General features: G+C 53.4%; 7 protein-coding genes across 10 annotated transcripts; 3 read left to right on the top strand and 4 right to left on the bottom strand.

The window, feature by feature from the left end:
• Positions 1 to 305: 305 nt before the first annotated feature.
• Positions 306 to 20043, top strand: LOC308678165 (RNA-binding protein FXR2-like). Its single transcript, XM_081345112.1, has 17 exons — positions 306 to 658; positions 7143 to 7195; positions 10112 to 10205; positions 10287 to 10358; positions 10778 to 10926; positions 11522 to 11615; positions 13003 to 13119; positions 14027 to 14197; positions 14999 to 15077; positions 15317 to 15426; positions 16230 to 16316; positions 16600 to 16810; positions 17377 to 17571; positions 17706 to 17906; positions 18128 to 18223; positions 18709 to 18818; positions 18940 to 20043. Exons 1-17 carry the CDS (start codon positions 608 to 610, stop codon positions 19045 to 19047), a joined length of 1998 nt encoding a protein of 665 aa, XP_081201238.1. The 5' UTR covers positions 306 to 607; the 3' UTR covers positions 19048 to 20043.
• A 3737-nt stretch (positions 20044 to 23780) lies between these two features.
• Positions 23781 to 25984, top strand: LOC308677852 (uncharacterized protein; the record flags this gene model as incomplete). Its single annotated transcript, XM_081344549.1, has 2 exons — positions 23781 to 24283; positions 25765 to 25984. 2 exons carry the CDS (start codon positions 23781 to 23783, stop codon positions 25982 to 25984), a joined length of 723 nt encoding a protein of 240 aa, XP_081200675.1.
• Positions 25985 to 26184: 200 nt separating this feature from the next.
• LOC308677890 (mannose-P-dolichol utilization defect 1 protein-like) lies at positions 26185 to 30724 on the bottom strand. 4 transcript variants are annotated; one of them, XM_081344585.1, is made up of 7 exons: positions 30618 to 30724; positions 30146 to 30211; positions 29684 to 29811; positions 29146 to 29197; positions 28359 to 28477; positions 28135 to 28245; positions 26185 to 27121 (listed from the first exon to the last, which is right to left on the bottom strand). In XM_081344585.1, exons 1-7 carry the CDS (start codon positions 30709 to 30711, stop codon positions 27005 to 27007), a joined length of 687 nt encoding a protein of 228 aa, XP_081200711.1. In that variant the 5' UTR covers positions 30712 to 30724; the 3' UTR covers positions 26185 to 27004. The 4 variants fall into 4 exon arrangements, with proteins under 4 accessions (XP_081200711.1, XP_081200713.1, XP_081200710.1 ...); XM_081344587.1 differs by having other exon boundaries at positions 29684 to 29816; XM_081344584.1 differs by having other exon boundaries at positions 29146 to 29231; positions 29684 to 29816.
• Positions 30725 to 35166: 4442 nt separating this feature from the next.
• Positions 35167 to 41197, bottom strand: LOC308678474 (macrosialin-like). The gene is made up of 6 exons (XM_081345684.1): positions 41027 to 41197; positions 40154 to 40713; positions 39255 to 39374; positions 37977 to 38049; positions 37141 to 37308; positions 35167 to 36269 (listed from the first exon to the last, which is right to left on the bottom strand). Exons 1-6 carry the CDS (start codon positions 41094 to 41096, stop codon positions 36130 to 36132), a joined length of 1131 nt encoding a protein of 376 aa, XP_081201810.1. The 5' UTR covers positions 41097 to 41197; the 3' UTR covers positions 35167 to 36129.
• Positions 41198 to 45471: 4274 nt separating this feature from the next.
• LOC308677650 (eukaryotic initiation factor 4A-I) lies at positions 45472 to 54123 on the bottom strand. The gene is made up of 11 exons (XM_081344254.1): positions 54091 to 54123; positions 53336 to 53384; positions 52701 to 52833; positions 51750 to 51889; positions 51014 to 51182; positions 49620 to 49729; positions 48461 to 48604; positions 47463 to 47600; positions 47176 to 47265; positions 46037 to 46116; positions 45472 to 45835 (listed from the first exon to the last, which is right to left on the bottom strand). The coding sequence occupies exons 1-11, from the start codon at positions 54111 to 54113 to the stop codon at positions 45691 to 45693; spliced, it is 1221 nt and encodes a 406-aa protein (XP_081200380.1). The 5' UTR covers positions 54114 to 54123; the 3' UTR covers positions 45472 to 45690.
• Positions 54124 to 57761: 3638 nt separating this feature from the next.
• On the bottom strand, positions 57762 to 77930 carry LOC308677058 (sentrin-specific protease 3-like). Its single transcript, XM_081343220.1, has 11 exons — positions 77797 to 77930; positions 74181 to 75156; positions 70679 to 70981; positions 69986 to 70097; positions 66358 to 66505; positions 65287 to 65334; positions 65014 to 65091; positions 61088 to 61225; positions 59995 to 60078; positions 59164 to 59214; positions 57762 to 58622 (listed from the first exon to the last, which is right to left on the bottom strand). Exons 2-11 carry the CDS (start codon positions 75142 to 75144, stop codon positions 58344 to 58346), a joined length of 2205 nt encoding a protein of 734 aa, XP_081199346.1. The 5' UTR covers positions 75145 to 75156; positions 77797 to 77930; the 3' UTR covers positions 57762 to 58343.
• An 8212-nt stretch (positions 77931 to 86142) lies between these two features.
• Positions 86143 to 104160, top strand: LOC308678310 (asialoglycoprotein receptor 1-like). The gene is made up of 9 exons (XM_081345419.1): positions 86143 to 86270; positions 97875 to 97969; positions 98646 to 98762; positions 99740 to 99835; positions 100130 to 100201; positions 101267 to 101353; positions 102050 to 102201; positions 103226 to 103332; positions 103744 to 104160. Exons 2-9 carry the CDS (start codon positions 97876 to 97878, stop codon positions 103892 to 103894), a joined length of 876 nt encoding a protein of 291 aa, XP_081201545.1. The 5' UTR covers positions 86143 to 86270; position 97875; the 3' UTR covers positions 103895 to 104160.
• The last annotated feature ends 32340 nt before the right edge of the window (positions 104161 to 136500 follow it).

Consider the following 136500-nt stretch of genomic DNA (forward strand, 5'->3'; position numbering starts at 1 on the left):
ACTGCGCCTGCGCCCGAAAGTGGGGGGGGGGAGGGAAACACCCCGCCTTTCCTTCCCCATTGGCCGCGGCGGCGGAGGAGGAGCGTGAAGGGAAACGGGAGCTAGGCCGAAGAGGGAGGGAGGCGTGGCTTGCGCCCCCTCCCCGCCCCGCGCCCCTCCTCGCGATTGGCCCAGCCGCGGCCGATTGGCCGAGCCGCGGCCGATAGCAGCGCCGCGCATTGGCGCGTCGGGCGGAGTGGGCGTGGCCGGGCTCGCGCGGGGGAGGCGGAGCGTCGGGCCGGCGCAGGCGCAAGCGCGCACGCACGGCACGCACGGCCCGGGTGGGAGGGCGCGCGCTCCGTGAGGGGAGGCCTCGCTCGCTCCTTCTCGGCCGTCCGCCTCCCTTCCTGCCTGCCCGCCCGCCTGCCTCCCTCCCTTCCGCGGCGGCTGCGGGGAGCCCAGCGCGAGAGGCCGGGGCGGCGAGGAGAGCGCCTGAGCGGGCCGAGCCAGGCCGGTCACGGTGGCCGAGCCGGAGGAGGCCGGGGCCCGCCCCGCCCCCATCCCGCCGGCGGCGGCGGGGACGGCGGCCCAACCCTCGCCCTTGGCGGCCGCCTCCGCCGCGGGGCCCATGGAGGGCCTGGCCGTGGAGGTGCGGGGCTCCAACGGGGCCTTCTACAAGGTGAGGCGGCGGGGGGGGGAGGAGAAGGAGGGGTCGCCATGGCGACCGGAGGGCGGGGCCCCGTCCCCGGGGAGAGCCGGGCGGGGGCGTGGCGGGAGGGAGGGAGGGAGGGAGAGAAGCAGGCCGGGCGAGACCCTCCTCCACCCCCCCGGCCCCTTTTGACCCCCCCCGTGAAAGGAAGGGGAGCCGCCCCCCACGTGGCTCCCCTCCCTCCCTTCCCCCCCCGTGGCCTGGAGCGCCCCCTCCCCTCCCCCCCGGGAAACTCTATCCCTTTGGGCTTTGATTGGCAGGGGCAGATGCCCCTCCAGGTGGGCGGGGGGAGTCCTGCCCTCCCCAACCGCCCCCCCCCGAAAGGCCCCTCCTGCCTTGTAAGGAGAAAAGCCTGGCTGGTCCCAGGGGGAGGGGGGCGATTTAGGGGCAAGGAAGGCCTGTTTTGGGTTGACCCCCCAAAACCACCTTCCTCCCTTTGTTAGGGGAGCTGCCTCCATTTTTCTTTTAATAGGGGGGGGGAGCGGGTGGGTGAACCCCCAGTTTTGAAACTGGAAACCCGCCCTCCTCTTCTGCAGCCTTCCACCTACCTGAGCGGCCTGATTTATGGCCGGTAAGGGATCCCGCTAGAGACGGGAGCAAGTGGCCTTTCCCTCCCTGCCAAGCGAAATGCCAGTCCCTCCCAAAGGAGACTCTGCCCCCTTGCCAGGCCTCGGGGTTTCCCCTTTCCTGAAAATTAGAGCATTTTTCCGTCTGGGCTTCAGTGAGCCAACTGTAGCTTAACTATAGCGGTAAACCAGGGGCAGAAACACAAGTTTTTAACCATGTTCTTTCTCTACCTTCGGCTGGAGAACAAGCTATGCGAGGTCTCTTAGGAAAGTCCAGTATGTTGGACAGCTCCGTATTTGTGGCTGCCAGTTTTAGACTGTTTTCCCTCTTCGGTGGGAGGAAGGCTCCAAGTCTTTTTGTAGACGTAGGAGAATGATAAATTGCTGGATTTAACACTGTTCTGTTGTAATAGCTGCACAGCGCTGCCATCAGACATGCAGGAATGATATTGGGGAGTGTATACGTGTATATCCCAATGAGGAAGCAGGTACCTAGAATGTGCAATGTGGGCCTTTGTTTGGTCTGTATAGAAGAGAAATACGTTTAGTACAGTTCCTGGTTCCACGCTCAAGTAACATAACCTAGCTTTTTTTTTAAAGGGGGGTGGTGGTGGGATTGTGTATTTTGCTAATTTTAGACATCCCACCTCAAGATGGAGTCACGCCAGCCCGCGTTTGACATGGAGATGGCCACAAATCAAAGGCAGAAATCTTTGAGGCCTAATCCTTGGCTCTCTGAGCGGAGCAGGTTATTTTCAGCCCGTTTGTATGTGCTGTGCTATGGCATCTTTATCAAGTAAGTTATTTTTAAAGTCATAAGTTTGCCATATCGCAATATTTTTTACCAGCAATCGGGCAGTCCTCACATGTCCTCAAAAGACTCCCTTTGAGCAACTTGAACTGGGAAAAATATTTTTAAGAAGCCACTTTTACTGGATTCAGAAGACCCTCAGCTTCAATCCTAGGTCATCTATTTGTGGCATGGCAGCTTATTCTGGATAGAAGAAGCCATTCTGCCATATTCAGACAACACGGCAATTTAAAATCTACATGACTGGCAGCGGTGTTGATCCTAGCATGATTTTTTTAATAAGCTTTTGTAGCATTGTGTGCCTTGCGCGTGATCTTCTCTACCTGTCTGGATCACACATTGCACTAAGATATGAAGTTTCCCATTCTTTCCCGTTGTCCAAGAATGCTGACAAAACTAAAATTATTAGCCTTTGTGATTTGTAAGCTGTGTCTTGGCACACTAAAGGTTCTTCCAGGTCCTCATTTCTACGATACTTTTAGAATCTGTGGTTCTTCCTAATAGGCACTCCAGAGGGGCTTACAACAGAGCTGATGAGCTGAAATCCACGGGAAATTCATTATCCAACCGATGTTCTGTGGAATAACGGTAGCCCTATGAACTAGTTCTGTGACAGTCGCGTGCTTTCTCTTCCTCCATCAACACACGTTGTCATTTTATTGGGGAATTTGGTAACTGGTTCCAGCCCCAGTCTAAAAAGGTCCTTAATCACCCACCAATCGACTCTCCCTGTCTTTTCCTGACATTTGTTTCGCATCCTCTGAGGCTGCCTTAGGTCGGGGCCAACGTGTTAAGCTAACTTCCCTTGCATGGACCCAGCCATTGGGGTTTGTGGCTGAGAGCTCTGTGTGTGTGAATAAGGAGTCAGTGTTTCGTTTCCCAGAAAGAAAAAGAGGAAGAATTTGTCTAGTCAGGAAATCAGCTTTGTCAGCTGCAGTTGGGAGCGATCCAAGTAGCCCTTGGCTAGATTGCCGGGGACCAGCTCCAATAGCAGGTCCTTCTCGGGGCTGTGTCTTACATCTGCCCAGTGGACGACCGGCAGCTGCCTGACGCCCAGGACAGCGATGACTTGGCACCCTTGTAGAGTCTTGGTAGGAAGCCACTAAATGTTGGGGAAACGCCTCTCGCCTTTGGTGGCAAATGGCTGTCTCCTGAGAGTGGAGCTAAGACTCTTACCTTGGCTAGAAAAAGCAGCTGAAACCCCCCACCCCGGGCTGAGGGGCTACGGAAGGGGCAGCCCAGCCATCAGGAAGACTTTTGAAGTTTGCTGCTAGCAACGATGCCTTTACATCCGAAGTTACGTCCCGCCACTTAACGAGGCCTGTTGTGACCAAGCTACTCGGTTTGAAATATTTTTCCCCCGTCCAGCTTGTCCTGTAGGAGCCAGTCCTCGGGGAATGTCCTTCCCCTTCGTGAAAAGCTTTGCAGGTGTGGCCTTCCACGAAAACGGGGGCAAAAAACTTTTAATACTCCGGCACTTGGCCCTGAGGAACGGCCGGTTGTAGTGTCATGTTGCAAGTGAAGCTGAAACCTAAGGAAGAGGCTCCTTGGAACTCTAATGAGGGGGTCACCGGAGTGGGAGGAGGAGGAGGGCACAGAGCAGCTTTATTTTTGGCCGGCCGCCTGTTCCAGTGCACAGGTAAAGGAGCGCAGAAGATATAAATACTCCTCGGAGGGTGAACAAGGGGAGCTGGTTAACTCGTCCAGACTAAATCAACAGGGTGGTCTTTGATGGGGAAGAAGAGCCGGTTGTCTCAGGCAGAGGCGGGCAGTCCTCGGCTTACGGCCACAATCGAGCCCAAAATTTCCGCTGCTAAGCAAGACAGGTGTTAATAGTTAACTCCCCCCCCCCCATTTTGCGACTTTTCTTGCCGAAGTTGTTGAGTTAATGACACGGTCATTTAGTGAAACTGTCTTTCCCCCCTTGACTTTGCTTGCCAGAAGGTCGCAAAAGGGGATCCCGGGACGCTGCGCCCGTCGTAACTATGAGCCAGTTGCCAAGCGTGTGAATTTTGACTGCGTGACCCTGGGGGTGCCGCAACGGTCGTGTGAAAAAGGGGTTCCAAGTCGCTTCCTTCAGCGCCGTCAGGGAAGTGAGCGCAGAAGAGATAGCTCGGGCCTGCTTTTGTGAGACTTACAGAATCAAGAGTTGGAAGGGACCTTGGAGGTCACCTAGTCCAACCGCCTGCTCAGGCAGGAGACCCTCAACCATTCCAGACAAGTGGCTGTCCAGTCTCTTCTTAAAAACCTCCAGTGTTGGAGCATTCACCACTTCTGGAGGCAAGGAGTTCCACTGGTTAATTGTTCTGACTGTCAGGAAGTTCCTCCTTAGTTCCAGGTTGCTTCTCTCCTTGGTTAGTCTCCATCCGTTGCTTCTTGTCCTGCCTTCAGGTGCTTTGGAGAATAGCTTGACTCCCTCTTCTTTGGGGCAGCCCTCAGCTACCCTATCTCCCCCTGGTCCTTCTCTTCATTAAACTAGACATCCCCAGTTCCAGCAACTCTGCTTTATACATTTTAGGCTCCATAGCCTCCATATTCAAGTAGCTAGGGAGACTGAACGCTGGGGATAAACCCTCTTCTAGCCAGCATTGCCACCCAGGAACTGGCTTCCGAGGTGACCAGATCTGTCTTCCTCTTGCTCAGAGAGTAGCGGACTTCAACTCCCAGAATTCCTTGCTGGCTGGGGAATCCTAGGAATCGAAGTCCACTCGCCTTTCGATGGGAAACATTGCTTTAGCTTTCGTTAGCTGGTGCGGTGACATTGCCTGTCGACAAAGCCCTGGCAGTTGTAAACCAGCTTCTGGAGCAAGGAAGGTGGTATAGCTGCCCCCCCCCAGTGCAACTGGGCAGCTGGCAGAGCAGTCCCCCCCCCTCACCCCCCTCCCTCCTAAGCACCTGTTTTTCTTCTGTCACCCTTTGAGCATGCAGGCTGTTTTGCTTTCGGCACAGTCCACGTTCAGGGCACGCTATCCCGTCCCTCGAGGATCAATCCACGATTGCCTTTCTTCTCACCCATCTTTGTTAATAGCCGGTGCCCCTCCGGCGGGGGCTGTGGGCGAAGAAGGGGAATCTGGAGTGCTTGCAAAAAGTTGGCATCCAGTAAACGAGAATCTTTGTAGCTCAGGGTTGAACTTGGGGCTGGGGGGGCGGTCCTTGGTGGTCTCTGAGCCTGGTGGTCTCCTTGCAGACGTTCCAGCTAGGTGGTAACGTCATCAGTGCTAGAAGGGAGGGGAGGGTTTGCGGAGTGGAGAACCCGGGTGGGGTGGGTGCTTGGTGGTCTCTGAGTTCTGTGGTTTTCTTGCAGAGGTTTCATTACCCAAACTAGTGCTGGAAGTGGGGGGTGGGTGGGTTATGGAGAGGAGGAGGAGGAGGAAGGCGCAGAGGGGGGGAGGAGGAGGACGAAGGAGCGGAGGAGGAGTGGTGCTGTGGGGTCCCTGGTGCTCTCTGAGCTTAATGGTTTTCTTGCAGACGTTTCACGACCCAACTAGGGAACATCATCAGGGCTAGCTGGTTATAAATGCTCCTTTTCGGACTGCAAAGAATTCAGAGGAATCCAGATTATTTTGCCCTTTATCAGATCACAGCGTCAGATTAAGTTTCTGCCCGGCCTTTATGCCCATCCCAGCCTGTAATGTTTCTTCAAAGATGGGCAATGAACTAATTTAATCATACTTTCCGGTCAGGATTTCTTCACTGAGCCTGTATTTCCTCCTCCCCCCCCCCCCCCCCGCCGCAAAGTTCTCAGGTTTTGAGGGGTGAATCTCACATTGCGGCTTGGATGGTATAAACTGGGCAATTGAGGAGTTGGCTGCCCCACACCTTTGGGAAAGTGGAAGAAAAGCAATCCCCAATAAACAGATCGAAAGAAGCCAGGACCTAGCTCTGATTTGGGGGTGGGGAGGGGTTCCCCTAAGCCCCCTTCCCTCTCTCGGACGGTGTGGCCAGAACGGACGTCTCAGAATTAATACCTGTAACAAGATACAGGCGGGTGAGAAGATCAGCCCAACTCAGGCTGATGTGGAAACCTCCAAGCATTGCTTGTTCCCACTTAGCCCGGGACTTGGGGGTGGGCAGGGGTACCCAGACAGCCCCCGGGACTTTTGCATGCCTGGCAGACTCGGCTCGTTGTCCAGTGGCTTAGGGAGCTGGCGATTCCAGCTGAATGTTTCAAAGCCCCCTGAGTTGGGAGCCTCTGGAACAGAAGGGTCCTGAACGCAGACCCTAAAGTGGCCGGCGCCTGGGGGTGGGACCCCACCCCAGGCAAGCTCTGGTTTGGTGGGGGTCTTGCTAAGAATCGAGCAGATCACGCAACGTGGTTTACACTCCTAATTTCATCACATTTGTAAAAGTTGTCTGCTGTTTACCTCTCACTGCTCCAGAGAGTAATTTTTTGCAAATCGTGGTTGGCTGAAATGTTGCTTATGAGTCTCTCTCTCTCTCTCTCTCTCTCTCTCTCTCTCTGTGTGTGTGTGTGTGTGTGTGTGTGTGTGTCTCCATATCTCTCTCCCCATCTCCTTCTCTGTCTCTCTCCATCTCTCTCTCTGTCTCGCTACCGATATCTCTGTCTCTCTCTCTCCCCATGTCTGTCTGTCTCTCCCCATCTCCTTCTCTGTCTCTCTCCATCTGTCTCTCTCCCCATCTCTCCCTCTCCCCAACTCTTTCTCTCTCCATCTCTCTCTCAATCTATCTCTTTCTCTCTCCATCTCTCTCTCTCCCCATCTCTCTCTCTCCATCTCCCCATCTCTTTATCTTTCCATCTCTCTCCCTCTCCCCAACTCTTTCTCTCTCCATCTCTCTTTCTCTCCCCATCTCTCTCTCCATCTCCCCATCTCTTTATCTTTCCATCTCTCTCTCTCTCTCTCCCATCTCTTTCTCTCCATCTCTCTCACCCGCGGATGCACACACACCAGTGACTCTAGAACTTGATTTACACCAAGCCTTGATTCCCTCAGCCTTGATTCCTGGGTGCCCCGACTTCCCTCGGCCCAGCCCGGCGAGCCCTGCACTGCGCTTAAGACTGACTGAGCGCGTTAAAGGGCAGTAACACTTCTTGTCTTTTTTTTTCTTCCCCTTGCAGGGTTTCGTTAAAGATGTGCATGAAGATTCGGTCACAATATCCTTCGAGAACAAGTGAGTGCCTTGACACCTCCTCCCCCCTCCCACATTGCCTCTTGTCCTAGAAAGATGGAAAAGAGCTGGCGGGGGGGCGTGGCAGACCCCCTGTCCTTTTAGCGGCTAGCTTTGGCCGTGGCGACTCGGAGCCCTTTTGGAGACAGCTGAGCGTTTCAGGGGTCCCTGGGCTGTTGAAAAGGATTGTGTTCCTGGCGGGCTCACAAAACGTGCGGAAGGGATCCAGTTCTTCGATTCACTCTGTGAATCACAGCAAGTTGATAACGCCAATTCGTTGTGAAAGCACAATGATGGAGTATTTGCTTTGGCAGTGTGTCTTAACGTGGACGCTAACCCAGGTTTTCAGCCGGTCCTTTGCTTCCTCTGGCCTGGTCCCCTTATATTTAATGTCAACTGGTGGGCCCTTTCGGAAAACTGAGGCCAACCAGTTCACACTGGAAATCTTCCCTCCTTGGTGACAGCGTGCTTGTTGACAAGACGCCCGGCTTCCCGAGGCCTTTACGCCTCGCTCCTTTTATCTTGTTTTCATTTTGAAATCTTGCGTTGCAACTTCTACGCTGCTTCCGGGTTTTTTGGCCTTATTTCTATCAAGTCTCCGCCTGTCTCGCCGGAGGCAGCTCTGTTTAGGGCAGAAGAAATGGGTAAAACCAGAGAGAGAAAAGTCACATCGAAAGTATATATTATAAAAACAGAGCTACAACCTCACTGCGGACAGATGTAAATAATTCTATTTTCTAGCGGGTATTGGATAGGTTACGTTGGTGCTGCGTAATATACAATCATAGCACGGCTATCAGCCCTGAGCGGAATAATTTATTATTTATTTATTAATTTAATTTGTATACCGCCCTTCTCCCAAAGGACTCAGGGCGGTGAACAGGGCAATACATAAAAAAAACAAGGTACAAAAATTAAAAATTATTAAAAAGTAATGGTATATTACTAATTATTAAAAGTAATGTCTTCAACCAGACAAGATTCCCGGCACTGGATCTTCCTGAGCCCCAGATCCATCTGGGGAAAGCTGGTCTTGACCGTGAAGGCCCCCCCCCTTCCATTTCTGGGAACTCTCAGCAGCTCCAGGCTAGTGAAAATGGCTTTGCCTTCTCCGAGGGAGCAGAGGTTATAGGTGGTCCCCAAATTAAGGCCACGACTCAGCCCCAAATTTCCGTAGCTAAGCGAGGCCCCCGTGAAGTGAGTTTTGCCCCATTTTACGACCTTCCTCGCCACAGTCATTAACAGAACCACGGCAGTGGGTAAGTTTGCCCCGCGGTCGTTCAGCGTATCTGTCTTCCCCCCCGCCCTTGGCTCTGCTCGTCAGAGAGTTGCAAACGGGGTGTGTGTGTCACGTGACCCCTCTGGGACACCGCAGCCGTCGTAAATGTGGGATGCTGCAGTGGTTGTAAACATGGGAAATGGGTCGCAGGTCCCTTTCTTTCAGTCACTAAGTGCTGTTGTGAGTCAAGGACCCCCTGTGATGAGACTCGGTACTGTGCATCTCCTGAGTCTTTGCAGGATGAGTGTCAGTCCCCAAGCTGCGTCCTGGCAGTCAACGTGAGGAGCTGGTCTCAGAGGGTCACACGCCGAGACCCCAGGAGGAAGAGGGGGCAGCCTTGGACATTCCTAGAATCTGGAACGGAGCAGAAAGTTCCTGACAGGGAGGACGATTAGCCAGGGGAACTGCTTGACACCAGAGGTTGTGGGTGCTCCATCAATGGAGGCTTTTAAAGAAGAGACCGGACAGCCACTTGTCTGGAATGGTCAAGGCCCAGGCTCTTCCAACTTGGCCACTTTAAGGCTTGTGGACTTCAACTCCCAGAATTCCTCAGCCAGCCATGCCCGTTTCCCCCCCCCCATCCCTTAAAGCGGAGAGATTGGAGAGGAAGGGATTATAAGAGAGTAAGCAGGGCCACATTGAGTATGCTGGCTGGGGAATTCTGGGAGTTGAAGTCCACCGGTCTTAAAAGTGGCCAAGTTGGAAGACACCCTGGTCTAGGCTCTCCTGCTTGAGCGGGGGGTTGGACTAGAAGACCTCTCGGCCCCCTTCCGGCTCTGTTCTTCTGTGATTCTCTCCAAGCAAATCCTGCATTTGTACAAAGGAGGGTGGGTGGACTCTGTGTGCGTGTTGAGCTAAGCGGGACGATGCTCCGAATTCGTGGCTGAGCCCCCGTATCCTTCGCTGGCCACGTTGTCTGTTCTCCGGCCTCTGCTCCCCCCGCTTGGGGGGCTCACCCCAGGCTGCTTCCCCCCCCCCACAGGGAACAGCAGAGGGGCTCTGCCCCAGAACGGCCACTTCTGTGTCTCGGCCAGCTGCCGTCTGCCTGCCCGCCCTCCTTTCTCCGGGTTGGGGGAGGCGCTAGAAATGCTGGCTAGCCAGGCAGCCCTGCAGCACCACGGCCAGTTCCCAGGGCTGCCGGCTCCAGGGGGGGTCCGGGAACAGCTGTCCTCGGGGAGGGGGCCGAAGAAGGCAGGCTTTGAATCACCGAAGCCCCGCCTGGCCTCACCCTTTGGCCGGCCCGCCCGGTGCCAATGTTGCTCCGGCTTCCACTTGCCTGCCGTTTCTCCTCCACCCCTGCTCTTTTGGGAATGGCTTTCAGACTCCCGAAGGTGGAGTTTGGGTTTCTGGGCCCCGCTGAAAGAAACCTCCGTGGCAAATGGTGGTTTGTTCCCTCCAGATGATCTGGGGAGCCAGGGAGAACAAGTGTCCCCTTCTGTAATAATAGTAATAATAGTAGTTGGAAGGGACCTTGGAGGTCTTCTAGTCCAGCCCCCGCTCGGGCAGGAGACCCTACACCATTCTGGGGCAAAGGGCTGTCTGGAACACGCTCTCCTTCTGACTGGATTCCCCTTCTGAAGGGCTCTCTCCGATCCGGGATCTGGCCGATGTTTAATGCCGGGCTCCTGTCTTTTTCCTAGCTGGCAACCGGAACGGCAGATCCCCTTTGGGGACGTCCGGCTGCCCCCTCCCACCGACTACAGCAAAGAAATCTCCGAAGGGGACGAGGTGGAGGTGAGGTGGCTATTTCAGAGCTGGGGGGGGAGGGCCGGGCGGGGGGGGCTGGCTTGGCTCCAACGCGTCTCGTGTCTTCAGGTTTATTCCCGGGCGAACGAGCATGAACCCTGCGGCTGGTGGCTGGCCAGAGTCCGGATGATGAAAGGAGATGTAAGTCTTGGGACAGCAGCCCCCCCCCTCTCCCTTTCTCTCTCTTTCTCTCCATCTCTCTCTCTGTGTGTCTGTCTCTCCATCTCTTTCTCTCCCTCCATCTCTCTCTCTGTGTCTGTCTCTCCCTCCAACTCTCCATCTCTCTCTCTCCCAATTCTCTCTCCATCTCTCTCCCTTCCCTCCCTCCTTCCCTTCCCTCTTTCTTTCTTTCTTCCTTCCTTCCTTCTTCCCATCTCCTTCCTTCCTTCCTTCCTTCCTTCCTTCCTTCCTTCCTTCCTTCCTTCCTTCCCTCCCCTCCCTCCCACAGCTCCTATGTGATTTCTTGTACCTCATCTCCTTTTGGAGTGCGGCCTCTGGCTCTGCCCCTCCCTCCCTCCCTCCCTCCCCTGCCTTCTCTCCAGCCTTGCCTTCTCTTGCAGTTTTACGTCATAGAATACGCGGCTTGCGATGCCATCTACAACGAAATTGTCACCTTGGAGCGATTGCGGCCCGTCAACCCCAGCAAAGTGGCCACCAAATGCAGCTTCTTCAAATTCACAATTGCAGTCCCAGAAGACCTCAAGGAGGCGTGAGTGTCCTTGGCGGGCGTTGCGTGTCCGAACCTGGGCTTTTTGCGCTTTGCAGCCCTCGACCTGAAACGTGGGGCTCTGCTGGGACTTGCAGAGAACCCCCCAGCTGTTGATTCTTTCTCAGGAAGGAAAGTGGGAAAGAGGAGGGCGGACCCCACAGACCTTGGCTAGTGGCAGCACACTTCCTCCCACGTGGGCTCCCGGGCTTTAGAACAGGGGGTTCCAACCTTGGCCACTTTAAAACTTGTGGACTTCAGCTCCCAGAATTCCCCGGTCAGCAAGGGTTTTGACAACATTCAGCATGGTTAGGACAAGGATAGATGTGGCTATAGACTACCTTTCACCGGTTTTTTGGCAACTTTCTTAATAGATAAATAATTTTCTTTATAGACCATGGGAATGCGGTAGACGTAATATATCTTGACTACAGCAAAATGGGGAAAAAATAGTTGGCTGGGGAAGTCTGAGAGTTGAAGGATACCGGTCTTCAAGTGGCCATGGTTGGGTAGTCCTCCTCAGGTAGCCTCAGCTGTTGCTGCTGCTGCTGCTTCCAACGTGTCGATTGTGCTAACGCCTTCCCTTTCCACCACACAGCTGTTCCAACGAAAACGTGCACAAGGAGTTCAAGAAGGCCGTGGGTGCAAACTGCATCTTCCTAAGTAGCACGAGCAGCGAACTCATCATCCTTGTAAGAAGCTGCCCTTGGGTGGGGGATGTCTCTGTTTTGTGTGTGTGTGTGTCTCAACAGACAGGCTGGGGCAGTGGTGGGGAACCTTGCCTCTTTTAGGACTCGTGGACTTCAGCTCTCAGAATTCCTGAGCCAGCATGGCTGGCTGAGGAATTCTGGGAGTTGAAGTCCACGAGACATAAGTCCAGCTTCCCCACCCCTGGGTTGGAGTATCGTCAGTACAGAGAGTAAGGATGTGGTATCACCTCGTTCTATAAGAAACCCAAGGCCAGGTAGTCCTCGGCTTACGACCACGAATGGGGCCCGGAATTTCCATTCCCAAGCAGAGTGGTTGTTAAGTGAATCAACGGCCAATTTTGTGACTTTTTTCCCCTGGTTGTTAAGTGAACCATGCTCTCGTTAAGCAAATCCAGCTTCCCCTATTGATCTTGCCAGTCAGAGAGCGGCTGGGACGGTCCCGATGGGCGGGTCACACGACCCTGGGATGCTGCCGTCGCCCACGAATACATGCCAAGCCCCCAAATTTTGACCACGGGGTTCCGCTGCCGTCGCAAGCGTGATTCATGTCACTTTTTTCAGCGCCATGGTAACTTGGGATGGTCAGTCGGCAAATAGTTGTGAGTCAAGGATTCCTCTGGTGTGGTTCTTGGCTGCCCTCTAGTGGCCATCTCTGGAAAGGCTGTTAAACTTGGAGATCGCCTGCTCAGCTCGGCTGCTCTTTGTGAGCGACGTGCATTTTCTCCAAATTCACGAGGGAATTTGCACCGAGAACATCCTGGATTGTCTTTCGGCATCAAAATAATAGAACAGCGTAGTTGGAAGAGACCTCGGAGGTCTTCCAGTCCAGCCCCCTGCTCAAGCAGGAGATTTTATACGATTTGAGACAAGTGGCTGTCCAGTCCCTTCTTAAAAACCTCCAGTGATGGAGCACCCACACCTTCTGGTGGCCAGCTGTTCCACTGGCTAATTGTCCTCCCTGTCGGGAAGCTTCCCCTTAATTCCAGGTTGCTTCTCTCCTCGATCCGTTCCCGTCCGTCACTTCTTTTGATTCCACCGGTTAACTGTTCTGATTGCCAGGAAACGTCTCCTTAGTTCTAGGTTGGTCCTCTCCTTGAAGCGTCTAGTTAGCATTTAAGTTAGCATCTCGGGTTAAATATGTGGAACGTAAAGTTTATTTTTTTCCCCCCAAACCGCACGCTCTCTCGAACTCAGCTGGCGCTTTTACGCACTTCATCCATCCGGTTACCTTTTCCCTCTGGCCCCGTTAGATAAGAGAGCCAGCCAGGATCACAGAGAGATCCTTGGGTGGAGCTGCCTTTTTTGACCAGATCGGGGTTTTTTTTTCTCTCTCTGGCTCCCCCCCCCACCCCCCAACTTCTCTCTCCAGTCCACGAACGACTCCACCGTCAAGAGGGCGTCTCTGCTGGGCGACATGCACCTGCGCAGCATCCGAACGAAGCTCATGCTGATGTCTCGCAACGAGGAGGCCAACAAGCACCTGGAGGTCTGTGTGTGTGTGTGTGTGTGTGTGTGTGTGTGTCTGTCCCTTGGCCTGAAGCCTCGGAAGCGCCTCTATTTCTACGCCAGCCAGACCCCGAATCCTGCTTCATATCTACAGCAGTGGCCAAAACTGTGGAAATTTTGAGAAAAGTGTACGGTTGGAAATGCCACCTCTGGTTAAGTTCCCACCCGTTTTTCTTCCAATTTCTTTATAGCCGTAGCCTCGTTCGCTTAACGATCCTATTTTGCATCGCTTTCTGGGCGGCCAGTCAACTCTCTTGCACCGTTGCTTCAATTTTATTACGTTGCACAAGGTCGCAAAGTGAAAGAACGCGAGAAAAACAAAAACAACCCCATCCCGCTCGATAGCGATCCCAGAAGTCACTGACGAGCCTCCTTCCTCTCGGCTTCAATCCGCCACAGCAAATCACCGGATCCTCCTGTGATCTGGTTGGCCCCTTGCCAAAGGAAGATGACGCCCAATTGGCTACGATCGGGGGAAGGAAAGCTCCCCCGGATACGTCAACCGAAGCAAGTGGCGCTTCCTTTTTCTGGCTAGTTGGCTGTAGCTTTCCATAGAACGCAGTGCAGATAATCGAACAAACTTTGTTGTGTTACATTCCGGATTAAGTTCTCTTTCCACTGATATATAGTTTTATGGCGCTGCTCCAAAAAAAGAAAAGAAAAGTGGGGTTATTACCCATCAAACCTCAAAAATACACTCGTCCCAAAAGGTTTCCACACTTTTGGCCAGTGGTGTAATCACGGGAGCCCTCCCCCGTCTTTTGATCCAGTCCCTCCGAGATGCTGAAGGAGGGAGGGGAAGGGAAGGGAGGGGTGGGGGGTCTTCAGGCCACTTGGAAGGCCGCCCCCCCCCCCCCGGTTACCCATCCGAGCCCTCCCTCCTCCAGACAAGCAAGCAGCTGGCCTCGGCCTTCCAGGAGGAGTTCACGGTGCGGGAGGACCTGATGGGCCTGGCCATCGGCACCCACGGCGCCAACATCCAGCAGGCCCGCAAAGTGCCGGGCGTCACGGCCATCGAGCTGGACGAGGGGACCTGCACCTTTCGCATCTACGGGGAGGTGAGGAGCCCGCTCCCGGGGTGTGGGGGGTGTGTTTATGGGGGGCAGTCGGGCCCTTTGGCCCCCTCTCCCAGCGAGCAGGGCCCGGCTGCTCTCCCTCGCCCACTCCAGCACCAGGAGATCCGTGCCGGGGTGGCGTCAAACAACCAGGAGTGGCCCCTGAGGGCCATTTGGGGCAGCCAAGGTCAAAAACACCCCGAGAAGCCACATTTGGGGCTGACCTTCCACGGCGGCTTCGGCCTTAAAAGAGGTTTTTCTTTTAAAAAAAAAACAAAAGACTAGGATGATACGACCAGAGTGGAGCCCAAATTTTCCTTGGCCGAGCCAGACATTAGCGAAGCGAACCTTTGCCCTGTTTTACGCCTTTTTTCTAGCCACCGTTGTTAAAGTGAATCGCCGCGGTTGTAAAGTTAGCGGCACGGTCGTTAGAGTGAGCCCGGCTTCCCCGCTTTGACTTTGTTCGTCAGGAGGTCGCCAAAGGGGATCACGTGACACAGACGCACACACAGCCACGGCCGTAACCATGAGTCCGTGGACCATAAGTGCCCTTTTGGGGCGCTGTTGGAACTTTGAACGGTCGCTAAATGAGCGCCGGGAAGCCGAAGACAGCCTGTCCGTCTTTGCCTGTCTGCTCCTGGGTCAGAGGGGGGGAGGGGAGGGAGGGAGGGGCTGGGCTGCACAAGGCTCCCCGGGACGAGCGGCTTCTGGACCGGCCACACTGGGGTGCCCATCCCGCACGGGGCGCGTCCATGGCACTTGGCGTCGTAAGACCGAGTCTGTGGCCTTCCCTTTTGCCCTCAGACCCCCGAAGCCTGCAAGCAGGCCAGGAGCTTCCTGGAGTTTTCGGAGGATTCGGTGCAGGTGCCCCGGAATCTGGTCGGTGAGTGAGGCTGGGCCCCCTCTCCCTCGCTCCTCCCCCAAATATATTTACTTTGCCCTGGGCGGCTTGATTGACAGCACCAGCTGGCCACTCGGGGCCTCTTAGGGGCGCCCCCCCCCCGATGCCGGCTGTGGGGGTGTCTGGGAGTTGAAGTCCAGAAGCCTTAAAGGGGCCTGGGGGGGGACCCCTGGCCTTAGGGGCGCAGAGGAGACTCAGCACCGCTTCCTCCCTCCCGGCAGGAAAAGTGATCGGCAAGAACGGGAAGGTCATCCAGGAGATCGTGGACAAGTCCGGCGTGGTCCGAGTGCGGGTGGAAGGGGACAACGACAAGAAGAATCCCCGGGAGGAGGTGCGTCCGTGGGGGCATCAGCCTGGCCGCCCCTCCCCCCCCGCTTCCCTTGGACCCCGTTCGGAAGGGGGGGTCTCTGAGGAAGCTTTTTTTGGCTCAGGGCGGGACTGGGGGGGTTCCCGGCGCTTGCAGCCCTTCCGTGGCTCAGCGAGGCGACACCGTCGCGATGAGCGCGCTGAGGACGTCCCCTCCTTGGCCCACGAAAGGCCTGGAAGGAGTCCGGCCAGCCGGGGGAGCCCCAAGGACCCCACGGCCCTCCCCCTCCTCTCTGCCAGCCCCCTCCCTTCTGGCACCGATGATGTTGCGTAGCTGGGTCATGAAATGTCCACCAGAAAGCCACCCAGCTCAGAGACCCCCAAGGACCCCACAGTTGTCATTGCCCTCCCCTCCCCTCCCTCCCAGTCTGCAAACGTCCCTCCCTCCGAGCACCGACGGCGTTACCTACTTGGCCCGCAAGGGGACCACCCAACAGGGAGAGCCCCGAGGACCCCGGGGCCATTTCTGCCCCTCCTTCCCGCCTGCGTCCATCCGGGCCCTGGAGGGGTCTCCCACCCCGGGGGCCCGGCTTCTCTCCTTTCAACGTGGGTCTGCTTCTTGGGTTGCGGGTGCGAGGACGCCCGGTTGCTTTGCCGGCCCCTGAACCCCCGTCCCCCTCTGGGCTTCCCCTCCCCTTCCCCTGTCGCCCACCTGCACGGGCTTTTTCCTCCTCAAACGAGGCGGCCTCGCTGGGACCCCCGCCGAGACCCCCGGTCCTGGGGCTGAGCGGGCCTGGTCAGCCTCTCCCTCCCTCCCTCCCCCTGCAGGGCATGGTCCCCTTCATCTTCGTGGGCACGCGGGAGAACATCAGCAACGCCCAGGCCCTGCTGGAGTACCACCTCTCCTACCTCCAGGTAAGGAGACACACACACACACACACACACACACACACACACACCCTGACCAGCCCAGAGCAGGAGGGAAATGCTGCCTGGCCCGGAGGGAGGATGCTGGACGAGCAGCACTCCACCCCCATGGCCCAGTTCTCGGGGGCCAGGGTGTTTTTCTCTGGGCCTTCCCTCTGCCCCCCCCCCGTCCTCAGGTGCCTTGCCCCCCCCCGACACACACTGGGAGCACCTGGTGGCAGCCCTTCCCCAGCCCTCCTCTTCCTCCTCCCTCTCCCTCCCCCCCCGACAGGAAGTGGAGCAGCTGCGCCTGGAGAGGCTGCAGATCGACGAGCAGCTGCGGCAGATCGGCCTGGGCTTCCGGCCCCTCTCCGGCCGCCCGGAGAAAGAGCGGGGGGGCTACACCACGGACGAGAGCACCTCCTCCGTGCACAGCACCCGGACTTACGGCGGCAGCTACGGCGGGCGTGGGCGCGGGCGCAGGGGCCCCAATCCCGGCTATGGTGAGTTCGGGCAGCGTGCGGCAGCGGGGGGGGGGATCCAGGTCTTAGTGATGGTTTTTAAGTCCTTACATGGCATGGGCCCGGAATACCTCGGGGACCACCTGCTGCCGGCGTCGACTCCCCTCTGCCCCGTGCGTTCCCACAGAGAGGGCCTCCTCAGGGTGCCACCGGTCAGGGAATGTCGTCTGATGGCCCCCAGGGGGAGGGCCTTCTCTGTGGGCGCTCCGGCTTTGTGGAACCAGCTGCCGGTTGAGCTCCGGATGGCACCGGATCTCCGCTCCTTCCGGCGCGGGTTAAAGACCCATTTATTTGAACAAGCTGGCCTGGCCTGATGGGGAATCACTTAGGGTTTTAATATTTATATATATTTTTTATTGTTTTTATTGTGGGCAATAATTTAATTCTTTTTTAACTTTTGTACTTTTAAGATATGCCCTGTTCACCGCCCTGAGTCCTTCGGGAGAAGGGCGGTATAAAAATTTAATAAATAATAATAATAAATAATAATCCTCTGGAGCCCTGTGTGGGAGCTGGGACCCCCATTTCCTTCCCTTCTCCCACCCCAGCCACCAACTCGGACGCCTCCAACGCCTCCGAGACGGAGTCGGAGAAGAGGGAGGACTACGAGGGCCCGCCCCCTGGCGACCGGGACCCTCGCCTGGAGGACGGACGGCGGCGGCCCGGGGCAGGGCGGGGCCGGGGGCCCGCTCCAGCCCCCCGTGGGGGTGGCGGCAAGCACAGCACCTCCTCCATCAGCTCAGGTACAGCCCGGGGGCAGAAGAGCCCGTCCTGGAGGGGGCGGCTGGTCGGGGGGGGGGTTGGGGGTCTGGAGGAATCTGCCTGCCCCACAGCCAGAGGGGGGGCTTGCCTGCCAACCGGCCCTTCCTCTCCGCAGTCTTGAGGGACCCGGACAGCAACCCCTACAGCCTGCTGGAGAACACCGAGGCAGAGCAGGCCGCGGACACTGATGCCAGCGAGTCCCAGCCGCTCAGCAACCGCCGACGCCGCTCGCGACGTCGTCGCACCGACGAAGACACCACCGTGATGGACGGGGCTCTGGAGTCCGACAGCACCTCCGTCAACGAGAACGGCACGGGTGAGCGGGGAGGGGGCGCCTCGTCCCCACACACCCCCTCGGGGGAGGAGGAAAGCAGCCGGCTGGCCTTCTGCACATGGGGCTCTTCTTTAGGTGTCCCCCCCCCTCTCCCCATGGCTCCCAGGGGATACCCGTCCTCTTTCCACGTGCGCCACGCGGGAGAAGCGCGACGCCTCCCCTCCCTCTGAAGACCCCCCTCCCCTTTTCTTCTTCCGCACCAGAGGAGGAGTCGAAGCCGCAGAGACGCAACCGAAGCAGACGCCGCCGTAACCGTGGCAACCGCGTGGACAGCTCCATCAGTCGGGACCGCCAGCCGGGTAAGAACCCACGGCATGACGGGTGGTCCTCGACACGCAGAACGGTTCGTTTAGTGAGCGTTCTGCAACGGCAGCACAAAAAAATGGGACTTGGCGTCGTTTTTCCACACTTAACGACCGTCGCAGCCTCCCCACGGTCAGGCGTTCAACGTTCAGACGCTTGGCAAGTGACTCGTACGTCTGACGGTCGCGGGCTCCCTTTTTGTGACGAGCAAAGGCCCTGGGGGGGTGCCCTGAAGCGTGTTACTGACTTAACCACTGCAGGGATTCACTTAGCGGATGTGGCAAGAACGGTCGCAAAATGGGGCAAAACTCCCAACCTGTCTCGCTTAGCGGTGTAAATTTTCGGGCTCCGTTGTGGCTACCAGCCAAGGACGACCTCCGACTGCTGGGGGCCCAGCCAGGCACGGGGCCGGGGTCCCTGTCGAAGGCGCTCCCCGGGGTCTCCTGACGCCCCCCCCTCCCTCCCTCCCTCTCCTCCGCAGTGACGGTCGCAGATTACATCTCCCGAGCTGAGTCTCAGAGCCGCCAGGGGCCCCCCCGCAGAGAGAGCCAGGAGAAGGCCCCCGCCGAGGGCAGCCTGCCCAAGCCGAAGGTAGGGGGGTCCGGAGGGGGGATGGAGGAGGAGGAGGGTCCCAGGCCCCCGGTTTCCGGAGAGGGGTCTGAGGCCGAGAGTCCGGCATGGCCAAAGCCGCCCTGTCCTCCTCTCCTTCCAGGCGGAGGCGAGCAGCAAGTTGGTCAACGGCCCTTCGGAGAACGGGGAGCACAGCGCCACGGCTGGGGCGGAGGTGGAGGTGGCCCCCCTGGTCAACGGGGTGTCCTAAGCCGGGCCCCCCCCGAGGGCTGCCCATCGGGCCCTCCTCCTCTTCCTCCTCTTCTCCGACCCCTACTTTCCACCTGCTTGCAACAACATCTTCAAGAGAAGCGAAATAAACACCACACACCGATCTCGTTAAAGGGACGAGAACCATGGTTTCAAACAAACCACCATCCCCTGCCCCCCCCAGGTAATTTCAAAGCTTGCCAAAGATGGGAAACCTCTTAAAACGCATCCTGGTTAAGCTTGGGCGATGGCGGCCAGAGAGGGCAGTCCGAACCCCCCTCCTCCTTTGTCTCTGCCCCCTAGCCTGTAAAGGGGGGGCTCGTCACCCCCCTCCCGAGAGGTGCTGACAGAAGGGGGGGCGGAGGGGTAGGTGAAAATGCGATGACTTTCGTGCATCTGGGGGGCGGGTTTTTTGGTGACTTTAAAAGTGGTTTTTTTTTTGGTTTCAAAACTAATGTGAGAAAAAATAAATAACCGGCTATTCAAACTGGGGAAGGAATTGAGGGGGGGGGAAAGCAATCTGTGCCTTCTGATAACGCAAACACACACACATACACACAGAGAGAGAGACACACAAACACAAAAGCGGAGTGCTTTGTTTTTTTGTTTATTTTCCCTTCTTTGAGTAAGTCAAACCGAGGGGCCGGGAGTTCGGTCCCCTCTGGGGGAGCCTTCAGGCCTAGGTCAGGGTCTCGCTCCCCTCCCCCCCCACCACCACTGGGGGTCCAAGCTGAGAAGGGGGAGGAATTGGGAGGGGGGGCAAGCGGCCTGCAGCCTGGCCCTCCCCCCCTTCCCCCCCTTTTTTTTTCTTTTTCCTTTCCTGAGAACACTGTGCAAGAGGAGAGCGGCCGGCTGGGGCCCCCCCCTGGCCCGGCGGTCTGGAGTTTGTGTGTTTGTGGCTGGGGAAAAGGGGAGGACTTGATCTGTGACGGTTGAGACTATTTATTTTTCACTGTACAGTATTTAAAAAGAGAATAAAAAAACAAAAAGAAAAAAACCCAACTCTTTGGGGGGGAAAGAAACCAAAAGAGAGTGAGAGCGAGAGCGAGCGAGCTCTTCTTTATTGTCTTCTGTCCCGGCTCCTGGGGCGTTTCGGTCGGGTCCAAGGAGGGGAGGGGAGGGTGGGTGGGTCCGTCTTGTGGGGAAGGGGCTCACCGGGCTGGGGTGGGGGCTCCAGCCCCTCCAGTTTAAAAGGGTTGCTGGCTGGTCAAAGCCCAGTGGAGTCTTCCGGGAGGGAGGGAGGGAGGGGAATGTTGCGCTGTGGCAGACGGGCATGAAGGCCTTTTAGCCTGGAGAAAAAGCAGGTTTATCTCTTTTTTCATTTTGGGTCGGGGGGGGGGGCATGTACCTAAAGGGGAGGGTCTCCTGAGAAGCCAAGAGCCCCTTTTGTCCCTCGGAAGGGACTTTAGTTACAGCAAAGCTCCTCAATCAATCAATAGATCTGGAAGGGACCCTGGAGGTCTTCTAGTCCAACCCCCAGCTCATTGTTCATGTAATCCAGGTCCTCCTCTTGACTCTTCTCCAGGCCATTAATAATAAAGTTGGGAGGTGATTTGGAGGTCATCTAGTCCAACCCCTGACCAGGCAGGAAGCCCTACACCATTTCAGACAAAGGGCTGTCCGGTCCTCTTAAAATAGCTCCAGTGATGGAAGCACCCACATCTTCTGGTGGCAAGCAGTTCCACCGGTTAATTGTTCCCACTGTCAGGAAATTCCTCCTTAGTTCCAGGTTGCTTCTCTCCTCCATGAGTTTCCATCTGTTGCTGCTTCTCCTGCCTTCAGGCGATTTGGAGAATAGGGGGACCCCCCTCCTCTTCTTTGGGGCAGCCCCCCAAAAATACTGGAAGGCTGCTATTGCTTGAAGCTGCGTACTGGGAAAGGCCAGGACGGAGGGCTGGGTGTGCACAGCTGGGCTCCCCTTGATGGACCTGTGAAAACAGGCTGGAGAAACACCTTGGAGGAGCTGCTTGAGCAGGGGTGGGGGTGGACTGCATAGCCTCAAGGGGGCCCCGCCCCTCACTTGGGAGGAAGGGGGGGAGCAGGCTTCACGTCATTCACACAATCTGGGTGGGACTCAAGATAGGAATCCCTCCTCGCCTGCTTGGCTGCCCTCCTCCCGGTGGCATATTTGGGCAGGAGGAAGGAAGACCAACAGGTGAAGCTCCAGCCCTTTCCGAGAGAGGAATTTTGGGGAAACCTCTCGGGTGGGGGGCTTCCTCGTTCAGAGGAAGATAAGGGTGCGCGCTCAGACGTGCCAGATTGGGTCAGGGTTCAAATGTCCAGGAGAAGATCAATGCAGCCAGGAAAGTCAAAAATATTTGGCCTTACTGGGTTGAAGGAATTTGGAGCTGGGTTAGTAAGCGGTAAACTTGTCTTCAGAGGCGGAAGGAGACGCACATTTTGGGGTGCTCTGGGCAAGGTGCAAAATTGCCAGGGGGGAAGTAGTCCTCAATTCAGGGTTTGTGTGTGAAAAATGGGGGGCACGGATGTTTGCTCATCTTGAGACTTCAAGAAGGGTGGACCAACTCCCAGCATTCCCCAGCTCCCAGGGAATGCTGGGAGCTGTAGTCCACTCATCTTAAAAGCAACAGAGTTGAAAAACCCACAAGGGTGTCTTAGCTTTTCAGGTCCTGGCAGGTAATAGAGCAGGGGGTCTTCAAACTTGGCCCTTTGATGACTTGTGGACTTCAACTCCCAGCTGAGGAATTCTGGGAGTTGAAGTCCACAAGTCATGAAAGGACCAAGTTTGAAGAGCCCTGCTCTATTACACCAAAGGAATTCAGAAGACACTGTCTTTTTCACCCCTTTTTTTTCCTCCCTTACTTCCCTTCTCTACTCCCTTTTCCCTCCCCATCTTTCCTGCTTTTTACTTTGCATTTCAATTGTATCGTATATTTTAAAGTAATAAAACTTTATTATTTTTTAAAAAAGTTCTGCTCCTGCACATTCAGCCAGTCTGCCAGCTTTTAGCCCAGATGACCCATCTTTTTAAGTTCTTGCTCCGGTCAGTCTCTGACCTGGCTTGGCAAAAGGGCACCTGAAACCCTCATCTTGGGTTTGTTCTGCCGGTTTTGAAGTAACCGAAACCCGGATTGTGGAGGTTCTGGCAGAAGGAAAAACTCGGAGTCGGATTTATAACCTCACACAAATCCAGTCTTGCTTTTTTTTGTCCGGCCCTGTTTTAATTCAGCAGGAACGCTTTTCTTGCTTTGTGTGTGTGTACGCGCGCGTGTGTGTTTGTGTGTGTGTAGGTGTAGGCTTGGCACATGGGGTGGGGAGTTGGGGGGGGAACGTGGCCTAGTTAAGTGGCCTGGGGAAAGCAGCGACAGGCAGAAATCAAACAGGTTCCTGCAGCTAAATCTTATAGTAATCCTATTGTTTCAATTTAAAAGGGGGGGGGAACAGAACACCTTTCCCTCGGCTAGAGGGGATCCTGCCCCCCACCCCTTCCTCTTCTCCATGCCTGCCAGGGATTTGGGGGGGGGTGTCTCTGCCCCTTTAGCTGCAAATGCAATTCAGCAGGTGAAAATCCCTCCTGGGGGCAAAATCTTTGTCTTTGTCTTCAGGAATGGCCCGGAAAGGCAATTAGTCTCCACTGACCGGGGGGGGGGGGGGAGGGGGGGGAGGGAAGGTGAAAGGTGGGAAGGAAGCTGACCCAGTAGCCAACTCTTTTCCCTGCCCCTCCCTTGCTAAACTCCTCATAGCCTCCTTCCCCCCCCCACCCTGAGGCCAAAGCAGTGGAGGTGTGTGTGTGTGTGTGACTGCTGGGACCCCCAACCATCAGCCAAAGCGACGGCAGGGGGTGGGGCTCTCTGGGCCCTTCAGGGTTCACCCCCTCCCACCCACCCACTCAGCCCCCACTGAGCTGGGCTGAGGAAAGTCTGATCACAGGTATACCTTCTCCTCCCCCCCCCCGGGAAAATAAGGGGTGCCCATGCTGCCCCCCCCCGGATTGCGCCTAAGCCTAAGGGGAAAATGTGTAACACTGCATGGCAGCCAGAAAGTGGGGGGGGAATCCTGGGGAAGGCGCAAAGCTGCCCAATTAAAGCTAGGCAGAAGAGCCGGGTCTGGACTGGGGAGGGGGCTTGGGGAGGGGGGGTCCCGCTCCTCCACTGCTTGCGGGGTTCAGGCACCGGCTGACCTGGGGGCCCTCAAAGGAGAAGGGCCGTTGCATCACCCCCCCTGTACCCCCCCTTTCAGGCACGGAGCTTCTCAAACCTCCTCTTGATGGGCTTCACTACAACTCCCATCATCTTGCACGCAACAACGGGGGGGGGGGCGGCGGTCTAAAGGCTACCAGGGCAGAGCAGGCGAGTCCGAGGGCCGCGGCTGACCAGGCGCCGATGCCCAGGCGGATCCGCCCGAGAGCCTCTCCCGCGCTCTCCGAAGCCGTGCCGGCACTCTGCTTATGCTCAGAAACCCACCGCTTTCCGCAAAGACGGGTCCCTCTGGAGGGCTCGGCTCGGGCAGAGCCCGGGAGGGGGACGTGGAGGCGAGCGGGTGGGGGGGGGCGGTCGCCTGCCGGGTCCGTCAGCTCTGCGCCCGCGGGCGCGCTTTCCACCGGGCGGCAGAAGGAAGGGCGGGGCAAGGGGGCGGGGCGGGGCCCGGAGGGGCGTGGTCTGGCGCACCTATATCCCAGGGCCGACGGGCCGCACGTGCTCGCTTGCTGCCGGCTGGTCCAGCCGAGCGACCTCTCGAGGCAATCTAGTCGTGCCCTCCCCGACGGGCGGGAGGATGTTCGACGGCTTCTGCACCCCGGAGGCGCCCGCCAGCGGCTGGGCGGCGGGCCCTTTCCAGCCGGCCCCAGCCCCGGAACCGCCGCCGCCGCCGCCGCCCTCGGCATCCCGGCCGGAGAAGGTGAAGCGGCCCATGAACGCCTTCATGGTCTGGTCGTCCGCGCAGCGGCGGCGGATCGCGCAGGAGCAGCCCCGGCTGCACAACTCGGAGATCTCCAAGCGGCTGGGCGCCGCCTGGCAGCTCCTCGACGCCGCCCAGAAGCGGCCCTTCATCGACGAGGCCAAGCGGCTCCGGGCGCGCCACATGCTCGACTACCCGGACTACAAGTACCGGCCCAGGCGGAAGAGCCGGGCCGGCCGGGAGCCCGGCGGACTCTCCTCCGCTAGCCTGCCGGGGCCGTCGCCGCCCCTCGGGTGGACGGCCGCCTTCGCCGGCTCGCCCGACGCGTTCTGCGGGACCGCCGGCGGCTGCGTGACGGGGGCCGCGGCGGCGCCCTGCAGGTGAGAACCGGTCCCCTCGACGGGGCGGGCGGGAGGCTGCTACAGCCGGCTCCTACAGCCGAGGGACCTCTCGAGGCTCTCTAGTCGGGCCCTCCCCGACTGGCGGGAGGATGTTAGGGGCTTCTACACCCCGGAGGCGACCCCCCCCCCGAACAAGCGGGTGGAGCCGGCGGCGTGTGGAACCCGGTTCCGCTTGCAAGACGGCCGCTTCGGGCGGGGTGGTGGGGGGGCTGCCAGGGTGAAGCCCCGAAACCCCTCCCCGGCCAGCGTCGAGAGGCGTTTCCTGCCTCACCTGCGCCAGGTGCGGCCAGGCCCCCTCCGAAGACGAGAGGGGGGCGCACGGCAGCCCCGGGACGGTTCTGCGGCCGACCCTCGACGCCGTTTCCTGCGAAGATCCCCCCGCACCTCGGCCGGCTGGCCCGCGTCTGTCGTGCCACCAGCCGGGCGTGTCCGCAGCCCGCGCTGCCACTTCTCCCCGGGCGCTCTGCAGCCCCGCCAGGCAGGCACCCCAAATGCGCCCCCCCTCCCGGGTCAAGCCCGGGCCAGAGCGCAGGAGCAATTTGGCTCCGCCAGGAGGAGGACCGGGTGCCCGGGGGGGGGGGCTCTCGGGCCCCTCGCAGCAGCAGGAGGAGCTCCGGGCTGAGGCCAGACAGGCCTGAACAGGTTTGGGGGCTCGTGGGCAGAACTGGAAGATCCGGCTGCCGGAGGAATGCAGCTCCGTCCCGCCCATCCCCCCTTTCTTCCCACAGGTGCAGGGCTGGGCAGGTGATAATCAGAGCCCCCAGCCCCCCCTCCCTCCCCTGGCTGACCCAGCTGCCTCCCTTCCCCATGGCCCGTTTCGTCCCCAGCTTGCTTGGGGAGTTCTGCCACCGAAGGGGCACAGGCTGTGCCTTGCCAAATTCAGGCTCAGGCAAGGCAGCACCTTATTCATGGGGGGGGGGAGCAGAGCTGGTGAACTGGCACCCCCCCAAGTGCTTGTCTCCCTCCCCGAGGGGAAAGGGCCGGGCAATTCCTGGCTGGTCTCTTCAGTTTTGGACCTGCCCAGGCCTAGATAGAGCCACCCCTGGGCTGTGGGGTTAGACCTAGAGCAGGGCTGTGCGACCTTGGTAGCTTGAAGACTTACGGGCTTCAATTCCCAGGATCCCCTGGCAATAATGCATTGCTTTTTATGTGCATGCTTACTCTCTCGTGGTCCCTTTCTCTGCAATCTCTCTGCTCTAGGAAGTGGGAGGGGGAAGAAAAAAGCACAGTTATGGCTCGCTGGGGAATTCTGGGAGTTGAAGTCTTAAAAAGTTGGCAAAGTCGGACCCCCCTTCCTCAGAGGCGGCAGGCAGGGAGGCCCCTGTGGTGGGGGCTAGGTTTGACTCAGTATATTGCAAACCCACTGGTTTGCTTCCCCACCCTGCCCCAAAAGAAACAAATGCTCCCTCCCCTCCCCTGGATGGAACTAACCCCCCCATCACCCTTCTTTCTTTTGACAGCAGCCTGGTCTACAGCATGCCAACCCCCCCTGCCTTTGCCACCATGCCAAGGAAGCTGGACAGCAGCCTTCAGCACCCGCTGGGGGACTTCCCGGACATTGTGGCTATTTATGGGCTGCAGGGCTGCGAGGTGTCCGATGCAGCCACCCTGGGCTGCCTCCCCGAGCCCCCTCCCCAGCCCCTGGGGTTCAGCAGCGCTGCCCACTTGGCCCCCCTCTAGCAACGATGCCAGCTGCAGCTCCGTGTCTGGGTTTCATCATGCAAGGAAGGCACAGCTGGGAAAGACCAACGTGGACATAGTTCGGAGACGTACACTAAGCCCCCCCCCCCAATTGGGACCTAAAGGAGGAGCGCCGGACAGTGGCCCCCGTTGGACAAGGCAGCCCCTAACTGTGTTTCTGGGGTGATTGCCAGCCCGAAGATGTTAAACCAATTTTATAAAGAGTACATTTTTTATAAATAAAGCTTTATAAACAAACCAATGATTGTTTATAGAGTGGTTGGCTGAGTTCAACTGATTCACAACCACACACCCCCAAAAGCTAGGCAGAAGCCGCCTTGGCAGGGAAGAAGACCCCTTTGCCTGAACGGCCTTGCCTGGCACATCTGGCTAAATGTGCCCGGGTTCTTCCTGCTGGCTGCCCAACCCTTTGGAAGATGGCACTGGCAGCCAGGGAAGAGATTTTGGGAAGGCCGGGAGGCATGCTAAGTCTCAGCTCCCCCCCCCCATTGCTAGCTGTGAATCCAGCTCCCCCCCCTTCCCCCCAGCCAGGCAGCTGTGCCAACTCACCTGGGCTCTCTCCGCTTGGGGAGGGGGGCAGCTTCTCTCCCCAATCACCCCAATTAGCCTGCCCTGCACAACTTCCCACCCCGCAGGGCATGGGGAGGGGGCATGTTTGAGCCTGCAAGGGCTCCCCCTAGTGGGGAGAAGAACGAACCACAAGCCAAGGAACCTTTTTGCCGGCAGCTTCTCTCTTGTTTTCGAAAGGGGGAAAGTAAGCAAGCAAAGAGCCCCCCCCCGAACACACCCCTCCCTCAAATAAAGAAAGCAGTCTGGTGCAGTCCCGTGGGCCATCAAAAGTCCGGTGCAACTCCTGGGGAAGGGGACACTGCTTCCCTGGCTTCCCTGGACTCAGAACGCAGGGGGAAGGTGGTGCAATGGGCAGGCAGCGGGCACCATCTTTGAGGTCACCCTGCAGGCGTCACAGCCCGCAGGCAGCAGTGGATGTCAGCAGGCCGGTCACTCTTTCTTGAGCCTGCCTGTAGTATCCCAGTAGTAGAGCACCTGTCCCAGGAGGAGGCCGTGGCACGCCAGCGAGACGACGTAGGTCAGGACCATCAAGAGGTCGCCCGTCTCCTGAGAAGCAAAAGAAACTGTTTTGCTGGAGGTCTGGGGAGGGACTCCCCACTCCTGCCCACATTTCGGGAGGGAAAGCCTCTGCCCTTCAGGCCAGGCCAATCGAGACAGCCACTGGCCATCCTTCCCTTTTGCCTAGCCAGCTGGAGGGCAGAGTGGTGACGGCCAAGCCACCATTCCCAGTTTGTAAACAAGGCTCAGGTCTGGGCGACTTCAATCCAGACCAGGGGCCTTCAAACTTGGCCCTTTTGTGACTTGTGGACTTCAGCTCCCAGAATTCCTCAGCCAGCATGAGGGAACTATGACCCTTTCATGACTTGTGGACTTCAACTCCCAGAATTCCTCAGCCAGCGTGAGGGAACTATGACCCTTTCATGACTTGTGGACTTCAACTCCCAGAATTCGTCAGCCAGCCTGAGGGAACTATGACCCTTTTATGACTTGTGGACTTCAACTCCCAGAATTCCTCAGCCAGGCATGCTGGAGAACAACCTGCGTTATGAAATGTAATATAGGGTGCCCGTCTCTCCAAAGCTATTGTCAACGCTGCTAACATCGGATGTTTTTCCTTTGACAACAGATGGAGATGCAGCCATTTTCTTCTTTTCCCTTTTAGAGTTAGATGATCCTGGGGGGGGGGGAATGTGCACGAGAGTTTAGCTAGAGTCTAGACATAACAATACCGAACCTAGCGTGAGAACCAAGGTTGTTGAAATAAGAGGTGATAAAGAATTGGCGGGCTGGAGGACTGGCGGGAAAGCCTGCATTTCAAACTAACTGGGGAATGTGATTTAGGACTGTTCATTGGGGGAGGGAATTGTGCTTTGATACTATGTGCCCAGGAGAGGGGAACTCGGTTTTGGCTTCCACCGTTAGTGCCGATGCTATGCTTCTCAAATAAAGTTCCTTTAAGGTAAACAATGTCTCAAAGTTCTTTGAAGAGTTTCATCTGTCGGAACCGTGACAGCTATCCGGGCCGTTTCCCTTTGTGTCCCCCCCATACACACACATACTTGGATGGACGTGAAGATGCGTGCCAAGGAGCCGGCAAAGAGCAAGAAAGTTGTGATGGCCGAGAGCTGGCCGGTGTGCCCGTTCTGGTAGTTGGTGGCCGCTTGAAGGAGCTGTTGGAGAGAGGTGAACCCTCATGAGGTGCCACCCACCCAGCTATCGCCACTAGGCAAGCTGGCTTCCCAGAAGTCCTCCCCTGACCTGGGGTGGTGGTGGTCCTGCTTACCCTGCCGGTGGCTGCGGTGGGCATGTTAGACACCTGCAGCGTGGTGACCAACACGGATGGAGTGAGCGGGGAGAGTAGGAGAGACAGGAGGGCGAAGTAGGTGAAGAGGAAGGCCAGTCCTGCGGAGAGGACTTGCGTCATGCTCCAGGCCCACCACCTTCATCCCGTGCCCCCTTCCCGCCAGCGCAGGCCCCTTGTTTGGTCAGCGGTGGGCAGGAGAGGCCCAAGAGCATTTGCCCGAGTCAGTGCCCCAAAAGTTGCTTTTCTTTTTTAAAACGGACGTGAAGAGGTTTCGCTTCTCATCCAAGCAGATTCTTCCATTCTCGGGGTCTGCAGAACTGAAGAAGCTCCTTGGAGGAGAAGCGAAACGTCTTCAAGGGAAAAAGCAAAACAAAAGTCCCGTTGCCTTTTGAAAGAAAAGTCTTTGGGACAGCCTGGATGACTGAGCATCTCCATTAACGTAGGTCAACATCCGGAACATCTTTGTAAATGTTACAAAATGCAGTAGGCTTTTCTCAACTGAGGCAGCTTTCAGAGGGGTGGGCTGCAACTCCCAGAATTCCCCAGCCAGCTACGCTGGCTGGGGAATTCTGGGAGTTGAGGTCCACCCCTCTGAAAGCTGCCCAGGTTGCTGTTCTAAATATTTGGAGCAGAAAATCCACTTAAATTGGATCTTCCAGGCCGCAGGTTCCTCCCCAAACAGATCGTCACCAAAGCACTTTCAGCTCCGGCCTCCCTGCAGGGGTGTTGGCGCGGCTGTCTGCAAAATCCCCCCCACCCCACTTACCACGCCTGGTGTGGCCCCCAAAATGCTGCACCATGAAGCCGATGGACACCGTCTGCATCATGACGAAGAGGGCCTCCCCCCAGGCACTGCGAGGGAGGGAGAAAAGAGGGCAGGGGGTGGGCGCTCTGGCCAAGCCGAAGGGGAGACAGATTTGCCGACTCCCTTGTGTGTGCAAATGCAAAAACTGGCTTCTAGGTCAGTCTCAGGGCCGGGCTGTGAGATTTGCCTGGCCTAAAGAATTTGCTTCAAGAGTTAATGGGTTTATTTTGCACCTTCAGACCTAAATCTTTCCTTTCTTTCTTTCTTTCCTTCCTTCCTTCCTTCCGCCATTCCTCCCTCCCTTTTCTCTATCTTCTTCTTCCTTCCTCCCTCCCTTCGGCCATACTTTCCTCCCGTTTCTAAATCTCCCTCCCTCCCTTTTCTATTCCTTCCTTCCTTCCTTCCTTCCTTCCTTCCTTCCTTCCTTCCTTCCTTCCTTCCTTCCTTCCTTCCTCCAGGGGAACCTCCCCACCCGGTCCCCACTCAGTGGCGGCTCTACCTGAAGGGGAAGCCGTGGGCCATGCTGTAGGCCATGGTGCCGCTGATGGCCACCAGCTCCAGCAGGATGGAATGGAAGCTCAGGCCCTCGGCGCTCTTGGCCCCCAGGATCTTCAGGATCTGGGGCATCTTCACTGCGGAAAGGGGGGGACTCCGGTCAGCCGAGGGAGGGGGGCAGCACGGGGCACCCTGGGCCGGAGGGGGGGTCCAGAGGGCTCATAACCCCACCGACTCTTCGGCTGTGCCCCCCTCCCCATCCGAGGGCACCATTTAGGGAGGCATGGAGGCCAACCCCCCCCTCAGCTTTGGGGAGGGAGCGAGGGGGGTTGTCCAGAGGCTTCTTCCTGGGAGAACTTGTGCCCATTGCCTGGATGGAGCCACCGAGGCCGACAGGCCAGCAGCCTCAGGGAGCAGCCAGGGGAGGGAAGGGGGGGGTCTGCTGGGGGCGGGGAGGGTCTCTTACCCACGAGCGAACCGGCCACCACGCCCAGCCCGAGGACTTTGCTGAGGGAGGCCTTCAGGCAGGGCACTGCGGGGGAGGAAGAGAGCGGAGAGGGTCCCACCGGCCCGGGCAGCCCCGGCGGAGGGTCCCATCGCGGCCGCTGCACCTGACGGGCGGCTGCCTGCCCGGGCCCTGCGGCGGGAGGGGGCGAGGACCCGCCTGGCCCCCTCCAGGGACAAAGAACCCCGTTTCCCCCCCCACTCCCCACTCCACGACCCTCCAGCGACTCGCACGACCCTCCGACCGAGAGCGGCGCCTTCCGCCCACTTCCAACATGGCGCCTCCGCCCTCGCCCCCGCGGGAAAGCCCCCCCCAGCCGCCCTTCTCCAAGATGGCCGCCGACGGCCTTGGGGTACTTCCGGTCGGGGCGCGTTGCCACGACGACGGGGCGCCGGGCAAACCCCTCCTCCGCTCGGGACCGGGCCCGGCTCACCGTGCAGGAGGTTGAGGTTGACGACCAGCTCCTCGTAGCAGCGCTCGGGGAGGAGGTAGGGCACCAGGGCGACCTTCAGCGCGGACGCCGCCATTTCGGGAAGGAGGGGACTCAGGCGGGGCAGACTTCCGCTTCCATAAGGCCGGCGCGCCCCGCAGGCCCGCGCGGCGCCCGAAGAGGGCGCGGGCCCGTCTGCGCCTGCGCACGGAGGCAGCCGGGGCCCGCTTTCTTCTAACGCGCGTGCGCTTCTCACAGGGCGAGCGACCGCCCGCTGCGAGGCGGTTCTGGCTGCCGCGCACGCGCACGCGCGCCCCGCCTGGCCTCTCCTCGCCACGTGCTTCCCGCTTTGATTCGAGGGCCGCCATGGCCGCCATTCCTCGGGCGCCATCTTGTCCCGCGGCCGCCTCCAGCCACGGGGATGAGGCCGGCCGGCTGCTGCCCGCCCTCAGCCGTGGCACGGTGGCCCTGTGCCTGCTCCACGCCCTGCGGCTGCAGCGGGGACGTCGTCTCTGCCAGGCGGACCACCGTCGACGGGCAGCCCGCCACCGCCGGGCCCAGGCCCGCTCCCGCCGACGCTTCGCGCTGCTGTGGCTCTGCCGGTTGCTGGCCCGGGAGAACGGCCTGCCCGGCCCATGCCCAAGGGGCGTTGGGGGCCGTCATGGTGGTGGCACGGGAGCCCTGCCCCGGCTGCTGCGGGAACGGCGCCTGTGGAGCAAATCGCGCAGCTCGGCCTTCTGGGAGATCGTGCGGGCGAAGGCCTTCAGCGCCTGGGAGTGGGGAGAGAACTTCCGCGTGTCGCCCGGCACCTTCGACTACCTCTGTGCCCACCTGCGCAATGCCATCCAGCGCCGAGACACCAACATGCGCAGGGCCATCCCGGCCGACGTGCGGCTGGCCATGACCCTCTGGCGCCTGGGCGCCTGCACTGAGTACCGGGCGGTGGAGCAGCTCTTTGGCGTGTCGCGCTCCACCGTCTGTAAGATCCTGCGCGACGTCTGCGAAGCCGTGGTGGGCATCCTCACCCCGCTCTATGTGCGCCCGCCTGACCCGGCCGAGGTGGCGGCCGGCAACGGGTTCCCCTTGCCGCAGCTCGCTGGGGTGTTGGGCTCCTTGCACGTGCCCATCCGGGCCCCCAACGAGAACGCAGCGGGCTACTACAACCGCCGTGGCTGGCACTCGTTGGTGGTGCAGGCCGCTGTGGACTCCCGGGGCTGCTTCTGGGACATCAACGTTGGGTGTCCGGGACGGGTGACCGATGCCCAAGTCTTGTGTGCATCGGAGCTCTACCAGCGAGCCCAGGGGGGCGAACTCTTCCCCGGAGGGTCCCGAGACGTCAGTGGGGTGCAGGTGCCCATCTACGTACTAGGTGGCTGCTCCTTCCCTTTCCTGCCTTGGCTGATGCGCCCCTACAGGGCAGCGGCCCTGAGTCCCAGCCAGCGACGCTTCAACGAGTACGCCGACGCCGCCCGGACGGTGCTGGCGGTGGCCTTCGGGCGCCTGCGTGGACGCTGGCGGTGCTTGACCAAACGCAACGACACCGACATCTCCTTTCTGCCCACCCTCATCGCCGCCTGCTGCACCCTGCACAACATCTGCGAGAACCGCGGAGACGCCTTCCAGGCATGCTGGATGGAGGAGGAGCAGGAGGAGCGGGAGGAGGAGGAGGCTGAGCCGCGGGAGGAGCAGCCTTCGGAGGAAGGGGAGGAAGAGGATGCCGAAGCGGTAGAGATCCGAGACGCCCTGGCCTGGGCCCTCAGGGGCTGAGGGCGCTCTGGGCGGGAGTGAGGGGGTCAGCCTGCTACGGGTGGTCCTCAACGTACGACTACAGTTGAGGTGTTGCTAAGTGACACATTTGTTAAGTGAATTTTGCTCCATTTTACGATCTTTTGAGCGAATCACTGCTGTTGTTAAGTTTGTAACATGCTTGCTGAGTCTGGCTTCCCCACTGACTTTGTCAGGAAGGATGCAAAAGGGGATCGCGTGATCCCGGGATGCTGCGACCATCATAAATATGAACCAGTTGGCAAGAGTCTGAATTCTGATCATTTGCCCGCGGGGGGACACTGCAGCGGCCGTAAGTGTGAAAAACGGTCATACAATAAGTCACTTTTTTTCAGTGCCGTTGTAACTTTGAGCGGTCACTAAATGATCTGTTGTAAGTCGAGGACGACCTGCATTCCCCAGAGCAAAGAAGCAACGGATGGAAACTCATTGAGGAAAGAAGCAACCTGGAACTAAGGAGAAACTTCCTGACAGTGAGGACAATTGACCAGTGGAACTGCTGGCCACCAGTTGTTGTGAATGCTTTTAAGAAGTTTTTAAGAAGAGCCGTTTGTCTGAAGTGGTACAGGGTCTCCTGCCTGAACAGTGGGCTGGACTAGAAGACCTCCAAGGTCCCTTCTGTTATTCTTAGGTCTGGACTGGCCTCTCCAACTCCTAAGAAAGGATTCAGAAGAGGGCCACGTGAACTGGGGGTGGTAAAAAACCCCTCCCCTTGAAGGGGGTCTTTGGGGTTTATCATCTGGGAGGGAGGGAGACCCCCCCCTTCAGTAAACCTCTGGGAGTTTTGTTCAGGAAGTCTCTTGTCTTTTCTGCGGTGAGCAACGGATACCCCCCCACTTCTCTGGCTCACGGAAGCATGTAGATCTACACACACACACACAAACACACACACACACAAACACACACACACACACACACTTACTCACTCACTCACTGACCCCAAGTGTGGTTGCCAAAGCAGAACCAGCCCGCTTTGTCTCGGCCCGAGAGCAGAAAAACAGGAACTCCACCGGGCTTTAGGACTAAAAGGCGGTCCTCGGCATAGGGCGGCAACGGAGCCCCAAGTTGCTAAGCGAGACATTTGTTAAGTGGGTTCTGCCCCGCTTTGCGTCCTTCCTTGCCACGGTCGTTAATCCCTGCGCCTGTTAGTCACAAGGTTGTTAAGTTAATCCGGCGTGTTAGAAGGTCGCAAAAAGGGGGGGTCGCGTGACCCCTCTGGGACACCACGACCGTCATAAGTACGAGTCAGTTGCCCAGCATCCGGATTTGTCGTAAGTGTGAAAAACACGTCCTAAGCCACTTTTTTCAGTGTTATAACCGTTACGACTGAACGGTCAGTAAATGAACTGTTGTAAGTTGAGGACTACCTGTGTTTCCTTCTGCTTTTGACCTCCGGAAAGGGTCAAGACGAATAAAGTCTGATTTGCCCCCGCTGGGGGGGGGGAGGGGTTTCTTCCTGGCCCCGGTTTTATTTCCCTTTTGTCTGAAAGAAGCAGGCAGGGCAGGTCTGAAGCCCCCCCACTTTCAGTGGGAGGATTCTCTGGCAAAGAGGGCAGGCGGGGAGGGGGGGGTCCTGAAAGAGGAGGGGGCTGTTGCGGAAGAGACCCCGAAGTCAGGAAACCCAAGACCAGAAATTAAAATTAAAATGAAGGCAGCCAATTAAGGAGACCTGGAGGCCTTTAATTACCTGGCATGCTGGGTGCAGCAGAGCGGGAAACCGCGGCAGCCCTTCCCACGGTCTCAAAGCAGCTCTGCCCCCTCCTTCCCTCCCTCCCTCCCTACTACGAGGTTACTTTCTGTTTACTCTGCCCCTTCCTCCTCCTCCTCTTTCTTCTTTTTCTTTTTTTTTCTCCCCCCCCTCATTATTATTATTTTATTATTATTATTATTATTATTATTATTATTATTATTATTATTATTATTATTATTATTATTATTATTATTATTATTATTATTATTATTATTATTAATTATTATTATTATTATTATTATTATTATTATTATTATTATTCAATTTATTTGTCTCTCCTCCCACAGTTTCCTGTTTGGAGGAAAAAAAGTTCCCCACGCCGACATCTACAACCCCCCCACACCTGACTACACCCCCCCCCCGACCCTGGCCAGATCCTCAGGCGCCCCACCTGCCTCTCCAAAGCCCGCCCTTCCCTTTCCCATGGTTAGGCTAGTTCTCATGAAACAGGAGGTCCTTGATAGACGACCGCAGTTCAGCCCGAAATTCCCGTTGCTAAGTGAGATGGGTTGGGTGAATTTTGTCCTTTTTTAAAACAACTTTTCTTGCCACCGTTGTTAAGTCAATCGCTTCCCTCGGCTTCCCCCTCCCCCCCCCCCGTGACTTTGCCTGTCAGAAGGTCGCAAAAGGGGAATTCCGTGACCCCAGGACACGGCGGCCGTCGTAACTGTGAGTCAGTTGCCCAGTGTCTGAATTTGCATCACGCGACCGTGGGAGATGCTGCAAGCGTGTGAAAAGTGCCGTTGTAACTTCATGCAGTCGCTAAATGAACTGGGTTTTGTTTTTTATAAAAGTTTTATTAATTTTTTAAAATTGCAGTCTTTAAGTGCTTGGTAAACAACATGTTGTTTGTGTTCAGATATTTAACATTAACTTCTTCAATATAAATCTGTTCCAATACTACACAATCCAGTATTTTTCCCCTGATCATCTTTCCTTCTCCATATTTTTTCCCCATTTTCCCTTCCATTACAATCCATTACAATTCTTGGTACTGTTAATGTATACAGAGATAGATATAAGCATCTTCGTCACATTTTATTAATATCATACCAATAACAATATCAGTTCATAAATCAATAATGTCAATCTGTTTAGTCAATATCCTGCTTTTCGTGCTCTTGCTAAAAAAGTTTGATTTCCTATCAGCATTTGAAATATCCTCATCGGTTATGATTTTCTCAATATTAATTACATTTACATCACTGAAAGTTTTATTCAAATCAACCCCTCTTATCTTCATATTTCCCATATCAAAAAAAAAGAGAGAAAACCCCATCCCCGCTGTTTTAATTCTAAGTCGTATGTTTCATTATAAAAGCCTAATTATATCTAAAAGCCTTCCGTCCTTTGACTCTTATTCAAAGTATTTAAACCTATAATGCCCCCTCTAAAAGGTCAAATCTTCTTTTTTTTTTTAAATCCCAACTTTCTTTCATTACCAAGTCGCTTTCCAAGCCAGGGCTATTATATCACCCAGGAATTTTCTATTTTTATAAAAATGGCTTGGCACGGGGAAGACAATTTAGGGTGTGTGTGTGTGTGTGTGTGTATTTGGTGGGGGGAGGGAATTCCATGACCCCAGGACACGATGGCCGTCATAACTGTGAGTCAGTCTGAATTTGGATCACATGATGGTGACCACGTGGCTGCAACCGTGTGAAAAGTGAGAAAATGCTGTTGTACGTCGCTTTTTTTAAGTGCCGTCGTAACTTCACATGGTCGCTAAATAAGCCGAGGAGTTCCTGCGTTCCTATCTACTTATTTAACCTCCCGCCTTCCCCCCACTCCCCCGCCGCAAGCGAGACCATTTTGTGAAAAAGCTAAAAATTCTCCCGAGCGTGCAGTCCTCCAATGGCAGTCCAAGAAAGGGCACAGGATGAGTGGCTGGCATTTTTCTCCATCGGTATGTGTGAAAGGAGCCAAGCCCGGTTCTCCAGCTGCACGGCCCAAGGAGGAAGAAGGGCCCGCCGGGGCCTCTCAGAGGGACTCGTAGCCCTTGTGGGCTCGCCACCGTCCCACGGCAAAGGCCACGAGGACGATGAGGATGAGGAGGCCAAGGACCACGCCCACCACGATGGGCAGGACGATGGAGCGCCTCTGCTCGGGACACACCTCGGCTGGAAGGGGCCGGAGGAAGGAAAGTGAGGGCGAGGCAGAGGGGGCGTCCTTTTCCCCTCGGGGTGTAGGGTGATGGGGAGAAGGGGGGGTGCTGTTGGGTCCCCTAGTTGAGGAAGCCTCAGGAGACACGGATCAAGGCGAAGGGGGTAAGGATGGGTGGGGGGCTTCCTGGCTTCCTCCTAGTCTCCAGACAGGCTCTTCTGAACCCCAACTGATTGAACCCCAAAAATCGATGGAAGGAAGGGGGGAAGGCCTGAAACCTGGGAGCTGAGAGCTGGGGGTTGGACTAGAAGACCTCTAAGGTCCCTTTCCAACCCTATGATTCTGTGTTCTACGTCAGGGGTTGGTGGGCAGGACGAGGCAAGGAGTGGTGGGGGCCTCTTGGGGCTTATGGAAGCAAGCAAGCTCTTCATTTACACACACACACACACACACACACCAGGCAAAGATCTCTCCACCCAGCAAGGTTAAGAGGGCTTACAGAATGCAGAATTATAAGGTGGGAAGGGACCCTAGAGGTCTTCTAGTCCAACCCCCACTCAAGCAGGAAACCCTATACCCAGGGTCTCCAAACTGGGCCCCTTAAAGACTTTCGGACTTCAACTCCCAGAATTCCCCAGCCCAGTGAGCAGAAGGAGAACGATCACTTCCCCCCACCCCCGATCGGCTAACTTTCTTAGTAGACGGTGGGAATGCAGTAGATGTAATATACCTCAACTTCAGAAACGTGGGGGGGAAAAATAACCTGCGCTTGCTGGGGAATTCTGGGAGTTGAAGTCCCCAAGTTCTTTCTCTCCGCCCCCCATTTTCTGAGAGGGGAACTGGGGGGATCCTTTCCCGCCCCGCAGGCAGAGAGGCGGCAGTGCTTACCTTCCCCGAACTTCCCGTCCTGCAGCTGGAAGGCCTGGATCCGCTCGCTCAGGGCGCTCAGGCGGAAGTCCTCAGTGAGGTCCAGGCTGCGGTTGCGGCATTGGTAGGACTTGCCCAGGGGGGCCGCGAACTCCCGGAGGGAGGCGTTGTTGGCCCTGAAGGTCTTCTCTACGGATACAAAGAGCCAGGCGGCGGTGGGGAAGGGGCTCACCTGCACAGCGGCACACCAGGGCACTGGGTGCACGCTCAGCGCCCCCCACTCGGGGGAAATCCCGCCTGCTGCCCCCCCGAAACAGAGGCGGTTTACAACACTGCAGTTTTTAAGTTAGCAACTTGGTCGCTAAGTGAACCCGGCTTCCCCAGATGTTCATCCAAAGGCCGCAAAAGGGCATCGCGTGACACCCCGGGGATGCTGCAATCGTCATTATTAGGAGCGTCCAAATTTTGGTCACGCGACCGTGGGGCATGCTGCGATGGTTGTTAAGTGTGAAAGACGGTCCCTCTTCTCAGGGCTGGTGTAACTTTGAAACGGTCACTAAATGAATCATCGCACATCGAAGGGGAATGCGCCTGCCGTGGTGCCAGCTGGGGCGTAAATTCAGACGGGGCTAAGGGGGGGGCTTCATGGTTGAGGCCAGGTGGGGCTTGCCTGCGGCTGTAACTTGAGGGGACTTGCAAACATTCCCCCCCCCCAAGACCACCAAATTTGTGCAGGAGACCCCCCCCCATGGAATGGGCCCCCTGCCTCTCCAAGGACTCTGGGGCATCAAACACTCGGTCAACGCTGCCAACCTGCCCCCCCCACCCGAGCCAACCCTCCCCCCCCAGCTGCTCACCTGTCGCCTGGGGGAACCGGTAGGTGAGATTGGCCTGGACCTGGTGCAGGTACGCTGCGTTTTCTGTTTCGTTCTGAGAAAGAGGGGGGCGGGAAATGGTTTTTTCCCCCCTAGAAAGTGGCCAAAGCCACTGCCACCCCCATTTTGGTATAGGGTTTCCTGCCTGAGCAGGGGGTTGGACTAGATGACCTCCAAGGTCCCTTCCAATTCTGTTATTCTGTTCCTCTGTTAATTAATCGGTGGAATGGCTTCCCAAATGGCATAGGGTCTCCTGCCTGAGCAGGGGGTTAGACTAGATGACCTCCAAGATCCCTCCCAACTGTATCATCATCATCATCATCATCATCATCAAACTGTCTCCCCCTCCCCAAATTGATCTGTTCTGCTGCCCCCGGTAGGACCCAGAGCAGCGTCTGTCTCAAGCTCGGTCATAAATTGCAGATGGTCATAAGTTGAGGACTTCCTGGCTGGGAATTGTGGCAGCTGGCGTCCCCACCTCTGAAAACTGCCAAGCTTGAGAAACGCTTGAGTTACAACTTGGCACGTGATGCCTGCTGACCAGCTGACCAGACTCAGAGCCACCACCACCAGTCAGGACCAGTGAGTCACCCCAGTCAGACCAGAGGGTGCGTGTGTGTGTGTGTGTGGGGGGGTTCTTTGGGGAACTGCCCGATGAGTCAGGGGTGTGGGGAAGGGCAGGGTGACTGAGAATATTGCAGACAAATTATATTTCCAAGTAAGCCAGTCACCCAGGAAAGCATAACGTCGGCAGGAGGTTAGGAAATGTGAAATTAATGCACAGATAAACCCTCTTAATGCCATCCACTTCTCACAAAGCTATTCTTGATTAAATTAAGCTTATATTAATAAAACTTCTTCCCCCTCCCCCAAACTGCAGGCAGTCCTCGACGTAGGACCAAATTTATCGTTAAGCGAGGCAGTCATTAACTGAGACGTCCTGTGCTTGCGACTGGCAACCTCCCAGGCCGGCTTCCCCCATTGACGATGACGTAACCATCGTAAACCACAGCCGGTTGCCAAAGTGGCCCCAGATCACGCGACCGCAGTTTTTCCTGCTTGAGCAGGGGGGCTGGACTAGAAGACCTCCAGGGTCCCTTCCCACACTATATTTCTTAACCTTGGTGGGTGGGCAGTGCCTTTTCCTCTGTGTGTGTGTGTGTGTGTGTGTGATGAAATGAGCGGCTCGCTGGCCTCCATAGGCCCCAAGCGTCCCCCACCACTGCCCCCCCGTCCTTCCCACCCACCCCCTTCCTGCACCTTTTGGAAAGTGAAGAGAATGAAGCCCTCTGGGAAATGTAGTTTCAAGGAGGCCGTCTTGCTGGAACAGGTCCCCGAGACGTCCGTCTGGTTGGGCTGCACCGCAAAGGCTCCCCAGGCCTGGAAAAAGGAAGGAAGGGAGGAAGAAAGGAAGGAAGGAGGGAAGGCATGCAGGGCCCCCTCTGCCCCCCCAGGCCCTCCGTTTCCTCAAAGTAAACGGGGGGCTGCTGCATTTCCCCCTCTGTGCCCCCACTTTTCTTCAATTAAATTTGGGAACGTCCAGTCTAGAGAAAAGGAAGAACTGGGTAGGGGGGGGGACATGATAGCAGCCTTCCAGTATTTGAGGGGCTGCCCCAAAGAAGGGGGGGGTTTCCCCAAAGCACCGGAGAGCAGCAGCAGAAGCAACGGACGGACGGAAACGAATCAAGGAGAGAAGCAACCTGGAACTAAGGAGGAATTTCCCTAAACAGTGAGCCAGGGGAACGGCTTGCCACTAGAGGTTGCGGGTGCGGGAGTCTTTCAAGAAGAGACTGGACAGCCATTGGTCTGGAACGGTCTCCTGCTTGGGCAGGGGCTGGACTAGAAGACCTCCAAGGTCACTTCCAGCTCTGTTATTCCGTTCAACAGGAGCCACAGAACCAAGCGCCCAAGCAGATCCAAAATGTCGAACGCAGCTGCCTGGTCGGGTAGCCTGCTTCAGGAGGGCCGTAAAGCGAGTCGTGCAAGGCAGCCTAGTTGCCCAGCAAGCAAGGCAGAGGCACTGGGCGGCCGATCCAGAATCTTCTTGCTCAGAAAAGCCAACTTCGGTGCCCAGCCTCGGGACCCAATCCCCCAGCCCCACCGGTCCCCCAGCCCCCTCTGACCCACAGGAAACACCCCCGCCCCGCAGGCACACTCACCTGCCGCTTGGCTGTGTCTGTGTAGCGGATCCGCAGCTGCAGCCCCATCTCTGCCCGCAGGCAGACGGCGGATCCCTGCTTGACGGTGTAATTCCCCACCAGCACATCCGGCGGCTGGGGGGGCCGTGGGGCCGTGGGGTGAGGGTGGGAGGTGGGGTGGGCAGGGGAAGTGTGGTTGGCAGGGGCTGTGGTGGTGGCGACGTGGGTGGTGGGGTGGTGGTGGGTGGTGGGGTGGGCAGGGGAGGTGTGGTTGGCAGGGGCTGTGGTGGTGGCGGCGTGGTGGGTGGTGGGGTGGCGGTGGGTGGTGTGGTTGGTAGGGGCTGTGGTGGTGGCGGCGTGGTGGGTGGTGGTCCGCTTCCGGGGCGTGGTGGTGTGGGGGTGGGAGGTGTGGTTGGCAGGGGCGGTGGTGGTGGTGTGGCGGTGATGGTGGTGGGTCGTGGTGTGCTTTTGGGGAAGGGTCTTGGTGAACGAGGGCACCAGAGTGGCTGACTTGGTGGGGTGGGGCCAATTCGCAAAGTCCAGCTGGGGGGATCCGATCTTCAAGGGCTCCTCGTGCTGACCTGCAAGGGAAGGGCCCCAGGAACCGGTCAGTTGGTGGCCCCGGGGAGCCACGCCGGCCCAGGGGGGGGCATTGGTGTGCAGAGCGGCTTCAGCCCCTCTTTCCACCCAGGTAGGGTCATCCTCCAGCCCCCCCTATATTGCAGTGGGGGGGAATAGGCCGGGACCCCACCCGTCCACCCACCCAGGCTCCCTGCAAGGAAAGCCCCCTCCCCCGGGGTTTGGAGGGGCTAATTTGCCCCACTTCCACCCCCTCTCCCCCTGGGTGCCTGCAGGCAACGGCCCCCCCGGGCTTCAGGGAAGGAGGGCACCCACCTGCGGCCAGCAGGCACCAGCTGGCGAGCCAGAGGGCGGCGGACCCCAGCGAGAGCTTGGCTGGCTGCATGGCTCCTCCGAAGGCCTCCCTCGCAGGGCTGCGTCTCACCAGACTCTGAGGCCGCTGCTTCCCCCGCCCAGCCTGGCAGAAGGGGAAGGAAACGAAACTTGCTGCTTTGACAAAGTGTGAGTCAGTGTGTTTGTGTGTGTGTGTGTGTGCGCGCGCACGGGAGGAGGGCAGAACTGGCCAAGGGCGAAGCTGGGTTTCCCCCCCCCTCTTCCCTCCTGCAACGTGGTGCGAAGCCACTGCTTGGCTGTGGCCGTGGGTCCTCACGCGTGGCATCAGCTTCTAGCCCCCGGCTGCGTTTCTTGCCAGCTGCCCCCCCTCCTCTGCAGAGGCGGGGGGGGGGCTCAAAGTGAGGGGGGGCGGTCAGAAAGGCTCCCCCCCTCTTTGGTGGTCAATCAGGAAAGGGCTGTGTCCTCCACGCAGCTCACGCTTAACAGGAGAGCTGGAAGGGACCCTGGAGGTCTTCTAGTCCAACCCCCTGCTCAGGCAGGAGACCCCGTGCCATTTCAGACAAGCGGTGGCTCTCTCTGCCCACCCGGTCTCCCCCTCACTCAAGAGCCCCCTCCCCCAGGGGACATTCTCCACTGGCTCTCGGCCCTCCTCTCCGTGGGGCAGTTGGTGGGAGGGTGCCAGCCTGGGGGGTGGGGGGGGGCAAAGGGCAGAGGCTGCCATGTCCTGGGCGCCAGGAAGGCAGGAGGAGGAGGAGGAGGAGGAGGAGGGGGGGGAGATCTGGGTCCTGGGTGCCATTGAAGGGCAGCAAAGAGGTCATCGGATGCCAAAATCAGCAATTTCCTCTTCCTCATTTGCACTCACACACACACACACACACACACACAAACACACACAGACCACAACACAACACAGAAAGCGGGGGCCGGTGGAGGAAAAGCTTGCCGGTCTGGGATGGCCAAACGTTGCAGGGGCTGCTGGAGGCAGGTTATCCCCCCCACCCTATCAGTGGGGGAGGGGGGAAATTGGGACACCCCCCCCACACACAGCAAGACCCCCCAGGTGTGCCTGGCTCCCACGTTGGCTGCTTTTGCCCTCTTCTGGGTCTGTTCCTCGGTGCACCCCGAGTTTCCTGGTTTTCTCGCAGTCACAAAAGTCCCGACTTACAACAGTCTGCTTAGTGACCATTTGAAGTTACAACGGCACTGAAAGACTTGGGGCCATTTTTCACACTTAACGACCGTTGCAGCCACCCCCCCAAGGTCTTCGCATCCAAATTCAGACACTTGGCAATTGACTCATAGTTATGATGCTCGCACAGCGTCCCGGAGTCACGTGATTCCCCTTTAATGACGCCTCCTGACCAGCAAAGTCCGTGGGGGAAGCCGGGTTCGTTTAATCAGTGATTCACTTAACAACCGGGGCCAGAAAGGTTGTAAAATGGAGAAAAACACGACATCTCCTTTAGCAACGGAAATCTGGGACTCAATCTGAGGCCGTAAGCCGAGGACTGCCCGCCTTAATTGGCCTATCCAAGCAAGCAAAAGGGGGTGTGCTGCCCCTCTCCCCACGTAACTCAGCTCGGATGACTTGAGATTGACAGGTGGTGCAAAGGGAGGGAGGCCCAGGCCTAAATGGAAGGGGGTCCCAGCAGATCCGCAAAGGGGAAGGGAGGGGAAGGGTGGCCATGCTATCCTCCCCTTTTTGCGGGGAGTGGCTACTGGTCTGAGGACAACCCTTGTGACCGATCCTCCCCTTTTGCCAGGGCTGCAGCCTTGGCACACCTGCGAGAGGTCGTCTTACCTGGACTTTGGCACCTGCCTAGACCAAAGTGAAATTTAATTGGGCGCCAATAAATAAAGGGCTGCGTATTCTGGACAGGCTCCATCCATTTTGCTCCTCGATCCTCAGCCTCAGCAACTTTTGAACATGTCTGGACTTCAACTCCCAGAGTTGCACAGCTGGCATCAAGGAGAGAAGCAACCTGGAACTAAGGAGAAACTTCCTGACAGTGAGAACAATTGACCAGTGGAACTCCTTGCCTCCAGAAGCGGTGAGTGCTCCAACACTGGAAGTTTTTAAGAAGAGACTGGACAGCCATTTGTCTGAAATGGTGTAGGGTTTCCTGCCTGAGCAGGGGGGTGGGCTAGATGACCTCCAAGGTCCCTTCTGACTTTTATTATTATTATTGATCATCGCAGTCAGCCAGATGTTCAGACTGGATTTGGCATTTTTGTCTAACTATCGAGTCCTTACCAAGGACCTGTAATAGGCAGATGTGAATGTTTTATTATTATATTATTTATTATATCCACAAGGCTTCTAAAAGTCGCCCTTTGAAGCCCCCTCGTCAAACATTTAAAGTTTCTGGACTTCAACTCCCAGAATTCCCCAGTCGGCCATGCGACACGTCCTGAACAAAACTCCCTGGTTTATTGAAGGGGGGGGCCTTCCCACCCCCAAGGACCCCTTTCAAAGGGGAAGAGGGTCTTTCACCACCCACGGTTCATGTTGCCCTTGGAATCCTTTTTTGAGGAGCTGGGGAGGGCGGGCCAGCCCTAAAAATAGCAAGAGTGCCAGGAGGTCTTCTAGTCCAACCCCTGGTCTGAGGGTCTCCAGACTCCTGTGGCTGGCTGGGGAATTCTGGGAGTTCAAGTCCAAAAGTTGCTTGCTGATCTTATTCAACTTGTCAATTTGGGGAGCCCAATCCCGAATCGAAAAGAGAACCGTTCTTCCCTCGGACTCGCTTTCTCAGGGTGGGGAACCTTTCAGCCTCGGGAAGCCACACTTTTAAGGGAACTTCCCACAACAGGCAACCACACTCTACAAAGCCAAGGCAACGATTGTATTCCCCATCTTGGAAAGTTAAATCAGAGACCCCTGCATTAAATTCTCTCCTGTGATAATTTATCTATTTTCTTTTTCCTTGTTCTATTCTTATCTTTGCGAGAGCCACCCCCACCAAATACATTTTAATAAAATTTGCCACTTTTCCAACTAGGGGACTTAAAATTTCTCACCTAGAGCCGTGCTGCTTAGCGCATTAGGGGAATCGCATTGCAGGTTAAGTCCTCAATTTATGGCTGCAATTTTGATAGGGTTAGTGTTAGCTTTATTTAAAAAAGCAACATTCTTAATATTTAGCAAATGGCATGTTGTCTGGGTTCATGTATTTTTTTTAAAAAAATTTCCCTATATTATCATAATCAATGTATTAATTGCTCAATAGTCTTCTTACTAATACATATTCAATGTTATCACGATCCTCTCCCCAACTCATTTTTCTAGCCAGGCCCCCAAATTTCTGTTGCTAATCCAGACACTTGAGCAGTGCCCCGTTTTTGCAACCTTTCTTTTGGCCAGTTAAGTGAATCACACCGTCGTTAAAACAAATCCAGCTTTCCCCATGGACTTGGCTTGTCAGAAGCCGGCTGGGAAAATTATCAATGGCGGTCAACAAGGCTAGCTAGCCAGTGGCCGAGGGCCCGAATTTTAATCCTGGGGACGCTGCAAGGTTGGTGAAATGTGAAGAATGAACGTGACACTTGTCATGAAGTTAACATGACATGAAGTTAACAGCTGTTAAACTTCAGAGGGTTGCTAAACAAACAGGTTTGTAAACTGAGGACTAGTAGCATGAAAACCTAAATGAAAAACCCGAGGGCCGTCGGGGCCGTTTCCCCAAATGCTGAAATCGCAGCGAGGACCCTCCCCATTTGACAAAACCCACCGGAAGCCGAGCCTTTTCTCAAGATCACGTTTATTTTGGTCACTGTTAAGTCTCCTTTTGAATAAATAATAGCTATACAAAAGAAAGGGGAAAGGTGGCACACACAGATTTCTTATTATTTTTTTTGTTTTGTTTTGCTGTATGAAGTTTTCTTTTTCAGTTATTTTAAAAAAATGTGACGGGGGGGGGAAAGGTCTTATTTCAGAAAGGGGAGGGGGAAAAACCCACGTCTTGGCAAATTTTTTTTTTAAATTTTAGAGAGGGAGAAAAAAAACCCACGACCTGTTTGAGGTAGGTTTTAGATTCTCAAGCTTCTTTTTTTCCTTTTTTTTGTGTTTTGTTTCTCCATTTTTAGCACCATGATTCCGTCGAAAGGTTCGCCGTTTCAAAAAGCACTGGAAAATTATTTTCTTTCTTTTGTCTGGGGAAAGGCAGGCAGGGCGGGGAAAGCAGCAGCGAACCGGAGAAATTCCGGATCCTGCGAAACTCTTTTGTCGATCCTCCCCCCCCACGAAAGAAAGGGGAAAAAAAAAGGGGGGGGGGATACCTCTTGTTCTGCAATTTAAGGGGGAAAAGACCTGGGGGTGGGGAGAAAGCTACAAAATGAGGACACAAAGGGAGGGAGGGAGGGAGAAAAGGTTGAACAAGACACAGCCGAGCGCCCCGGAGCAGTAAACACTAGAAAGATTTTCATTCTGCCTCCGAAAAACGAAAGTGACATTTATTCAAAAGGCCAAAATAAAACAAAACAAAAATTACCCTCGAAAACAGAAGGGGGAAAAACAAGAGAGAGAGAAACAAAGGCAGGATCGGGAGAATACTTGTGCCTGACGTCGGAGGGGGGGTGCCGGGGGGGGGGAAACGGGGCAGGGGGTGTGTGTGGTGTGGCGGCACAGAGCCCCCCCCTCCCTGGGCAGCTCAGATGAGGTCGGCCACGTTGAGCGGCATCTCCTCGATGGACGTGTTGTAGAAGGTCTCGATGTCGCGCAGCGTGCGCTTGTCCTCCTCCGTCACCATGTTGATGGCCACCCCCTTGCGGCCAAAGCGGCCCCCTCGGCCGATCCTGCGGGGGGGGGAATGGGGAGGGGGAAAAAAGAGCCAGAGGAGTTGAGAACGGACGGGAGTGTGGGGCCCCCTCCCTCCCCCCTTTGAGAAGACCCCGCTCTGCCCTCCCTTTCAGAAGACCCTCCCCCTCCTTCCAGAAGACCCTGCCACCCTTTAACACCCCCTGCCCCCCTCCCCTTTGAGAAGGCCCTCTACTGACCGGTGGATGTAGTTCTCACGGTTGGTGGGGAGATCGTAGTTGATGACCAGGGAGACTTGCTGGACGTCGATCCCTCGGGCCTGGGGGGGGGGGGAAGAAAGAGGCTGCTTTCAACAGGAGCCCTTGCCAGACCCCCCACCATCAAGCCCCCCCCTCCAATCAGCAGTGGAAAGCCTGCCCTGGGGTCTCCTGCTTGAGCGGAAAGGGGAAGGGGGCTGGACTAGAAGATAAATCTAGCGCAGGCACAGCGTCCTCGACTTGCAACGGTCATCAGGGCCCTGAAGTGGGGGGATTTAGGGGAGTTCTCTAGTTAGCGGACTTTGCGGCCTCCCCAGGTCAGCCGGTCCAAATTCAGGTGCTTGGAAATCGTTCCGTTTTGTGTGTGTGTGTGTGTGACGCAATCCCCTTCGGGGAGCAAAGTCAGCAGGGAAGCCAGATCCACTGCACGAAAGGGTGACCAACTGTGCTGGTTCCCTTAAAGAAAGGTCATAAAGCGGGGTGAAACTCGCTTAGTAACGGTGGGTTTCGGGCTCCGTTGCGGTCGTTAAGTCAAGGACTACGCAGGACTCAGATTTCTCGCCCAAAGAGCCTTGCCAACAGGCAGTCCTCATCTTACGCCCACAATCGAGGCCCAACACCTGTCGCTAAGCGAGTGTGTTGAATTGCGCCCCATTTTGCAATTTTTTTTTTCTGGCCAGAGTTGTTTAGGGAATCCTGTGGTCATTAAGTGAAGGAGGGCTAGTCCTCAAGCTATGGCAACCCAGCCCAGATTCACCCCCATCTCTGCTCTCTTAGATGGCTCCGTGTGTATGTGTGTGTGTGTGTGTCTCTCTCTCCCCAAGGCAACTTCAAGGCTTCCCACTCTGGTTATTCTGAAGCCCAAGTGCCCCCCCCTCAAGAAGCCCCCCATGGCAGGAGGGCCAAGTGTGAGCTGCTGCAAAGTGACCGGGACCTCGAGGGGGGGGAGGGGGTCCGGCCGTGGAGACAAGCAGCCCCTTCGGGTGTTGTTCTGCCAAGGAGCTACAATCCACCATTGGCACCGCACCGGCCAGGCAGAGAGGGAATCTCCCTGGGGAGGAATTTTTTTTGGGGGGGTGGGGGAAACACGGCAGCAGGGAACCCCCCTCCTTGGCACTTACCAGCAAGTCAGTGGTGATGAGGACCCGGCTGGATCCGGAGCGGAACTCCCTCATGATGACGTCACGCTCCTTCTGGTCCATGTCCCCGTGCTGGTCGGGTGAGACCCCCCCCCACGAGACCAGGATTGGCAAGCTAGCCAGGTTTGTTAACTCTGGTTCCTCCTGCCCCAATTCGCCACGGGAAGAGCCAGCTGGCTCTCTCAAGAGTTCCTAAAGGCAGCAGGGCAAGGAGAGCCCCCCCCCTTTCTGAGGAAGGCAGAATCCGCCACCTCCGGGCCCCCACCCACCATGGCCGAAACGGTGAAGTCCCGGGCGTGCATCTTCTCCGTCAGCCAGTCCACCTTCCTCCGGGTGTTGATGAAGATGACCGCCTGGGTGATGGTCAGGGTCTCGTAGAGGTCGCACAGGGTGTCCAGCTTCCACTCCTTGCAGGGGAAGGGAAGGAAGCGTCGGTAAGGGGGGGCGGGTCCCAAGGAGGGGCCTTCTGACGCTCCTCCAAGCCCGCCTCCTTGCAGGCGTCTCACGACCCCATTAGGCAGCGCCGTCAGGGCTAGGAGGAAGCGGGAGTTGGCAGAGGAAGAAAAGCACTGGGGGGTCCCTGGGCTTGGGGGGGGTCTCCTTGCAGATCTTTCACTATCCAAACGCTATCAGCACTAGCAGGGAAGGGGGGAGGAGGAGGGAGAGGAAGCAGAGGTGGAAGAGGAGGAAGGAGCAGAGGAAGAAAAAGGAGCAGAGGGGATGGGGAAGAGCAGAGGGAGGGAGAGGAAGGAGCGGAGGAAGAGGAAGCAGAGGGGAGGGGAAGAGGAAGGAGCAGAGGGGACAGGAAGGAAAGGGCAGGGGGTAGGGGGGGTCCCGGGTGCTCTCTGGGCCTGGGGGGTGTCTCCTTGCAGACGTCTCGCGACCCAGCTGGGCGACACCATCCGTGTAGGGGAAGGGCAGATGTTAACTACTCCAGGTTCTGAAACCCCGGCCAGGAGCGTGCCCAGGGCCCCTCGAGAGACGCTCCCCCCCGCAAGCACTCTCGGACCGAGCCAAGGCTGGGGGGCTTTTTTAGGGGAGGGGGCTGAACTTTTTTTGTCAGCCCTTGGAAAAAAAAAATCTAGCTGCGTTCTAGGACTCAGCAGCCCTCCGGGGTCCAAAGGGGAAGCCGGGTTCAAGTGGCTTTTGTGCAGTGGTGCGTGTGTGTGTGTATGTGTGTGAGAGACCCCAGTTAGAAGACGAAGGCCCACCCCCCCCACCTCATCCAGCCCGGCCTCCCCAGCCAGGAAAACGGCTGTGCACGCACCTCCCTCTCCACGTTGATGTAGAACTGCCGGATCCCCTCCAGAGTCAGCTCCTCCTTCTTCACCAGGATGCGGATCGGATCCCTCATGAACTTCTTGGTCACCTCCAGCACGTCCATCGGCATGGTGGCCGACAGGAGGACCACCTGAGCAGGGGAGAGGCAGAGGGGGGGGGGACCTCAACTCTGTGCCTCCCAAAGCTCCCCCCCAAAATATCTCTGCTTTCTTCAATGTCTCCTGAGAGCCATTCTAGAGCAGGGGGTCTCCCACCCCGGCCACCGACTTCTGGGTTTCAACCCCCAGAACTGCAGCAAAGCTGGCTGGGGGCGTTCTGGGAGTTGAGGTCCACAGGCTGCCCGGTTTGGAGAACCACCCCCCCCACCGGGTCTAGGGTCTCCTGCCTGAGCAAGGGTTGGACTAGGAGACCTCCGGAGGCCCCTTCCAACTCTGTTCCTTCTTCTTTAGGGCCTCCCCAGCTCCTAAAAATGGATTCCAAATAGAACGTGCACTGGAGGTGGTGGAAGTCCCCCTCCCCTTGAAAGGGGTCCTTATCGTGTGGCAGGGAGGGGGACCCCCCCAACACCCTTCCATAAACCTCAGGCTTTCTCTCCTCAGCTTGGCTGGCTGGGGAATTCTGGGAGCTGAAGTCCACAAGCCTGAAAAGTTGCCAAGGTTGGAGCCTCCCCGTCCCACAAGATGGCCGCCCTAGAGTAGCGCCCCCCCCCAAACGGCGAGAGAGGTGGCAAAATAAATTCAACCCATTGAGTAAATCTCTCCAAGGCAGGGGTCCTCAAACCTGGCTACTTTAAAGACGGGTGGATTTCATCTCCCAGAATTCCCCGGCCAGCCATGCCTGTTTCTTTTCACCTATCCCTTAAAGCGGAGAGATCGGAGAGGAAGGGATTAAGAGAGAATAAGCGGGACCACAATGAGTATGCTGGCTGGGGAATTCTGGGAGTTGAAGTCCACCCGTCTTCCAAGTGGCCAAGGTTGGAGACCCCTGCCCTGCTTCATGTCCTCCCCTGTCCCAGCTCCCTCCTCTACGAAAGGGGCTGGCTGGGGAATTCTGGGAGCTGATGTCCACCAGTCTTAACGTGGCCAAGGTTTGGAGACCTCCTGCTCTAAGGTTTGGCCTGATTTGCCCAAGGGCCTCCTCCTCACCTGTGTGTTGCCACTCAGCTTCTGGAATATGTCGTAAATCTGGTCCTTGAAGCCTCGGCTCAACATTTCATCGGCTTCGTCCAGCACGAACATCTTGATGAACTTGGGCGCTGCGGAAGGAAAGGATCAGATCAGATCAGGCAGGCCGATCCAGGCAGGCCCAGCCCAGCAGAGGGGGGACAAAAAAAAAAGCTGCTGGTCTCAGGGAGGTTATCCAGGTATGATCACTTCCTCCGGAGATTCCTCCCCCTGCCCAGCAGAACGCGGGCTGGAGGGGGCAACCGGGGCACGGGATCAGATGACACGCATGGGGTAATCATCACGGAACAGCAGCAGCAGGGAATGTGGGTGGCCGGGCCCACCCAAGACCCTCGGCTGGACCCTTCTCAGTAAGAACGACCCTTAAGTGCCTTGGCTGAGAAAGGCAGAGTTTACTAGAAGTCCAGCGACTTTCAGCTGGTCCTCGCCTTATGACAGTTCATTTAGTGACCGCCGAGTTACGACAGTGCTGAAAAAGTGCGACCCAGGACCGTTTCTCATACTTAAAGACAACCCATGGGGCATCTCCCGTGGGCCACCTGATCAAAATCCAGACGTTTGGCAACTAACTTGTTTACGACGGTCGCACCTTCCTGGGGAAGTCCCATGATCCCCTGACAAGCAAAGTCAACATGGGAAGTGGATTCACTCACGGGCTCCTTTATCTAATCGGTAAAAGCCAAATTCAAAGTCTCGCCCCTCCCTTCTCAAGCGCAAAGTCCAGAAGCCGACAGAAGCGGTTAATTTATACTATTACGGAAAAGGGAAAACTTGAGGTTTGACGTCACCGTCTTATTCTACTGCGCAAAAGGGAGTCGGTGCCTTTCCCCCCCTTCTGTTTGTTCTACCCTGGTCTCATCCCGTTTCCCTGCCCTGCTTTGCCTTCTGTGTTTTACGTTATAAACTAGCAAGAAGGAAAAACAAAACGCTACTACTTATTTAAGAACCGCAGCTGCTCGCTTAAGAACGGTGGCGAGAAAGGGTATAAAATGGGGCAGCGCTCACGTCTCACTTAGCAACGAAAAGACCGGGCTCCGATCGTGGCCGCTAAGGCAAGGACCCGTCAATCGAACTGAGAATCGCCCCCCCATCACTGCCCCCACCCCCAAATTCAAGCAAGATGTTTTCTGAACGGTGGCTTCAAACTTTGTTTCCCCAGAAGCCCCCCCCAAACCCCTGGACTTCATGGCAGCTGACAACCCCCCCCAAATGAAGAACCGGAGCTGTCTTGGGAGATGCACAGCCCAGGACAACTGCACAACAACTGCTGTGTCTTTGAGCCTGTGTGTGTGTGTGTGTGTTTGGGGAGGGGGGGGAAGAGGAAGAAGGGGACAGGGCCCCCGGAATGTACTCACACAAGTATCTTCTGTTCAGCATGTCAAAGACCCGCCCGGGGGTCCCCACAATGATGTGGGGCGCTTCCATCTGCAGCTTCTGAACTTCAGCCCGGACATTCGTGCCCCCTATGCAAGCGTGGCAGGAGGCTCCCATGTAGTCGCCCAGAGCCATCACCACCTTCTGGATCTGCCAGGAGGAGGAAAAGGGACCATATCAGGAGGGGCGGCTGGGCTGGCGAAGGAAAGGGCCGCCCTGGAGGACTTCCCTGCCCGCCCCTGTTTCCCCAGCATGAACCAGTCCTCGGCCACTGGGAGAGACGCCGTGCTGGGATGAATAAGGAAAACGCTTGCTTTTCCCCTGCTAGATGTAAGAAGCGGCCACTGTCAGAGGCCCCTCTTTGCCCAGATAGCAGGGACCGGACGGCTACCCTCAACCGGCGGGCGACTCGGCCCCAGGAGCGTTGCCAGCCCCAGCCCCCGTCTCACAAGTGCTCTTTGGCACAAAGGGGACATTTGCGCAAAGGAGACAGAAAATGGAGGGAGAGAAGAGAAAAAAGAGAGAACAAAAGGGCGAGAAGCTGAGAGAGGGAAGGAGAAAGAGAAAGGGAGGGAAGAAACAGAAAGAACGGGAAAGGGAGAAAAAAGGAAAACGGAGAGAGGGAGAGCAGCAGATAGAGGGATGGAATGAAACAGAAATGAAAAAGACAAAAGGAAAGAAAGAAGGAAGATGTAGAAAAGGGAGGGGGAGCCCCACCTGCTGAGCCAGCTCCCTAGTGGGGGCCAGCACCAAGGCCTGGGTCGCTTTCAGATCCAGTTCAACCTGCTGCAGGATGGAGATGGCAAAGGTGGCCGTCTTCCCAGTGCCGGACTGGGCTTGGGCGATCACATCGTATCCTGAGGACAGGAGGAGGACAGGAGTTGAACCGAGAAGCTGCCCCCCCGGCCCTTCCAGACAGAGGCAGCATCGGCCGACACGGCCGGTTCGTTGCGTCTCCCCAGCACGAACCAGCGAGCTGCCTTGGGACAAAACGGGGACGGCCCCTCTTCCCACCCCCAATGGATGTAAGAGAGGCGCCTCTTTGCCCATTAGCAGGGGAGGATTGCTGGCCTCAGAAAGAGAGGAGCCCCCAGATGTGCGTCTGTTTGGGGACTTCCACAGCTGGCTGGCCAAGAACTGGGAAGCCCCTCAGTTCAACCCTGAGCGGCAAACTTTCCCTTCTACTGACGTCTCTTCCGTCCTTAAAGAGATTTTCCAATCCCAGAGCAGAAAGGAAGGAGGCGAGTGGCTACAAAACCCTCCAGGATCCACCTCACTGCCCCTCTTTGCAACGTCCTCAGAAGCTTGTGAAATTTTTGCCCCTTTTCCTATTGTCAGGAGTCCCCGGAGGTCTCTGGGCTTGGCTACTTTCACACAGAGGTTTCATCGCCCAAACTAGCCAACCCCATCGCTGCTAGTCCTGATGATGTTGCTTAAGCCCGGGCAATGAAACGTCTGCAAGAAAGCTCAGAGAACGCCAAGGAGCCCTCGTGTCAACCCTGAGCTACAAATATTCTCCTTTATTGATAATCAAGCCTTCTTTTCTGTCTTTGGTGTGTATCGTTAGGCAGCAACAAGCATCAAAGGGCTTCATCATCCACAGCGGCTGTGGAAACAGCCACCGTTACAGCCCTCCAGCCTCTGCAGTCCTTCCCTATCCGGGCTCACCCTTGATACAAGGGAGAATGGCTCGCTGTTGGATAGCAGAGGGTTTCTCAAAACCGTAAGCGTAGATTCCTCGCAGGAGGGACTCCGACAGGTTCATATCGTCAAAGCTGTCGACAATCTCGTTCCAGTTGCTCTGCGGGAAGAAGCGGGCACAGGATCAGCCTGGGCACCCCAGAAACCCCTCCCCTCTCCTCAAAGGGAAGCTGTGGGAAGCCCACCGCCCCATTTCAACAGCAGAAAACCAACTATACTTCTCGGGGGTGATAAAGTCTGGGCCGGGCCAGGGTTCCCAGCACCCCGAAAGTGGGGCAAAACCACGGATCCTCACTCCAACAATGCCAACTGATAAGCAGTGGAGCAGGCACCCTTCACGGTGTCTGTGTGAGAGAGACAGACAACATCCTCCATAGGGACTAGAAGCCCAGGGACTGGGCCGGGCTTCCTGCCACCCCAGAATGGGGTGAAACCAGAGGAAAACCCCCCCCATTCCTAAGGAGGGAAGCCGGTATTCTTTTTTAGGGGGGGTGGGGGTGGAGGAGAGCGCGACCATCCTTCATAGGGACTAGATCCCCCCAGGCCTGGGCAAAAGGAGGCCCCCCTCCCCACCGGGCCGGAGAGGAAGGGTCTCCAGGTACCTCGATGACGCCGTCGGGGTCCATGCCGTCCGGGCCATTGTCTCGGGAGCTGCGAGAGCAAAGAGGGAGGGGGGGATTTAGGGGAGGGGGGATCGGCGCGCGACGCCCCGCCGGCCAGGCGCCTCCCCCGCCCACGTGCGCTTCCGCCTGGCCTTTTAAGGCCCACGGCCCCGCCCCCGCCCCGGTGACGTCACGCGCTGCCGAGTGCCCGGATGCGCCGCGCCAGGACAATGGGCGGCCGGGAACGCGCACGCGCCCGCAGCGGGGAGCGCGCCGCCCGCCTCGCCCGGAGGCCCCCCCGGATGGAGGGAGGGAGGGGGGATCAGCCTCGCCGGGGGGGGTCCGGGAAAGGGGTCCCCGCGGGGGGGGGAGAAGACCGGAGCGGCCCCTCCCGCGGGAAGGGAAAGGGGGAATCGGAGGGGGGGGGCGCCGAGCGAGGAAGGGTCGTTTCCCCCCCCAAGAAAAAAACCGCCCGGAGGGGAAAAAAAAAAGGATCGCGCCGACAAGGCCGCGGAATGGCTCCGTTGGTATCGTTCGCCCCCCCCCCGGGAGAATAATGGTCTCGCCCAGAGGCCGCGGGCAGCATGGGCCGCCAGGGAGAGCCCAACGCTCCGCGGGAGGGAGCGGCCCAGCGGGAGCGGCCACGTGCGGAGGCCGGACGCGCGGTGGAGGCGACGGGGAAGGAGGGACGGAGGGCCGCGGGCGGGCGGGCGGGCGGGCGTCGCGGCCTACAGGCGGCCTCGGGGCTCACTCACCGGCTCTCTTGACTCGCAGACATTCTGTGGAAAAGGTCCTGGCCCCGCCCGCCTCGCGCCTCCTTATAACCGCTGGCGGGGCTCCGCCCACCCGCCCGCCAGACATTGGCCCTCGCCTTTCGGCCCGCCCTGCCGCTCCGCTTCTCCGATTGGCCCGCCGCCCAGCTATCTCCGTGACCGGCTTCTCTCCCATTGGCCCGGCCGCCTCCCTTGTCTCGGCAGAGCCGCCCAGCCGTCGTACGTGACGCCGGAGCCCGCTGATTGGGGGAGCCGGGCGGGTGGGCGCGCGGTGACATCGCGGGGGAGGAAAAATACCGGGCGCGCATTGGCCGAGCCGCGCGCCACTCCGCCCGCTTGCGCAAGCCTCTCACGGCCAATGACGGTGGGAGGGGGAGGCGGGCCTTCGCGGCCCGTGCAGGGGCGCACGTGGCGGGGACGGCGGCGGGGTCCGGGCCGGGCTTTGTGCACCGGGCGGGGTGGGGGGCAGGGGAGGACCCGGCCGGGGACGCCCTCCACAAAATACGGCAGTCGTAGGCGTGCCTTATTTTCCGTGCACGGAAGTTGCATTCCCACGACACGGGGGGGGAGGGGTGGACACCAATGGCGCGACCTTTGCCGCCCGCGTGTCTTGCCCTCCCGCCTCTAATTCCTGCATTCCTAGCCCCGAGTCCCGGATTGCCGCTGCCCCCTCCTCGCCCAGCCCGGCCCGATGCTCTTGCACGTGAGAAAGGAACCGGGCGGGCGAGGCTTCCGACCCTTCGCCTGCCGAAGGCCAGGCAGGGCCTGGGGAGACTCCGGGCCGAGTGCCCCCCAGGGCTACCCCGAAAGCCCTTGGGGGGGAAAAGAAAGCGATAAAACGGGCCCGCTTTGCCTTCTCCCCCCCCCGGCTAACCCCGAAAGACGGGCGACCGGAGCCCCCCAGCAAGCTAAGCGATGATGGCTGCACTGGCCCCGGCCCTTTACGAACTCTGAGCATGGGCAGAGGGCGCTCCCTTCCCCGCGCATCTCCAGCCCATTTAAGAGCCCCCCCCCATTCTGAGCCAGAGCCTGCCAGGACCCCCTTGGATGCTTCTAGAACCACCCATCTGCTCCCACCCAGGAAGCCCTGGAGCCTCCCCCTCCAGGAGCAGTCTAGCACTTGCGCTATATACCGCTTCACTGTGCTTTTACAGCCCTCTCTAGGCGGTTTACTGAGTCAGCCTACTTGAACCCGACCCCCCCCCCCTTCCTCCTTTTACCGACCTTGGAAGAACACAAGGCTGAATCAACCTTGAGCCGGTCAGGATCGAACTGCTGGCTGTGGGGATGGCAGAGTCTGCCTGCGCTGCTGCATTCTAGCCTCTGCGCTGCTGCCACGGCTGGCCTCGCTCTTCCAGGAATCCCTCCACCCCACCACTGCCGAAGCGGTGGGACCACCGCTAAGGGTGGGTGGGTGGGTGGGAGATACTGACTGGAGGGTGCTGGGGCCAACCTGGTTCCTGGCAGGATGCGACCCCTTTTGCACCCAGGCCCCATCCAGAGAACTGCCCCCCCCAGCTCGCTCTTTGAAAGTGAGTAGCCAGGACATCCCAGGGGTGGTCCCGTCGGTGGTCCCAAGTGGTCCCCAAGACGGGCCCTTGGAAGCCGCAGACCGGCTCCCCCTTCCGTGGCTGCCATCTTAACTCTTCCAGCTGTGCCTGGCTAATAAATCTCCCAGAGGGAAGATGAGGCCAGCTATCCCGGGTTCAGGCCGGCCTTGCTAAATAGATTTCCCGATGGGGCTTGCAGGAGCAGCCCAAAATTTCTGCTCTTGCTAGGCGGACGTTAAGCCAGTTTTGCCCCATTTTACAACCTTTTGCGCGTCAGAAAGTCGCAAAAAAAGGGATCATTAATACGAGTCGGTTGCCAAGCGTCTGAATGTTGACCCCCGTGGTCGTTGGGAAGGCTGCCAACAGTCTTAAGGATGAAAAACAGGCACAAGACCCTCTTCTGAAGCGCCGTTGCAACTCTGAATGGCCACTAAATGAACTGCCGTTAAGTCGAGGATGACCTAAGGGAAAACAACCAGCTCAAAGCAGCTTTTCTCAAGCTGGTGCCGATGGGACTACAAGTCCCATCCTTTCTGGGTGGTGTGCTTATTTCTCAGGAGCCTGCCAAGGAGAGAGCCTCTGAGAACCCCCCCCCCGAAGCCCAGCACTAACTGAAGCCCCCCAGGGGCTGCAGAGACACCCCTGGGGGTGCAGGATCCAACCTGCTGGGGCAACCTCCCTCTCGCACCCCTTATTTGGACGAAAAGGGAAACTGGCCATCAAGGACTGGGGGGGGGGGAGAGGACATGATAGCAGAATTCCAGTATTTGAGGGGCTGCCACAAAGAAGGGGGGGGTCCTCCCATTCTCCAAAGCACCTGAAGGCCGGACAAGAAGCAACGGATGGAAACTACATTTAGTCCTCATCTGAGCCCCAAAAGTTGCTTAAAAGAGACGTGCGAAGTGAGTTTTGCCCTGTTTTATGACCTTTCTCGCCACCACCATTAAGTCAATCACTCTGGTGGTTAACTGAGCAATGCGGTCATTAAGCAAATCCGGCTCCTCCCCCCCCCCCCCCCGCCTGCCTTGACTTTGTCAGGAGGTTGCAAAAGGGGATTGCGTGACCCCAGCGGGACGCTGCGACCGTCGTAAACGTGAGACAACCACCCAGTGTCTGAGTTTGGATGGCGCGACCGCAGGGAGACCAAAATGGTCCTTTTTCTGTGCCAATGTGACTCTGAGCGGTTGCTAAACGAACTGTTGTTAAGTCAAGGACTACCTGTGTTCAAGGAGAGAAGCAACCTGGCATTAAGGAGGAATTTCCTAACAATTCACCAGCGGGATAGCCTGCCACCAGTAGTTGTGGGTGCTCCGACAATGGAGGCTTTTAAGAGGAGACTACGGGTGTTCAAATTTGGCTCGTTTATGACTTCGACTCTTAATTCCTCAGCTAGTGTGAGGGAACTGTGACCCTTTTATGACTTGTGGACTTCAACTCCCAGAATTCCTCAGCTAGCGTGAGGGAACTGTGACCCTTTTATGACTTGTAGACTTCAACTCCCAGAATTCCTCAGCTAGCGTGAGGGAACTGTGACCCTTTTATGACTTGTGGACTTCAACTCCCAGAATTCCTCAGCTAGCGTGAGGGAACTGTGACCCTTTTATGACTTGTGGACTTCAACTCCCAGAATTCCTCAGCCAGCGTGAGGGAACTGTGTCCCTTTTGTGACTCGTGGACTTCAACTCCCAGAATTCCTCAGCCAGCATACTCATTGTGGCCCTGTTTACTCTTTTACAATCCCTTCCTCCCCAATCTCTCCGCTTTAAGGGATAGGTGGAAAAAAAACCAGGCATGGCTGGCTGGGGAACTCTGGGAGTTGAAGTCCACCAGTCTTAAAGTGGCCAAGGATGGAGACCTCTGAACTAGACCGTGGCTTAACTGAAATGGGATAGGGTCTCCTGCCTGGGGGAGGGGGTGCTGGATTCAAAGACCTCCCAGGTCTCGCCCAGCTCTATTCCGATTGGTCGATCTCTTCCGCTGGCTCTCCCAGAGCCCTGAAACTCGGGGGGGGGGGGGGGGGGGAAATACGGCCTGCGGCTTCCAGGACTCGGCGGGCCCATCACACGTCCACTTCGCTTGAATGCTTCTCCAAAGAACAATTTTTATTTCCCACAATGGCAGCCATTGTATAAAAAAAAACAACACTTGCTCTCAGTTAATCTCGGCCCCAGTGTAGAAACCTCGCCCCCCCTCCCCCAGCCCAGCCCCCCCTTCCCTCTTTTCCAACACTTTCCCCTTTTCGGGGAGGAGGGAGAAAAAAACAAACCATTATGAAATAACACGATGAACCCACGGGGCGACAAAGCTTGGGAGGGAGGGGGGGGGCTGTGCGCATAGGGGTCACCCGTACCCCCTCCTCCCTTTTCCGGTCCTGAGTTCAGGACTCCCCGCGCTTTATCTCGCATCTCCAGGGAGCCCCCGCGGAGAGCGGGCGAGGGGCGGCTCCCCCTTCTCGGCCACCCTCGATGCCAACAGACCCCCCCAACCCTTCCCCCCCACCCCAAAATTCCCAAACGAAAACACCCGGGAGAAGCACCACCCTGTCCCGGGTTTAAATAGGAACAAAAGCCAAATGGAAAGATCAGAAAGAAAGAAAAAAGAAAAGAAAAAAAAAGGGTCGGGGCGTAACTTGGGTTTAAAAAAAGCGCCCCCCCCCCTCCCCACGTAAGTCCGGTCGATCAAACCTCAGTCCCCTTGTCTCTGGCTGAAACCCGGGGCGCTCCGGGCTGGCGGCTGCTCCAGACCCAGGACGGGACGACGGTTCTGCTGCGTCCTGGGTGGGTGGGTGGGGGGATTGAAGGGGGGATTGTAGTGGAGGGAGAAAGGGGGGGGCGAGGGGGTGCAGCTGGGCTGCCATGCAATGAGTCTGCAGTGGCACAGCTCCTTGTACATCTGTCGGCGGAGTTTCGGCATGTCTTGCTGCGTGAAGGTGAAGGGGAGGCCGAGGGCCAGGAATTTGGAATACTGGGCGAGCAAAAGGTCAAAAAAAACAACAACAAAAAAACAAAAACAACGAATTATTATTGGGGATTTGACTTCCGGCTGGAGAGATCGTCGGAAGAGAGAATTATCTGTAGATCGGGCTTCGAGGGAGGGAGGACTCTCTGAGCTGGGTGGGTTTCCTGGCAAACGTTTCATGACCCTAATAGAGATCATCGTCAGTGCTAAAAATGCAACCACCCCCCACCTTTCCTCCCAGCACTGATGATGTTCCCTAGTTGGGTCATGAAACGTCTACAGGGAAAGAACCAAGGACTCCACAGTTGTCCTCCCCCATTCCCCTCTTTCCCCCCTCCTCCTCCTCTTCTTCTTCTCCCCCTCCCCCCTCTTCTTCTCCCCCCCCAGCACCTTTCCCAGGAGCAAACGTCATTCAAAGCAGAAGGGGCTTTACGAGCTGCCGTGCCAGAACAGCTTCTGCCTTTGAGCAGACAGAAAAAGGGCCCACCAGACTTCTGATTCCCCCCCCACCCCTCCCCAACCCCCCACCCCGAGCCGCCCATCTCACCTGCAAGACGAAGGCTCCACAATCGCTGTCGTTGTTTTGTCTGGCGATGTTCTGGGCGGGAGAAAGGAGGCAGGTCAGGGCGGGCGGGCAGAGGGTCCGCAGCCCCCAGGCTTCCCACCCGGCCCCAGCCTCCCCTGGCCAGCGCAGGCTCCGAGGAGGCAGCCCGGGGGTCGGCCCCCTTCCTCACCTGGGCTCCCCCCTGCCAAGCCCTCGTCTCGGCCCTCCCGCCCAACATCCCTAAGCCATTTTAGAGACAGCATTCTGGCCTCGATCCCGGCTAGCGGAGGGAGACGGGGCGTTTCCTATTAACTCTGTTCTGCTACAGCTCAAAGGATCAGGCCGGGTTTTGGGCTGAATTGATGTATTCAGCTAAACTAAAACGAGAGCCAGTTTGGTCTAGCGGTTAAGGCGCTAGCCTAAAAGCCAGGAGCGTGGGAGTTCTAGTTCCGCCTTAGGCACGAAAGCCAGCCGGGCGACTTTGGGCCAATCCCCAAGAGACGGCGAGTTCTAGTCCTTGGGCGCCTGGCACGCCATCCGCACTGCGTGAGTTCAGGCCTGAGCTGTACCGCCTGCAGGCCGTGCCAGCTGCCCCCCTTCTGCCCCCAAAGAGGCAAAGAAGGAGAGGGCAAGAGAGAGACGCGGCAGGCCACAGCCGCGGGCCAAGACGAAGTGCCTGAAGAGCCTCCGGGGTCTCTCTCGGCCGCCAGAGGAGTGATGCTCCTGGGTTAAATTTGGGGGTGCCCAACAAAATGGCCCTCAATGGGTGGCCCCGAGGAACTCAGGGGGAAGAAACCCCCCGCCCCCCCCCCACTCCTGGGAGGAGACACCCACCATCTGGAAAACCCCTCTCCAGCCGTCTCGGAAGTCGGGACGATTCTTCTTATCCGCTTCGGCTTGCAGGTACTTGCAGATGTGCTAAGGGGGGGGGGAGGAGGAGGAAGGCACATGAAAGAGCAGCAGCCCCACTGCCACCCCACCTCCAGCCAAGGCTAGACAAATTGTCAGCGGGCAAACAACAGCAAAAATCACACTCGTTGTTCCATAGCAAACTTTTGCCTTTCAAGAAAAAGTTGTTTGCATTAGGGCTTATTTTCTGGTTAGGACGTATATTCGGGGAAATACGGTACTAAATGCTCTCCTCTGGCTGAGGATCTTAGCTGGGGCTTATTTTGGGGTGGGGCTTATATTACGAGCATCCTGGGGGGTGGTGGAAATCAGGCTAGGGCCTATTTTCCAGTTGGGTCTTATTTTCGTGGAAATGCGGTAGCAGTCTCCCAGTTTTTGAGGGGCTGCCCCAAAGAAGAGGTGTGTGTGTGTGTGTGTGTGTGTGTGTGTGTGTGTGTCAACCTATTCTGCAAAGCACCAGAAGGCAGGACAAGAAGCAACGGTTGGAAACTTATCGAGAGGTAGCATAGAACTAAGGAGAAACTAACCCATGGAACAGCTTGCCACCAGAAGTTGCGGGTGCTCCGTCACTGGAGGTTTTCCAGAAGTGAAGATAAGATAACCTTGATTTTATATTTATAACTTTTTTTTTTTTACACTGTGGACACAACGGCACGCACCCGAGATTGGACAACCCTTTTTCCGAAATGGCCTAGGGCAAGGGGTAGGCCACCTCGGCTCTTTTATGACTCGTGGACTGAGGAATTCTGGGAGTTGAAGTCCACGAGTCCTAAAAGAGCCGAGGTGGCCTACCCCTGGCCTAGGGCCTCTTGCTTGAGCAGCAGGTTGGACTAGAAGACCTCTGAGGGGGCCTCCCTCCCAGCTCTCTTCTGATCCTGATTAGTAAAAACATTTATTTTCAAAAGGGAAAAAGAGAAAAAAAAGAGAAAAAAAGAGAAAAAAACTCGCGAGAAAGCTCAGGTTTTTCTTTGGGACAACGAAGAGGCCTGGAGTCCCGCCAGACCGGGGCCCGCCTTACCTTGGGACACCGCCGGTTGAGGGTGCGCTGGGAGTCCAGGTAGGTGATCTTCTTCTGCTTCACCTCCACGCAGATCAGTGACCAGTGGACCTCCAGGTGGATGGGGATCAGGAGGATCTCCTTGTTGAAAATGTCCACCTGTGTGGGTGGGGGGGGGAAACCAGAGGCGCTCAGAGGGGTGCCCCCTTATCCCTATCTGGTTGTTTTGGGGGGGCGGCTCAGGGGTCTAAAAGCTGCCCCCCCGCTTTGGCTGGGGACACCTGTCACCCCTTGGGGTAGCCACGTCCAGCAAAACCCTTCAGGCAGGCTGGACTACAAGTCCCATACCTTCCCCCACAGCACAGCCTTGGCAACTGACTCAGAATTAGGACGGTCGCGGCGTCCCGGGGGTGGGGGTCATGCGATCCCCTTTTGCGACCTTCTGACAAGCAAAGTCAATGACCGTGTGACTCACTTAACTGCGAGGTTGTTAAATGGGGCCAAATTCACTTTAACAAGTGTCTCATTTAGCGACGGAAATTTGGGGCTCATAAGTTGTAAGTCGTAAGTCGGGGACCATCTGGAGTGGCTTGTATTAGTCAGAAAGCAGGTCCAAACAGGTCATAAAATCCACTTTACAACTGTCCCGAATTGCAGCTGTGGTGGGTAGGCTCCACTGCAGTCGTAACTTGAGGACTACCAGGAATAGGTCTTTATCGGCTTATTTTTTTTTAATCAGGGTTTAGAACAAGCCACACGACCAGAGTCCGGTTTGATCCAGCCCTCCTGTCGCGCCAATCAACGAGACATGGACGATGCACACATTTATTTCTGTGTTTTTCCCGCACGTCTGAAGAAAGCGACGATTTGCAGAGGCAAACCAGGAGCAGGTGTCAACCCCAGGTGAACTGTGACAAAAATAAGCCTGACTATAAGCAGATTGCAAACCTGGGGATTCCTGCCAAAATGTAAATCACAGCTTATGGCCCGGAGTAGGATTCACATATTCAAACAACTCCAGTTAGGCAAAAGAAATATTGGCTTTGCAATTTCTTACCGGGTTAAATTGGAATTCAAAATGCAAAATGGGGACTGACGGATTTTGTGCCCGGATGTTGTTCCTCCCGTTTTATTGCACAGTCCTTATTATTTGTCTGAAATGGTTAGGGTTTCCTGCCTGAGCAGGGGGTTGGACTAGATGACCTCCAAGGTCCCTTCCAACATCATCATCATCATTATCATTATTATCATCATCATCTTTTTGGGCCATAATATTCTATTAGCTGCAATCCTTCATTGCGTTCCCACGTTATTTAACTGAAATGTTACTAATAAATTTAAAGCAAATGGTCTAAAAACCATCAATTGAATGAAAAGGCATTTATCCCACAGATTTCCCCCCCCCCCAATTAGTTCCACGGTTGGCTGGGGAATTCTGGGAGTTGAAGTTCACGGGTCTTAAAAGTTGCCAAGGTTGGACCCCCCCCCCCCTTCTTGCTTTAGAGGACGAAATACTTTAAGCTGAAACTTCACTGAAACGTAAAAAGTGTCCACTGCAATTGGGTGGGCAATAATCCTAAACAAATAGAGGAAGTCCTCGGCCACAATGGAGCAATTTTTTTTCCATTGCAGGCAGTTGTTAAGTGAATCACTGCAGCTGTTACCGTTGTTAAGTAAAACCTGGCTTCCCCATGGACTTTGTTTGTCAGAAGGTCGCAAAAGGGGATCACGCTGCGACCGTCGTAAATACGAGTCAGTTGCCAAGCGCCCGAATTTTCTGACCCCGTGACCACGGGGATGCTGCAGCGGTCGTTAAGTGTGAAAAACAGTCACTTTTCTCAGTCACTAAAGGAACTGTTGTAAGTCAGGGACTACAGTATGTGTAATAACCGCGAGGTATGCCTGGTTACGCTATAATGGTGCAATGCAAGGGTGGGGGGATTGGGCCAGTTCTTAACGCTGCTCTTTTCTCCTTTGACTCTAAACAAGCCCCCTCTCCTCAAGAATGGCCTCTTCCAACAAACCATCTTGAGAGGGGTTTAAAAGTGGCTTAAGATGCTGAATGTGCAGCTCCCGAGCGTTGGGCTGGCGTTTTTATATGTGTGTGTGTGTGTGTATGTGGCTCAGTGGGTTAGGACGCTGAGCTTGTCGATCAGAAGGTCGGCAGTTTGGCGGGTCGAATCCCGAGTGCCGCGTAACAGAGTGAGCACCTGTTACTCGTCCCAGCTTCTGCCAACCTAGCAGTTCGAAAGCACGTAAAAAATGCAAGTAGAAAAATAGGGACCGCTCCGGTGGGAAGGTCACAGCGTTCCGTGCGCCTTTGGCGTCTAGTCATGCCGGCCACATGACCACGGAGACGTCCTCGGACAAGCGCCGGCTCTTCGGCTTTGAAACGGAGATGAGCACCGGCCCCTAGAGTTGGAAACGACTAGCACACATGTGCAGGGGAACCTTTACCTTTTATTTATGTGTGTGTGTGTGTGTGTATTTATATATATAATATAAATATAAATTATATATCTATATCTATATATAATTTATATTTATATTATATAAATTATATATACATTATATATATATGTATTATATAATATATATATAAATATAAATATTTTATAAATATTATATATATAAATTATATATATATATATAATATATATAATTTTTTTCTAATCACAAGTCCTTCATATTTTATCAGCAACGTATTGTCTGGGTTCCAACATTTAACTTACTAACGCACATTAAGTTCCTTTCTCTCTACCTCATTTTTCTAGCCATTGATAAAAAATATCCCATGTTCTAAAATATAACGAGTCGTCTTTGGCTCTCATTTTCAATGTCCACCTCTCCATTTCTACACAATCTAGGTTTCGATTTAACTCTTCCTCCGTTGGCATTTCTGCATTTTTTTCAATGCTGAGCTAATACAATTCTCGCTGCAGTTAATACGTGTAATGTTAAATATTACATGTGTGGGGGTTTTTTTGTTTTTTGTTTTAAATCTGGCCTGGGACTGTACATTTCCAAGGATTTGGATGGCAATTTCTGAGGCCCTTCTGGCTATTCACCACCCAGAGCCCGTCTCTTAGGGAGAAGGCTGATTATGAAACTCCAGAAGTGGTGAATGCTCCAACACTGGAAGTTTTTTAAGAAGAGACTGGATAGTCATTTTTCTGAAATGGTATAACATCTCCTGCTTGAGCAGGGGGTTGGACTAGATGACCTCCAAGGTCCCTTCCTATTATTATTATATTATTATTATTAGTCTGAAATAGTATAGGGTTTCTAGCCTGAGCGGGGGGGGGGGGTTGGACTAGATGACATCCAAGATCCCTTCCAACTTTATTATTATTATTATAAAACTTTTATTCATAAAACATGAAACTCAGTCAACTGAACACTCAAACTGACTGGCGCTGATGGTTGACACGGGTTGCTGCCAGCATCCTAGGGATCAACCAGGTATCTCCTTAAAATGTAAGATGTTCCGAGTAGCGCAGTTTTTCGTAGCCTTGCTGGAGTTATTGTAGGAAGCTGCAATTTCTTGATGTGTTTTGCAAAGTTTTTGGACATCGTTCCCAGTGCTCCGATGACAATGGGTATCCCTGTTGTTGTTGTTATTATTATGACCATTTTTCACACTTACAACTGTTGAAGCTTGATCATTCACGTGATAATTCAGATGCTTGGCTATGGACTCGTATTTCTGACGGGGTCCTGGGATCACGCTTCGCGACCCTGTGACGAGCAGAGTCAACGGGCAAGCCGGATTCGCTTAACGACCGTGTCACTAACTTAACAATGGCGGCGGTTCAACTTAACAAGCGTGGCGAGAAACCTCCCAAAACGGGGCCAAAGCCACCGAACGACCGTCTGGCTTAGCAAAGGGAAAGGCCGTAAGTTGAGGACGGCCCGCGATCTCTTTCCTGTCCCTGGCCGAAACTTACGTTTTTGGTCCAGCGCTTCACGCCCTCGTAGCCCTTGGTTCGTAGCTTATCGTAGAAAAAGCTGTTGAAAAAGTGAACCTGAGGGAGGGAAGAGAGAAACGGGAAAGCTGGAGGTGCAGAAAAGCCAGGAGACAGTCGCCCGTTTGCACCCGTCCCAGGCAGAGGGGGTGGGGGTGGGTTACGCAGGCGAAATGCTTTCGGATCCCGACCGTTACGCACACCCGTATGCCGAATTTACTCGCAAGCAAGTAAAAGGTGCAAAATGTGGCTCACCTTTTCCGGCACCGTGTCCATCACAAGGTCCCCGTACATGTTCATAACCTGCTCGAAGGGGGGAAAGGAAGGGTTAGGGTTAAAACAGGAGCACAACGTACGCCCCTTTGCGAGGGATCGAGTCATTTCAGCAGGGCTGTATTTTGACCCTAACGACTGGTAACCCCCGCCCCCCACCCAATATGAAGTGGGGGCTCAGGACAGAGTCGGGAAAGAGTCTCTGTAGCTCAGGGCTGAACTGTGGGGTCCCTGGTGGTCTCTGAGCTGGCTGGTTTCCTTGCAGACGTTTCGTGACCCATCTGGGGAACATCCTTAGTGCTAGAAGGGAAGAGGAGGAGGAGGAGGAGGAGGAGGAGGAGGACTGTGCGGTCCTTGGTGCTCTCTGACCTTGGCGGTTTTCTTGCAGATGTTTCATGACCCAACTAGGTAACATCATCAGTGCTAGAAGGGAGGAGGAGGAGGATGACGACGACAACTGTGGGGTTTAATTGGGTTCAACTGGGGTTTAATTGGAGAGGTTTCCTGACCCAACTAGGTAACTTCATCAGTGCTAGGAGGGAGGGTCAGTGGAAGAGGAATAGGGTGACGACTGTGGGGTCCTTGAAGCTCTCTGACCCAATCAGGGAACATCATCAGTGCTAGAAGGGAGGGGGGCTGTCGGGAGGAGGAGTGACTGTGGGGTCCCTGGGGGTCTCTGAGCTGGGTGGTTTCCTTCCAGACATTTCCTGATCCAACCAGGGAACATCATCAGGGCTAGAAGGGAGGGGGGGGTTGTGGGAGAAGAGGAGGAGGAAGAGGAGGACCACTCTGGAGTCCTGGGTGCTCCCTAAGCTCGGAGGCTTTCTTGCAGACCTTCCCAGTCAGGCCACATGGGGTGATTCCAGACCAGGAAGGCATCTGTTTCAGCCAACTTTTAAAATTCAGCCCGGGGGCAGGTCAGGAGCCCCTCCAGGAACAGTCCCGGGGCCGACCCCTGGCGAGTTAGGCCCTGTGGGGTCACTGGCCTTCACTCCCGTCGCTCTGCTGCCTGGGACTTTCTCCGGCGTCCTCCTCGCCGCCCCCCCCTCCTACCTGGTCATTGAGCCAGTTCGACCCAAACAGCGTCTGCAGGTCGTCCATGGTGACCACATGGCGCTTGTAAGTGACCCGGAAGGTCCGGACCACGGCGTTGCCCGGCATGCGCTGGTAGGACTGGATCAACTGGTTGACCAAGCTCTTCCTGCAGGGGGTGAGAGACGGGCAAGCCTTGAGTAACGCCCAGGGGGATGTGGGAAGGTGGGGCGGGTCTGGAGCCCCCCCCCGCCAGTTGACCCACAGGGGCAAATGGCCTTCCAAGCCCAGAGGATCTGCCCAAGCTCCAGGGGTAGGCAACCTTGGCTCTTTTATGAAGCTAGAAATTCAGGTAAATGAGGGCAAATATGATATTGTTGCCATTACAGAAACATGGTGGGACGAAACCCACAAATGGAACACACAGCTAGAGGGATTTAAATTATTTAAAAGAAACAGACTAAACAAAAGAGGAGGTGGAGTTGCTCTCTATATAAGAAATAACTTTATCTCTACAGAAATAGAGCACAACAATGACGAAAACTGTAAACCTGAATGCATTTGGGTCAATATAAAAGGGGAAAAAATTGCCATTGCCATAGGTGTGTACTATAGGCCGCCCAACCAAGCAGAGGAAATAATGAACTCTTTCCTAGCCAGTTAACTAAGGTATGTAGGAAGCGCATCACAATAGTAATGGGGGACTTTAATTACCCTGATATCAACTGGGAGACAAACTCTGCACCAAGTGGAAGATCTAACAGATTCCTGACAAACCTAGCAGACAACTTTCTCTCCCAAAAAGTAGAGAAGGGAACTAGGGATTAGCCATATTGGATTTAATTTTCACTAACAGAGATGAAATGATAGAAGGTGTCGAAGCCACAGGAACCTTGGGGGGAAGTGATCATGCAATATTGGAGTTCAACATTCTGGAAGTACAAGCAATAGAACACAGCCAAACTAGAGTCTTGGACTTTAAAAGAGCTAATTTCAATAAACTTAGAGAGACCATGGGAAGAATTCCATGGATGAGAATCCTAAAGGGGAAAACAACTCAAGAAGCTTGGGAAATTTTGAAGAGTGAGATAATAAAGGCCCAGTCTAGCACAATACCAACAAAGAAGAAAAATAACAGCTCTCAAAAGAAACCAGCATGGCTGCATAAAGAACTCTCTGATAAATTGAAAGATAAAAAGGACAAGTATAAGAATTGGAAAGAGGGGCATATAACTAAGGCAGAATATCAGCAAATAGCCCGTGCCTGCAAAGATGAAGTGAGGAAAGCTAAGGCTCAAAATGAACTAAGGCTTGCGACCAAAGTCAAAAATAACAAAAAAAGCTTCTTTCAACATATAAAAAACAAGAAAAAAGTTAAGGAAATGATTGGTCCATTAGTGGGGGAAAGTGGCAAGAAGGTGACAAGCAACAGGGAGAAAGCAGAACTATTTAACTCGTTTTTTGCATCTGTCTTTACACAAAGGGAAAAAACAGTCCAACCTACCCAAACCAGTGCCATAAAAAACAGAATAGAAACGCAAGTTAAGATAGGCAAGAAAATGGTAAGTGAGCACCTGTCCAGCCTAGATGAGTTCAAATCACCAGGACCAGATGGATTACACCCCAAGGTTCTTAAGGAACTGGCAGACGTGATCTCAGAACCACTGAACTATATTTTTCAAAGATCCTGGAGCACTGGGGAACTACAGAGGACTGGAAGAGAGCTGATGTAGTTCCCATCTTCAAAAAAGGGAAAAAAACAGATCCAGGAAACTACAGACCTATCAGCCTGACCTCAATACCTGGGAAGATTCTGGAAAAGATAATCAAACAAAAAATCAGCGAACATCTTGATGTGAACAAAGTTATCACTAAAAGTCAACATGGGTTTGTCAAAAACAAATCGTGCAAGACAAACCTTATTGCATTCTTTGACCAAGTGACAAAACTAGTCGACCAGAGGAATGCTGTAGATTTAATTTACTTGGATTTCAGTAAGGCATTTGATAAAGTAGATCACAACCTACTACTTGATAAGATAGAAAAATGTGGGTGAGACAGCATCAACACCAGATGGATTCGTAGCTGGCTGACAGGCCGTACTCAGCGTGTGGTCCTCAATGGAACTGCATCTACATGGAAGGAAGTGTGTAGTGGGGTGCCCCAGGGCTCTGTTCTGGGCCCAGTGCTCTTCAACATCTTCATCAACGATTTGGAGGAGGGGATAGATGGGGAACTCATCAAATTTGCAGACGACACCAAGCTGGCAGGAATAGCCAATACTCCAGAAGATAGGCTTAAGATACAGAAGGATCTGGACAGACTCGAACACTGGGCGCTATCTAACAAAATGAAATTCAATGGTGAAAAAAGTAAGGTTCTACATTTAGGCAGGAAAAACCAAATGTACAGGTATAGTATAGGGGGTATCTTGCTCAAGAGTAGCAACTGTGAGAGGGATCTCGGAGTCCTAGTGGACAATCACTTCAATATGAGCCAGCAGTGTGCTGCAGCTGCCAAAAATGCCAACACAGTGCTAGGCTGCATTAACAGAGGGATAGAATCAGGATCACGTGAAGTACTAATACCACTTTACAAGGCCTTGGTAAGGCCACACTTGGAATACTGCATCCAGTTTTGGTCACCACAATGTAAAAAAGATGTTGAGACTCTAGAAAGAGTACAGAGAAGAGCAACAAAGATGATTGGGGGACTGGAGGCTAAAACATATAAGGAACGGTTGCTGGAATTGGGTATGTGTATTTAACGAAGAGAAGGGTGAGGGGTGACATGATAGCAGTGTTCCAATGTCTCAGGGGCTGCCCCAAAGAAGAAGCAGTCAAGCTCTTCTCCAAAGCGCCTGAAGGCAGGACAAGAAGCAACGGATGGAAACTAGTCAAGGAGAGAAGCAACCTAGAACTAAGGAGAAACTTCCTGAGACAAATTAACCAATGGAATAACTTGCCTCCAGAAGTGGTGAATGCTCCAACACTGGAAGTTTTAAAGAAGAGATTGGACAGCCATTTGTCTGAAATGGTCTAGGGTTTCCTGCCTGAGCAAGGGGTTGGACTAGATGACCTCCAAGGTGCCTTCCAACTTATTATGACTTGTGGACTTCCAACTCCCAGAATTCCTCAGCCAGCATGGGGGAACTATGGCCCCCTTTAGGACTCATGGACTTCAACTCCCAGAATTCCTCAGCCATCCATCCATCCATCTCTCTCTCTCTCCTTTTCAACCGTGATTCCCAGAGCCTTCAGCCTGCAGGGCTTGAAGCCGCCAGCTTGCCATGAGCCACGTGTGAGGACCTAATGATACCGAACCTAGCGTGAGAACCAAGGTTATTGAAATAAGAAATGATAAAGAATTGGCGGGCTGGAGGGAAAGCCTACATTTCAAACTAATTGGGGAATGTGATTTAGGACTGTTCATTGGGGGAGGGAATTGTGCTTTGATATTATGAGCCCAGGAGAGGGGAACTCGGTTTTGGCTTCCACCGTGTTAGTGCCAATGCTATGCTTCTCGAATAAAGATCCTTTAAGGAAAACAACGCCTCGACGTTCTTTGAAGAGTTTCATCTGTCGGAACCGTGACATTCACCTTTCAGCTGCTGGAGAGGGGTGAGCGGGGGGAGGGGGGAGAATCGTACCTCTGCAGGGTGGAGAATTCCTGCTGAAAGATGTCCTCCAGCTTCTCCACCACCTCGTCCACACTGACGGGGATGAGGCTGCCGTACGTCTGCAGGAACTCGTCCAAAATATCTGGGCAGGAAGAACGGAAGAAAAGCTGAAGCCACCAAATTCAATCAACCTTTTTTTTTGGGGGGGGGAGGGTTCCAATGAGGGGCGAGAGGAAAGTGGGGGGGGGGCCTGCCTCTGAGGCTGCTGAGAAAAACAGGCTTTTAAACCAACGTTTAATGCCAATCTTTAACCCAGCTGTGCCTTTGTAAACTGTGAATTTTGCAACAGGTAGTCCTCGACTTAAAACAAGTTCGTTAAGCGACTGTTCAAGTTACCAAAAAGGGACTTGCGACGGTTTCTCACACACTTACAACCGCTGCAGCATCCCTGCGGTCACGAGCCAAATTCTGCCGCTTGGCAGCGGTCCCATATTTATGACGGTCGCAGTGTCCCGGGGTGTGTGTGTCAGGTGATCCCCTTTTACGACCTACTGACAAGCAAAGTCAACGGGGGGAAGCTGGTTTCGCTTAACAAACGCCTCGTTTAGCAACAGAAATGTGCGGTCGTGAAATCGAGGACTACCTGTTAAGGAGAGAACCGGCGACTTTGACGGGCAAACGCTCTCCACAAACACACCCATCACCCACACCCGCCCCTCTTACTGTGCACGCAGGCGATGTGTTCTTCCCGCAGCAGGCTGGGCTGACCCGCGCTCTCGTCCAGCCTCTCTTCGGCCTCCTCAGGAACCGCCTCGGCTGGCTGGCTCCCAGCTTCCCCCTGAACAGCCAAAGAATCCGGCAGCCGGTCCTTGTCTCGGGGCCCTTGGAAAAGTTCCTCGGCCACGTGGCCTCCGATGCTGCAGACGTTGCTGATGAGGATCGTGGCATCCGGCACGCCGGGCAGGGAGCAGAGGTCACTGTCCGGCAGAAGGGAAGCAAAGCCGTTGGGAAGGGCATCCAGGGCGTCTGCAGGGGAGGGAAAGGAGATTTCGGGGCCTTCAACCAATCTGCTCGCTGCAGTCGTAGGAAGCGAGGAGAAACTGCCCCGAGGGGCAAACGCATCCCTGCCCTGCAAAGTTCTGTAAATTTGGCCAGATTTGGGAGCAAGTACTGGATCCGACACGTCTGGGCTGGATCCTCCTCCTGCGTCCACCTGGGTTTCTCAACCTTGGCCACTTTTAAGATGGGTGGACTTTAACTCCCATTACTTCCTAGCCCTGGGGGGGGGGAAGGTTGTGCTGGGCCTTTGGGATCTTTGATATTACATCCCTTGTGGCCCTCTTAATCTCTCATAATCTCTTTCTCTGCAATCTCTCCGCCCTGCTGGGAAGGATTAAAAAAGGTGGGCAGGCTGGCTGGGGAATTCTAGGAGTCCACCCATCTTCAAGTGGCCGAGGTTGAGAGAAACATGGCTTTGGCTCAGGGGTCTTCAAATTTGGCCCGTTTACGACTTGTGGACTTCGACGCATGTGCCTGGCTGAGGAATTCTGGGAGCTGAAGTCACAAGTCGTAAAAGGGCCAGGTTTGAAGACCCCTGGATTGAACGGAGCCAGGAAAGGATCCGGATCTGAAGGAGAACTTCATTTAGGGTCTCCTCCTCAAGCAGGGGGTTGGACTAGAAGACCTCCATGATCCCTTCCAACTCTGTCATTCCGGATGGTCTTTGGTGAGGGTTACTGAAGCCTCCTTCTGAGTAAGGTAGCTTTGCTTTGGTTGCCCAACTGGTGCCGTCTTCTCTTTGTTGTTCTGATCACTGTATATTATTTTATTGTTTTGTGTGCTTTTAACAAACCATTAAAGGCAAGAGGAGAAGGGAGAAGCAGCAGAGGAGGAGATGGTTAGATAGCGTCATCAACGCAATGGATGTGAATCTGGGCAAACTCCGAGAGACAGTGGAGGTGGGGGGGAGGGCTGGTGTGCTGTGCTTCGTGCGGTTGCAAAGAGTCGGACATGACTTAGCAGCCGAACAACAACAATTGTGCTTTTAATTGTGAACTGTCTGGAGTCTCTGGCAGTCCGGCAGTACACAAATATACTAGGGTCCAATCTGGGTCAGTCACTGGGACCAAAGGTTTCGTCTTCCGAGCTTTCCGACTCATTCTGGAGCCCGTCCTTGGGGAGTTTCTCTCCGGCGGAGCCTGTGCCTTGGCCTACTCTGTGTGTGGCTTTTTAGTTGTTGATTGGGGTGTTGAGGCTGGCTATTAAGTCGTTGGCTGCTGTTTCCTTGTGCTACCCAGCCCTCTCCTCCTAAGTACTTGATAAGCTGGTGGTAAATCATCCCTCCAGTTGACCGACCAGGGCCCCGTTTCCCAGGCTTCAGTCACTTCCCTGGCTGTTTTTGTCCATGCTCGTCTGACAATCATAGTTGAGCTGTGTTTGAATATTAGTATTCAATCTTAGTAGCTACAAAATTGAATGTATGTCCCATGCAAAGCCCAAAGCACAAAGTCTGCTAGAGAGAAGTTTTCTGCATGAGTTCAAAAGCTTAGAAAACTAAAGCTTCAGTCCCGAGGACCGACCCAGATTGGATCCTGCAACATTATGCGGGGACACATAGATTTGCCTTCATTCATGAAAATTTAATAATTAAATAAAATAGGAGACTTTCCCTCTGCTACCACGAAGACAATCACCAGCTGTTTTGCCTGGCGTTTTCTAAACCATGAATTGAGGCACCGAGAGGCCCGTATAACCACTGCACATCAAGCCCCAACAGCCTCTGACATCACACCACAAAGAATATACACCCAAACCGCCCTGCCTTATCTTTTCAACCTTTCCCGTTACCCTCTGTATCCCTGCGTCTCAACCTGAGTAATTTTACGGTAAGAGGGGTGGACCTTCAACTCCCAGAATTCCCCAGCCAGAAGGAATTCAGACTGGGGTTTACCAGAATTCAGCATGGAAAGGGGACAAGGACACCTGGGGCTGGAGCAGCTTCACTGCATTTTTTTAATGGGTAGCTTTGTTAATAGACGGCGGGAACGCAGTTGACGTAATATACCTCGAGTTCTGCGAAGTGCTAAAATAACCCACGACAAGCTAAATTAACGAACAGGTTAAATATGGGCACATGGCATGACAATTAAAAGGGAAACTGATATGCTGGCTGGGGAGACGTGTGTGTGTGGGGGTGTTGAAGTCCACCCCTCTTAAAGTTGCTGGGGTTGAGATACGCCCCTTTACATTTTGGTGGCATTTTATGGACTTTCTAACTTATCTTGCCCAAATCAATCAATGTCGTGAGGCAGAGAACCACCAATAAAGGTTGCCATCTGAGGACCCAGATTGTTGGGGGCAATTAAGCTGACTTTGTAATAATGCCGCTTGGGGTGTGTGTGTGAAAGCCCTAATAAGCAGGCATATACATAGAATGAAGGCTACTGCTAAGCTTGTAAGCCGCCCTGAGTCTTCGGAGAAGGGCGGGATATAAATGGAATTCAAATAAAAAAATAAATAAATTTGAAAAGACACCTTGCCTAAGGGCAGCACTGTGGAACAGGGGTCTTTCTGCTTAGGATACCAACCCAACCTGCTTGTTTACAGACTGGGGGGGATGCCCAGCATCTTAATGGGTTACTTCTAGGAAAGCCCCACAAATAAATTAGCACATTGAAGAAACTGCAAAGTTCCTGAAGGACAGACTTGGGAGGGACCTTAGAGGTCACCAACCTTTCTGGGCTGGCGGCCTGGTGGGAGAGGGAGGGACGGGCACCTTTATGCACACATGTGCCCATGTGCGCATCAACGGGGCCGTGAGCATCTGCGCTCTGCAAATGGGAGTGCTAGCGCCGGAGCGCAGCTTGGCTAGCACCAGTGAGAGACTCACGGCTCGGCTAGCACCAGCGCATGGAAAGGGGGTGAGTGCTCGCATATGGACGCATACGCTGGCCAGCAACTCACACAGCCCGTTGGCCAAGCGGCCACGTCCCGGTATGGGCCACGTCCCATAGGTTGGGGACCACTGTTCTAGTCCACCCTCCTGCCCTATTCCGTTCTGGACAAATGGCTGCCCAGCCTCTTCTTAAAAACCTCCAGTGCTGGAGCACCCTCAGGTTCCAGTGGCAAGGCGTTCCACGGGTTAACTGCTCTCCTGTCAGGGAATTTCTCCTTAGTTCTAGGTTGGATCTAGGCTTCTAGAGCGGGACCCCCGTTTCCCTTTTACCTCCATCTCCGTCCAGACCATGCTGTGGCTCTCCCATCTTCCTAGTCCTGGGGGACAACTGGGCCCCCCGGGCAGGGTACTTGAGCGGGGGGGCCGGCTCTTCCTCCTCCAGCTCCATCGCGCCAGCGTCCTTCTCGAAGCCCGCCCGCTGGACCTCCATGTAGTGAGGGAAGGGGGAGGCCTCTTCCATCAGGGCCCCCAGCAAGCTGAGGCGGGAGTGCTGAGGCGTGGATGGAGACGGGGGTAAGGCTCCCCCCAATTCGTAGTCCAGGCGGGGCTCAGACGAAGAAGCCTTGAAGCCAGCCGGGCGGGGACGGCCCTTGGCCGCGCTCTGGCAGTCCTCTGTCTCTGCTCCCAAAGGGCAGCTTTTCTTAAAGACGACCGGAAGGTGGTCGTCGTCTGGCTGGGAGCCGGGCGAGAGGGACATGGACGACTGGGCCCGTTTGGCGCCTCCTCGCCGGCGCCCCTTGGCCGCCATCTTGCCCCACAGCTTCCAGTGGAAAGCCAGGGAGGAGCTCTTCGAATACAGAAGCATCCGGAAGGCGCGCAGAGCCCGCTGTCGCTTACGGCGGAAACAGTGTCTGGAGGTGCCCGGCCTCCTGGCCTGAGTGCCGGTCACCACCTCGAAGGGCCAGGCGTGCCCCCCACTCCTGGAGAACTTCCCCCGGGGGGCTTTCTGTCGGGAGAGCTCCGAGGGGCCCCCCGCCACCCCCCAGCTGGGGACGCAGGAGAGATCCCATTGGCCTTCGCGTCCCTCGTCGCTGCTGGAGCAGGAAGGGTTGAAACTGGGAAGCGGCTTCTTGGTGCAGGCCAGGCGCCGGCTCCCCTCGAAGCAGCCGCCTCGCTGGTGCTCCGGGCCGCGCCACTCCCGGGAAGGCCTGCAAAACCGGTCAGGGTGTCCCATGGGGTCGTGGAGGCTGGTGGAGGCCCCCCAGTAGCTCTTCTCTTGGAGGCTTTCCTTCATCGCTCCGACGGGCTGGAGGGGGAAGAGAGAGAGAGACGCAGTCCTGATCAGGGGGAAGGGGCAGGGGGCGCTTCTCAGCGGATCGATCGGAAACTGACCGGCTGCTCATTGGCTCACGGGTGACCCCAAAGGGTGCTTTGTGCAGATCGGAGGACAAAAGAACCACAAACGCCACAGTTAAGGGACTTCAGCCCGTTCCCTGCTTAGTGCAACCTCCTTTTATTATTCCTCAGGTGTTCACCCCACCTTTATTCTCTTGTAAGTAAGTTGAGGTGGCAGACATGCATAATACTCTGCCCTCTTTTCTTTTCCCCCACACCACCCGCCCTGTGAGGTGTGTGGGGCTGAGAGAGGGGGACTGGCCCAAAGTCCCCCAACAGGCTTTCATGCCTAAGGCGGGACTAGAACTCTCCATCTACCAATGATTGGCCCAAAGTCACCTAGCTGCCTTGCATGGCTAAGGCGGGACTAGAACTCACCGTCTCCCGGTGATTGGCCCAAAGTCACCCAGTCAGCTTTCATGCCTAAGGCGGGACTAGAGCTCCCAGACTCCTGATGATTGCCGGGACTAGAACTCAGTCTCCTGATGACTGACTCAGTCACCCAGCTAGCTTTCGTGCCTAGGGCAAAACTAGAACTCACCATCTCCTAGGTTCTCCCTTAATCATTAGGCCAAACTGGCTCCCTAACCCCGGCTTTCGCCCAATTTTCAGCCCTTTTCTCTACATTTTCTCCCGGCGGATGGCCGCATCCACTTTAAAAACAGAACAGCCCCCCCCAAAACTCAGCAGAGTCGAAAGCATTTTGGAGAACGACCCGTCTTCCTCTTTCACGACAGCTTCCAAGGAGTCAACAGGCTTCTCCTGCCTGTGAGAACTTTCCGGACAGAAGCAGAGGAACCCACTTCTGCATTTCTCCTCTTGGCTGTTCAAAGACTGTCGGGACGCCTCGCGCTGTTGTTGCTTTGTTTTTAAACTGCACACAGTCATCCAGAGAAGATGCTTCACTTGGGGGGGGGGCTATGACATTTGCCTGCCCGCTGCCCTGAGCTGCCCGTGCAGAGTCCTCAACTTACAACAGTTCGTTCAGTGACCGAAGTTAACACCGGCACTGAAAGATGTGTTTTTCAAACTTACGAACTTTGCAGCGTCCCCAGGCTCATGTGATCAAAATTCAGACGCTTGGCAACTGACTCGTATTTATGACGGCTGTAGCGTCCTGGGGGGGAGGGGTCACACGATCCCCTTCTGTGACCTTCTGACAAGCCAAGTCAACGGGGAGGCCAGATCCACTTAAGGACCACATTACTAACTTAAGTGCAGTGATTAACAACCTCGGCAAGTAAAATGAAGAAAAACCCACTTAGCAACCGTCTCCCTTAGCAACAGGAAAGTTGGGCTCAATTGCGATCGTAAGTGGAGGACTCCCTGTATAAGTGCACCAGAACTGCCTTGAACAGCCTCTCCGGAGAAGGACCAGCAGGAGTGCCCAACCCTGGCCGCTTTTAGGACCGGCAGACTTCAGCTCCCAGAATTCCCCAGCCTTTCTCCACCTCCTTAACAAGAGAGAGCCTTGACCCTGCTTAAAGCCTCGTCCTAGGCTTAGACACTCGGCACATGCCCAGGAAACCGTCAACCCTTCCCAAACGGTCAGGCTGAGGGTGGGAACTCCCAGGATTCCAGTGGGTCAGCTGAGGCATCTGGGAAGTTAGGCCAAGCGTCAGGAACAGTCAGGCCAGCCTGACTTTGGCAAATAAAAAAAAAAAGTTAAGTGTGATTGGACTTCAACATGCTGGCTGGGAATTCTGGGACTTGTAGTTCACCCCTCTTAAAGCAGGGCTGGGCGGGGAATGCTAGGACTTGCAGTCCAGATACCTTAAAGCAGGGCTGGGCAGGGAATGCTGGGACTTGCAGTCCAGATACCCTAAAGCAGGGCTGGCTGGCTGAGGAATCCTGGGACTTGTAGTTCACCCCTCTTAAAGCAGGGCTGGGCGGGGAATGCTGGGACTTGCAGTCCAGATAAAGCAGGGCTGGGCAGGGAATGCTGGGACTTGCAGTCCAGATACCCTAAAGCAGGGCCGGCTGGCTGAGGAATCCTGGGACTTGTAGTTCACCCCTCTTAAAGCAGGGCTGGGTGGGGAATGCTGGGACTTGCAGTCCAGATACCTTAAAGCAGGGCTGGGCAGGGAATGCTGGGAGTTGTAGTCCAGATACCTTAAAGCAGGGCTGGGCGGGGAATGCTGGGACTTGCAGTCCAGATACCTTAAAGCAGGGCTGGGCGGGGAATGCTGGAACTTGCAGTCCAGATACCTTAAAGCAGGGCGGGGAATGCTGGGAGTTGTAGTCCACAAGTCCTACAGTGGCCAAGACTGGACCTCCTCCCTCCCCCAATTTCCCCCCCAGGGGCAGCGCAGGGTCCCGGGGGGGCTCCCCCTCCCCGCGGCCTGAGGGGCGGCCCAGGAGACCCCCGCGAGGCGGGAGGGGCGGGGCCGCGCGCGCGAAGGGGCGTGGCCGGGAGGGCCGGGGGCCGCCTGAGGGGGCCGCATGGCGCGCGGGGCACGACGGGAGGGGCGCCCGGGGCGGGGGGGGGGCGAGAGGCCGGGGAGGGGGGAAGAAGAGGGGAGGGGTCCGGACCCTCGCGGGCGCGCCTCACCGTCTGCGCAGCGAGCCCGGGCGCGGCCCCCGCGGAAAGAGGCCGGGCAGCCAGGGAGGCCCCGCGCTCGCTCTCCCCTCCCGGCCGCCGCCGCCTCCTCCTTTCCTTTCCTCACAAACTGCCGCGGCTGCCGGCGCCGCCCAATGGCGTCATCAAGCGGCGTCGTTGAGGAGAGGGCGGGGCCGCGCTCGACGTAAGGGAGAGGGAGCGGCCGCTCGGGCGCGTGACGTCACGCGGCGGCCGCCTTTCCCGCCGCCGCGCGGGCGCGTCATCCTCGTCCCACCTCGCGCGGGGAACGACGGGATTGGGCTGGGGGGAAAGGAATGCCGGGAGTTGTAGTCCCGAGCGGGAATATGGGGGGGGGTTGTTCGCTGGGCCTTGGCTGTCCAGCAGCCCTGTTTCCCACAGGGGCGCCCCGCCTCGGTGCCCTGACCAGCTGGCACCCTGTTTGGCATGGGCATTGCCCCCCCTCCGCCTGCCAAGAAGCCCCAATGGCCAGGCCAGGCCTGGTCGAGGCCTGGCACAGGGCCTCATGCGGGGTGGCCCCTCAGTCCCTGGGCAGCCCCCCCCCAAGAGACACAAGCCCAGGCATGCGAGGCAATCACAATTTTATTTGCATTGCAGTTCCAGGCTGACGGGCGATGCCTGGGCAAGGCGTCGTCGGTGGCGTCTTCGGACCAGGAGCCAGACCATGAGGGACAGCAGGGCCACCACCGCAGCGCCCGTCGGCAACAGCGGCAGCAGCCAGCTCGGCACTTGCTTCCCATCTGAAGGAGAAGCAGAGAGAGAGGCAGCTTGTGGGGTGTCCGAACCCCAAGAATGCTTCACCAAGCAGCCAAAAAAGCCGACACAATCCCAGTTGCATAAACAGAGGCAGAGAATCAAGATGACGCAAAATATTAGCACCGCTTTGTAAAGCCCTAGTAAGGCCACACCTGGGATACTGCAGCCAAGTTTGGTCATCACATCACGAAAAAAGAGGTTGAGAGTTTGGAAAAAATTCAGAGAAGAGCAACTAAGACATCCAAGGCCTGGAGGCTAAAACAAACGAAGAACGGCTGATGGACTTCGGTCTGGCTAGTCTAAAGAAAAGAAGAAATAGGGGAGACAGGATAGCAACATTCCAGTATTTGAGGGGCTGCCACAAAGAGGAGGGGGTAAAATTATTCTCCAGAGCATCAGAGGGAAGGATGAGAAACAATGGTTGGAAACTGAGAGAAGCAACCTGGGATTAAAGAGAAACTTCCTGACAGTGAGGACAATCAACCAGTGGAACAGCTTGCCACGAGAAATCATAGGCGCTCCATCACTGGAGATTTTCAAGAACAGACTGGACAGTCACCTGTCTGAGATGGTACTATAGGTTCTCCTGCTTAAGCAGGGGGCTGGACTAGAAGACCTCCAAGGTCCCTTCCAGCTTTACACATCTAAACTTTAAGATGTGTACCTCAACTCCCAGAATGCCCGAGCCAGCAACTTTAAGACCTGTGGATTGCAATTGCAGTTTTCGGAGTTGCAGTCCACTGGTCTTAAGGTTGTCAAGTTTGAGAAACACTGCAAATTTAGCACAAGGACTTTCCCTAGACTAGTGACAGGCTACTCACGTTACACAGTCTGTTGACCTGACCAAGACAACTGGACTTGCATGACTTCCAAAGCATGGGGTGTAAGTTTGCCCCTAGCGTAAGCTGTGGGTTGCCACAAAGAGGGAGTCACCCTATTCTCCAATGCCCTAGAAGGGCAGGACAAGAAGCAACGGATGGAAGCCAGTCAAGCAGAGGAGCAACCTGGAACTAAGGAGAAACTTCCTGACAGAGAGGACAATTAGTGGAAGAACTTCTCCCCAGAAGTTGTGGGTGCTCCATCCCTGCAGGCTTTTAAAAAGAGACAAGTCATTTGTCTAAAATGGTATAGAGCAGGGCAGGGGTGTCAAACTGCCGGCCTGTGGGCTGGACGCATTGCAACAAAAGCGCGCCCACCCCATTGCCAGCAATGGGGAAAAAGCTCCGATACGTCGCGTGACGTCATGTGACGTTGCAAGTTTGACATGCCTGGAGCAGGGGGTCTTCAAACTCGGCTCTTTTATGACTCATGGACTTCAACTCCCAGAATTCCTCAGCCAGCAGGGGGTCTTCAAACTCGGCCCTTTTATGACTCGTGGACTTCAACTCCCAGAATTCCTCAGCCAGCGTGCCTGGCTGAGGAATTCTGGGAGTTGAAGTCCACGAGTCATAAAAGAGCCGAGTTTGAAGACCCCCTGGTATAGGGTCTCCTGCCTGAGCACGGGGTTGGACTAAAGACCTCCAAGGTCCCTTTCGGTTCTGTCATTCTGTTAAAAACTCCCCCCCCCACAGCAGGCCAAATCCTTCCGCCACTCTTCTTTGACTGTGACCATCTGACCTTTTGCTGCCATGTTTAGCGCTTCCTTGGGGACCTTCGCAGTCGTGGGGGCAACCATGTCCCCCAGGGGGCTGGGCGGACCCTCTGCCTCGATTGACAGTGCTGATCTCTCTGTGGCAGAAAAGCGGGCCTTTGCTTGGCGAACCGGTGTCAACGCCGATGCCGGAGCAATCGCTGGCTGGGGCAAGGAGGCCATCGGCTGCTTACGATGCATGCTGCCTGTGACTGCTTCTGTTGGGTCTCCGAACCCCGATCCTTCTTCTGCCCCAGTGAAGAAGATGGGGCCTTGCTGGACAAAAGCTGCGAAGAGGGAAGAAGCATTAGTCCAACCCGAGGTGGTGGTCCCGTCAGCTGACCTGGGTCAAAACCAGCAACGGTGAGAGGGACCTCGGAATCCGAGTGGACGATCGCTTGACCAGGAGCCAGCCGTGTGCGGCAGCAGCCAAAAAAGCCAACACAATCCTGGGTTGCATAAACAGAGGCATAGACTCAAGATCACACGAAGTATTAGACTCAAGATCACACCGTCCTGAGTCCTTCAGGAGAAAGGCGGTATACAAATAAAATTATATTATTATTATTATTATTATTATTATTATTATTATTATTATTATTATTATTATTATTATTATTATTATTATTATTAGCACCGCTTTGTAAAACCCTAGTGAGGCCATATCTGGAATATTGCAGCCAGTTTTGGTCACCATATCACAAAAAAGATGTCGAGACCTTGGAAAAAGTTCAGAGAAGAGCAACTAAGATGATCAAAGGCCTGGAGACCAAAACATATGAAGAACGGCCGTGGGAGTTGGATTTGGCCATGTTAGATGCTTTGTGCCAGCCATGGCAGTTCCCCAAAAAGGTCATCAGATGGGAGCAAAGAGGCTTCTTTGCTCCCACTGGTGGGTCAGGGGTTCCCGGTCCCTGCAGCCCCAGAGAGTTTTATGGTAAGGGAGGGGCTGAGACCCCCCCATAAATACCTCTGCTCAAGGGGCTGCTCTCTGCTTGTTCTGTTCTCTCTTCTGCTTGCTTGCTCGCCTATCCGTGAGCTCAACCCAGGCATGGATGAGGAAACCAAGGCAGAGGCCTTGAGGCTGATGCTTTACACTGATGCCATTTCGGAGGCCCTTCCAGAAGTCAAAAGAGGGCGCTGTATCAACCCCCTCCCCCCCGGGGAATTATCGGCTTTGTGATCCAACAACTGGAAGCTGCCCATTGGAACAAAACAGAGGGCCAGTATAGCTAGGATTCCTTATCCCGGGGGTCTGCCTCCTTGGCCACTTTAAGACTTGTGGAATTCCAACTCCCAGAATTCCCAGCCAGCAAGGGTTTATCAGAATTCAGCATGGACAGCATAAGAACAAATATCACTTTTTTTTGATTGGTTAACGTTCTTAGTAGACGGTGGGAATGCAGTAAGAGGTAATATATCTTGACTTCGGCAATGAAATGGTACAGGGCAGGGGTCTTCAAACTTGGCCACTTTAAGACTTGTGGACTTCAACTCCTCAGCCAGCTGGCTGAGGAATTCTGGGAGTTGAAGTCTTAAAATGGCCAAGTTTGAAGACCCCTGGAATAGGGTATAGGGTTTCCTTGCAGAGCAGGGAGTTGGACTAGAAGACCTCCAAGGTCCCTTCCGTTATTATTATAAAGCAGGAGTCCTCAAACCTGGCCACTGGTGGACTTCAAGACTGGTGGACTTCAACTCCCAGAATTCCCCAGCCAGCCGTGTCTGGTTTTTTTTCACCTATCCCTTAAAGCGGAGAGATTGGAGAGGAAGGGAGTATAGGAGAGTAAGCAGGGCCACAGAGAGTATGATGGCTGGGGAATTCTGGGAGTTGACAAGCTGTAAAGTGGGCCAAGGTGGGAGACCCCCCCCCCGGGGCTTATCAGCCACTTACCTTCCAAGGACAGCCCCAAGTGATCTTTCCGATCCCCTGGGACGTTGGAAGACCCCTGCTGCTCTCTGAAGTGGGGTTGGGTCATCTTTGACACAGCTGGGATCAATTCTGTCAGGAGTAGAAAGAGCCCCCGTTAGATGTACACAAATCAGTTTACAGTACAAGTCAGTCCTCAGCTTACAACGCTTGGTGTTATAACGGCACTGAAAAAAAAGTGAGTGATGGCTGACCGTTGGAGAACCCCTGTGGTCACGTGATCAAAATTCAGACACTGTGAACGCAGGTAGTCCTTGGCTCCAAGTTACCATCGCTAAGCAAGTTAAACGGGTTTTGCCCCCGTTTGCAAGCTTTCTTGCCACCGTTATTAAATTAATCACTGCAGCTGTTAAGGGACTAATACGGTCGTTAAGTGAATCCAGCTTGTCAGAAGGTCGCAAAAGGGGATCGCCTGATCCTGGGAGGCTGCAACTGTCATAAATATGAGTCAGTGGTGGTCAAGCATCGTGAGTTTTGATCACGTGACCGCGGGGGAATGCTGCGATGGCCGTAAGCGAAATGCAGGAGAACCTAGACCAGGGGTGGGGAACCTTGGCTCTTTTATGACTTGTGGACTTCAACTCCCAGAATTCTGGGAGTTGAAGTCCGAGTCCTAAAGGGGGCCATAGTTCCCCCATTCTGGCTCAGGAATTCTGGGAGTTGAAGTCCACGAGTCCTAAAGGGGGGGGGCATAGTTCCCCCATGCTGGCTGAGGAATTCTGGGAGTTGAAGTCCACAAGTCATCAAGGAGGCCATAGTTCCCCCATGCTGGCTCAGGAATTCTGGGAGTTGAAGTCCACGAGTCCTAAGGGGGGGGCATAGTTCCCCCATGCTGGCTCAGCAATTCTGGGAATTGAAGTCCATGAGTCATAAAAGAGCCAAGGTTCCCCTCCCCCCTTTTTGACCTTTTCAGACTTCTTGGTTAACATCTCCTTCCCCCATACCCCAAGTCCATGCACCGATATCCATAAACTCCTTAGCTTATGGCCCAAGCTGAGCCCAAAATTGACTATGCTTGTCAGAAGGTGGCAAAAGGGGGTCACGGGGTTTCCCCCCAGGACACTGCAACCGTCATAAATGTGAGCCAGTCGCCAAGTGTCTGAATTTTAATTCAGGCGACCATTGGGGATGCTACAGCCGTCGTTAAGGGTGGAAAACTGTCCCTGTTTTTCAGCGCCTTTGTAACTTGTTTTGTTCCAGCTTTTCGTGAATCGGAACGAAAACCTTTGGCCGCAGTCAACTGAGGCCGTGTGACATTTTCCCCACATCCACAAACGTCCCTATGCACTCAGCCACCCCGAGAGTTAAAATGCTGCCTTGGCATTATTTAGTATATGCTTCCTTCGCCCTGGCAGAGTTCCTCCCCAGCTGTCAAAGCTGACTTTAAAGATTTTTTGCAGGATTCAACTCGAGTGAGTGAAGAAGGAGGAGATGATGATGGACGAAGGACGGCTCAAATTGCCCAGAACTGTATGGAAAGGCTTGAGCTGAATTTGGCAAAGGATGCTAACTAACAAAAACATAAAAAGTCTTTTTCTACGTGTTGAAAATAAAAAGGGGAGGAATCAAACAGCTGCTCCGTGAAAGCAGCAAAATACTTTGAGGTGGCAAAGAAAAGGCAGATTGATTCAAATCCACTTTGATCTCTAATCTAATCAAAGTGCTCTTGTTCCATTGGGCAGAGGAGGGAAAAGGGGGAATTGGATTGGGGCTGATGGAGAGGGGAATGCTAAATTACTTGCAGAGCTATTTACAATCCAGAGGATATCGTAGCCCTTTATGAAGATAATAGAATAAAAGAGCCGGAAGGGACCTGGGGGGTCATCGAGTCCGACCCCCTGCTTAGGCAGGAAATCCTACACCATTTCAGACAAATGCTTGTCCAGTCTCTTATTGAAAATCTCCAGTGATGGAGCATCCACTGTTTCTGGAGGCAAGCCGTTCCACTAATTAAATTGTTGTAACTGTCAGGAAATTCCTAACTTCCAGGTTGCTTCTCTCCTTGATTAGTTTCCATCCGTTGCTTCTTGTCCTGTCCGCAGGCGCTTTGGAGAATAGCTTGACCCCCTCATCTTTGGGGCAGCCCTCAAAAATATTGGAAGACTGTCCCCCCTCGTCCTTCTCTTCATTAAAGTAGCCATACCCAATTCCAGCAACCTTATATGTTTTAGCCTCCGGTCCCCTGATCCTCTTTGTTGCTCTTCTCTGCACTCTTTCTAGAGTCTCGACATCTTTTTTACATCGTGGTGACCCAAACTGGACGCCTTACCCAGGCATAATGAATTGGTAATAAAGTGGTAATCACTTCCAACCCTTTGCTAAAGAGAGATCAAGATTTATCTCTACGCACTGAAAAACTCTGGGGAATAAGTAAAAGTGCTAAACTACTGGAAGATGGGAAGGATTCTGGTCTTCAGAACAAGGAAAATGAAATCTGATACCTGGCAAATTCCGAGTCAAAACTAAAGCTATTGATTTCTGGGGGGGGGGAAACACCCAATGCATTTATTATTGAAATCTGCAAGGTTTCATCAAGATTAAAGTTCATTTTTTTTTTGTTTTTTTAAAAGCACCAACTTTAGGAAACTACACCTCGATGCTACAAAAGCAGTCAGGAGAATGTGTGGTGATACTACAATTAGTGAATGAGTTATTATGGGCTTGCCTGTTGGTGTAAAACAGGGGTTTTAAAGTTGCTAAGTTCGAAGACCCCTGGTGTAAAATCGTAAATCTCACATGACTGGGGTGTGGGTGTGCTGCAAATGACTACAAGCTGGTTACCAAGTGCCCAAAATACAATTAAACAAATTAAGGGGTGCGGGGGGGGGGAGGAGAGGAAGCCAGCCATTGGAACTTTAAATCCAGGTCGTAAGTACCTACAGCTAACTCCCGATTTACAACACTTCATTTAGTGACTGAAGATACAATGGCGCTGAAAACAAGCCAACGACAACCGTTTTTCACACTTAACGACCGTTGCAGCGTGGTGAATTCAGACGCTTGGCAACCGACTCGTATTTACGACGCTCGCAGCGTCCCAGAGAGGACACACCCGATCTGCCCCTTTTGCCACCTCCTGACAGGCAAAGTCTGATTTACTTAACAACCTGCGTTACTAACTGAACATCTTGCAGGGACCCGCTTAACCAGGGCGGCAAGGAAAGCTGTAAAACAGAGCAAAACCCAACGCATTTCTCACGCAGCAACAAAAACGTTGGCCTCCATTTCGGCCTCTTTTTGCGACTTTGAACGGTTCACTTCAGGCGGAGGTTTCCTGCCTGGGCAGGGTGTTAGACTAGATGACCTCCAAGTTCCCTTCCAACTACTACTACTACTACTACTACTACTACTACTTCTCCTCCTCCTCCTTCTTATTATAAAACTTTTATTCATAAAACATGAACCTCAGTCAACTGAACACTCAAATTGACTGGCACTAACGGTTGACATGGGTTGCTGCCAGCATCCTAGGTATCAACCAGGTATCTAAGACATTCCAAGTAGCATTATTATTATTATTATTATTATTATATAAAACTTTTATTCATAAAACATGAAACTCAGTCAACTGAACACTCAAACTGGCTGGCACTAATGGTTGACACGGGTCGCTGCCAGCATCCTAGGTACCAACCAGGTACCTCCTTAAAATGTAAGATCTTCCGAGTAGCCCAGTTTTTTGTAGCTTTGCTGGAGTTATGGCAGGAAGCTGCAGTTTCTTGATGCATTTTGCAAAGGTTTTGGACATCGTTCCCAGTGCCCCGATTATTATTATTAAATTAATTAATAATTTAATAAGGGGAACGTGGCTTCGTAGGAACCGGTGCTGAGTCAGAAATAGAGTTGCAGAGAAAGTGATTGACGCGGATCTCCAGGAATCAAAGGAGAAGTGAAACTCCAGAAAATTCTCTTCCCCAACCGCAGGTCGGGAAACGCCTTTCGCCTCACGGGACCCTCCTTGAAGCCCTGAGTGCTCATAAGGAGAGAAACCCCCTCACCTTCGCTCGCCATCTCCTCCTCGGCCGGTTCTCCAGGAAACTGACCGCCGTTTCCTCGCTGAGCGTCCAAGACAAAGAGGGGCCCCAGGGCCAGAGCAACCTCGGGACCAGCCGTCTCCTCTGTGGACATAAGAAGGTGAGCCTTAGCTAAGCCCTTCTCGGTTTCCTTCGGGACTCTCAGCTCGGACCCCTTTGGCAAGAATGGGGAGAGCTATTCCCCCCCCACCGCCTACCCCCAAGCTTCCCCATTTGAATGTCAACCTAGCCAGCTTGGAAGGAACCCAACGGCAGCTAAAGCAGGCTTTGCGGAGAGAGCACCACGAAGTGAAGATGGTGGTTTATCAGAATGACACAGTTGGGAGGGACCCCGGAGGTCTTCTAGTCCAACACACCCCCCCCTGCTCAAGCAGGAGACCCTATACCCTTTCGGACAAAAGGCTTGTTCTCTTCTTGAAAAGCTCCAGTGATGGAGCAGCCGTAACTTCTGGAGGGAAGCCATTCCACCGATTAATTAACAGAAGAGCGGAATAACAGAATCAGAAGGGGCCCTGGAGGTCTTCTAGTCCAACCCTCTCCCTGCTTGTCTGTACCACTTCAGACAAATGGCTGTCTATTCCCTTCAGTGCTGGGGCAGCCACACCTTCTGGTGGCAAGCAGTTCCATCGGCTAATGTTAGGAAGTTTCTCCTTAGTTCCAGGTTGCTTCCCTCCTTGATGAGTTTCCATCCGTTGGTTCTTGTCCTGACTTCCGGGGCTTTGGGGAATAGGGGGACCCTCCCTCTGCTTCTTTGGGGCAGCCCCTTAGAAATTGGGATGCTGCTGTCATGTCACCCCTAGTCCTTCTTTTCTCTAGACTAGCCGTACCCAAATCCTGCAAGCGTTCCTCGTTTAACCATCCTGAGGTTGGGTTTGATCTTCCAGTCTGGAAACTGGAAAACCCAGCCCGTTCTGGCTTCTTTAGAGAAGGAATGTTTTGTACAATGGGGAGTTATTTTTTTTGGGGGGGGGAACGGAATGGGGGGGAAAACCAGCAAACTTTGGCTGTTTACCAGTTAAGAAAAGGGCTGCAGGACCACACATGGCCACCAGAGGGCAGCAGCAGAGCAGATTGTGTAAAACAGGGGTCTTCAAACTTGGCCCTTTGATGACTTGTGGACTTCAACTCCCAGAATTCCTCAGCCAGGCTCTGCCTGGCTGAGGAATTCTGGGAGTTGAAGTCCACAAGTCATCAGAGGGCCAAGTTTGAAGATTCCTGTTACAGATAGATAACCTTTATTGTCATTTTTTACTGTGGGCACAACGGCATCCATTTAAAACTGAAATTTAGCGGCTTGCTCTCCAAGTGTACACATACATAACACGCATGTAAGCGTGCTCTATACACAACCTCTGTATAGCGGGCTGGACTAGAAGACCTCCAAGGTCCCTTCCAGCTGTATCCTGTTCTCACTTCAAACGCAGAAGCCGTAAATCACCTCTGCTGTTGCTGATCCCCTCGGTATTTACCTGTCAAGCTCCGTTGCCCGGGGATCTCTCCGTCCTCAGAGCCTTCGGGGTCCAGTCCCTCCACTGCCCCACTGCAGCGCCGGGCCTCGCAACAGCCGCAGATGGCGCTCGGTCCTTCCACAGGGACCCACCTACCGAGGGTGAGGGCGGGGGGGGAGGAGGGGGAAACAGCTGGCTGTAGAAGGAGACCCAGCCTCTATTCCAGGTCTTCCCAACCTTTTCTACACCCCCCCGGGATCCCTCGGACCCTTCTGGTACATTCTCGTCCCCCCTTACAAAAGTTCAAAAGGACAGCAACGAATTATGCACGCATGCTATAATTTCTTGCACCCCCTGGAATATCGTCTCGCACCCCCTGGGGTTGGGAACCCCTGCTCTATTCCCTTGTGGGGGCTCAACCGCTGGGGACCCCGGAGAAGGGAAGGCTGCAGACCTCACAGGGCGGGTGGCCAAGATTCCTAGGGGGTCTCCCAGCCACCCGCAATCCCACTGCTCTTTGCGGGTGCCGCGCTACGACTCCCACACTGCACTTAACAAAACTGCAGGACAGAGCAGGGCTAATAGGGGCAGTCCTCGAATCCACTTAGTGACGGCTCAAAGGGGCAACGGCATAGAAATAAGGGACCTTCAGACCGTTTTTCACCCTTAACGGCCGCTGCAGCAATCCCCACGATCGCGTGATCCAACATCCAAAGCTTGGCAACTGACTCAGATTACACGACGGTCTGACCAGTGGTGGGGCAGCCAGGCTCCCTTCACCCTCCCGTGTTCCTAACTTCACAACTTTAGAGTAACTCGTTTAGCCGCGGTGGCAAAAAGCACGTAAAATGGGGTGAAATTCACTTTAAGGGCCGTCTCGCTTAGCGACGGAAAGGTGGTCATAAGTTGAGGACGGTGTGTGCTGGGCCGGGGGGGGTGCACTCACGAATGGCTGGTGGCATCGAACGAACAGGCTTTGTTCAAGGCATCCGGAGGGTGCTCTGCTGGGGTAACTTTCAGGCGGCAGGTGATATAGATCTGGGGAAAAAAGGATTTTTTTTTTTAAATCCACATTTTCCTCCCTCACCATAAACCTTTGTCATTTGAAGTTGGGTGGACTTCAACTCCCAGAATTCCCTGGCCAGCTAAGCATCATCGTTCGGGCCAAATCCAAAACGACGAATAAACCGAAGGGCTCAATTTTATAACGGGTTTTGTGTGCCAGGCTCAGCAATGATGTCATGATATGTCTGACGCCAATCCTGGATTCCTGGGTCTGTAAAGACACTGTGTGCGAAACTGGGTTTTTTTGGGGGGGGAGGGTTGCCGTTTCGGCTACTGGGCCAGAAACGGCTGAACCAGGATGAGGAAAAAGTGTGTGAATGCAGCCGTTCAGATTTATTCAGGTTTCACTCTTCACACGATACTATAATTTAGTGTGTCTGGGTTTGGCTTCACATAGTATTACTCAGGCTGGGCAATTTTACTCCCAGAATTCCCCAGCCAACTAGTTTTTTTCCACTTTGCAGAAGATATATTATGTCTACTGTATTCCCACCATCTATTAAGTTACAACCCACCCACCCCAAACCAAACGTGCATAGTCTAGTACAGGGGTAGGCAACCTTGGCTCTTTTATGACTCGTGGACTTCAACTCCCAGAATTCCTGAGCCAGCATGGTGTCCACGAGTCATACAAGAGCCAAGGTGGCTTACCCCTGGTCTAGCCACATTTGTTCATTGTCCTGAATGTAAGTAAATCCTTGCTAGCTGGGGAAGCCTGGGAATTGAAGGCCACTCGTCTTAAAGGTGCCGAGTTTGAGAAACGCTGGCTTAGCCTGTGAATTGTGGCTTAATAAGCCCTACCAAGTGAGCTGTTACGGTGGGCTTCGGGTCATCAGGGAAGAGAGAAATGGAGGGGAGGGGGGTTGAAGCTTTTTAAAAAGCTGTTGGGGAGCCCCCAACCCCCCAAGTGTTGCAATTCCTGGTGTGCGTGCGTGTGAATGAACAGAATCCATCCAGGCACATGAGCCCTTTGCCCGCCACACCCCAACCCATCCTCCACAGCAGGACAGACCAGCTTCTGGGCCTCTCCAGCGAATCGGAAGGCGTCCACCGTGAACCTCAGGGTCTCCTGGTGCAGCCGTGGGGTGAGGAAGGCGGACGAGACCCCTTCTCCCCGCCCGTCAAGCAGGCATCTGCGGGAGAGGGGGGGTATCAGCTACTAGCCAGACCCCCCAGTTCCTCCCACCCATCGCTCTCCCAGAGTACAGACGGTCCTCGACTTAACAGCAGTTCATTTAATGACCATTACTAAAAGTTACAACGGCTCTGGAAAAAGGGATTTAGGGCTGGTTTTCCACACTTGGGACCGTCGCAGCATCCTCCTGCTCCCACGATTAAAATTCATCTGCTTGGCCACCGACTCATACTTATGACGGTCGCAGCGTTCCAGAGGGGGTCACGTGATTCCCCTTTTGCAGACTCGCTTAACAGCCGTGTTTTTCACGTTAACATCCGCAGTGATTCGCTTAATAACAGTGGCAGGGAAGGCCGTAAATTGGGGTACTTAACTCACTTTGCAACCGTCTCGCTTAGTGACAGAAATTTTGGGCTCATTTGTGGTCCTAAGTCCAGGACTCCCCCTTGCTGCTTGCCAGGATGAGCCAGCCGCCATTTCTTCTGAATTAAGGCGCAACTCCCATAATTCCCAGCTAGAATGGAACTCTGGGAATTGTGGTCCCTCCCAACCCAGAGGGAGAGCAGGCGGCTTCAAGCCTTGCAAGGTGATGGCCAACCTCTTCTAGTCCAAGCTCCAGGGCCCCGAGGCCTTCGGCCCTCCAGGAAAAAGGGTTGCCTGACCTTTTCTTGAGAAGATGGAGAGATAGATATAGGGACATAGATATAAAGAAATGCAGACATATAAATGATAGAGTGATATAGGGATAGATAGATAGATAGATAGATAGATAGATAGATAGATAGATAGATAGATAGATAGATAGATAGATAGATAGATAGATAGATAGATATGGATGGAGAAAGGGATAGACAGACAGACATAGAGTTAGATACGGATGGATGGATGGATGGATGGATGGATGGATGGATGGATGGAGAAAGGGATAGATAGATAGATAGATAGATAGATAGATAGATAGATAGATAGATAGATAGATAGATAGATAGATAGACAGACAGACAGATGGATGGAGAAAGGGATGGATAGATAGATAGATAGATAGATAGGGATGGAGAAAGGGATAGATGGAGAGAGATACAGATGGATGGATGGATGGAGAAAGGGATAGATAGATAGATAGATAGATAGATAGATAGATAGATAGATAGATAGATAGATAGATAGACAGACATAGATGGATGGATGGATGAAGGGATAAATAGAGATAGATAGACAGATAGACATAGATGGATGGATGGATGGAAAAGGATAGATAGATATGGATGCATGAAGGAATAGATAGTGGAGTGTTACAGATGGATGGATGGATGGATGGAGAAAGGGATAGATCGATACATAAATAGAGAGATAGATAGATAGATAACAGATAGATACAGATGAATGAATGGATGGCGAAAGAAATAGATAAATAGAGATGGATGGATGGACAGATGGAGAAAGGGGGAGGGAGAGAGACATCATAGAAGCCTAGGGCTGGAAGGGACCTTGGAGGTCATCTAGTCCAACCCCCTGTCCGAGGCAGGAGATCTCATACTATTCCCCCACAAATGGCTGTCCAGTCTCTTCTCAAAAGCCTCCAGTGATGGAGCACCCACAATCTCTGCGGGGGAGGGCTGGGGGTGGCTTTCCCGTGCTTCATCATTGCCATGGCGCAGCTCTTACCCGCTGGCCCCGATGAGGTCATACTGGGGCCCGGAGGTGGGCCCAGGGCTCAGGCCGGCTCTGCAGCTCTCCACCCAGAGCCTCAGGGGCGGGTGGTCCTCCGCCTGGACATCGGCCTGGAGGCGCAAGGGCTCTCCTAGCAGGAAGCGGTCAGAAGCTCTTTCGGCCGTCCAATCATCTGAGCCAAGGAAGACATCAAGCTACGGTTGATTGGGCCACCACCGGTTACGATGGCTACCAGGATGCCAACAGCTCATGGGGATCAGTTGGCATGAAAGTGTACCCCAGTGGAGAGCAGCCCCAGGAGATGTCACAAGAGGTCCACCCTAGATGGTCAACCAACCTCAGCTTGGCCGGTTGGCCAACGCAGAAGCGTCAAACAAGGCGATCAACTCTCCTCGGAGCTTCTCCACCTTGGCGACATTTCAGAGCTCTGGACTTCAACTCCCAGAATCCCTCAGCCGAACCCCTCCAGACTTTGGTCCTCTCCAGGCTGCCTTACCGTTCATCAGCCTCAAGGAGAACCCCAACTTTGCTTCCCTCGACTCCGTGGACTCAAATGGGTACCAGGTGGGCTGGAGGCCTTTGCTGGTCACATTGTCCTTCCTGCAAGAAGGAAGAGAAACGAGGAACAAGGGGGGAGGGGGAGGTCCAGTTTCTCTCTTTCCCTCCCTCCCCCCCCCAGCTTTCTTGATTCGTGCTGGCTTCCCATGTCACGGCAACCTGGTGCTTCATATGACCCAGGGGTCTTCAAAGGTGGCCCTGGCTGAGCGTTCCTGGCTGAGGAATTCTGGGAGCTGAAGTCCACAGGCAGGTGCCTTCAAACCTGGCCCTTTGATGACTTGTGGACTTCAACTCCCAGCATTCCTCAGCCAGGCACGTGGGTGGCCACTCTCCTTCCTTCCTTCCTTCCTTCCTTCCTTCCTTCCTTCCTTCCTTCCTTCCTTCCTTCCTTCCTTCCCATCTCCTTCCTTCCTTCCCATCTCCTTCCTTCTTCCCATCTCCTTCCTTCCTTCCTTCCTTCCTTCCATCCTTCCTTCCTTCCCATCTCCTTCCTTCCTTCCCATCTCTTTCCTTCTTCCCATTTCCTTCCTTCCTTCCTTCTTCCCATCTCCTTCCTTCCTTCCTTCCTTCCTTCCTTCCTTCCTTCCTTCCTTCCTTCCTTCCTTCCTCCTCCCTCCCTCCCTCTTCTCATTCCCATCTCCTCCCTCCCTCCCTCCCTTTTTCTTTCCTCTTCTCCCTCCCCCCTTCACCATCCCTTTGAGCCAACCTCTCTAGAGCAGCCACCGCCTTCCTCAAGGCAGCAAGGAGCAAGGCCCCAGTGGGCAGAGTCCTCTCCCTCACCTGCCATTCCCCCCCCCCCCCCGCCTTGCCTAGCCACAGCTGACCCTCACCTGGGATAACGGCACTCCAGGCCGATGGTGGCCCCGCGGCTTCGGGCAATGACCGGGTGGCTGGCCAGCGAAGGCTTGTAGAACAGCTGCGTCCGGTAGGCCAGGAAGTCAGGGGTCATCTGAAAAGAGGGGAGCCAGGTCGGTTTTGCGGGGGGGGGGGAGAAACGCAGGCTGCACCCACCGACCCACAAGGCGCAGGTGCCAAGTGTCGGGAAAACGGGGCGACAAGGAAACTGTCCGGACAGTCGGGTCAGGACCGCGTTTCTCCCGGTTTCGAATATTTTATTAGTTTATCAAAATAATAAAAGGAAAGTAAGGGGAAAGTCAGGGACTAAAAGGGGGAAAAAAGAAAATGAAAAGCTTTGACTCCAGTTGGGGCAGTAGAATGAGGTCATGACATAAAACCTCAGCTTTTTACTTTTATATTTATATAAAATATATAAATATCATACTGTGCCCTAGCCATTTCTAGTCTAGAACACTAGATCTTCCTCATCAGCAAAACCCCAAACCAAAGTTTCATTACTTTCTTCCCCCCACCTCAACGAGAAAAGTCCAGAAGGGGTTTCCAGGTAGAAAGAAAACTGGCTTCTTTTCTTTAATCCGGGGCTCTTCAAACTTGGCCCTTTGATGACGTGTGGACTTCAACTCCCAGAATTCCTCAGCCAGCGTGTCTGGCTGAGGAATTCTGGGAGCTTAAGTCCACACGTCATCAAAGGGTCATAGTTCCCTCACCCTGGCTGAGGAATTCTGGGAGATAAAGTCCACAAGTCACAAAAAGATCATAGTTCCCTCACGCTGGCTGAGGAATTTTGGGAACTTAAGTCCACACGTCATCAAAGTGTCATAGTTCCCTCACCCTGGCTGAGGAATTCTGGGAGTTGAAGTCCACACGTCATCAAAGTGTCATAGTTCCCTCACGCTGGCTGAGGAATCCTGGGAATTGAAGTCCACAAGTCATCAAAGGGCCAAGTTGGAAGACCCCTGCTTTAATCCAACTTTCACAACTTGAAGATTCCTGGACTTCAACTCCCAGAATTCCCCAGCCAGCTTTGCATCTTCAAGTGGTCACGGTTGGGAAAGCCTGGTGTCGGGAGGTCCTTCAGAGTTGGTGGCAGATCTCCAGCCCCCCCAGCCCCCCTTTTCTTCCTCCAGAGCCCCCCTCCCCTCGACAGGCATACCTGCACCACGCTGCCACACTCATGGAGTCCCACCTCGAAGACCACCTCTCCTGCCGCAGCCTCCAGACTGGAAGGAGGGCAGGCGGCAGGCCCCAAAGCCAGCTCCTTGGGCTCCACCAGCTTCCCCAACCCAAAGAGGTCCCGGTGGACGGTCACCACCATCCGGTGCGGCTCGCATTGCACCTGGACCGAGGGGTGGGCATAGGTGGGCAGCCGGGCCGGGCACCCCCGCAGGAAGAGAGCCAGCAAGGGGAGAAAGAGCCAGGCAGCCATGGCTGGTCCCAAAGACTCAGCCCAGCCGGGGAAACGTTGGCAGGTGAGGCTGTTTGGGGCCAGCTGCTCACCTGTGGCTCCCTGGCCCAAGCAATTAAGCCTGGCCCCGCCCAGCCAGGAAGGTGTGGCAGGCTGGAAATCAACAGGGCAAGCCACAGGATGGATCAGAGGATCAGGAAAGAGAGGGAGAAAAGGCCAAGCTAGACTGCGCTCATCACTGGGGGTGGAACGCTGCTTTAACCAAAGCGTGGTTGGCTGAACCAACCTCACGCCCCTGGTTTGCCCATTATACTGAAGCAGGAAGTAGTTCCATGGTAGAGAGTGGGTTTCAGTCTCAGCCAGGCAGTCTTTTTCCTTCCTTCCAGGGGTCTTCAAAGGTGGCCCTGGCTGAGCGTCCCTGGCTGAGGAATTCTGGGAGCTGAAGTCCACAGGCAGGTGCCTTCAAACCTGGCCCTTTGATGACTTGTGGACTTCAACTCCCAGCATTCCTCAGCCAGGCACGTGGGTGGCCTTGGTCTCAACCAAGCACTCTCCTTCCTTCCTTCCTTCCTTCCTTCCTTCCTTCCTTCCTTCCTTCCTTCCCATCTCCTTCCTTCCTTCTTCCCATCTCCTTCCTTCCTTCCTTCTTCCCATCTCCTTCCTTCCTTCCTTCCTATTTCCATCTCCTTCCTTCCTTCCTTCCTTCCTTCCTTCCTTCCTTCCTTCCTTCCGTCCTATGCCCATCTCCTTCCTTCCTCCTCCCTCCCTTCCTCCCTCCTGCCTGTTTCCTCCCTCCCTCCTTTTTCTTATTTCCATCTCCTTCCTTCCTTCCTTCCTTCCTTCCTTCCTTCCTTCCTTCCTTCCTTCCTTCCTTTCCTTTCCTTCCTTCCTTCCTTCCTTCCTTCCTTCCTTCCTTCCTTCCTTCCTTCCTTCCTTCCTTCCTTCCTTCCTTCCTTCCTTCCTTCCTTCCTTCCTTCCTTCCTTCCTTCCTTCCTTCCTTCTGTTATGTATCCAGATGAAGAGAACTCATACACACTTACATAGCAGTCACCACCAGGGGGCGTTGAACTGTAACTGTTTTGGCGGGAACCCAGTTTCGGCGGGAAACAGAGGTTCAAACCGATTGGCCGGCTGCTCACCTGGCCAGGTATAAAAGGAGGGCAGGTAACCCCTATTCCCCAGTACAGTCACTTCCACCTAATAAAGATCTGCCATGCTGTAGTCATCGTCTTGGTGTCATTCCTGCTCTCCAGAACCCACTACACAACACCCACCTTCCTTCCTTCCTTCCTTCCTTCCTTCCTTCCTTCCTTCCTTCCTTCCTTCCTTCCTTCCTTCCTTCCTTCCATTCCATTCCATTCCATTCCATTCCATTCCATTCCATTCCGCCTTCCTTAATGCCCACTTCTGCAGTGGTTTCTCAGCCTCGGCAACTTGAAGACGGGTGGATTTCAGCTCCCATAATTCTTCTCCTGGCTGGGGAATTCTGGGAAGTGAAGTCCACCCACCTTCAAGCTTGAGAAGCGCTGACCCATTTCCGACTTGCATAGCGTCGATCAAGCAAACGGTGCGCTCAGCTGCTCTGGGGAGAGACAATATTGACGGAGCAAAGGTTGCCCGGGATGGGGTGAAGGACCGCAAGGGCCCCACTGCTGGCTCCTACAGCCTGGTCCAGCCTCTTCCGGCCGGCCCTGCTTTCCTGGTAGCCAGGAATGTGGGTGGGTGGGGGAGGAATTGGGCGATGGACTTTCGCTGTGGCCAAACTTTGCCCAGGGCAGCCTCCTAACCGAGGTCGGGTGAGCAGAGAGTCCCATGAAGGAAGAGAAGGGGGTGGAAGGCTCCGCCGGACAGCATGGCGACTTCGGTGGTCAAGTGAGTAGCCGAGGACGTGGTCAGGGGCTTCCTCCACCGAGTCAGAGAGAGAGAGAGAGAGAGAGAGAGAGAGAGAGAGAGTTGCCTCGGGGTGAATAACAGAATGACAGAGGTGGAAGGGACCTCGGAGGTCTTCTAGTCCAACCCCCGGCTCTTCCTTAAAACCCTGCAGTGTTGGAGCATTCAGAACGTCCAGTGGCAAGCGGTTCCACTGGTTAACTGTCCCCGCTGTCGGGGAATTCCTCCTTGGTTCCAGTTTGCTTCACTCCTTGATGAGTTTCCATCCGTTGCTTCTCCTCCAGTGCTTTGGAGAATAACGTGACCACCCCCCCCTCTTCTTTGGGACAACCCCCTCCCCCAAATATTGGAATATCGCTTTCATGTCCCCCTTAATCCTTCTTTTCGTTAAACTGGACATAGGCCCTTCCTGCAGCCCTTCTTCATATGTTTTGGCCCCCAGGGCTTGGATCCTCTTTAGTGGCTCTTCTCTGAACTTTTTCCAAACTCTCAACCTCGTTTACGTCGTGGCGACCAAAACTGGATGCCGTATTGCAGGGCCTTGTAAAGCGGTATTAACACTACCTGTATGATATAATATATATAATATATATTACAGTATATATTATCTGCACAGGGGAGGGATAGGGGAGGGGTAGGCACCAGGGTGGGGAAGGCCGAGCTGAACTCACCAAAGCTCTCCTTACAGACCCCAATTGACACCAGCTGGGGCGGGGGTCCACACCCCACCTCCCTCTTAAATTAGTATCCTGAATTGCGATGTTGGAGAAAGAGGAAAAAAACCCCTTTTATTTAGTTTCTTGATTGACAGTACTTCCGTACCGTTCTACAGGCAGTCCTCGACTTATGATTGCACCCGAGCGAGATGGGTTGTTAAATGAGTTCTGCCCCGTCGGACGATCTGTCTTGCCGTGGTTTTGAAATGAAACACCCGCCGTCATTAAGTCACACAGTCCTTAAGCGAGTCTGGCTTCCCCACTGACTCGGCTGGTCGGACGGTCGCAAAAGAGGAGATCACGGGACACACGCACACACACACCGGGACACCGTCACAAACAGGAGTCAGTTGCCGAATTTTGATGAGGTGGCCACGGGGGAGGGGGGCGCTGCAATGGTTGTGTGTAAAACAGCCACGAGTCCCTTTTTCCAGTGAGGTTGTAACTACGAGCGGTCACTAAATGAACAGTTGTAAAGTAAGGACTATCCTTCTAGTAAAATGACCCCTGGCAATTTACAGCTAAAGAAGAGACATTGTGTGTGTGTGTGTGTGTGTGTGTGTGAAGTCGGGTTGCTTCTTTTGAGAGGTGAAGCTGTCTCTACATACCAACATCCTCAACCTTGGCAACCTTAAGACGGGTGGACTTCAACTCCCAGAATTCTCCAGCCAGCATACTCATTGTGGCCCTGCTTACACTCTTATAATCCCTTCCTCTCCAATCTCTCCGCTTTAAGGGATAGGTGAAAAAAAACAGGCATGGCTGGCTGTGGAATTCTGGGAGCTGAAGTTCACCCGTCTTAAAGTGGCCAAGGTTGAGGATCCTGGTCTGCAGAGGCTTGCCTCTTGGTCCCTATCTCCGAGATCCCCCATGTGCCCTGTGATAGCCCCTTCCCCATTGCCTCCCCCTCCCCTCCAGTATCTCCCACCCACCCACCTCTGCCCCTTTTTTTCCCCAGCATGGAGGCTCCGGAGCCCCCCACTACGCCCGAGACATACGAGGAATTCCAGTCTGCAAAAGGGGAGGAGAAATACAAAAAACACTTTGAAAAAGGTATCTGGAAGCAGATTCGAATCGTGCACGGGCCCTGAGTGTGTGTATGTGGGGGGGGGGAACGTGGGCAGGTAGGGTGGAAACCTGGAAATCTTGAGCAGGTCCCTTCCAGCTTAGTTCTAATTCTAAAATTCTAAAATTCTAAAATTCTAAAATTCTAAAATTCTAAAATTCTAAAATTCTAAAATTCTAAAATTCTAAAATTCTAAAATTCTAAAATTCTAAAATTCTAAAATTCTAAAATTCTAAAATTCTAAAATTCTAAAATTCTAAAATTCTAAAATTCTAAAATTCTAAAATTCTAAAATTCTAAAATTCTAAAATTCTAAAATTCTAAAATTCCAAAATTCCAAAATTCCAAAATTCTAAAATTCTAAAATTCTAAAATTCTAAAATTCTAAAATTCTAATAATTCTAATTCTGATTTTAATGCTAATAATTCTAATTCTAATTCTAATAATTTTAATTTTAATGCTAATAATTCTAATTCAGTCTCCTCCCTTGGGGGAGCCATGTCACGGTCCTGAGGTCAAGTAAGGGCTGCAAGTCCAGAAAGTGCCACCTCTGGTGGGTGTCTCAGAGCTTCTTGCACTTGTTTCTCCAGAGGAAAGCCCCCTACCCTTCTGATCCTTGAAGGGTGGGTGGGGGTCTTCAGGACATCCTTCTCTTTGCACAGACTTCCCGTTGTCGAACTCTATTTCCCGGCGTGTCTGTCCCACCAACCGTCTCCTTCTGGTGTTGATGGTGTTCTGTGCTGTTCTGATCCTCTCAGTCAGTATCCTGGGCGTTCAAGGTGAGTGTGTCACACAGGCGAGCGGAGACGTGGGGTGCAAGCCCACAGGGAGGAGGAAGCGTGGGGGCAGACCTGGAGTTGGAGAACAAGCGTACAAGATGGGAAGTGAAAGAAGAAGAGAAACGTGGATTGGTCCATGAGAAAACCAAAGCCACTGTGGTGTCAACATCCAGCTCCAGAATCCAACTCCGGATTTATTCCGTCTCCGAAAATCTTACTGTTTATTGAATACACTGCATGAGTATGTCGAAGCAAAACTGAGGTTCCCACACCAGTTCATAGACTTCAACAATAATTTTCCCAGCCAACTCCACGCCCCCCCCCCCCCGACGTCTTACTTCGTCCACATCAACAAGTTCACTTTGTTATGGGAACCGTCTGCTTCAAATCCACACCTGTTCTTGTGTCCTTGAAAAGGTTTCAGACTCTCATGGAGAGGCACGTAGCTGCCAAAGTGTCATCCTTGACATGTGATCTAAGTGATGGAAATGCAGGAAGACACTGTGTTTCTTTGTTTTTTAAACCTGGGTTTCGGGTGTCGTAGGAACTGGCTAAAGCTAGAGGGCTGTTGCACACCATCTAGTCCAACCTCAGCTACAGCTAGTCCCTGATTTACAGCCCTAATCGAGCCCACAATTTCAGTCGTAACTGGAAATGGGAAGTGAAGGAAGAAGAGAAAGCTGGGTGGGTCCATGTGCGAAGCCCAAACTTGCTGAGACCTCCCATATGATGGCAATCAATCCAGACAACTGCTGTGGGTTTGGGTTTTTTTCCTTTGTTTTTAACCTGGGTTTTGAGCGTTGTAGGAATGGGACAAAACTAGAGAGAATAAGAGAATAACGGAGCTTTTGCATGTGTGGAAAAGAGCCCACCCTGTGCCAAAGGAGGAGAGGGTCAGCTTCTACAGCCTGGGGATAAGGTTATGGGTTGCCCCCTCCCTCGGCTCTCCTCCCTCCCTCCCTCTCTCTCTGTTCCAGGCCTTTGGTTCACCAAAACGCTCCAAGAGACCCAGAAGGGCGTGCAAAATATTAGCCAGATGATCCAGCAGGGGGTCACCACGCTCAAGGGCAAAAGTAAGGAGCCAGAGGGGGCGGGAAGCAGCGTGCAAGCCCCCCACCCCCTCTTCCCCGAGCCAGCCCCATCCCTTGGGCTACACTTTCCCAGGTGTGATAGGCATCCGCTGGGGTGCCTATCTTATTGGAGAATGGGGAGCAACATTTGTCATAGGAAGAGGGCGGGAAGGCTGCTGGTGCGATTCCTGCCAAGGAAGGGGTCCGCCTCTTCCCACTGTCCTCGAATCAAGGACTCTTTGGGGCCAGTGGGAATTGGCCCCGCTCTCACGGGGCCTTCGTTTTTGTCCTCTTTAGGGCAAAACACCACGTCGAAACTGACTGCGCTGGAGAAAATTTTGCTACAGGAAAATGATAAATTTTCGAAAGGTCAGCGTTTTTCACCCCTGGAAAAAGCCTTTTTCCAGCTGGCTGCAGTTTGGGGGTGACTTGGGGTCTCCACAGAGGAATAAGGGATGCTCCTTGCTGTGTTTCTCCAGTCTCAAAATCCCTGGCAAGAGAAAGGGGACACAGTGGCTGCTGTAAATGTCAGGAGGTGTCTAGGAAAGAATTCAAGCAATTTTTATTACAAGGCAGCTGCTTTCATGAGCCAGCTCACCTGGCATCTGCAGGTGCCCAGCCAACCTGTTTCCCCCTCCCTTTCCTCCATCCCAAATTAACAACCCCCCCCCCCCAATCAGCTTAGCCTCCCCATGCATCCATGAAGGGAGCTGATGCAGTTGCAGCTTCTCATTAAAGCACCCGCTTTGGAATCAAATGGCTTAGGGTTTTTTTGGCACCATTGATTGACAAAATGTTTTTCAAACCTGGCAACTTGAAGATGGGTGGACTTCAACTCCCAGAATTGCCCCAGAATTTTCCCAGAATTCCACAGCCAGCATACACCGATGAAAGGTGCTGCTGCTGCTTATGAAAGCACCCACCTCCGAATGAAATACCTTGGTGGGTTTCTGGCACCATCAATTAGCACAGTGTTTTTCAAACTTGCCAACTGGAAGATGGGTGGACTTCAAGTCCCAGAATTCTCAAGAATTCTCCCAGAATTCCCCAGCTAGCCTGCACGGATGAAAGGAACTGCTAATGCTCATGAAAGCACCTGCCTCTGAATCAGATGTCTTAATGGGTTTTTTGGCACCATTGATTAATGCATTGTTTTTCAAACTTGGCAACCAGCCAGCTGTGCTTGCTGGGAATTCTGGGAGTTGAAGTCCAACCATCTTCCAGTTGCCAAGCTTAAAAAACACTGGACTAAACTCAACGTCTGGCACCATAAAGGTGCTTTTTTGTAGACGGAGACAGGGTGGCATCAGGGCAAGGAGAGAGGTCTTCCATGGACTCGATGGGATCCAGTTTTTCTCTTGGGATCCTGCCGTGTGTGTGTTTATGTGTCTGTGTGTATCTGTGCGAAGCTGCTTTCTGCTCTTCTTCTTCCAGTAATGAAACTGAGCGAGACCCAACTGGATACCATAGAGCAGAATTCCAGGGCTTTGCGCTGTGAAATTATTGAAATTAAGAGCAATGGTAAAAACTGGTTTATTTATTTAATTATATTTTATTCTTCTCTTCTCTTCCCTCCCTCCCCTCCCCTCCTCTCTTTTCTCTCCTCTCCTCTCCCCTCCCCTCCTCTCCTCTTCTCTTCTCTCCCTTCCCTCCCCTCCTCTCTCCTCTTCTTCTCTTCTCTTCATTCGTTTCTTTTTCTACTTACATCTATAGAATACAGAATAGTTGGAAGGGACCTTGGAGGTCTTCTAGTCCAACCCCCTGCTCAGGCAGGAAGCCCTATTCCATTTCAGACAAATGGTTGTCCAGTCTCTTCTTAAAAACTCCCAGTTTTGGAGGCCCCACAACTTCCAGTGGCAAGCCGTTCCACTGGTTAATTGTTCTCACTGTTAGGAAAATCCTCCTTAATTCCAGGTCGCTTCTCTCCTCGATGAGTTTCCATCCGTTGCTTCTTCTCTTGCCTTCAGGTGCTTTGGGGAATTGGGGGACCCCCCTCCTCTTCTTTGGGGCAGCCCCTCAAATACTGGAAGACCGCTATCATGTCCCCCCTAGTCCTTCTTTTCTCTAGACCAGATGTTCCCGAATCCTGCAGCCGTTCTTCTTGGTGTGTTTTAGCCTCCAGTCCCCTAATCATCTCTGTTGCTCTTCTCTGCACTTTTTCCGAAGTCTCAACGTCTTTTTTTTTTTTTGCTCTGGTTTTTTCCTCTCCGCTGACAGGGAGCAAAAGCGGCTGCTGTCCCAAAGGCTGGCTGACCTTTCGTTCCAGCTGCTACTGGACACCCCAGTCGACGGACACCTGGCAGGGGGCCAAAACAGCCTGCCAGCAGAAGAAATCCCACTTGGTGATCATCAATTCCGCAGAAGAGAAAGTAGGTGGGCTGGGCTGGGTCTCCAGCAGGGGGCAGGAGAGAGGGCAGGGTGACCGCCCTTGCTCCTCATGGGCTCCCCGCCATTCCCTGCCCGGACTTTGGAACACTCGGCCCTTACAATCAGTCCTCGGACTTATGACAGTTTGTTTAGTGACCGAAGTTAAGGGCTGTTTTTCACATTGATGAACGTCGCAGCATCCTGTCAATGCTGCTAACATCGGATGTTCTTGCTTGACAACTTAGGGAGAGTGTATCTCAAGACTGTTTGTAATAAGAGAAGATAAGAATTGGGTTGAAGAAGGGAGGGAAAGTTTGCATTTTAAACTAATTGGAGAATGTGATTTAGGACGTTCAATTAAAGGAGGGAATTGTGCTTTGATATGATGTGTTTAGGGCAGATCTTGGCTTCGACCATGTATCTGCCAAAGCTATGGTACGCCATTAAAAGATTCTTTAAGGTAAACAATGCCTTGAAGTTCTTTGAGGTACTGCATTTGTCAGAACCATGACACATCCTTAGAACAAAATAGAGCTGACCTTGGGGGTCTTCTAGTCCAGCCCCCTACTCAAGCAGGAGGACCTATACCTTCTCAGACAAGTGACTGAGACCTTGTGGTCATGTGGTCAAAACTCGGATGCTTGGCAACTGCCTTGTATTTATGATGGTCGCAGCGTCCGTGAAGTCACGCGATCGGTCCCCTTTTGCGACTAAGCCAAGTCCATGGGGATTCGCTTAACCACCATGTTACTCACTTAAGGACGCCAGGTATCCACTTAAGCGCTGTGGCAAGGAAGGTCTCGAACGGGGCAAAACTCACTTAAGCCATGTCTCGCTTAGCGATGGAAATTTGGGGCTTGATTGCCATCCTAAGGCGAGGACCTGTGCTGTACATCTCCGTGCGGGCTTCCCACCACGCTCCCTAACTCCGCATGGATGTTGCAGAAGTGTCAGTCCAGGATTTTGGCTACGAATGGTTTTGGGGAGATGCCAGCATGTGAATGAATGCGTCTTTTCTCCCGCCAGGCCTTTGTGAAGAACGGCAGGCACGGAAGCGACACCTGGATCGGCTTGACCGACGAGAGCGGGTCCTGGAAGTGGGTGGACGGCTCTGCGTACGAGGTTGACCCAAAGTGAGTCCCGCTTGACCGTTGGCCCTCTACCCCCCAAAGAGGGTTAAAGCGCCCCCACCCTCATTTTCTGGCAGCAGACTGCAGAGTCTATTTTCATGGGGGGGGATACCTCTGGAAAGTGGGAGGGGGTGTCAGCGATATCCTTTTTATTCCCTCCTTGAAGGGGGCTATCATCCTGCTGGACGGCCTCCGCCTGCCTTCACTGGAGGGGGGGCCCTCTGAGCATCCGCAGGCTGGCCAGCCTCTGGGCGCCTCTTGGGAAAATCCAGTTCAGGCAGAGGGAGAAGCAGGGAAAGTAGGAGCAGAAGGCCCTGGCTGGCTGGGGGTGATGGGAGTTGTAGTCCAACACATGGCAGGGTGGGGGGGATCAACTTGGGATCAACTTCCTTTTTCTTCCTTTTTCCTTTTCAGGGACTGGGCCCCCGGCCAGCCAGACCACTGGTACGGCCACGGCCTTGGGGGAGGAGAGGACTGCGCCCACATGATTGGGAACGGCCTGTGGAACGACAACCACTGCTCCCGCAGCTTCACCTGGGTCTGCGAGATGGAGCTGGGCATCTAAACACCACCACGGCCCCTCCCACCTCACTGGGCCGGCCTCTCTCTGCATGCATGTGTGCGTGCCTGTGTGTGCATGAGGCAGGTTGACCATCGGGGGGGCTGAGAGCCAACCCGTGTCCTTGGGAGGCTCGTGCGACTTCCCTGCAAAGCTGAAAGATGTCGGGCAAAGTCTCGCACCCGGGACCCAGAGCTGGCTTCAAAGCTGTTGGAACATTGGGAGGGTTGAAAGCAAAGCGCCCTGATCAGAGGTCTTTTTAAGACAATAAAGCTTCTTTTAAAGTAGCCGCCTCTCCGTCTTCCACTTAGGGGTCCACCTCTTTGCGACGGTTGGCTTCTCCACCAGCCGATGGGTCGAGGCTTAGAGGTTTCAACCCCTGGGGGGGGTTCTCTCTTTTAGTTTTCCTGCAGGACGGTTCCCCCCTCCCCAGGTTTTGGAAATCCTACCTGACCTAGGAGGATCTGGGGAAAAACCAGGAGGACGAGGCCTGATTTAAACTTGGATGGGAGACCACCAGGGGATCACATTCCTGTAGGTTCAGCCGCAGTCCCCTCCCACCCCCATAAGCCTTCCCCCTCCCCCTCGGAAAGGAGGCAAACCACATTCCATTTGTGGCTGCGAAAATGACCAGCTCTACTCAAGGGAGACTTGAACTCGCTGCTTCAGTCACTAGGGAGTCTCCAAGCCTGCCCCTTTAAGACTTTGCCTCATTTCCCCTCCCCTCCCCCGTTCCTTGTCCCCTTGAAGCTGGAATCATTGGATTAGGGGGTCTCCAAGTCTGGCCCCTTTAAGACTTGTGGACTTCAGCTCCCAGAATTCCTCAGCCGGCCGTGTCTGGGAGTTCAAGTCCACAAATCTTAAAGGGGCAGGTTTGGAGAGCCCTGCATTAGATGATTAAGCAGTCAAGACACACATCCTTATGTCCCAGGAACATCACAATTGGCACCACCTCATTTGCCCACCCACCCAATTTCTGCCCCCCCCAGTCTCCTCCCAGGGAGTCCCCTCCCTTGGAGCTAAGCCCCTCCGCTTTGAGAAAGGCTGCATCCAAATGAGGCTGGGGGTGCTGGACTGGAACCGCACGGCCGTCGGCTTCTGCTCCACTTGGCCTCAGGAGATCTGTGACCGACTGCGTCGCCTTCTCCCACTCTTGACCTAGTGCATTCTGGTCATCTACATAGGCCTCGACACAGCTGTGCAATCTTCCACCTTCTGGCCTCCCCAAATTGGGCAGGAAGGTCGCACCTGGGAGCTTCTTCTGTAAAGCTTCCGCTCTTGCCGCTTTCTCTTCTGTTACCTGTGGATGCCGTAGAAATTCAAGCCTGGCCTGAGCCATTTCTTCCTCATGTTTGGCCTGCACTTTGGCCATAGATTCCTTTCGCTTTTGCCTCCAGTTTGGCCATTTCTTCCTTCTGCGGCTGCTCTGCTTTCGCCACCTATACAGCGATTTGGCTGCTTCAGCTTTGATTTGTGCTTGGGCAGCTTGAGCGGCAAGTTTCCCTGCCCATGGAACTCGGGATGCGCGGCTGTGGCAATGTGGGGCGGGCTCCTCATGAACTTGCCAATAAATGAGGACACGTCTCTCTGAGCGTTCTCGGGATGAGGGCTAAGACCGAAGTCCCAAGCTCTCTTTTATTGAGATACCAGCAACGCATCAGCAACAAGCAATCAGCAACAAGCAATTATCTAAATGTTTACATTTCAGCTATCCATCAAGCAGTTATCTTAAGGTTACAAATGGTTACATTTCAGCTATGCATCAAGCAATTATCTTAAGGTTATAAATCAGCTACATTTCTGTATGGAATGTCTTTGTTCCTGTAACGATCTTGTATATGTTACTTTCTTGTACGTGTTCCAACGGGTGTCCGTCTGCACGTAGCAAGGTCATCTGATTTTTGGTAAACTGCAACTTATGAACAGAAACGAAACTTGTCTCTGCCCTGAGCCAGACCTGCGCCATTTTATGTGAGCCTAAGGTGGAAATATCACAGGTTTCCTACATGGCAAGAAGTCGCTTTAGAATGGCAGGAGGCGCCTGTGACACGCTGCCGTGTGCCTCGGGTCGTGGTAATTTCGGACTCGAGGACGAAGCTTTCTTGGAGGAGTGAGAGGAAGATACGTGTGACCGCTGGGATGACGCCTGGGAAGGATGGGAGACTTCAGACTCGGCCTTCTCGGGGTTTCTTTCCTGTGTAGCTCGACCTCAGGGAGGCAGTTACTACTGTTTAGGAACTTCTCACGTTCCTTGTGTCAAGCCCCAGGCTCGACATTCCACTGGGGGGGGGAGAAGCCGTGCTATGTGCAGCCCCGCTGCTCATATGGGAGCTGCAGCTGCCGCCACCTGCGAGTTCCGCCGAACAGCTGAGACGCCGGGAAGCCCCACCGCTCAGCCAGGATCTCCAGCGGACAACTGGGTCTCTAAAGGACACCTAGGCAGCTGGCAGGCTGCGAGAGGTCCCAGTAGCCACCGGAGCTGCAGAGACGCCATAGAAGCAGAGGTGATAGGCTGGAGCTGTGTTACCTGGGGGAGACTGGAGCTGGATTATCCTCCCTCTTAAAGTGGACAATAAGGGACCCTAAAAGAACTCACCGGGCGGTGAAACTGATGGCAGGCTGGGATGGTGCGTGGACAGCAGGGGACAGCCAAAAGGCTGTATCTAGGGAAGGGGGAGGGATTTATACCCACCCACCAGGATGCTGGCTTGTTGGGAAGGGAAGGGTGGAGCTGGGTGGAGCTGCAGGGGCAGAATATTTAGAGCACTGGGAGCAAAACCACTCCCAGTGCTAACTTTCTTTGCTTCTTTAGGTAAAGGTAAAGGTTCCCCCGCACACGCGTGCTAGTTGTTTCCAACTCTAGGGGCCAGTGCTCATCTCCGTTTCAAAGCCGAAGAGCCAGCGCTTGTCCGAGGACGTCTCCGTGGTCATGTGGCCGGCATGACTAGACACCAAAGGCGCACGGAACGCTGTTACCTTCCCACCGTAGTGGTCCCTATTTTTCTACTTGCATTTTTACGTGCTTTCGAACTGCTAGGTTGGCAGAAGCTGGGACGAGTAACAGGCGCTCACTCTGCTACGCGGCACTCAGGATTCGACCCGCCAAACTGCCGATCTTCTGATCGACAAGCTCAGCGTCCTAACCCACTGAGCGTCTGTTTAACACTAAGAGGCCACACCAGTGGCTGCAGTCCAGCTGAGGTAGCTCAGCCAGTGGCTCCTACTGAGGGAGGAGAGGCTCAGCCAGTGGTGAGACTGAAAACCAGGGATGCACAACCAACAGTCCCGGTGAGTGAGGGCCAAGGAGCAGGTGCGCCTGCGCAATCTGGTGACACACACTGGCCCACACACTGGCCCCTCCAAGACCCCTGATGGAGTGGAGAGAGAGGCGAGTCCCTGACGAGGATGATGGGGACTGGAGTTATTCCACAACGCCTGGACAAACCACCATGGACATTATTAGAGAAAGGTTTGGTGAAGCTGGGGTCCAGGACCCACCATCATGGTCCAGGTGGAGGCCGGGCATGGTACGGCCACATGGTCAGGCATGGAAGCACCATCAGCCAAGTCAGGCCCGTCCCGGTTTCGATTGGCCAGTCCCAGGTTCCGACTGGGGATCCAGCATGGTGGAGCAGGCGGTCCAGCTGCGGAAGCTAGGCCTTTGTGTGGAGGCAGTACAGTGACAGAGACTGGCAGAGAGAATACGGCGTCAACAACCAGACTCCATGGGTTTTGGGGCCAGCAAACAACAGGCCAACGCTCTGCTCCTGAGGGTCCGGGGATGGTTGGTGGTCCATGGGGTCCAGGGATGGCCTGCGGTCCTCCGCCTTTTCCAACCACGTTTGATGGTAACCCAGACTGCCTGGCCATGTTCTTGAGCCAAGCTGTCAATCACCTAGACCGGTACGCCAACCTCTAGCCATCACAATGGGCCATGGTTGAGGCTTTGACAGCGGGTTTGCAGGGCAAAGCAGCAGACTGGGCGGCTGATTTGTATACTGAACATGCCAGGGAACTGGCTGATGTGGGGCTTTTCCTGGAAGCATTGAGGTCCCGTTTTGAAGATGATTCAAGAATCCAGCGGGCTGAGGCGGAGATCCTGACCATAAAATGAGGCCGGCCTGCAGCAGAGTACGTACGGGACTTCAGACGAGTTGCCAGTAGACTGCGGTCCTGGCCAGAAAGGCTGTTACTCCACCAGTTTTGAGCAGGTCTAGACGGAGACCTACTTCAAGCGTGTGTGGTTAGGGGGGTCCTCGGTAGGCTACCGGAGTGGTATCGGGGGGTGGTGGACCTCGATGCAGGGCTGCATGAGTTCTGGAACTCAGGGGAGGAACAGGTCACGCCCCGTAGAGAAAACCCGAGGGATGAAGCACGCAAGATCCCTGTCCTCGGTATGGGTCTCTCTGGGATTCCCTCCTGGACGACGTTCAGGTGTTTCAGGTGTGAAAGGCCGGGTCACAGATTGGTGGAATGTCCCATTCCTGTTCTACGGGGCCCTGCACCAACCCCACAGAAGGGCGGCCCCCACCACCACCAAAGAAAGGACCCAAGAGGTCACGGGCAGCCAAACAGATGGAGAGGATCACACCTCGACAGAAGGTCCAGGAGAGAGAGGAGACACGGACAGCCACTCGAAGCCGACTGTTGGAGTCCGAGAGCGAGGAGGAACCCATGAATGATTCTATGGTAAGCGCGCCCATACTGCCTTTTGCGCTGCCAATTGTCTTGATGAATCCGCAAACAGGCAGGTGGGTAGAACACAAAGCTTTGATTGACTCTGGATGCACCCGTTGCCTGATCAGCCAGGCCGTGGTGGCAGAGGTCGGGATTAGAGTGCACCGGCTAGCCAGCCCCATTAGGTTTGAACAGGTGGATGGGTCCCTCCTGGGGGGGGGGCTCCGGTAACCCATGTGAAGGAGCCTGTTTGGCTGGAGATGGGGGAACATTGGGAGGTGCTCCGATTCATTGTGGTGCCTTCCATAACTGAGGCTGTGATCTTGGGACTAGTGTGGTTGGATAAATGGGGCCCCAAAATTTGGTGGGAGGGGGGACACCAAAAATTGAGAATTGGGACAGGTCCCCAGCCCCCAAACGAAGAAGATAAAAGGAACAGTAAGATAGAGGGGGAGGTAGCCAATGGGAGTCAGGGGTGTGTTGAGGAGAGGGGGTCCTATACGGCAGCGTACACGGATCTAGTGGAAGTATTTAGCAAACAGGAATGTGATATCCTGCTGCCTCACTGGTCGACTGATTGTGCCATCGATATTGTGCCCGGGGCCAAACTTCCAAAACCGCGTATGTACCCCATGACACCTCAGGAACTGGAGGAACTATGACAGTATATAGACCAGAACCAGGCCAGGGGGTTTATCCAGCCAGCCCCTTCCTGAATAGCAGCTCCTGTTCTCTTCAGAGAGAAGAAAGACGGCTTATTGTGGTTATGTGTGGATTTCCGTGGCATTAACGGCGTCTGTGTTGAGAACCTTTATCCCCTGCCTCTCACAAAACATCTACTGGCGCATCTAGCAAAAGGAAAGGTGTTTACCCGGTTAGACCCGAGGGAGGCCGACTACCAAGTCTGTATAAGACGAGGAGACAAGTGGAAAATGGCCTTCAACTGCCCACTTGGGAGTTATCAATTCCGGGTGATGCCTTTTCGTTTGCAGGGGGCCCCCATGGTGTTTATGCAATTGATTAATAATGTGCTGCATGAACATTTGTACCGTGGGATGCTTGTTTACCTGGACAATATTCTGATCTATACTGACACCCTAGACGAGCACGTGAAACTGGTGAGACAGGTGCTGGAAAAACTGTTGAAGGTGCGCCTGTTTGTCAAGCTTCCCAAGTGTGCGTTCCACCAGACCCAACTCGACTATCTTGGTTATCGGATATCAAGGGCAGGCATAGAGATGGACCCAAACAAGGTAAAGGCTGTGTTGGAATGGCAAGCCCCTTGCACTCGTCGCCAGTTGCAGAGTTTCCTGGGGTTCGCTAATTTTTACAGGAACTTTATACCATCGTTCGCAGCAGTAGCTTTGCCCCTGATGGACCGACTCCAAACGAAACATGTTTCAACAAAACCACGACCGAACTAGCCAGTAGAGTGGAGCATGGCGTGCCAAAAGGCATTTGAGGACTTGAAGAGCCTATTCACTAAAGAAACAGTTTTACTGCATCCCAATCCTGAAGAGCCTTTCATGGTTCAGGCCGACGCCAGCGACATTGCGGTAGGGGCGGTCCTACTGCAAAGGAACACGAAGAGGATGTTACAATCTTGTGCATACACATCCTGAAAATTAACAAACACTGAGAGAGCCTGGGCTGTTTGGGAGAAGGAGGAATTTGCGGTTCGATGGGCGTTATCGACCTGGCGGCATCTGCTGGAGGGGACAACAGTACCGTTCGAGGTGTGGACAGACCACAAAAACCTTGAGGTGCTGCAAACGCCCAGATGCCTGTCTCCCAAACATGTCTGCTGGGCACAATATTTCCAGCGGTTCAAATTCCAGCTACGATACGTACCAGGGGGCAAGAACTTCCTTGCTGACGCTCTCTTGTGGATGCCACAATATAAGAGTAAACGGGAGGAGGTAGTGCAACCACTCATACCATCCCAAGTGTTGTGATTCAGGGTCAGCCTGTGGGTTCGGCAGTTGGGTCGGACGACTCAGAGGAGGAGGAGGGGGGTGTTGAAGAGCTTGCTGAGGGGATTGGACAGCTTGATGAGAGCCCTCAGCCAGGCCCCTCCCACTTGGTCACCACGGAGACCCAGCTGTGTGAGCCTGACAGCGTGGATGAAGATGACCCACAGCTGGCCCTGTTCAAGGACGCCCGATGCAGGAGGCAGTCAATTAGGAGTAAACAGAGGAAGGCAATGGGGCTTCTCGGAAGGAGGCAGAGAGAAGCCACGCCCTGAACTCTATATAAGGGGAATGTGTGGGGAGGGCTGGTTTGCTGAAGGCAACCGCTCGGATAGTTCATGTTTCTTTAAGCTCCTGTTTCTTGGTTTGTCTTGTTCCGTTTGTTTTTGTTGCAATAAATTTGGCAGGCATAATTCCAGCCTCTTGCCGTTTGTAAAGGGGTTGTCCCTGCCTTTTCTGCAGGGCCTGTAGCAGGCTGGTACAGAACACCAACAAGAGACAGCAGCACGAACAGTATCACAGAGCATGGCTGTTGACATGATTCAGGAGCTCCATAAGGCAGTCCAGAGTGATTCCTGGGTACTAGAACACCCAGGCCTCCTGACAAGATGTGATGGCCTGGCCTGGAAGGGTGACAAATTGTACATACCACAAACTCTACGGGAAGGGATGCTCAAATGATGCCACGACACCAAACAAGCTGGCCATTTTGGATTCCTCAAGACCCTGCACCTCGTGTGACGCTGGTTCTGGTGGCCACATATGAAAACTGACATAGAGGCGTATGTGTGGGCCTGTCATATTTGTGCCACCACAAAACACCAAACGAGGAAGCCAGCCGGTTTGTTACAGTCAGTGGCAGACCCAACCCAGCCATGGGAGGACATTGGGATGGACTTTGTGGTAGAGCTGCCAGATAGCAGAGGGTACACAGTGATCTGGACAGTTGTGGACCTGTTCTCAAAACAAGCCCATTATATCCCATGAAAAGAGCTACCGTCAGCCTGAAGGCTATCTAGACTGTTCATACAGCATGTCTATCGCCTACAAGGGGTGCCCTGGACTTGGGTCTGGCTAGTCTAGAGAAGAGAAATAGGGGAGACATGATAGCAGTGTTCCAGTATTTGGGGAGCTGCCCCAAAGAAGAGGGGATCACGCTATTGGTGGGATCACGCTATTGATCACAAGAGCCTTGGTGGAGCAGTGGGCTAATGCCTCCTTAAGTAACACCAGCTGCCTGCAATTAGTGCAGGTTCGCATCCCACCAGGCTCAAGGTTGACTCAGCCTTCCATCCTTCCCAGGTAGGTAAAATGAGGACCCAGATTGTTGGGGGCAATTAAGCTGACTTTGTAATAATGCCGCTTGGGGTGTGTGTGTGAAAGCCCTAATAAGCAGGCATATACATAGAATGACCCCTTCATGGATTACTGCCTTGTCGTGGCGAAGGGGCTTGCGTAATTCAATGAAGCTATGAGCTATGCCGTGCAGGGCCACCCAAGACGGACAGGTCATAGCAGAGAGTTCTGACAAAACGTGATCCACTGGAGAAGGAAATGGCAACCCACTCCAGTATCTTTGCCATGAAAACCCTATGGACAGTACCAAAAGGCAAAACGATATGACGCTGGAAGATGAGCCCCTCAGGTCGGAAGGCGTCCAATATGCTACTGGGGAAGAGCAGAGGGCTAGTACTAGTAGCGCCAGAAAGAATGAAGCGACTGGGCCAAAGCCGAAAGGACGCTCAGCTGTGGATATGTCTGGTGGTGAAAGGAAAGTCCGATGCTGTAAAGATTTTTTCTCCATAGGAACCTGGAATGTAAGATCCATGAATCAAGGCAAGCTGGACGTGGTCAAACAAGAGATGACAAGACTGAACATCGACATCTTAGGTATCAGCGAACTAAAATGGACAGGAATGGGTGAATTTAATTCAGGTGACCATCAGGTATACTACTGCGGGCAAGAATCCCTCAGAAGAAATGGAGTAGCCTTCATAGTCAATAAAAGAGTAGGAAAAGCAATACTGGGATACAATCCTCAAAATGACAGAATGATCTCAGTTCGAATCCAAGGCAAACCATTCAATATCACAGTAGTCCAAGTCTATGCTCCAACCACCGGTGCTGAAGAGGATGAAATTGACCGGTTCTATGAAGCCCTACAGCACCTTATAGAACTAACACCAAAAAATGATGTCCTTATCATCATGGGGGATTGGAATGCTAAAGTAGGAAGCCAAAAGATAACCGGAATAACAGGCAAGTTTGGCCTTGGAGTACAAAATGAAGCAGGGCACAGGCTGATAGAATTTTGTCAAGAGAATACGATGGTCATAGCAAACACTCTTTTCCAACAACCCAAGAGACGGCTCTACACATGGACATCACCAGACGGTCAACACAGAAATCAGATTGACTATATGCTCTGCAGCCAAAGATGGAGAAGCTCTATACAGTCAGTAAAAACAAGACCAGGAGCTGACTGTGGCTCAGACCATGAGCTTCTCGTTGCAAAGTTTAGGCTTAAACTGAAGAAAGTAGGGAAAAGCACCAGGCCAATCAGGTATGAATTAAATCATATCCCCATTGAATATACAGTAGAGGTGACAAATAGATTTAAGGAATTAGATCTGATAGACAGGATGCCTGAAGAACTATGGACAGAGGTTCGCAACATTGTACAAGAGGTAGCAACCAAAACCATCCCAAAGAAAAAGAAATGCAAGAAAGCAAAATGGCTGTCTGAGGAAGCTTTGCAAATAGCTGAGGAAAGGAGGGAAGCAAAAGGCAAGAGAGAAAAAGAAAGATACGCCCAATTGAATGCAGAATTCCAGAGAATAGCTAGAAGAGATAAGAATGCCTTCTTAAATGAACAGTGCAAAGAAATAGAAGAAAACAATAGAATAGGGAGGACCAGAGATCTTTTCAAGAAAACTGGGGAGATGAAGGGAACGTTCAATGCAAAAATGGGCATGATAAAGGACCAAAATGGCAGGGACCTAACAGAGGCAGAAGAGATTAAGAAGAGATGGCAAAATTACACAGAAGAACTATACAAGAATGAGCTTAATGTCCCTGATAATCACAATGAGGTCACTGACCTCGAGCCAGACATCCTAGAATGTGAAGTGAAGTGGGCCTTAGAAAAGCTGAGCAACAACAAAGCTAGTGGAGGTGACAGTATTCCAGCTGAGCTATTCAAAATCTTAAAAGACGATGCAGTAAAAGTGCTACACTCAATTTGCCAGCAAAGTTGGAAAACTCAACAGTGGCCACAGGATTGGAAAAGATCAGTTTACATTCCAATTCCAAAGAAAGGCAGTGCCAAAGAATGTTCAAACTATCGCACCATTGCACTCATTTCTCATGCTAGTAAAGTTATGCTTAAAATCCTACAAGCTAGACTCCAGCAGTATGTGGATAGAGAACTACCAGAAGTACAGGCAGGATTTCGAAGAGGCAGAGGAACTAGAGATCAAATAGCCAACATACGCTGGATCATGGAGAAAGCTAGAGAGTTCCAGAAAAACATCTACTTCTGCTTCATTGACTATGCTAAAGCCTTTGATTGTGTGGATCATAACAAACTCTGGCAAGTTCTTAAAGAGATGGGAGTACCAGAACATCTTATTTGTCTCTTGAGAAACCTATATGCGGGCCAAGAAGCAACAGTGAGAACTGGACACGGAACCACTGATTGGTTCAAAATTGGGAAAGGAGTCCGGCAAGGCTGTATACTGTCGCCTTGCCTATTTAACTTATATGCAGAGCACATCATGAGAAAGGCAGGGCTAGATGAATCAAAAGTTGGAATTAAGATTGCTGGAAGAAATATCAACAACCTAAGATATGCAGATGATACCACTCTAATGGCAGAAAGTGAAGAGGAACTGAAGAGTCTCTTGTTGCGAGTGAAGAAGGAGAGTGCAAAAGTTGGGTTGAAACTAAACATTAAGAAAACCAAGATCATGGCATCCGGCCCTCTCAATTCCTGGCAAATAGATGGGGAAGAAATGGAGGTAGTGACAGATTTTATTTTCCTGGGCTCCAAGATCACTGCAGATGGGGACTGTAGTCAAGAAATTAAAAGACGCTTGCTCCTCGGGAGGAAAGCCATGGCAAATCTAGACAGCACACTAAAAAGCAGAGACATCACCCTGTCAACAAAAGTGCGTATAGTCAAGGCTATGGTCTTCCCAGTTGCAATGTATGGCAGTGAAAGTTGGACCATAAGAAAGGCTGAGCGCAAAAGAATTGAGGCCTTTGAACTCTGGTGCTGGAGAAGACTCCTGCGAGTCCCTTGGACTGCAAGGCGATCAAACCGGTCAGTCCTAGAGGAGATCAACCCTGACTGCTCTTTAGAAGGCCAGATCCTGAAGCTAAAACTCAAATACTTTGGCCACCTAATGAGGAGGAAGGACTCACTGGAGAAGAGCCTAATGCTGGGAAAGATTGAGGGCAATAGAAGAAGGGGACGACAGAGAATGAGGTGGCTGGATGGAGTCACTGAAGCAGTAGGCGTGAGCTTAAATGGACTCCAGAAGATGGTAGAGGACAGGAAAGCCTGGAGGAACATTGTCCATAGGGTCGCGATGGGTCGGACACGACTTCGCAACTAACAACAACATACATAGAATGAAGGCTACTGCTAAGCTTGTAAGCCGCCCTGAGTCTTCGGAGAAGGGCGGGATATAAATGGAATTAAAATAAAAAAAATAAATAAAAATAAAATATTCTCCAGAGCATCAGAGGGGAGGAAGAGAAACAATGGATGAATCAAGGAGAGAAGCAACCTTATATGTGCCTTATATGTGCCCTGTTCACCGCCCTGAGTCCTTCGGGAGAAGGGCGTTATACAAATATAATAAACTTAAACTTAAACTTAACTTAAACTTAACTTAATTAACCAGTGGAACTCCTCGCCTCCAGAAGCTGTGGATGCTCCAACACTGGAGGGTTTCAAGAAGGGACTGGACGGCCCCTTGCTGAAATGGGAAAGGGTCTCCTGCCTTGAGTGGGGGGCTGGACCAGAAGAACTTCTCAGATCATCCTCTCTGACTAAGCTTGCACCCTTGGCCAAGATTATTTCATTCTATTTACTAAGTGTTCGTAGTGCCTATCTCCCCATCCGGTGACACTAGGTGGCTTAAAAAAGACAATATAAAATAGTAAAATATCAACACTGAAATTAACCACAATTACTAAGGAAAAAGGCAGGGAGCAAAGAGGGTAGAGGTGGAAATTTCTCTCGTTCCATTATGGGTTTTTTTGGGGGGAGAATGAGTGCAAAAGAAATGAAAAATGTGGCTTAATTACCTTTTTTACCTTCTTTTTTAGGATTTCCGAGCAGAGCTGTGGGTCAACCGCCTCTCCTGCTGCCACTCTCTCCGGACGCCCCACGCTGGTGATCTTTGGACTGCCCACACCGTCCCTCTGCCAGGTTTCCAAATTCCAGGGTTTTCCAAAGCAGCAGCAGAGGTCCGGCTTGGAAGGAAACTGCCCCATAGCGCTGGTGGTCTCCGAAGGGGAGGAGTCGGCTTTCTTCTGATCTCTGATCCAAAGCAGATTGGGAGTGACCGGAGAGAGCGGGCTGGTTACCTGTGGCCCAAAGCCAGGAAGCGGTCAGAAATCCCGGTTGGACAGCACGTCTCTCCCAGCAACTGTCTCTTCCCGGCCAGCGCACCAAAAACTGTTGTGGAAAAACCCAAGGAAAAAGACAAAAGACAGCAACACGAAACAATAATTCTTACTTTAAGATTCAGAGGTTTATTTTGCTATTGTTTTGGAACAGGGGTCAGCAACCCGAAAAAGGAAAAGAGCCACTGGGAACCGGTTCCATCACACGTAAAAAAAAAGTGGGAGCCGCGTGCGTGCGTCCATGCACGCGCATGCACAAAAAATGTTTTGCGCATACGCAAAACGGGTTTTTCTTGCGCATGTGCGGACGCGCGAGGTTGCCTTTTTTTTTTAAATGTGTGATGGAACCGGTTCCCGGTTGTGCGACGGCGACGGCCCGTCTGCAAAGCTGCCGCTTTCGGCAGCTTTGCAGACGGGCTGCGGCAGCTTTCCCAAGAAGCGGGGCCGCTACCCATTCCGAGAAGTGCTCGCGCACCTCTCCGAATGACCGTAGGTGCGCGCACACCTCCCCAAACCTCCCCAAACATCAGCAGGTCTCCGTACCTCCGCGCGAACGGGCAGCGGCCCCGCTTCTTGGGAAAGCTGCCGCGGCCCGTCTGCAAAGCTGCCGCAGACGGGCCGCGGCAGCTTTCACAAGAAGCGGGGCCGCTGCCCGTTCGCGCGGAGGTACGGAGACCTGCCGACGTTTGGGGATGTTTGGGGAGGTGCGCGCGCACCTCCCCAAACCTCCCCAAACATCGGCAGGTCTCCGGATGGCGGCAGCTTGGGAGAGGTGCGCGCACACTCTCCAAACCTCCGCCATCCCGTTTGCACAGCTGCCGTGTTCGTCAATGTTTGAGGAACGCGGCAGGTCTCCGGACAGGACGGCGGCGGCTTGGAGAGGTGCGCACGCACCTCTGCCCTTCGGAAAGGTGCGCGCACACCTCTCGGAACGGGCGCTGCCACTCTCCATTTGGAGAGGTGCGCGCACACCACTGCCCACTCGAAGAGCCGCAGGAGACGGCTCAAAGAGCTGCATGCGGCTCCGGAGCCGCGGGTTGCCGACCCGTGATTTGGAACATAGCATAATCACAACATCGCTCACATTAACAAACCATTGCAATGAGATCCACTGGCATAGCAAATTGCAAAGGACAGCAATAAGCCACTGGCCCCGAGCTGGACTTAAACTAACATTTTAATGCTTTTCTTCTAACGACCACCCACACGCATAATCATTATTTTGCAAAAGCAGTTCCTTGTTCTTATCTGCTGCCCCACAGTTTCCACCTGCACCAGTGTACATCTGAATCCTCTATCCCTCTGCTACTTTCACTTCCTCTTTTTCCACCGTTACAATACTTATGTTCCAAATATATATATAGAGAGAGTGAACTGCCTACTTTGCAATTTTATATTACACAAAGCTCAGCAGATTACAAACAATACGTCCGTATTGTGAAACAACATAAAGTTCAAGTTAAAGCTTTCAGTCACTACTGTGGGGTCTCTGCCAGGCAGCTTCGGCAGCTTTGGAAAACTTTGAAATTTTCGAACCTGGCAGAGGGACGGTTTGGCAGTCCAAAGATCACCGGCCTGGGGCATCCGGAGACAGTGGCGGCAGGAGAGGCGGTTGACCCACAGCTCCGGCTCTGCAGATCTTAAAAAAGGAGGTAAAAAAGGGCAATCAAGCCACAATTTTAAATTATTTTGCATGCATCCCCCCAAAAAAAAACCCCGCTTAATGACGCATCCCTGCCTCTTTCCTTAGCCATTGTGGTTAATTTCAGTGGAGGTTTTCAAGAAGGGACTGGAGAACCATCTGTCTGAAATGGTACAGGGGTCCCTGCCTGAGCAGGGGTTGTTCTAGATGACCCCCAAGGTCCCTTCCAAAACTATTGTTGTTGTTCTTGTTATATTTGTCTGAAATGGTAGAGGGTTCTTGGACTAGATCAGGGGTGTCAAACTTTTTTCCTATTGACGTCAATGAGATAAGCGCAGTTTTGCTTTGATGCCTCTGGCCTCCGGGCCAGCAGTTTGACACCCCTGGACTAGATGACCTCCGAGGTCCCTTCCAATGTTTTTGTTGTTGTTGTTATTATTGGCCGTTGGCCACCTTTTGTTCTGTGTCCCCTCCAGGCATGGCGGGATTTGCCCCCCAGGACTCCTGGCGCCAGCGTGTCTGCTCTGCCCGGCGGGTGAGCCTCATCCTGATGGGGCTGCTGGCCGTGGTGACCCTCTCCATCACCGTCTTTGGCTTTGTGGGTGGGTAAGAAAGCTCAGGTGACACGGGAGGAACTTCCTGCCCCGGGAAGCCACGATCCTCTGGACTCTGGTTGGGGGGAGGTGGGCTTGAGGTGGGTGGGCAGGTCTGGAAGGCCTACAGGTAATCCTCAACTTACAGTCGTTCATTTAACAACCATTCAAAGTTGCAAAGGCAGTGAATTACAACCTTTTTTCACACTTACGAGCGTTGTAGCCTCCCTGTGATCAGCGTACCGAAATTCAGAGGCTCGGCAACTGGCATGTACTTACGACGGTTTCAGTGTCCCAGGGTGTGTCACGTGATTCCCCTTTTGTGCCCTTCTGACAAGCAAAGGCAACGGGGATGCCAGGTTCACTTAGCAACCGTGTTCCTTACTTGACAACGGCAGTGATTCACTTAACAACTGTGGGCAAGGAAAGTCGTAAAATGGAGCAAAACTCACTTAAGAACTTTTTTTGCTGAGCAGTGGACAGTGTGGGCTCAGCTGTGCTTGTAATTTGAGGACTACCTTTATAACCCATAACTCCTGTTGTGGACCAGTTAAAAGCTACTCTGTCCTTTCAGGCTTATTGCGCCTTTAATTAAAAACTTCCTGCTTGCAGCTTCCGATTCTTAGATCTCTTCCCTTGTTGTTTTCCTTTTCTTAAAATATTTCTTTTTTACATCATGGAGGCTTGAAAAAGAAGCAAAGGGAGACGATTTATTAGTTTCCCCCTCACCAGTTAGTGGGGAGTAAAAGAGTTAAGGCTGATGACAGCTGAGCTGTGGCCATCTGTAAATTGCTAAGGAGAAGCTACTAATTAAGGTTACAAGAGACCCAGAAATAATAAAGTCTGTTGCTTGTAGGTAAACTTCCTAGAAGGGAAACATCTTTTTAGGAACGCCGTTGTTGGTAATATATTCTAGCAGCAAACAGAGGGTGTGTTCTTCCAGTCGATTACCCCAAAACACCCTGTATAACACACAATTACTCACAATCATGCACAAAAGCATGATTTAAAGGGGCTGCAATTGACTGAGGTCCATAATCTGCAAAGTGACCCCAGGACGCAGGAAGGATAGCAAGGCCAGGAAAAGAGGGCGGTACATGGAGGCACGGACACGGGTTCAAGGCAGACATGCAGGCAAGCATCCTCCTCCTCCTTCTCCAACTCCTCCTCCTCCTCCTTCTCCACAGGGAGCAAATACTCCACCACCTTGTGGAAGATGCAGGAAGATTTGAAGGTCCTCAACCGCACAATTGGCGCGGAATTAGCTGCTCTGCAACAAAACGGTAGAGTTACGAAATGTAAGGTTTGGGGGGGTGAAAAAGAACCTGCCAAACTCTGTGTTTTCTTTAGGGCAATTCGTGGGGGTGGGGGCGCATTGCTGCGCGCTTGGCATGGACCAAGATGGAGGCACTTTTCAAGGACCACCGTCTCTCTCTCCTTCCTGGGTTCTGTTCGTCCATGAATGTTTAAGGCTCAAACTCAGGAATCTCCAAAGGGGGGCACTTTAAGCCTTGTGGACTTCAATTCCCAGAATTCCCCAGCCAGCCATTGAAGTTGAAGCCCACAAGTCTTAAATTGCTCTAACACAATGTTTCTCAACCTTGTCTGCTGGAAGATGGGTCCCTGAGCTTAGACTGGTGTATTTTAATGCCAGATCCGTGGTGAACAAAGCTCCCCTCGTCCAAGATTTGATCGAGGAGGAACGTGCGGATCTGGCATAAATTACGGAAACCTGGTTGGGCTCAGAGGGAGGTGTCCCTCTGACTGAGCTCTGCCCTCCAGGTTTCTGTGTGCTACACCGGCTGCGGGCTCAGGGTAGGGGTGTGGGTGTGGCGGTGGTTATACGGGAGACTTTATACCCACGGGAGACCACTGTCGTACAGATTGGTGGGAGTGAGTCGCTCCTCCTGAGGTGTGGCTCTGGGGCTCAATTGGGCTTGTTGCTGACATACCTGGCGCCCAGCTGTGTCGCAACGGCCCTGCCCGGGCTTCTCGACACCCTTTCAGGGCTGGTGGTTGAATTCCCCAGACTTATGGTTCTGGGTGATTTCAACCTTCCATCCCTGGGCGGGGTCATCAGAGTTAGCTCGGGAGTTCATGGCCTCCATGACGGCCATGGACCTGACCCAGATAATTCAGGGTCCGACCCATGGAGGGGGTCACACTCTCGACCTGGTTTTCCTATCTGGGCAGTGGTTTGATGATCTGGGAGGGGGCTCGCCAAATATTGTCCCCCTGTCATGGTCCGATCATCACCTCCTATGGCTGGTCTTCCAATACACTACCCCTCGCTGCTGGGCTGCGGAGCCGACCAGGTGGTTCCGCCCCAGGCGCCTGATGGATCCAGAACGATTCCAGACAGCGCTTGGGTCTATACCTATCTCCCTCACTCACAGCCCGGCCGATGCCTTGGTGGAGGCTTGGGAGAGGGCTGCCACCGAGGCACTTGACCGTGTTGTACCCTTGCAACCCCTCACCCGGCACAGATCCCGATGGGCTCCATGGTTTTCTGTGGAGCTACGGGAGATGAAGCATCGGAGATGGAGTCTGGAGAGCTGTTGGAGGTCCAGCCGATCTGAATCTGACCGATTGCGACTAAGATCTTTTACTAGGTCTTATCTCGCGGCGATGAGGATGGCGAAGTCTAATTACTTCGCGGCCCTCAACATGTCTGCAGATAATCGCCCGGCTGCCCTGTTTAGGGTAACTCATTCCCTCCTTAATCAGGAAGCGAGGGAGGAGCCCTTACAGGGGCGGGCCGAGGAGTTCAGCCAGTATCTGGTGGACAAAATTGCTCAGATTCGGACCGGTTTGGACTCTGACTGGGCAGAGTCTGACGGGGAGAAATCGAGCAGTCTTGAGAGTAGTATTATCTGGACTGAGTTTGATCCTGTGACTCCCGAGGAGGTGGACAGGATTATGGGGAGGCTGAGCTCTACCACCTGTTTATTGGACCCGTGCCCCTCCTGGCTGGTTTATTCAGCTCGGGAGGAGACACGAGGCTGGCTCCAGGCAGTGATATCTGCTTTTTTGAGTGAGGGTGTCTTTCCTGCCGCCTTGAAGGAGGCGGTGGTGAGACCCCTTCTCAAGAAGCCTGCCCTGGACCCAACCATTTTGAATAACTATCGTCCGGTCTCCAACCTCCGCTTTTTGGCGAAGGTTGTTGAGAGTGTGGTAGCACATCATCTTCCTCTGTTCCTGGAGGAAACTGTACAGCACGGAGACGGCATTGGTCGCGCTGATGAATGATCTCTGGCGGGCTCGGGACAGGGGTTGTTCCTCTGTCCTAGTCGTATTAGATCTCTCAGCGGCTTTTGATACCATCGACCATGGTATCCTGCTGCGACGTCTCAGGGGGTTGGGAGTGGGGGGCACTGTTTTACGGTGGTTCTCCTCCTACCTCCTGGGCCGTTCGCAGTCGGTGTTGATGGGAGGGCAGAGGTCCACCCCGAGGCCTCTCGATGATACCCAACTTTTTCTTTCCACCCCGAACCAACTCAGTGATGCCCTCGACGTGATGTCCTGGACGTGATGTCCTGTTGCCTGGAGGCGGTTCAGGTTTGGATGGGGAGAAACAGGCTCTGACTCAATCCTGCCAAGACTGAGTGGCTGTGCGTATCGGCATCTCAAGTGAATCATTCTTCTCCATCTTTAATGATGGGGGGTGAGGTGTTACCCGCCCATCGATAGGGCTCGTAACTTGAGCGTCCTCCTGGATTCACGGCTCAGTTTGGAAGATCATATAGGAGCCGTGACCAGGGGGGCTTTTGCCCAGGTTCGCCTGGTGTGCCAGTTGCGGCCCTATCTGGACCGGGATGCCCTGTGTACAGTCACTCATGCACTCGTGACCTCCCGGTTAGACTACTGCAATGCTCTCTACATGGGGCTGCCCTTGAGGACCACTCGGAGGCTTCAGCTGGTGCAGAATGCAGCTGCGCGAGTAGTAATGTGAGTGTCCCGATACTCTCATGTAACACCTCTTCTCCGCGAGCTGCATTGGCTTCCGGTTGCCCTCCGGGTGAGATTCAAGGTGCTGGTGATGACCTATAAAGCCCTAAATGGCTTGGGTCCGGGATTACCTTAGGGAGCACCTGCTACCAGCATCAGCTTCCCATCATCCTGTGCGCGCCCACAGGGAGGGACTCCTTAGGGTTCCGCCGGTTAGAGATTGCCGGCGGGTGATTCCAAGGGGGAGGGCGTTCTCTGTGGGTGCGCCCGCCCTTTGGAACGAACTGCCGATGGAGCTTCGGACTGCCCCCGACCTTCGCTCGTTTCGCCGGGACTTAAAAACCTGTTTGTTTGAATTGTCTGGCCTGGACTGAGGGATTTTACATTTTAAACTAATTTAATTAAATCATATTAAATTAAATTAAATTAATTTTAAAATTTTAATTTTTACTGTTATTATTAATTGTGGGCTTGTACTAATTTAATTCCATTTTATTCTCTCTTTTGTACTGTTTTAACTGCCCTGTGAACCACCCTGAGTCCATCGGGAATAGGGCAGTATATAAATTCAACTAATAAATAAATAAATAAATAAATAAATAAATAAATAAATAAATAAATAAATAAATAAACTTCAACTCCCAGAATTCCCCACTAGCTATTCAAGGTGGGGAGTTCTGGGAGTTGAAGTCCACACAAGGCTTAAAGTGCCCAAGTTTGGAGACTCCCTGCTCTAACCCAACATTTTTAAACCTGGTTTGCTGGAAGATGGTTGAACTTCAACTCCCAGAATTCCCCACTAGCCAGGCTGCCTGGGGGATTCTGGGAGTTGAAGTCCACCCATCTTCCAGCAAACAAGGTTGAGAAACATTGTTCTGTTTTGTTTACATCTTTCCCAGAGACCAACGATTTGAAAACTCTCCAAAAAATCGACCAGATGATGAAAAACCTCACTGAAAAAACAAAGGAAGGTAAATTTGGGAGTAAGGCAGGTGTTGAAAAGTCCCCCTTTGGCCCCTGCATTCGGGAGAGACCCTCCCTCGCCCAGACACAACGCCAAGGAGTGACCCTCCCCTTCTCCACCGCCAGTGAAGTCCCACTTCCAGGACCAGATCCAGAAACTTCAAGGGACTCTGCAGCGGATGAATTGCAACTTGGAGGACACAAAACACAAGCGGACAGGTGACCAAGGTGGGGGGTGGATGGGGCGGGGCAGGGGCGGGGGGACCTTCCCAGGCCAGCTCCCTCCAGATCTCTGGGTTGCACAGGGGGTCCTCGCCTTACGACCCCAATGGGGCCCCAAATTCCCACTGCTAAGCTAGACAGTTGGGTTTTGCCCTACTTTATGACCATTCTTGCCACAGTTGTTAAGGGAGTCACTGCAGTTGTTAGTAACAGGGTTGTTAAGCGAAGCTGGCTTCCCCCCTTGACTTTGCTTGTCAGAAGGTCGCAAAAGGGGATCACGTGACCCCAGGGAGACACAGCAACAGTGATAAGTACATGCCAGTTGCTGAGCCTCTGAATTTGGAGCAAGTGATTCCAGGCAGGCTGCAATGGTCGTTAAGTGTGAAAAAAGGTCATAAGTTGCTATTTTCAATGCCATTGTAGCTTCGGTTATTAAATGAACTATTGTAAGCATCTATACAGTCCTCGATATTATTATTATTATTATTATTATTATTATTATTATTATTATTATTATTATTATTATTATTATTATTATTATTATTACTGTTTTGTTGTTGTTGTTGTTGTTGTTTTGTTGTTGTTGTTATTGTTGTTGTTATTATTATTATTATTATTATCATTATCATTATCATTATCATTATTATTATTATTATTATTATTATTATTATTATTATTATTATTATTATTAGATTGGCCCCTACTGGTGCCTACTACCCACCGTCTCCCTATCCCCCGCCCGAGCTGTAACAGTGCACCCCTCTTCTCCCCACTCCCTTCTCCAACACCCCCCCACACCACCCTACAGGCCCGGAGAGGGGCTGCTGCCCCTGGGGCTGGCGTCTCTTTCAGCAGAGCTGCTACTGGCTCTCCTCTGCGCAGAAGAGCTGGAACGAAGCCAAGCAGGATTGCGAAGAGAAGCAGGCCCACCTGGTGATCATCACCAGCCGCCTAGAGCGGGTCAGTGTATCCATTTCCCCATTCGTCGCAGGGAGGTGGGCCAAGGCCACCGTCTCCGGCTGATGCCTGCTCTGCCTTTTTCTCTCGCGCAGCAATTTGTGTTCCGGTTCGCCAAAACGCACAATGTTTGGATCGGGCTGAAGAAGTACGACGGCCAGACCTGGAAGTGGGTGGATGGGACCACCTACACGATGCGCAATACGTGAGTCTTTCCACTTGCCTCTCTCCTCCCCCCCCCCGTATTGGGCTTTTGCAACCAGGCGCCCTCCAGGTGTTTTGGGGGGCAGCATTCGCAACTAGCAGGTCCCCTTCCAGACTGTAGGCTTTGTATTTGCACACTTGCACGCTTGTCCTCCTGGTGGGGGGGAGGTCTTCACATGCTGGAACTCCCTTGCGCTAAAGGACTCCTGGAAACAGACAGTCGGGGGCTTCACTGCACAGCCCCATGGGTTCCGGATATTCTCTTACAGCAATATTTCTCACCCTCAGCCACTTTCAGAGAGACAGACTTGAACTCCCAGAATTCCCTTTAAAATGTCGGAACTTCACTTCCCAGAATTCTCTTATTTAAGATATCTGGAGTTCAACTCCCAGAATTCTCTTTAAGATGTCCTCAGCCAGCATGCCATTAGGGCGTAGAGGGTGCCCACTCTTTACCCCAATGCCCGTGTGGACATTTTCACCTGGACGTGGGCCATCCTGTTGCACAACACTCCTGCGAGTCCTTTTTTCCATCAGTCAAGTCTTGATCTCCGAGTGGTGCTCTTTCTCCTGTTCACCTGCCCAGCTGATGCCGGCTTGTTTGCCAGAGACGGAATCGAGGGTAGTCATTAACTGATTTCTCACAATAGGTTCACTGCTCAACAGTCCTTCCTAACATTATAGCTGTTATAACCCAGAATTCACTAACCAGGTTTCCTCAACTGACCCAGATTGGCATCCACTGCAGCACAAAGAAGCCAATTCGCACAATTCCCCAGCCCAGGAAACCCGTCTCACTTGTGACTCCACCAGTCCCATCACCCTAGTCAGGAGAACTTAGGAGGGCTGCTGTGGGCTGGGGTTGGACTAAATGACCTCAGGATGACCCTTCCAAATCTTGCCTGGTTTAGCTGCCACTTCCACACAGACAGAAGAGGGTCTTCCTCCCACCCCTGGGCTGACCCCCCCTCTTCTGCTTTGCCCTTTCAGCGACTGGTGGCGCTACGAATTAATCTATTATGACGAATACTGCACCAGAACTTACTTCAATGAGTTGTGGAATGAAGCCGATTGCCAGTTCCGCTTTAGGTGGTTGTGTGAAATGCAGGCACTGCAGTGAGTCCCAGGGGAGATGCCGCCAGCTGGGCGGACCCCGGGAAGCAGCTGCCTGACGTTTCTTGGAGCCAATAAAACGAATCTGGGACAAAAATCTACGGCAGGAATTGGCCTCTTCTCTGCATCCTGGATGAGTGGAAGGGCGGGCAGCTCCTGTTGGTCAGCAGGCAGGCCTGAGCTGGGCAGGGGGTGGGGGGTGGGGAGGGTCCAGCCTGGGACCCCAGGATGGCCTTCGCAGAACATGCTGAGCCGGTGGTGTTCTGTCTTTGGGGGCTTTGTGGCTTATTATTTGTGGCTTATTTAAAGAGCCTTGGTGGAGCAGTGGGCTAATGCCTCCTTAAGTAACACCAGCTGCCTGCCATTAGTGCAGGTTCGCATCCCACCAGGCTCAAGGTTGACTCGGCCTTCCATCCTTCCGAGGGAGGTAAAATGAGGACCCAGATTGTTGGGGGCAATTCAGCTGACTTTGTAATAATGCCGCTTGGGGGGGGGCAAAAGCCCTAATAAGCAGGCATATACATAGAATGAAGGCTACTGCTAAGCTTGTAAGCCGCCCTGAGTCTTCGGAGAAGGGCGGGATATAAAAGGAATTAAATAAATAAATAAATAAATAAATAAATTATCCTGTTTTATTTACTTCTTAAGAAGTATCTATCTGTCTGTCTGTCTGTCTATCTATCTATCTATCTATCTATCCATCCATCCATCCATCCATCCATCCATCCATCCATCCTTCTCATCTATCATCTCTTTCTCTAGCTTTATTATCTGTTTGTCTATCATCTAACTATTTTTGTTTCTCTATCATCTCTATCAATTTCATCATCCATCATCCATCCATCCATCCATCCACTCCATCTGTCCATTTTATCATCTTATCTATTCATTCTATCTACCTATCTACCTGTCAGTCTTTCTGTCTCTATCCCTATCAATCTATCTCTATCTCTCCCTCTCTATCTCTGCATCTATCTATCACTATCACCTGTCTGTGGCTATCTATCCACCCTTTCTATCTATCCATGCATCTATCCATCTCTCTCTCTCTCTCTCTCATAAAACAGGGGAAAAGATTACTCAGGTCGTAACCACAGCAAACCAAATGAAAATAATAATAATAAACCTTTTATTGTCAAAGTACAACATGTGTACATTGAGATTAAAAAAATATCCAGTGAATCTCAAGGCATTTAATAGAAATTCAGATTTATTGCCAGTTTCTGACACCCTGAGTCAGCCTGGGCAGATTCTCAGGGGCCGGAAGAGACTCTCGCCCAGCAGAGCTTGGCCCACTACGTCCTCAAGAAAGAAAAGAATGAAGGAGGAAAGAAAGAGGAATTTTCTGGAACCACGAACTAGAGATGCGTTGTAGTTCTGATCCAGACAGCATAAACTTCACGAAAATGTTTAAAACAAATATTTATTGTCCAGGAATTCTAAGCAGAGACTTACTTTACAGTAGATACATCTGGTCATAATCATATCTGTCCATTCTCGTAATGTAAATAAGGAATGGTTTCTCCATCTCAGCTAGACATGGTTACGGATGCCAATTGATCCATGCATGAGGCTTGATTAAACAAAGGCTTTTACAACCTGGGCACGTAGCCAGGACATCCTGTAATAAACTTTGAAGCTCCTCCCACTGACTAGATAAGATATAGGACTGACTAACAACTAGACTACATTTCCCAGAGGCCATTTCTTAAGGAGACAGCATTTAACCCTTTAAATGCTAAACACTCTAACACAGTTCTTTAAGCTAAGTATATGCTATGGCCAGAATGGCTACCTACTGGTCCAGCACACTCCCCGCACTATTAACTAACCATTAACTAGAATAAGCAAGAAACATAGCATCAAAACATGCAATTTTCACTGTTAACTGACAATTAACTAGAATAGGCAAAACCGCATCAAAACAATGCAATCATGAGGTAAATACAAAACATGCATAACTATAACTAAGATAAACAAAGGCTTTTACAACCTGGGCACGTAGCCAGGACATCCTGTAATAAACTTTGAAGCTCCTCCCACTGACTAGATAAGATATAGGACTGACTAACAACTAGACTACATTTCCCAGAGGCCATTTCTTAAGGAGACAGCATTTAACCCTTTAAATGCTAAACACTCTAACACAGTTCTTTAAGCTAAGTATATGCTATGGCCAGAATGGCTACCTACTGGTCCAGCACACTCCCCGCACTATTAACTAACCATTAACTAGAATAAGCAAGAAACATAGCATCAAAACATGCAATTTTCACTGTTAACTGACAATTAACTAGAATAGGCAAAACCGCATCAAAACAATGCAATCATGAGGTAAATACAAAACATGCATAACTATAACTAAGATAAACAAAGGCATAACATCAAACAATGCAATTATGAGGTAGACACACTATGCATAATTCAAGGTTCAATCTTCAAGTTCAGTCTTCTTCAGCAAGAGGACCAAGTCAGTGATCAGTCTGGTGTAAAGCCTTTTAACGAGAGTCTGTGAGTCACAACCCGAATCTTGTGGCTTCACGATCTGGACTTCAACTTGGCGAACTAGTCCATCGGAGCTGGGTAGGACTTGGTACACAAGTCCCATAGGCCAAGAGTTCCAATGTGGGTCTTTGTCTCTCAGCAAGACAAGGTCTTCTTCTTCAAGGTTAGGCTCTTTGGTCTTCCATTTGTGGCCATCTTGAAGGGTAGACAAGTATTCTTGCTTCTAGTGCTTCCAGAAGGTGTTGGCGAGCAGTTGAACTTGTCTCCATTGTTGTTTATACATGTCTTTGTGAACAAAGTTCCCCGATGGTGTTGGCCAATCACCTGTCTTCTGGGTTAGCAAGGTGGCTGCCATGAGGATAGTTGGATTTTCAGGATCCGAGGAAACTCGAACCAAAGGCCGAGCGTTGATCATAGCTGCTACTTCTGCCATGAGGGTAGTGAGGACCTCATGTGTCAGTGTGGGTATCTTTGTCAACATAGAGTCCAGGATTTTGCGGGCTACGCCAATCATGTGGTCCCATGTTCCTCCCATGTGGGATGCATGGGGAGGATTGAATGTCCAAACACAATTTTGGGCCTTTAGTACTTGCCAGTTGCTGAGACAGGATGAATTGCCTTCATCAATCTGCAGTTCCTTGCAGGCTCCCACAAAGTTAGTTCCACGGTCGGATCTAAGCACTTTAACTTGGCCTCTGTAGGCTTGGAACCTTCTTAGAGCATTGATGAAACAAGAAGTGTCCATAGATTCGATGACTTCAATGTGGACAGCTCGAATGCTGAGATATGTGAAAAGAACGGCCCAACGTTTGCTGTTGGCTTGACCACCTCTGGTCCGACGAGCAGACACGGACCAAGGCCCAAATACATCTAGGCCTACGTTGGTAAACGGTGGTCCTGGAATAAGGCGCTTGGGTGGTAGGTCGGCCATCAACTGGTGTTGTGTTGCACCTCCTTGTTTACGGCAATGCAGGCATCTGTACGAAACAGTGGCAATGCACCTTTTGGCTCCCACGATCCAGAAACCAGCCACTCTGATGGCCTCTTCCATGAAATACCTGCCTTGGTGATGGACGGTTTTGTGGTGGTGTTGGACCAACAGGTGTGTGACATGTTGACAGGCAGGAAGGATGATAGGGTGCTTGATGCCTGAACTTGATGTTCAGTCTTATCTAGACACCCTCCTACTCGGAGTAAGTTATGACTATCCAAAAACGGATTCAATTTCAGCAGTGCACTAGACTTTGGGACAGTCTTTTTAGCTTCCAGATATTCAAAAACCACTGGGTATGCGTCTTGTTGCACACTTTGAAAAATCCTTCTCTTGGCTTGGAGATAGCTGTCTCGGAAGCTCATCTCATAATGCAGGAAACGAATGATCACTGCTACGCCCACTACGAGAGGTCTCCATCTGTAGAAGCATTCAAAGCGAGTCGGTTCTAGGAAATGATTTGGAGATGGTTTCTCTATCTCCTCAACCCTTCTTGACAAACAGATGACCTGAATGTTCGTTTTCTCATTCTGTTTGAGCGGTCTCATGGGTACCTAAGGTCGAACGTCGTCATCTTGATCTGGGTCTAGAAGCTCATGATGTTCTGGTTTCTGACGTCTGGCTATCTGGACGAGCTAAGAACTCAGGACCCTTTAGCCAGATTGAGTCTGCCAACTGTGATGCAGAAATGGACCGCGTAGCTTGGTCCACTGGATTCTGATCTGTTGGAACATATCGCCACTGTTCAGGATTTGAAGATCTTCTGATCCTTTCTACTTTATTGCTTACATAGACGTAGAAGCATCTGCTTCAATTGTGGATGTAACCTAACACCACCTTACTGTCTGTATAGAAGGTGGTGGATTGTATTTATTTATTTATTTATTTATTTATTTATTTATTTATTTATTTATTTATTTATTTAAATTTCTATACCGCCCTTCTCCCGAAGAACTCAGGGCAGTGTACAGGGCAATAAAATGCAACATACAAAAGTTAAAAAGAAAATTAAATTAATTAGCCCTAACAATAAATAGTTAAAATAAACCCAAACCCTTAGTCCAGGCCGGCCTGTTCAAACAACCAAGTCTTCAGGTCACGGCGGAAAGAGCGAAGGTCGGGAGCCGTCCAGAGCTCAACAGGCAGTTGATTCCAGAGGGCAGGCCTATTCGCTAAAGAAACAGTTTTACTGCATCCCAATCCCGGAGAGCTTTTCATGGTTCAGGCCGATGCCAGCGATGTTGCGGTAGGGGCAGTCCTACTGCAGAGGAACACGAAGGGGATGTTACAATCTAGTGCATACACATCCCGAAAATGAACAAACACTGAGAGAGCCTGGGCTGTTTGGGAGAAGGAGGAATTTGCGGTTCGATGGGCGTTATCGACCTGGCGGCATCTGCTGGAGGGGGCAACAGTACCGTTCGAGGTGTGGACAGACCACAAAACCTTGAGGTGCTGCAAACGCCCAGATGCCTGTCTCCCAAACACGTCCGCTGGGCACAATATTTCCAGCGGTTCAAATTCCAGCTACGATACGTACCAGGGGGCAAGAACTTCCTTGCTGACGCTCTCTCGTGGATGGCACAATATAAGAATAAAAGGGAAGAGGTAGTGCAACCACTCATACCGTCCCAACAAGAGACAGCAGCACGAGCAGTACCACAGAGCATGGCCGTTGACATGATTCAGGAGCTCCATAAGGCAGTCCAGGGTGATTCCTGGGTACTAGAACACCCAGGTCTCCTGATAAGACGTGATGGCCTGGAAGGGTGACAATTGTACATCCCACAAACTCTATGGGAAGGGGTGCTCAAACGATGCCACGATGCCACGACACCAAACAAGCTGGCCATTTCGGATTCCTGCACCTCGTGCGACGCCAGTTCTGGTGGCCACATATGAAAACTGACATAGAGGCGTATGTGTGGGCCTGTCATATTTCTGCCACCACAAAACACCAAACGAGGAAGCCAGCCAGTTTGTTACAGTCAGTGGCAGACCCGACCCGGCCATGGGAGGACATTGGAATGGACTTTGTGGTAGAGTTGCCAGATAGCAGAGGGTACAGTGATCTGGACAGTTGTGTACCTGTTCTCAAAACAAGCCCATTATATCCCATGCAAAGAGCTACTGTCAGCCTGAAGGCTATCTAGACTGTTCATACAGCATGTCTATCACCTACAAGGGGTGCCCTGGCAAATCCTTTCGGATCGGGGGGTGACATTCACGGCTAAGTTTTGGCGTACTTTCATTCTGTCCAGTGGGTCATCGCAAGGTCTCAGTTCTGCGTACCACCCCAGTACCAATGGAGCGGCGGAGCATGCCAATGTGATGGTGGAGAGGTATCTATGAAGTTACATCTCCTACCAGCAGGCTTCCTACCGTTTTGCGGAGGTGGCTTATAACAACATGGTCCACAGCAGTACTGGCTACACCCCTTTCCAAGTAGTGCATGGGCAGGACTTCGTCGCCATCCCTGAGTATCAACAAAGAGACCCCACATCCTACCAACCACAGGACTGGATAACCCACGTGGTGTTTGTGTGGGATAATGTGAAAAAAGCTTTGATTAAAGCAGAGGCCAGTGCACAAGCCCAGGCCAACAAGAAACGGAAGCTCCAGAAAGAGTTCCGGGTGGGGGACCAAGTCTACCTATCCACAAACTACCATTGGGTCATCGCAAGGTCTCAGTTCTGCGTACCACCCCAGTACCAATGGAGCGGCGAAGTGTGCCAATGCAATGGTGGAGAGGTATCTACAAAGTTACATCTCCTAACAGCAGGCTGACTGGGTTGCCCTGTAAGAAATTAGCTCCTAAATATCTGGGTCCCTTCTGTATTACAAAGATCATTAACCCGGTGACCATTAGACTGCCCTTGCCCCAACTCCTAGGAAAGATACACCTGGTGTTCCACTGTAGCCTCTTAAAGCCGGCTGGGAACACCCCCTGGGAACCCGGGGTGGGAAAACCAGGTCCAGTCCAAGGGGATCAGTACGAGGTACAGGAAATCTTGGACTGCTGGTACTGAAGGGGGCAACTGCAATACCTGGTGAGATGGGTGGTGTATCCTGTAACAGACGATTCCTGGGTACGGGAACCAGATGTACATGCCACCTGCTTAGTGCGCAGGTTCCATCGCGATACCCGGGTAAGCCAGGAAGGATGGTGGCCGTCCAGTCCCTTAACACATCCCTAAATGTGTCTTCTTGTTTTCCAGGTGGACCCCTGGTAGGGGGACCGCCTGTCAAGCCCCAGGCTCGACATTCCACTGGGGGGGGAAAGCTGTCTGTCTTGCCTCCGCCTGTCATGCTGGCTGTGTGCAGCCCTGCGTCTCAGCTGGGAGCTGCAGCTGATGCTGCCTGCCATCTGAGAGCTCCACCAAACAGCTGGGATGCCAGGAAGTCCTGCCACTCAGCTGGGAGCTCCAATGGACAACTGGGTCTCTAAAGGACAGCTAAGCAGCCGGCAGGCTGTGAGAGGTCGCAGTAGCCACCGGAACTGCAGAGACACCCTAAAAACAGAGGTGATAGGCTGGAGCTGTGTTATCTGGGGGAGACGGATTATCCTTCCTCTTAAAGTGGACAATAAAGGACCCTAAAAGAACTCACTGAGAGGTGAAACTGACGGCAGGTGCAGGTTCGAGTCCCACCAGGCTCAAGGTTGACTCAGCCTTCCATCCTTCCGAGGTAGGTAAAATGAGGACCCAGATTGTTGGGGGCAATTAAGCTGACTTTGTAATAATGCCGCTTGGGGTGTGTGTGAAAGCCCTAATAAGCAGGCATATACATAGAATGAAGGCTACTGCTAAGCTTGTAAGCCGCCCTGAGTCTTCGGAGAAGGGCGGGATATAAATGGAATTAAAATAAAATAAAATAAATAAAAAATGTTGTGTGGACAGCAGGGGACAGCCAAAAGGCTGTATTTAGGGAAGGGGGAGGGATTTATACTCACCCACCAGGATGCTGGCTTGTTGGGAAGGGAAGGGTGGAGCTGGGTGGAGCTGCAGGGGCAGGATATTTAGAGCATTGGGAGCAAAACCACTCCCAGTGCTAACTTTCTTTGCTTCTTTAGCGTCTGTTTAAACTTTGTGTTCCTGTATCGTGGTCTCCTGGTGTTTTTTCCACTGTGATTGGTAGAGGGGTTAAACCTAGGACCGTTACGGATCGTACACCTTGTTTTTTAGCTTGAGGTGTTGCACTTTCTTTTTGAGCATCAGATCCCCTAGATGAGAGTGGTCCTTTTCGAGACAGCCTTTCCACTTGAAGAAAAACTCCTTTAATGAGAGAGTGCGCTCGGGAGAAAGCTCCTCTTTGGATGCTTCACAGAGTTTCTGCAGCTTCTCCCAGTATCTTTCATGATACTGATGGAGCACATTCCATTTCTCCATCAGGCTCGACCACATGACGTCCGTAGGTTTTCTTTGTTGCCTCAGGTCATAGGGTTTCTGAGATGTCTTTGGCCTAACTGAAGCTTTGACATTGGGTTCTGCGCACAAATAAGGTTGGTTGGCTGGACCAGCTCTTCTGAACCAATAGGACACTCTGCCATGGCTAGGGCAGGCCCAGAGAATTTCTTAGGTGTTTTGAATGAGTTCAGTGAACTTTGTTCTTTGGCCACCAGAGTGCACTGTCTGTGTGGATAAAGACTACAGCAAAGTTCACTCTTTGGCCACCAGGGTGCACTGTCTGCACGGGTAGAGACATTTTGGCCACCAGGGTGCACGGTCTGCGTGGGACTTTTTGGCCACCAGGGTGCACGGTCTGCGTGGGTAAAGACTTCAGCAGTAGATACATCCAGTCATATTCATATCTGTCCATTCTTGTAGGTTAAAAGGAATAATTCCCCATCTCAGCTAGGCATAGTTACGGATGCCAATTGATGTGTGCGCAATACTTGATTAAGCAAAGGCTTTTTCAACCTGGGCACATAGCCAGGACTTCCTGTAATAAACTTTGAAGCCCCTCCCACTGACTAGATAAAATATAGGACTAACAACTAGACTACATTTCCCAGAGGCCACCTCTTAAGGAGACAGCATTTAACCCTTTAAATGCTAAATGCTCTAACACAATTCTTAATTCCTAAGCTAGCTATATAGATGGCTATATAGTGGTCCAGCACATTATGTATGTGTACACTTGGAGAGCAAGCAACTAAATTTCATTTTTAATGTGTGCTATCTATCTACATACATCTATCCATTTAGATAGATAGATAGCTATAGCTATCCATCTATATCTACATATCTATTTATCTCTCATCTCTATCTATCTTCTGTGCGCCTTTGGCATCTAGTCATGACGGCCACATGACCACAGAGACGTCCTCGGACAAGCGCTGGCTCTTTGGCTTTGAAACGGAGATGAGCACCGGCCCCTAGAGTCGGAAACGACTAGCACACATGTGCGGGGGAACCTTTACCTTTACTTTATCTATTTCTAAATCTCTATCTATCTGTCTGTCTAACTATCTATCTATGTATAATCAAGGCCTACCCATTATTGGTTACCAAATTATAACGGTCGTGAAATGGCATTCATGTGAATGACCCAATTTTATGACCTTTCTTTGTGGAAGCCATTAAGCAAATGCCACAGTCATTAAGCAAGCTCAATGTTGCTGTGGTACAGTTGTGCTGAAAACCAGAAATAAATGGTGGTTTTTGGCAGAAAGGTTGTGAAAGATGGTCATTTGGCTTCAGAACATCGCAAATGGCTCTAAGTATGTTGGAAAGAGGAGTGTGCAAAATGCAGTCACGTGACCACGGCCCTCCCCCAGGCTGCCAGGACTTCAGATCTGGGTTTAAGGCTCCTTTTTCAGTCTGTTGTAACATCAAATGTAAATAGCGTTGTATGTTGAGGACTGTCATTACATGTTTTTTGGAGGGGAGGAATTCTGAACTGCCCCCTTAAACTCCACCACTGATGCTGACCTCATGAGCTGCCCTTGAACCCTTCCAGGTCTGTTGCCAAGTTGCATTGTGTTGTGTTTGTATTTCCTTATAGAGAAAGGAGTGAGACGGAAGCTCCTGAGTGAGATCACGAAGGTAATACAAGTGTCGCTCCCCAGTTGCCGGTTGCCAAAAACAAACACTGTCTGAGTGGGAAGGGGGCATTGCCCAGGGAACAGGGGGGTTTACAAGCCCCAGTCCTTGTCCCCTCGAAGCTGGAATCATTAGACTCGGGGGTCTCCACGCCTGGCCCCTTTAAGACTTGTGGACTTCAGCTCCCAGAATTCCTTAGCCGGCTGTGTTAGCTGGCTGAAGAATTCTGGGAGTTGAAGTCCACAAGTCTGAAAGGGGCAGGTTTGGAGACCCCTGCATTAGACGATTAAGCAGTCAAGAGACACATCATTATGTCCCAAAAACATCATAATTGGAACAATCTCATTTCCACACCCACCCAATTTCTGCCCCCCTCCAGATCTCATCTGCCCTCCCCAGTCTCATCCTAGGGAATCATCTCCCCTGGAGCTAAGCCCCTCTGCTTTGGCCCCCAAATTGCCTTGGAGAAAGGCTGAACACAAATGAGGCTGGGGGTGCTGGACTGGAACCGCACGGCCGTCGAGTTCTACTCCCAGCGAGTGGCTGATGGTCACCAACGGCTGGCGCTCCTTCCGCTTCGAGGCAGAGTCCTTGCAGCAGCTGGCCCTGGACGAGGTGGGCAGAGGGCCGGGCTGGGGTCCTTGAGGACGTAGTGGGCAAGCTCTGCTGGGTGAGGGTCTCTTCCGGCCCTGGAGACTCTGCCAAGGTTGCTTTTGCTCTTTTTTATGAGAGAGAGAGAGAGAGAGAGACAGAGAGAGAGAGAGCAACAGACAGGTGATAGATAATGATAGATGAGAGACAGAGAGGGAGAGATACAGACAGACAGAAATAATAATAGAAAAAATAGAAATAGAAATCTGATAGAGCTAGAGACAGACAGACAGACAGACAATGATGGCTGAATGGATGCAGTCCAGAGTCACCCACGATACATTTGGTGCCCACATATGCTTTCTTAATAAAAATATAAAATAGGATAAGCCACAAAGCCCCACAAAGACAGAACACCACCGGCTCAGCGTGTTGTGCGAAGGCCATACTGGGGTCCCAGGCTGGACCCTCCCCACCCCCCTCCCCCCACCCAGCTCAGGCCTGCCTGCTGACCGATGGGAGCTGCCCGACCTTCCACTCATCCGGGATGCAGAG

This window comes from Vipera berus (assembly GCF_964194415.1).
Source record: "Vipera berus genome assembly, chromosome: Z".
In the NCBI taxonomy this organism is placed as follows: Eukaryota; Metazoa; Chordata; class Lepidosauria; order Squamata; family Viperidae; genus Vipera; species Vipera berus.

Coding starts and splice junctions, on each gene's coding strand:
- LOC308678165 (XM_081345112.1), top strand. CDS start 608: ATGGAGGGCCTGGCCGTGGAGGTGCGGGGCTCCAACGGGGCCTTCTAC. Junction 10,359..10,777: donor TCCGGATGATGAAAGGAGAT/GTAAGTCTTGGG, acceptor CTTCTCTTGCAG/TTTTACGTCATAGAATACGC. Junction 15,078..15,316: donor GGTGCCCCGGAATCTGGTCG/GTGAGTGAGGCT, acceptor CCCTCCCGGCAG/GAAAAGTGATCGGCAAGAAC.
- LOC308677890 (XM_081344584.1), bottom strand. CDS start 30,711: ATGGCGGCGTCCGCGCTGAAGGTCGCCCTGGTGCCCTACCTCCTCCCC. Junction 30,212..30,617: donor CAACCTCAACCTCCTGCACG/GTGAGCCGGGCC, acceptor CCTCCCCCGCAG/TGCCCTGCCTGAAGGCCTCC. Junction 29,817..30,145: donor GGTGGCCGGTTCGCTCGTGG/GTAAGAGACCCT, acceptor CCCTTTCCGCAG/TGAAGATGCCCCAGATCCTG.
- LOC308678474 (XM_081345684.1), bottom strand. CDS start 41,096: ATGCAGCCAGCCAAGCTCTCGCTGGGGTCCGCCGCCCTCTGGCTCGCC. Junction 40,714..41,026: donor CTGGTGCCTGCTGGCCGCAG/GTGGGTGCCCTC, acceptor CTTCCCTTGCAG/GTCAGCACGAGGAGCCCTTG. Junction 36,270..37,140: donor GGACGGGAAGTTCGGGGAAG/GTAAGCACTGCC, acceptor GGCCCCTTCCAG/CCGAGGTGTGTCCCGAGCAG.
- LOC308677650 (XM_081344254.1), bottom strand. CDS start 54,113: ATGTCTGCGAGTCAAGAGAGCCG. Junction 51,183..51,749: donor CTAGGGAGCTGGCTCAGCAG/GTGGGGCTCCCC, acceptor TCCTCCTGGCAG/ATCCAGAAGGTGGTGATGGC. Junction 49,730..51,013: donor GCTGAACAGAAGATACTTGT/GTGAGTACATTC, acceptor TTCCTTCCGCAG/CGCCCAAGTTCATCAAGATG.
- LOC308677058 (XM_081343220.1), bottom strand. CDS start 75,144: ATGAAGGAAAGCCTCCAAGAGAAGAGCTACTGGGGGGCCTCCACCAGC. Junction 70,982..74,180: donor TGGTCTGGACGGAGATGGAG/GTAAAAGGGAAA, acceptor CCTCCCCTGCAG/ACGCCCTGGATGCCCTTCCC. Junction 60,079..61,087: donor TCAACCGGCGGTGTCCCAAG/GTAAGGCGGGCC, acceptor CCCCCCCCTTAG/CACATCTGCAAGTACCTGCA.
- LOC308678310 (XM_081345419.1), top strand. CDS start 97,876: ATGGAGGCTCCGGAGCCCCCCACTACGCCCGAGACATACGAGGAATTC. Junction 97,970..98,645: donor CAAAAAACACTTTGAAAAAG/GTATCTGGAAGC, acceptor CTCTTTGCACAG/ACTTCCCGTTGTCGAACTCT. Junction 99,836..100,129: donor CACCACGCTCAAGGGCAAAA/GTAAGGAGCCAG, acceptor TGTCCTCTTTAG/GGCAAAACACCACGTCGAAA.